Raw genomic sequence first — 125999 nt, 5'->3', positions numbered from 1 at the left:
ATGTTACATTTCTATATAGTATATTATATCTACATAATTTGTTAATAACGTAAAAGTTATAATTTTATTTGTATTTCCTCTTTTTCTGTAGTAAGCTTCCTCATAACAAACCAAATAATTCTAATTTTAAATAAGTTTTTAATTATTATTATATATACATAGATATACTTATACACTTACTGTGACTTATTATTTATGTAAAATAAATTAAACACCTACTCCATATTCTATTTCAACGGATAAAAGTATCACAATATTCAGCCAATCTACCAAAAGTTATTTGGGGTATATATATATTTTTTAATTTGAACGATATTGCCAGTATAAAAATATAACCAACAAACAAAGTTACGAGGTGTACTTTTATGCACTATCGACTTTTCCGGGCTTACTAAAGTTGCAATCTTTTGTGGCTCCAATGAAACACGGTCAGTAACGTGGATTTCTGGCCGTTCAGGCCTGGTTGTTAGCTGTACACCTACATAGTTTATGAATACGTATTTTCCCTATATGCAAAATTTTGTAGTAAGAGCTTTGAAGTGCCAGTGATTTTACTTTTTTTTTTAATTGTTAAATTTACAGAAAAAAATATATAAGTTCTACAAAGATTTTATTGGTAATTGTTTATGGAAATTTCATACTGCATTACATAATTGCTATAAAAATATCGTCGTTGGTCGTAGATTCTTAGGACCCGTATAAATTTTTTTTTATTCCTTTCCATCCTTGAGTGTCTATCACTTTGATTGACTTGAGAATATTATTTTGTTTTTTTTAAATATAATTAGAGCAGTTACGCGTCTCTTTTCGTTTTAAAATTTCCACTTGCATAAGCCTGATTAGAATGGATAAAAGTCTATGTTTTCGAACGATTCTCGCTCTGTTTATACAAAAACGAAAAAATAAAGTATTCATGCGGCGCTCACCGCGATCACGGCTACAGATTAAACTATTAACAAAACTGCGAGTTCGGTTTTCAAATGCAAAAAACGGTTATAAAATCCAGATTATATTAATACTAAAATAGGTTAGATTTTTGAATTTGTTTTTATATTGTAGGCTTATGCAGTACTAGTCATCCGATTGTACATATGAGATAGAATTATTGTTAGCTACTTTCTAAATATTTAAAAAAAAAGTCTAATGCATCTAAGCCTATATAGCGGCGTTGCTTTCCCCAAGACCCAGCTTAAGACCGTTTACTTGACACTATAAGTCAAGGGTCCGCCAATGGATAAGAATCCAACGCCCACACAATACATGAGGTACTGGGACTACTACTCATCGAATATGCGACCAGAAAGCTACAATTCCACGATAACGTAACTCGTTCGGGTTACGTTCTCGTGCAATTAACTTCTTTGCTTCATACTTTATACGTCTTTTATACCAACGAAATCAAAGACGCGTTGGGAAAAGTCGAAGAGGGTTCAAATGCGACTACCAAGTACCAAATAAACCTAAAATGGCGACCGTAGCACAGTAGAGCCATCTGATCATGAAAAAACAGGAAGACCATAAAAATTAATTTATAATATTATCAAGCCTAAAACATAAATTGTGATGCTTTCTGATACTAAAAACATACAAATACTAAAAAAACAAATGTAAAAATGTAACTATAAAGAATAAAAAGAAAAAAATATATTTACTGTTACAAATGATTTGATACGATATTCCTATTTTACTTCTATTTAATAAAGGTTTGCCTGGTTATTCTCGTTAGTAGATGGTATCTACTGCTAAGTGCTGGTTAAAAACCACCACCACCACCAAACCAACCGCTACTTATTGTTAAAATAAATTAAATTATCACTAATAGCAATTTAAGTAATAAATTACGCCGATGCCGATTGAAATAAATTGAACCGGTTCAATTTATTTAAAAAGAATTATAATGAAGATTATATTTCATGTAAATGTAATTTTATTAAAATATATCTATGAAAACAAATAAATAGAAATTACCTTTGTAATATTAATACCTACAATACAACATCAAATCAACGTTAATCCGCCATGACAGTTCAGCGTTGCTACGCAACGGCTAATTGGCGGGAAATCGGTAACGGATTAACGTTATACGCGCCGTGCGTGAAGCGAATGATTTTCGTTCATACCGAACGTGTAAATGTAGCTTTATTTATTAACTACAGTTATAAAATCATGTTCGGATGAACAATTTAAATGGGAAATGGAATTCACTTAAATTCATATTTTTTTATTTAGAACAAAACTAAATTAACCGGAATGAAACTGAAGAGTAGCTACTTATTTTATATTAGTCATATATTATATACATATATATTTATATATGTATTAAGTATAAGTATTATTAATAATTAGTAATAGTATTAGTGTGTAAATATTTGTATGTAAGTGCATGGCTGTACCACCTACCTAGATTATGTTTTTAAAAATCTCTCTCAGATAAGATTGTCTGGAAGAGATGCCTAATTAGCCGTTGTACATAAACATTTTTATGTATTTTGTTTTTATTTTAAGTATTATTTCTTCTTTTTAGTCCAAGATTTCTAAGAAGCCTTTTATGTTCGTGATGTGCAATAAAATATATTAACTAATACGTAATTAAGGGTCCTTACCCAAAAAGCGCTTAATCTTTTGGTACAATTATTGTGTACATAATGATATTGTTTTTTTTTCAGCTGGCTATTACAAAAGAACCGTCTCCTTATTTATTAGTATTTACATAAATGTTGCGAGCATTTACATTTTAATTTGTATTTTATAAATAACATAAAATTTAAAAAAGTCTAAATACAGAATACATACAAACAACATGAGTACCTACCAGTAAAAATGCGTAAAAAGGCTTCAAGGTGCTTCAAAATTATTTTTTTAAATTGAAACAGTATATTTTACTTATTAAAAATGAATTTCTTTTTACTGCCAAAAAATGAACATCACTTTCAAATTGGGTATAGCCAACATAATAAAATTAAACTATTCATTGGTTGACTTCGCACAAGTAATTGTAATCTTTAACAGGTGTCCACTGTATTTAAGGTCAGTGTTGTATATTGAGATATGCGATTAATATGAAATGAACTCGAACGAACTTTATTTGATTTTTTTCTTAAATGGAGAGGAGATTCATTAGCCCAACCGTGGGACGTTTTCAGGCTTTTACGACGCACATTAGGACGTATGGCCATGCTGTAAGTAATTACATTGACGTAAGCAGTTCCATTTTTATTTTACCGATATTAGCATGTATATATATACTTACGAAGGACGAGGAACACTAGAAAGATCTTAATCTAAAATAAATATTTAACTAAATTAGATTTAAGAAAACCTTACTTTTATATATTTGGGAAAAAAAAATACTTTTCATATTTCAATTTCGAGTAGATGTTATTTTCTAGAAGACAATTAGCTACAAAAGCAGTAAGATTGTAGAAAAACACACAATTTTGTCGTTTCTTAATTATATTTAAAAAAAAAACTATACTACGTTATTTATTTATTAACGATATATATTTTATCTGTGGCGTTGTTTGCACTTTAACGCTTAATATGGCACAGTCATGAAACGACTTTTGTCATCGTTGCACGCCTACGAACACGTCCCCACCGATCCGCAGTAGGGTGTAAAATTACATCATTGCGATCGCACGTGTCATTGGATTATGCACGTGCCGAATATAGTACTGCACCTGTTGTTATTATTTACACAGTTTTACTATCATTCAAGAGATATTTATGCTAAAACTGATGACTATAGAGAAGTTATATATAAATGTTTTTTATTTTATTTTGACTGTGTTAACCGATACATATTTATGTTATTAAATAACATCATACAATTCGGTTAGTAATTCAAATACAATAAAATAAGTGTTCTTATTAATATTATAAATGTAAATGTTTATGTGATTGAATGTTTTATGCTTAAAGAAGTTCGTACAAGTTGATCTAGATAAAGATCTAGAAAGGTATAGAAGTAAATATGGCGCATATCACATAAAAAGTGTACATATCAATACACATTCATTTTATTATTACGTTGACACAGCTATTGCACTCTATAGTTGTGCTGTTCTTCAACTTGCTTAGTTCTTCACAAAAAAATAATTAAAGTGCTGTAACAAGCAAGTTATTCAAAACTTATATTTTATATATTTTTATAACTATACCTAAAATAATACTAAAAATATACCCTGATATACAAATTTAAAATGCTCATTTTCTAAATCCCCTATTTATTTGCTTTAGTGTCTATTTTATGACATAAAGTACGATTTTATATTTTAAAATCGTATCGTCACCAATCGGCTTAATAAGAATAGGGCACTCCCACACACACTCGTATATTGTGAAGCGTGTAATAAAAATTCTCTAACCGTTGTTATCATATTTAATATTACGTATAAACCAAAGAATGACCAATTGCAGAAACTGCTATGAATATATCAAATTATTAAAAAATGTAAAATTGTCTATGTCTAAATCTCATTGTCTTTGATTCGTTCTATAATATTTGACATTACTCTACGAGGGCTATGTATGAGTAGTCTATGGCGGAGGATATTGTAATAAAAAATAGTATATAGTGAATAAATATTCAAGTCAACACTCGTAAACTTAATAGTGATAAAAAAACAACAATCACAAATCAAATACATATGTACAATGAACATACATACTTGTCATACTAAACAATGCTATATCATACAGTATTGGGAGGTTAAATTAACTTGTCTATTAGTTGCGGGTGGGAGTGGGAGTGGGAGGGCGTTATCGGCCCAATTATAATTCACCGCGCAAATGACACCGTAATTACCGGCCGCTCATAACCGGCTTAACGCTGTATCCGGATATGATGGTACTGTACGTAGAAAAAAATTAAGGGTTTGTTCTTGAAATTATTAAAGTTGTAGATTCTGGAAAAAATAAATACTGTCTGTCTTTTTTTATAATTGAGATTCATTGCGTTTGACATGAATTAATTTAATGCTTAATACTCACGCCGAATACGTTATTATGAAACATGAAGTTATTAAATTATAAGGAAAAATAAGACATTTAATGCTATACTTTTTTTGCTTAATTATTAAAAATAAATCATCGAAACGTCATTAAAACTACTATTTCATTAATAATAATAAAAAAAAACTTGATTGTTAGGTTTTTTTTTAAATTACTACTGATTTTTAACTAATTTGAGTCTTAACCCATCAAAATCACATCGTCGACTAACTTTGACGCGCCAGTTAAATTATGATGGTACCATATTGGTACCTATAGTATGGTATCATACTCTTGGCAAAACATAACCATTTTTAAATTTTAATATGTATTATTGTTGCAATTCCTTTGACAGCGTGACTTATTAGGAGTAGAATAAAGAGAATCGGCAGATAATTTAAAGTGAAGTAATTAAACGAACATCCTGAACTGCGAAAACACAGCACTTTGGGACGCTTTTAGAATGCCGCTATGAAAAGCCAATGTAGTCGTGGTTCCCCTAGCACTGCTTAGGGAGAAGCTGCCTCGGGAGCTAATTCGATCCTGTCTTTTTTATTAGGACATGTAAGGTGTTGAGTGAAGACCCTTTGACTTTAATTAAAAAATTGACTATTTTGCAAAAAATACTGATTAAAATCGAATCTAGTTCCTGAGATGAGTGGAAAACATAAATATAAATGATTGAAGAAAAAGTATATAAAACATTAAATATATAATGTAATTATAATTACAGAGATAAAAAAATATATATTCATTTTTTTTGCTGTCGGTACGTAGGCGGGGTGTAACCACCCCTTTAAACAAAGGCAAGGCAATTATTATTAAATATTCGCGAGCCAATTTATGACCCCGGCGAGGTAATTGTCCGACCAGACAATACGGCTTTATTACTGGCCTTAATTAGTGTAATTAATGCGTTTACATATTCACCATTATACGTATCTACGTTTAAACGTTTTGTAAAATGTCTACGAGTAATGTGATTTTAATTGCAATATTTGCAACACGATCTTCCTTTGTTTGCTTGTAAGTTCGTAGATATATAGGCTAATAGTATATTAACCGTAAAGTCGTGTCGGTAAATTCATTGAAAAATAACGAATATTTTATTTACAAAATGTAGCGGAAAATCAAAATCACACAACAAAAGTGCCGGTTCAAGTTATTGAATGAAGATCATAGGGAAATTTATATATATTTTTTTATTTCATTGATAAATTTGTCTATTGCATACAACAGTATTCATAAATTAAGTTACTCGCAATATTATATTAAGCTAAAGTATTGTAAACACATAACCCAAAATAGCTCGCAACTATAATGGCCAAATGGTAACGCAGCCACAATTAAATATATCTTATCTAATCAACAATATTTTGTAACAGACCCCATAATATGACCCCATTTTACCCCCTACCTTGCCATATGGGTTGGTTGTAAACGCCTGTCATTAAGAGAAACTGTTCTAACTCTCCAAGGAGCGGGGTGTTTTATGACGTGTCGTTTATTTTAAATGTTACTGGATTATAGCGAACAATGAGATTGGGTTTTTTTCATATGAGACGCAGAATTCAATTTTTTTGTCTCGACAACTAACAATCACTTTTCAACAATTGGCAATTTACTACTTATATTCGTTTGATTTCATTTGAAAATAAACGCAGTTGGCGTTTTATCTTATATTAGTTGTTTTATATTTATAAAAATATTATTGAAATGTTTACAATATCCATCAACCCAAACAGGAGCAGCGTGGTAATAATAACTACAAACTTTTTCCTCAAAAAGAGAAGCCTCGCCCAACATTAGTTTATTTTCAAGTTGTTACGTATAAATATAGAATAATTTATCTGGACCTTCCTCTAGTTCATAATCAAAGACTATTGACGCCGTAATTAAAATCACATTAAGAACTTTTCGCGTGAATAAACAAAAAACAAAGTAATTCACAATGTTCCTACAATTATTACCGGAGGGAAGTGAAAATGTCTATTTAAGTAAATAATAAATAACAAACAACAGTAACATTATTTACTTTTAATGAATAATAATGAATAACAAAAACCAACTACAACGACATTTTTTTTATGACTCAGAAATTCAAACAGTACATCCGAAGCACCCAAACTTCGCGCCAAAAATTAAAGTCAAGCCTTTGTGACGTTCGCTCGCTTTTTTTTAAAATGTATTATGCAACAAGGTATTGGTGCATTTAGCGGTAACAATAATATAAGGCGAAATTAAGAACGTTTGAAACTGTTTAAGCAATTTATGAATAAAACCTACTTTTATTCTTAAGCGAAACACGATCGTAAGTTAAGTATACTTTTTGTTAGTAACTCCAAACCAAACAGCAATAATCCATATTAATGATTCAAGTTAAACAACGTTTTAAGTCAACAGAATAAATGTAACATGAAATTCTAACAAATTAATAAACAATCAGCTTTTAGCATCATTAATCAAGCTTTTGATTTTTTTAATCTACAGAATTAACGATTAACAAACGTTTTGCTTTAGTTATATTAGGAGAGTATGATTTATCTAGCAGACAAAGTTAGACAGACATGGGTACAAGTTCAAGCAAACATTGCGAGATTTTGTGTGCGTGTTTTTTTTAATTCATTCATCACGTATATATACAGGTATGTAAAGTCATGATTTTGCCAACCTGCAGGATAAAAGTGTGGTGGAATATGCTCTGGACCTTCATCTTCTCAGTAAAAATTTGGAGAGGAATGTACGAGCTAATGTACCTTATGTGCTATGACAGAGTATCTGTGCCAAATTTCATTCAGCTCTGGCGTCATTGAGTAACAAACATTCACCCAAAAATTGTATAAATTAGTTATTAATATTCTAAAATTAAGGAAATAAATTAATGTAAACTGCTTACAGTACAGAGCGATATAGTCAAATTGATGACTAAGCTCTATAATAAATTAATTTAAAAAAAAAAAAAAAACATTCACCCAAACTTTGCATTTATAATTATGATTTATTTGGTAATTTAATAATTTATTTTAAGTTTTAATTAAATATATTTGCCTATTAAAACATTTTCACTTCTAATCTTATATATATATATGAAGCAAACATGTAAAATAATAAAACAAATTAGGTAAATTTCTTTTCCATCTTTTGTCTAATACTAAAATCGAAAATCACTCCTACAAAAATACCTATTGCTTGAAAAAGTGTGTCTAAAAATCTTAATGATTAAATGTATTGTTTTGTAGTATTTTAATCGTATCAGGCGTTATATTGTGTTACACAATAGAAGCCCATTGTCACTTTATTTTAATTTAACGTATATTATAATTTTTTATTTTTCATTATTTATGGCAACATTATTAATTTATTTAATAAAACAATTAAATATGAGTGCGATGTATAATGAAGATACCGTCGTGAACGATTCTGGCAGATATTCTCAACGGAGACTAACCAATAGTGCAATTAATATTTACAAATGTGTATGCAAACACTTGTGCTATTTTCTCACTTTCGTATCGTGGCCAACTTTTAAATGTTTCGAGATTTGCAGCCTACTATGCACTGTCTTCTACTGTCAAGTAAATTGTTCTTAATAATTTATACTTCGAATATAAAATTCAATAGTCTCAGCGTCAAATATCTGTGACTAATACAATTATGTAACTAACTAATCTAAGTATAATTTTCTTTCACTTTTTCCTATTCTGTTTAATTAGAAACCGTATACATTTCTTAGTTGACGAAATTTGAGAGAAGGGAATTGTCCAACTAATCAAACCCCTTGAGAAAGACGATGCTCTTAATTCTGATTTACCACACGGTGTTAGGTACTTATAGAATTGCTAAGCAATTTTGTTACTTATGTACAAGCTATTGTGTACGAAATTAGTACGTATCAACAATAGGGCTAGTGTAGAGTACACACTACACGTTTTATTAAATATTTTTTGTAATTTAATGTCACTTTTATAAATTCAATGCCATATATTATAAATTGGAGACTGTATGTGCGAGTGCTCTAATGTCAGGAACTAGCAATCCGATTAAGATTTTTTTGAGTTAGTAATTTTATAGATAGATTTTATACAGTGTACATTTATATATGATAAGATACTGAGAAGTAGAGTGATAAGCACAAACGTCACTAAGTCTAGCAATATATTGGTATTTAGCTCGTTGTACATAAGAAAGAGTCATACGTCATAAAAACATTGGTACTAAGAAACCGTTCCCTTATAACGTATATAAAATAACTATAATATTATATATACTATATAGCTGACAATATTCATGACATAAAAAAAATTATATATAAAATTTAAAGAATAATAATAATAATATGATTATATTTTATATTTAATTTTTCTTCTTGACATAATTATAAATTTAATAAAAAAAACTAAAAACAGAATATTCAAGAACGATCTTCATTAAAACGAATATAATGAAATATACACCCAGTGTAACGAAAGCATTACCTGGTTGTACCCGGCACTTCATTTGCGAAAATGTTGGCACGACTGGCTTAAGTGTTGCTCGCTGTTAAATTAATGAGCCAATCTCGAGCGCTCGGGCTTGCCAGTTGCCACCTCCGTATATTTTACAAGGTGGTAATGCTCCAAACATCCCGGCTTAGGGAGGTTTATTAAGCGCGGTAATTTTATAAATAGTAGCCTTTTAGACTGTTACAAGGATCATATTTTTTTAAATAAAGAAACTATATTACATAAATTATAATATCGTCTTTAATGTTTTAATTTGGCATACATTATATATATGACCTGTTTTTATATTTTATTCTATTTCTAAATTCATATGATTTTTATTTATCAACAAAATAAATAAAAGAAAATTTGAAATAGATATTTCCTAAGTTCTATAAGGTTATTTATCTAATACCATTTGAATCTATTTACATATTTAACAAGTAATTTGTTCATCACGGTAAAAAAAAACCTTACTTAAAAAAACATCAAACTATTTAAGAAATACATTATTAGGCTATATAAACAATCCAATTTGTTTTTGGATAAGACTTATGGAAATATAAATTATTTATTGATAAAAACTTTATTTTATACCAGTATCTTGCTCTGTGCTCTCTAAAACTGAGTGTACGTGCGTGTCCACAAACTCGCAGTAAAACAGCGTGTTGGAATAAGCTCTGGAAAAACTTTTCATGTCTAGTAATGGGACATTCAAGAACTATCACTCTATGAGTTCTATGACAGCCAATCCATTATATTTCAAAATAATGGTATCGTTCTAAATAACTCTCACCGAAAGTCTAGGGAATTTATATGAAACAATCAATCCCTTGAATATACATCAGAGGAGAAATGTAATATATATGTATAGTAAGACAAACTTCAATCATATCTAAGCCCAAGATATTTCTAGAACAAAGTGATCGTAGCAAGTTTGCACCATTGTCCCGCGGGCGGTAGTTTGCGACCTACAAATGTGGCAATTAGTCGCTACTGAGTAATGGCCGCCAGACCGTGATTAAGACGCTCCGAAGATAACGAATGTACGGAACAGGACCTATTTCGTATTCGTAGAATTGTTTTATTTTTAAAATAAGAAATTTATATTACGTTGGCTGTCATGAGAATGTTAATTACATTGTAAAATAGGACTACTTAAGCATGATTGATACTTATCATCAAAATATTTTCATCTCGATATTTTTAATCATTCACGAGCATTCTGTAAGAATTTACTTCGTATCGTACTCGTGAAATTTTGACAACCGATATTTATAGTGATATGCCATTTTGATACGTATTATAAGAATAATAATAATAAGCCATTTATTTTTACATATTAAATATTACAAGTTTAAATGCATTGCGAAAGTATCTATATCTATATAAGAAAAAGTATAATGTATGTATTTGGTTAGTAAATCTAATTGTAGTAAGTACTTAAAAATTAGGTTTGTTAGTTATGAATTTAACTTTTTTACACAAAGAAAACATGTTATTCTTATAGTAAATAGATTTAGTCAGCAAGAACCCCGTTTTGGGTAAAGGCCTCCTCCAAAGATGCCCATACATCTCTATCTGTTGCTAAGACAGTCCAGTTTGGGCCGGCTGTATGTCTGAGATCATCTTCCCATCTAGTTAGTGGTCTACCTCGGCTTCTCTCCGTCGGGCCCTTCCACGATGTCACTCTAGCGGTCCATCTTTCATCTTTATATCTCGCGACATGGCCAGCCCATTTCCATTTTAGTTGTCATATGTGAAATATGGTAAGAGACTCGAGTTCATGACCTTTGTTTTGATGTCTATCGGCATATTACTTTTAAATATTTGTCTTAGTTTCCAATATTTAATATTTAGATTGTACCCTTCTTTCTATTTCTAGTATGTCGCTGTTTTTGTCAAAACTTATCAATTTTTCCAAGTAAATGTATTTCTTAACATGGTCTAGTGGCTTTGATACGTATATGTATATCCAATATTTTTTATAATTATTATAGTCCATGTTATATGTCACATTACATGTGCGTTTTCTGCAGTGAGATTCGAGTTTCTTGTTACATAATATTATTAATATGATTTTTAATAAAACCGGCCAACGAGTGTGCTATGATGAGATGACATTAAACAGTAGATTTGTTAACATTAAGACCTTAATTATATACAAATAAAAATAAATAAATTGCGATTCGACGAGGAAATGCTACTATCATTCTTGCCACTATTAAATCCTGTCATTATTTGTAATAAAATAGATACAAATTGTTTATATAAATTAATTAGCACGCCTTTATATTACTCTTATAAACAAAATTACGAAAATTGTAAATAAATTAACAATTTATAAATAACTCTAATTATATTATTGATGCGAACGAAAACTTCGTGAGGTAATCAGCATGAATCTTATACCATATCTATTTGTATCAATCCCCGCTGCACCAACGTGTGAAATAAAGTATTAACCGAGGACGTTTAAAGACTTTACTCAGCTGCGGGATATCCCCCAGTTGTTAATTATATAGCTTATTAAAGCAAACTTAATTATAAAATTTATATCTGCTGTGTGCAATATTACATAAAAAAATCTAAGGCCTCCATCGCCATTGCAATAGGAATCTATCTCAACACGTAATAAGTGTCCACGGTAGCACTTTTAGGGTCCGTATAAGGTTGATAAGTAGTACGCCGAGGCCTTATTTGTTTCGTTAAACAGCTGTTTGTTTCGCTAGCAACCCTATTAATAATGGTATCGAATAGATTAGCTAATTCGGGATCTTTGAAACGCGAGTTAAATGAGGCGTAATTTGACAGATCGTTCAAAATTTCCTTATATAATTAGATCACCAATCAAAGTCAAATCAAAGAATTTAATGTAAATGTAATTAAATTAAAATATGTTAAATATACTTTATTTTGCCTACTACTTTTATGTTTTCGGTAATTTGATTTTTATAACGATTGTCGAAATATTAAAAACTTACAACGAGCGACACAGATTGCCACCATATGTGTGACGGTGTTTTAAATAATCATATTTACATAATGATGTTTCTTATAATGTTGCAATTACTAATTGCAATTTCATTGTACATATTATTTTATATGGCAAATATTTCTCACACATTTTACCCCTCGAGTTGAAATTTTTTTTTCATATAATTTATAAAATATAAGGTCAGTACAGCGAAGCCCTTAAATAACATAACTTGTCTGCTCATGTAAACAGCAAAATGGCCGAAGTCGGCTAGAAGGAAAGTAATTGTTTACAATTTATAATTGCTTTAAAATTAGCCGAATGAATAATTATTATTATAAGATAAATTATTAAAACTAGTGTTAATTTAGACTGAATATAATTTAATAAGCGAAGCAATTTGATCCATTTGATCAATTTAATTTCCTTCATATGCTCATGTATATTCTTGTACATATAGCACAAGTAGGCACTTCATATTTAGCATGCAATTAATTAACTGTTGGAATATTTGATAAAAGAATTTATCATTAACCATGTTTTTTTTTAATAAATAAATATTGGACAACATCACATACGTTACTCTGATCCCAATGTAAGTAACTAAAGCACTTGTGTTATGGAAAATCAAAGTAACGACGGTACCACAAACACCCAAACCCAAGACAACATAGAAAACTAATGAACTTTTTCTACATTGACTCGACCGGGAATCGAACACGGGACCTCGGAGTGGCGTACCCATGAAAACTACTACTCGCCCACGGAGGTCATCAATGGTAAAACCAAATATAAAATAAAATAAATAAATATAAATGTATATGTATAAAATGACCTTAATATTCTATAATTACTATTTTAAATGCATAACCTTTAGCAGACGTTGTCTGCCATATTAAAACCTCCTGCGAAACATTCTATATCTTATGGTATAAGATTTTTCTGTATTGATTTAGTAGTTATTCAGTTATGAAAAACGGTTTTTCCTGTGTGTAACATTTATATTTACATGTAAATAACATGTTATCCGCTCGATTCGCTAGACCTTAAATAAAAGTGAGCAGGATCAGGGCAATTAAAATTATTAATTTTTCCATCCAAGTTTTATTCTTAAATGCCCAAAAAAGCGGGTGGATAACAGCTTATTTATTAATATACATCGATTAAGTAATTCTTTCCTACAATAAAATCAGATTTACTTGGTATGGCTTTGAGTAAGCCCGTCTCCCCACTCATTAGATATTCTACCGCCTACCATTGTGTTTCAGTTTGCAGGATAAGTAAGCTTGTGTAACTACAGACACAATGGAGAGTGAATGATCTTAGCTCAGGTTGATGGCACATTGGCGATCTAAGGAATGGTTTATATTACTTTCAATCGAAAAGACTACGGGCGGTGGTGATAACTTACCATTAGGTAGTCGATTTACTAGTCCACCTACCTTTATTAAAAAAAAAACCTTATAACAAGTTCACCATGAAAAATTCGCGAATATATAACATACAAAACAAGGCAAAACAGAGGAAATACAACCTATTTCAAACATTTGAAAAGTAACGTTATTTTAATTCACAGTGTTTCTATCGTAAAAAATATAAAACATGCAAACAGTCTAAATATCGTCTCAAAACCAATATTTATCAAACAAACGTAAATATATTTAAAATTTATTATTCAGATATATTTATATATATAAACTGCTGATACGTCTCTTGAAAAAAACCAGTGCAAACATTAAATTCGGTTCAATTTAAATGTACCATCCAAAGGGTACAAGGATGGACTTACAATTTCCTACTCGATTCACATCACAAAATGCCCCGACGTACTTATATCAAAGTCATAAGGTTCATATTCGAACATTTTTTTAAATATTCAATGTAAAGTTCAGTGGTTTTGTTAGAACTCAATCAATTTACAAGTCGTGTTTGACCAGACGAGAGCCCTCTTAGAACTTGCAGTTCAAAGTTATTTTGCATGAAGGGTTTGAGGTTAGCTCGGTCTATTTGTGTGTAGGTAACGTAATAGGTTTTTTATTTAGTCTATGTCTTTCAATAAAACGACGTGTTTCCATTTTTGACACACACTAAAAATCTTATTTCTGTACACTTCAAAAACTTCAGACCTTTATGAGTTTATAAAAGATTAAAATAAAAAAAAAAAACATAATAACGTACGAACATAAATACTTGTTGATTTTCAGGCAAGACGTATTATATAAATTGAATTATACTTAACTGATAAAACTTTATATCTCAAATGTTGTAAAAGAGTAACTACTGAGTTTCTTGCGGGTTCTTCTCGGTAGAATCTGAACCGGTGGTAGCTTTATCTTTAATACAATTCTTAAAATGACAAATCAAAAGCGTACTTGAATAAAGTAGGTATATTATGATTTTTAAAAATAAAAGTACCTACATACTTAATCCTTATAATTATCTGAATTCTATGAAATTCGACAAGTAAATAACAACTTAGTCTTTTATCATTTCGATCGAACTAAACGTTAAAGAAGACAAAGGAATTGTTAATATAAACGATTTTATAGTAACAAATCAAAGTAAAAACATAATCATCGTAAGATCTCGTTCAATCCCGCGTTATCATAACTCCGGGATCCGGCAGGGGATTGGTGGATCGCGTAATAATTGATGGGTGCATTAGACACACGTGTCCGCCATCTTTTATTCAACGTAAGACGGAGCTCCCGACTCGGATGCGATTATGTAGCGTTACGTCGTGGAATGTTTTTGTGAGGCTTTTACTACCCCATAATCTTATATAATTGAGTGTTAAAACTATTTCATACCTTATACTTATATTATAAATGTCTAAGTCTGTATGTTTAAATGTTAATTATTCAATCGGAAGAAAAATCGACTCGGATTTAAGACATTAAGGAGCGTCTCTTTTTAAAAGATTTCACTCTTCTGTAAAACATCACATGTTAAGTTAAGAATCATATCAACAGCGGCGTATAAAAATAAAGTTTAAAGCAATTGAATCAACCTTCAAGAGTGGGGTAGTAATACGCCTCCACTATAATATCACCAACGCAATCGATAAATCTAATTTGAGAATAGCATTAATTTAATGCCGAATTAATATCTAGTAATCATTGTATTATTCCAAAATTTATTGTCTTGTGTAACCACTAATTACACTAAATAGGTCGGTACTTATCGTACATAGCCTTCTCGCGTAGATACTTTCGAATATTCTATATTATATATACTAATCAAATAAAATAGGATGTAGACATAGACTAGGGATAACTTTTACTAATTTTTATATTCTTAACAATAATAAAGTTCGTAAATAATGAACTTGCTGTGGATACGTGCTATTTTTACTATCTTATAGTTCGCTAATAGGACACAGTCGGGCCTAATAAAAAAGACTCACGACTAAGAGTCAGCCTCGGAAAGCAGAAAAAGCAATCATTAAAAATGTAAAAAATATAGATCTACATAATTTTTTTTATTTTTAATACAATATTTTAGATTTAAAGGCTATTCTAAAGACTAAATAGACTTAAATTCTATACTGTACACATAGATTAAAGATTTTTTTCTAAAATTAAAATTGAATTTTCCAAATGAAACAGCTTTCGCTAAACCCACCGCGCTCAAAGGGCCCTATGGACACACACTTAACTCTATCCACTTAGTAATTTCGTCTAATCCGATATACAAGTTTTTAATACCCGGCCCGCGGCGGATGAAAAAAGGGTCGAAAAACTGCACGAATTCACACGCTCGTATTACCATGGACAGACAAAACGCCTTCAAGAGACAGAGACGGCACAATTCTTCTCCGTCAAACAGACTCATGCGAGTGAAAGAGATAGATGTATAAAAATCGCCTGAGTCATGACTATGTTTGCATTTTATTGGACATTGCCATAAAGGCATTTTAATTAAAACAAAGAAGATATGTGCTTTGAATGACTATATACTATCGCTGTACATAAGATATATCATATCAATAGTACATTTTTTTCTATAATTTATATGCGTACATACATTTAAAAAGGCAAAAAGTTAAAAGCAGTACAATTTACAATAGAAGATGTCGTTATGTAGTCTTGTTATTTTCAAATAAAAAAGTATATGACAACAAAATAAAGTATAAACAACATGAACAATAAATAAATTGATGTAAGAATTATTTTTATACTACCAATTTTAATAGCCTTCGTGTTAGTTTAAAAAATCAAAATTCTTATCATTTTTAATGCTATATTCTGATTTTCAAATACATAACTAGCTGTTCCGCGTCGTTTCTTCTGCGTTAAACGTTTCCGCCCCGTCCCCGTGAGTTTTACTACAATTTTTCTCTATTAATCGGCTATCTAAAGCAAAAATACTATTTTCAATCCTCAGAATAGCATTCAAACAAACTCTTCTATATAATGTAAATATGTAATATAAATATAACTTTATAATATATAAGGACTGTATTGTGTATTTTTTTTGTTTTTTGTGATAGGACGAGTAAATAAGCAATCTGATGTTAAGTGGTCATAAACGCCCATAGACAATGGCGATATAAGAAATATTATCCATGTTATGTCCCATGTGCCTGTAGTTACACTGGCTCACTCACCCTTCAAGCCGGAACACAACAATACTAGGTACCAGGTGCTGTTTAGCGGTAGAATATCTGATGAGTGGGTGGTACCTACCCAGACGGGCTAGCACAAAGCCCTACCACCAAGTAATAAGCATGTAATTTCCATATAAATATTATTTAATATTATTGATAGCGTAAGACCATTTTTGTCCCACTGATTATAGGCGATGACTGCGTATAAAAAATCGGTTATGGTCTCATTTTGAAGAGCTACTCCAGTCGTATATGCGCAGAAAATTAAAGAGAATTCTTGATTGCAATTTACTAAATTGTTACGAATTAACAAATAATTAATTTTAGAGAGAAAAAAAATACTGGCCGGCAATAGAGCGGTACTACGGCTGTATAAGAAAAAAAAAATGAAAACTAAACATTCTAACTGATCGAATGTAGACTATTTGATATTAATAATTTCAAAGAAAAGAGGTTTCATCATTTTGGCGCAAAATGTAGATGAGTGACTTGCAGTTTACAATGAAATGAAATCAAAACAAAACCTATCATAGGTTTCGAACTTCCTAAAACATCTTTTGAATAAACGCGAAATTTCGCAGTAGATCCACTAGTGTTGTTTAATATTATAAAATTTGATAACACTAATGAATATTATGACAATATCATAAATAATTATACCACCGAAACTATACCACAAAGAAAATACAAAACAAACGTATGCAATTAAAACTAAATTTCGAAGTTGAGTCGGGAGATGAACAATTCTACGTTTCGTGCACCGCAATCCACAAAAGAAGCAAGTCGAAACTTGGTACAGTTCGATACAAAGGGGGGAGCTCGTTACCATTTATAATTCACAGCGAAAACTCCCGGTACGTTTTCCCATTAGAAATTTTATAAGGTTTTTATTGCAGCGCGATCCCGCCAAAAGTTGAATTTGACAGCGCGGCGAAATGGATCGGTGCGTTCGGGATCGCGATCGTGCGATTATGCCACGATTAAGTTTTATTTTTAATTCGAAAAAAAATTATTATTCCGGAAGTAATATATTTATAATAAAATAAATTATATAAAATTGTTGTTACATCTAGTAGCTATCCATTATATTTATTAAACATAAAGGTTTCAATTACATAAATTCATAATATTTATAAAAAAGTACGATCTTAGAAAGGAAGAAAACTCTCGGAATGGCGATGCCGCGTCCTTTGCGGTCAAAAAGTCAATGTTATTTATAAAAAACGTACAATCTTAGAAAGGAAGAAAACTCTCGGAATGGCGATGCCGCGTCCTTTGCGGCCAAAAAGTCAATGTGTACTTTGAAACGCTGCACCAAAGAGTAATATTAAATCTTAATATTATTAATAAATGTGCTCATTTTCTTTCTTTTCAAAGATCTTGAATTCACAAGTAACCATAATTATAATAATATCTACCATATTTAAGGGATTCGTTTTACAAATTCAGTCGCCGATCTATACATAACAAATATTATTTTTTCTTGACGCATCAAATTTAGATGTGGAAAGATTTATTTAAATGCTTCAACCTTAATTTTTTTCGGGATGAATACTAGAACATATTTGTATTGATTAAGATAGTTTTATGCTTCAAAAATGATTAATAATTTATAGTATCGATAGCATTTTATCATGTAACTGCAGTTCTATTAAGACAATCCGATTACAAAATACATCCAATATAGGCCTACAAATCGTCAATCGATGTTATTATTCACACATACCTAATACGATCCTGATAATTCATTATGACGGTTATTGCCAACCCTAGGCTCGCTTGACGAACTCTATTAATTAAAACGCTGTGTAAACCGAGCTTTATCGGCGACGGCCGCGGCACCCAATTAGTGCGCGCCAACCAACGCGCGCCAAAAATTATACGGCTTAACGGCTCCCGCGTAATTTTGACAAACGACCGTTCAGGAATACAGTTAAATGGAGTTTGATCGATTATACTATCAAGGTTCGTTTTGAGTATTCAATTTTATTTAAATGTATTTTGTATAGGATAGGGTATTACTGTAAAAATAAATAACATTTAAGATAGTCACATATAGTTTAGCGAAACAACTTACAGACGAGACATCACTATCTTAGATAGAATGTTGAGATAAAGTATAATATAAAAGAAACTCCCAAAGGAAGCAGTAACACGTCATACCAATATTCCATTCATCAGGCGAGGCGTCACTAAACACCGGCAGCCGCGGGAGATAACCGCGCTGTAAACCGACAACAATACCCGGCCTCGCACTCAATAAAAGATGATAACACATGAAATATGAACTGACGACAACCCCTCACCCAAAACATATTACATTACAAATTTATACCATGTTCACCACATAATAAAGCTGAAAACGTCTCATATTCGACATCAAGTTAAGATATTTTAAAATCAAAGAAGCAGTAGCATAATAAACGTGCTCTTACGAAAACATACCGCAGTCTGCTTGCATACAGCCAAATTTTCCAACGAAAATTTGTCACGTTACAACGTTTCGGAACGGAGCCGTGACGGCACAAAACAAAAGCGCGGGAACGGCCCCCATTGGCAGAGGAGGTAGGCGGACGCCCGGATAATATGGCGGAAATATTACGAAGCGAGGAGGTATTCAAGGTGCAATGGGAGGATGGGTGGTGGTAGGAGGCAGGGGCTCCCTCGGAGAGGTTAATTACCCACTGGCCGATAAGGCAGCGGCTCGCTAATTACGTACTTATGGCGGACTGAAATTAAGTTATCGTTGGCGGGGAAACGACGTTCACTTTGTTTGCGTTCCATTTTACGGATAATATGTATTCTGCGGTGCTTGAGAGTAATGGAACAAAATTGGCGGCTATTCCGCTTTATCTTTTATGTCTAAGTACCGGCGCGACGTTCAGAGATAATGGAATCATTGTTCAAACACAGTTCCCTGGGCCCCTTTTTAATCGTTTAAGTTAATTTTTACTTTGTTCTAATTTATACAGCTACTGATATAAAATACAAATAATGTTTAATAAAGTATAATCTTTATTCGATAAGTGTTTTATCAAATATTCACGTCATACAGCAACGCTACACAGATGAAGTAGGCATACAAAGGATAATTTAAAAGCCGCAAACAACACGACTGGCAGCTGTGTTTCTAAATAAAATGCGATAAAATAAAAATACTCCGGCGACAAAACGTAGATACTTACGAATGGACAATTTTTCCACGGAGTCAATTTTCATTTCAGTGAGTAGTCCGTGCATTATCATAAGGTCGATATTCCCAAGTAAATTGTCTTTTCAGAAGGAACACATTATCTTGGCAGGTTTATACATATTTACCACAAAAGCGGCTCAGCGAGAGATCGCGGGATCCGTTCCCCAGTTTTATTTTTCCAAGCTCTAAATGGAGTCGGTGGAGCATTTAAATAAGCTCCGTCGCCTGAAGTATGGTAATGTTAGTAATACGAGAGAAGGAACGCGTCAACGAATCAAACATCCGCCATTTTGAATTCATGTTTTTTATTTTCCTATATTAAGCTTAATTCGATATTATTTGTTAAACTGATTATTAAAAGAAATAACAAATAAAAACCTTTGTTTTCCCTTTTTCGTCGTCACTAGGCTATATTCTACTTTTTATAACAGTACATGTTTTTATAGATAATATAAAAATGTAAAGTTATTTAAAAATAAAATTTAATAATATATTTAAAACAGAATCGATTTATAGAAAATTACTCACAAAGTATACAAAAGATCTAATCAAATTAAACTTTCATTTACCAATAATTTAATAATTGAGGCCGACAAAATACAAAACCAACCAATTCATATAAAAATCCCTTAAGAAAATCCGCAACAGAAGCGGTGTCTTTGTACCATAATTAGTAACAAATTATGACACAAAAACGTACGACACGTCTCTGGGACGTGGGCGCCACAGACCGTAACGCGGAATTCCGTTACATACTGAAATATAATAGTGCCCTAATTAAATACATATTTTAACTGATTACTAATACGAGCTACAAACTATTTAAGTGATATTTTATGAACAATTATGCATATCATATTAATGATTAAGAATAATTTACATTAAGGAGTTAATTTAATATATATACTTGACATATAATATTTAAAAGTAAATTAATGTCATGTATTGTCTTTTCAAATGTGTCTAATTTTATTCATAATAAAACCATAATTCAATGGTGTTTCTTATTTATTTATATCATTTTATTACGAATAAATTAATTTACTTTTAAATATTATCATTGACCCCCCCCCCCTCAAGACAGTACGTAATCGTTTAAATAGTTCGGCAATACTTAGACAAATAATAAATGTAGCAATGGCAAGAGGAGTGCTAGCAGTACTTTACGGTAAATCGCAATTTTGAACTCTGACTGGAAAACGAGTCAGTCACTACTGTGGACAATGAGACTGGCTATTTAATTTAAATTGAATGATCAAATAATAATTAATTAAAAGTCGAAAAGCAAAGCTATATTATATCATCGAGTAATATTTCTTATTTTAAAATTAGAAATAAACGTTAATTTGAAAAGATTGTTAGTATTTATTAAAAGCAATTTCGTCAAAGTTAGCTTACACATAAAGCGAGCAATTTCTAAAAGCGTTAAAACAGTCACGTTCGGCTGAGCACGCGGCGCAATGCTAGTGATCCATGAACCATGACTCATGGGCCGACTGATTCACCCACTCCTACCTAATTAGCTTCCGTAAGCTGTAAATCTAACTTATATAGCGCCGTCAACGCAGCCGCTTTGATCATGCCTCAAGTGAAACGGAACGTTGAAAGTAAGCGGTTTCTGAACGCAGCGTTTAATGTCAAATGTGGCAGGAATTCCGTTGTGTTGATGATTATTATTACACTTATTAAAATGTGATTACAATTGCTAAATAGTTTTATGTAAATAAACTATTTCAATCGAATCAACCTTATTTTTCTCATATATATAAACTGGGGATGAATTACTATGGTCATCTAACAAAATAAAACCATAAAAACCTTAAAAAAATCAAAGTATTAATAAATTGGCCTGGTAAAATTATTTTATTATAAGTCGAAATATTAGCAAAATAAGAAACAGTAAACAATCCGCAAGAGCAATGAAGAAGCACAGATATATTTATCATCATTCCTATAAAATCATGGTTACATGATTTTATAACATGGATACGGAACCTCGGTTGAAGCTTCGGTAGTAAAATCTACAACAGTGCGATTTTTAAGACATTTTCTGCCTCGCACAACTACTCTGTGGAACCAGCTTTCGCCGGCTTTTTCCGAACCGTTACGACTTGGGAACCTTCAAGAAAAGAGCTTACTTCTTCCTGAAAGGCCGGCAACGCACCTGCAAGCCCCCCGGTGTTGCAGATGTTCATGGGCGGTGGTATTCACTTTCCATCAGGTGAGCCTCCTGCTCCTTTGCCTCCTCGAACATAAAAAAAAGTATGAATTAAAAAAAAGTCATGAAATGAAAAAAAATACTATTAATATATTATTATTCCAGTAGCTATCAAGCACATCTGAATTGTCACTTTTAAACGTGGTATTAGTATTCGTTATTTTCATGCAGGACATACATATTTTTATCAATTCTTTCAGTAGAATCTAATTTCCGAATCGACGATAATTTAACATTTAATAAAAGATTGTTTATAATAGTTATTATTAAGTTATTTGCTTATTATAATTGAATAATCTTTATGTCTTAAACGTGATTAAATTTATACGGCAACGTCTTACTCCACAAATCTGCTCCAATAGGGCTAGTGCGTAGACCAAAAAAAAAATCATTTGTTTATTGGAAACATAATTATGTAATTAACCAAACCAACCAAACAAACTATTGTATCATTAAAGTATTTCTTTTATAACGTAGACAATTTTACTCTCATGAAAAATTGCTTTTAAGTAATAAATATATTCGAACATTTATGTAGGTATGTAGATGTGATTCAAACGTACGAAATAATTAGCTACGTCACATATCGTGGGCGGAGATAATCGTTCTATCATATCAATCAGTCGGCCAGAAACAATCAATTAGAAAACGATCCCCTTTCAATTATTCCCCGTATCGCTGCGTAATTGCCTCGCCCGGGGAAGGGGCTCGCATTACGGATCTAACGAGCAATCGATTGCTATAGAATGCGATTGTTAGATCGTTGCTTTAATATCGGTATCGAATTATCGAGTTACAATAAAAACTAGTGAAATACTTCTCAGTAGTTTTATCTTATTAAAATATATGAACATATCTAGCAAAAATATTATGAATATTAAATTGTATTAAAATATAACTAGACTGTATAGTATTACATCTTTGACTTTGTGATGGATAGAAGAGAAGAAAAAAATAATAACACAAAAAAATTAAAAATCAAATTAGAGAAATATGAATTATTGCCATAACGTACAACTTACGCCCATGAGCATCATTTGATTTACAAGTAAAAAGAAACATGTAAAACCTCTTTTCTATAACCGCTATCAATCAAATACGTATCAAGACAAGCTGTCGCCTGTCTTTATAAAGCACCCTCTAGCGATAGCAATAGGCATTAACGACACGTATTTGATCTAATGTCTCGACACCTGAGCCAGCGTGATGGATGACCAACCGGACCCTGAAGATTATACGGATGTTATAACGGTATTGTAATTATATTGTGCTTGCTTTTTCGTAGCAGAGATTCGCAGTGTTTAATTTTTTTTTAATAATTAATTAAAATGAAATGGATTATATCTGCAAGCAAATAATTGCTTTCGGTTAAGGCACAATTTTATTTATATGAACATTTGGAAGTAGTTAGATACTGCAATACAATTTTTTAAACAGCACAATCATGGTCAACGATCCTATTTAGTCTGCCTAAACGATTAGTTTGTTATTTAATGCTCTTTGAGTTTTACATTGAGGATAGCAATAAAAAACTACTATATAAATAGTTACATATTGATACAACCTGGATTTACTACTATAATTGTTTTTAAAATACCAATTAAATGTTAACGCTTTATTTTACTTTGTTTCATTAATGTTAAAATAACTACAAGGGACATAACATTTTAATTCCTAAAAAATATTACGATAGATAATAATAGAGGAAATTTGTTAAATTTTCTCAGTAATTCAACGATCGATGCATTAACAACATAAATATGGACATAGAAACTTTTAATTTTTATGACGCCGTTAAAACTAAAAAAAAAGTTTCACATAACATTAATACACAAAAAATTATAACATCTGTCATTCGAAATCCAAATATCCCTGTCTTATTGACAATTAAATACTCACTTCATAATTTTTTTTATAATTTACAAATTTTATAGACATCTGTTAATGATCATTACGAAACCATGCTAGAGGCGATATGAAACACACATTGTATAATGAACGCGTCAATCGCCGCCGGATTGGGATTGGTATTCCTTGCACTGATATTCTTTGTTAGATGGAAATGGAGAAGTAACAAGGTAACTAGAATAATACAGCAGTACCATCATGATATAAGAAAAGTGTAACGGTTCTGAATATAAGTTTAAAAAAACGGATATAGTAGCTCTTTGCTGAGCGGGACTTTGGGTTTTGATGTAAAATGTGTGCTCCAGTGCGATCACAAGTCTAAGTGTTATATCAAATCAAATCAAAATATACTTTATTCAAATAGGCTTTTACAAGCACTTTTGAATCGTCATTTAACAAACTATTTAAAGTAAAACTACCACCGGTTCGGAATGTCGATTCTACTGAGAAGATCTGGCAAGAAACTCAGTGGTTACTCTATTTCAACATCTAATATATCTTAGATCCCTTGATTAATATTAATATTATAATAAATTAAAGAAATACAATTTTTTTTTGCAATAACACTTGGTGATAGGGCTTTGAGCAAGCCTGCTGCGGAGAGACCACTCCCTCATTAGATATTCTTCCGACAAACAGCAATGCTTAGTATTATTGTGATCCGGTTTGAAGGATAAGTGAGCCAGTGCTACTATATGCACAAGGCACATAATATCTTAGCTCCCAAAGGCTAGGTAAGGAGTGACAATTTATTTATTGCGATAATGTGTATGTGTGATGGTGACTACTTACGATCAGGATCTTAATGCCTATTTAAAAAAAACTAACAAACACTAAATCCTTTGAGCAGCAGTAGTTAGCGAATAACAGAATTTATAAATATAGTTATATATTCGGAAAATCACTCCAAATGTACTCTATCTAGCGATACATGGTCAAAGCGCTGTGACGCAATTTTTGATATAATTATCATATTAAATTAATTTTGAATAATACATTTGATTTTACATCAACTAATAACTTTCAATTAAAATCACATGTGATGTGATGTCGGTCTGATTTCTGCCACACCGGTCAATCTCAAGGGAGACCAGCCAACTACACAGGACATATTGTGACAGGACTGGACTCTCTTCAGTTTATTTTCTGGCGTGAGACCAACGGCTTTACGTGCTCTCCGGGGCACGGGAGTGTACATAATCCCAACTTTCAGATTCCGGCTTACTGAGCATTTTTCGACAGAACCCAAATAGCTTTTTACCAGCGTGACCTTGGTTTTGAACCCAGGACCTCGCGACCTGCGGTCTTATATCTAGCTACTAAACCAACTAGGCAAACGAAAATATTAAAACAATAAAATTAAAATGTGTTCATAGCATAAATGTCCATGTGACCATTTAATTCCAAATCACTTTTAAACATAATATGAAGGTGGTTTAAATTTCTCAGCCACTGCCACACTACCCGCCGTGCACACCAGTCCAATTGGTACATCGTCTCTGCCCCCACAACAATGTGGTGCAAAGCTTCGAGGTGGAACAAAAGGATAGTCTTGATGAACATCTAGATGTACTTACGAGAAAGCTTGCTGAAAAGGTAATCTTATAGTGCTCAATACTACACAATTTTTATACTTACCAAGAGATAACATCTATACCGTTCAACAATTACCACAATGATTAATCCAAAATAATACACGTGAACTGTTACCATTCCATAAAAGTTAACCTCGGCAGATTTCGTATCCATGTATATACCAAATATAAATATAATTATTGAATAGTAACTGTGTATAATTTTGGTTTAATTATTATAAAAGCGACTTAAACGTTCCGTTTTATTAATACGATCAACTACAATTACAAAAAACACTAGGAGTAAACATGTTAAATAGTTCCATTAATAACCGTAGTACAACTCAGTTGTTCTCTTCTTTAGGAGGGACGTCTTCATATATCAAAATCAAAAATCCGTGAAACCCAGCTTGAAATCGAAAACCTCCACGCCATAGACAACGACGTTAGGACAAGATATAGAGAGATCATGCAATCGCTTCGAAACGATCTCCTTTCGAATGAGAAGGAGTGTAAGAAGTTACAGGAGAAGATCGAGTGGGTGTCGCGACGACGCGCTGAACTGAGAGATGAGGTTTCTTTTCCCATTATTAATATTTTAACATTTGCAATTATTATATTCATTGTTTAATGTCTGTCTCGTTGCGTGGCTAGCTATAAGGTCGCAGGTCCCAGTAAAATTATTGGAATTGTTAGTAGGCCGAAAAAAAGATCGCTAATAATTTATTAAAAAAAATGAAAATGTTATGAAGGGTTTTTGGGCCTTATTTCGTTTTACTGTATCTTATAATTAATAGAAATTAAAAAAAAAATTATATATATATGAAATTAAAGAAAAAGATAATGAATTAGCTAAACGTTTGTAAGCTAATTAAAGATTTTAAGGATTTATGCTAGAACTAACAATCTATCTTCTCATTCTTATCTGATTTATTCAAATCTGCAATGATTTTTTTCTCTCTACAACAAGTATAGGAAGTGCATGCCGTTACCACTGTTAGGAAAAATATTATCATATTCTGTCAACCCTATTAATCCTCTTAAAAAAATTAATAATTGTTTTAACTTTTATTTCTTTTGACCTTTTTACCAGACTTTTATGCCGATTTTTTATTTCGTGTTAAACTGGTGTTTTCTTCAAAGATATCAATTAGATACCTTTAGTAAATAAAGTTCTGAAAATGTTTTACAATATAAATAAGTACATACGTAAAGTAATGATCATTGGAATACATTGAAATTATTTATAAAAGCATTTTAACTTCCGACTTTAGTTATCAACTTCAGTGGGTCAAATCTTCGATTGAACTTTAGGCCGACTGTGAATTGAAATTTAACACACACTTTTTCGCTAGTGACAATACAATAATATTTATTATTGATGGAATTTTATTTAATATTTTTTCAAATTATCCTTCGAAGGTCCGACGTGGTCAGCGATTGTACGGCGAAGCAGCGGCTGAACTAGCCAGTAACTTAACAGAACTTCAACGTGGCCGTTCCATAGAGCATAAAGTGACAGACAAGCCTTACAAGCAAAGTTCTGTCACTTCAATACGTCATAGGAAAGAACCTTATCTGCCCAGAGCCTCTCCGGTCAGCTCTTTACTTATTAAAGGGTCACCGCTGTCAAATGAATCTTTTCGTTTATCCGGCCGGTTCTGAGCTACATTTTTTTTATAACCTTCATAGTACTTGTAAATTTTTGTAACAACTAAAATTTTATAGTATTTTATATTTATAGTAAAATATTAATTTATTAAATGATTTCTTACTTTACTTAGTTGTATTATTTTATAGACATTATCGTGAAAGCCCTGTAATCCGCTAAGCAACAGTTTAGGAACGATACAATATGAAATGCAACATTGAGATATTTTTAACTCATGTTAAGGACAACAAAGGTTATGAAATAAGATTCATACAAAGGCATAATAAAGTTAACGTCACATTAATATCCGTAACGTATCTAAAGTACGAGACAAAACCACTGCTGACCCTACCCCCTTTTATATCTCTCGTTAATTCAGAGGGTTAAAATCCCCGAAAAAGTGAGCACTTGCCTTGTTTACAAGGTTTTAGATTTTAATTTAGATTGGGGTTGCCATACGTCGGCACACGAAATGACGTAAACGTCACCCGAAACTGCGAGAAAATTGGGTTCTTTTTCATACGAAGTTAGGACACGAGGTGTTTTATGAGGGGTGTTTTGGGTATATCCATTAAAATCGCATTCGTATGTGATCACCTAATACAATATCATCAAGTCCGTGCCCGGGGTGCTTTGTGAATAATTTCTCGGCAATCTGCTCGCATTTGCGTCAGATTTTTTTAAATTCTATAATTGTCAGATGAAGATAGTATTAGTACAAATGAATAAAATGTATTTATTTTAGTAACATATTAATTTCTTTTGTATTGTTTATAGTCGTAATGTATACATTTTTGATACGAAGTTGAGATAATGGTTTTCTATAACTTATTATAAAACTTGTTTACTTGTCATTTTTGTCGCTAATATCAATGCGAATTCAGTACGAAGTCAATTGAACAAACAGCCTAAAAAATATTCAACCTGTTTTATTGAGCATGTTGGTCAAAGTAAACAAATACTTTTTTTAATTAGATCCGTATCATGCACTTACATCTGTGCTTCGAATGCTTTGTCCGTTTGTTTGTTTTCTTACGCACATTTGTTTCGTCAGAGGGACGTTAATTGGTTCAGTAAACACTCGACTTTGTCAATAGTGTTGTCAAATTGATTACTAATGGAATATTTTCTATACACTTTTTTCAAGTTTATTGGTTGATATATAAAAAAAAGTCAAAGCTTGTAACATAATTAATATTTATGTTAATAAGGCCTACTTAGAATGTTCGTAGATTCATTCAAAAGTCTTTACTTAAAATATTTTTTAACATAACTACTTACGTAAACAAACAATCCAACTTTTTATATTTTTATAAGGAATAAAATTTTACTAATATTTCGCTATTATTAATATCATAATATCTTAATCCAATTTCTCTTTCGTCTAAAGGATAGAATGCTTAAAAATGTAAATGTAAAATTAATCAAGGAAATTGTGAAACAATCATTTAAATAAAAAAACACTTTATTATAATTAGAACTCAAACTATATTTAATACCCTCCCTTTCTACGTGCGTAGTGTAGATTAAAAAAAAAACAACAAGAATATAATAATGAGTTTGGATATCAGGTATATAATATACTTGAATGTTATATAATACTAGATCCCTCGTATGATGTGAGGGGTGGGAGGTGCGAGTATTTGGAACATATTTCCGGGTTTAAATGAAACCTATGTGCTCTTCCAGACTATAATTGATATTTGTTCCAAATTACATTAAAATCCGTTCAGCCGTTGAGTAAAAAACATCCTTAATTCCATACAAATTTTCGTTTTTATAATATTAACAAGACGTACTATTATATTAAGATCTGTTGAATTCTTCATTTTTTTAATTACCTCGTACCAACTAAATAATTTACAAAAAAAAAATACTTAATGCCCAGCATGCTTTGCAATTCTTATTATCCGATACGTTTTGTGCTGCAACATTCCCTGTGCTTTAATTTATATCGCATGTCGTGGAGGTTGGTTTAACGGTACAGAAGTTGATGTTCTGAAACACCATTTAGTGGAGAGTTACAATTAGATGAATACAAATAATACTATTTAATAAAAATTTTAAAAAATAGATGAAAAACAAACATTATGTATATAGGCCAATATCCTTGGTGATATTTACGGCAAAACAGTATATGGAACTGTGTTAAACTCAAACCGATTTACCATCACGATAAAGTCATAGAATTCACGAAACAGCTTTTCACAAAACAGCAATTTAGAAGTGATGTAAATTTATATATTTTTTAAAAGTTCTCAATGTGTACGCAGACATATCAACTCTAAAATGTATTTATTATTTATCTGGATACAAAATTGAAACGAATTGTCTGAGTAGATTGAAAGTAAAAACAAACACAATTTCTATACGTTTATTAGCGATTAATCGACCCGCCCCCCAATTCTAGCTCCTCGTCTTTAGCAAGAGTCATTTCACGGTCCACAGGTTTCACGCGCGTTACGCGTTCAACCGCAGTTCAAGAATGCGCATAAAGGATCTATTTAAGTATCATAAAAACCTTTCAAAATAATTTACATAAATTAACAGCATTTAATTTTATAACTGCATTATCTTGCTGTAAGAAAATTACAATAGTGAATCGTCTTATTTATTGTCTATGAAGTCTGAATAAAGCAAAGTTAAAGCCCGGTCTAAAAATATTAAATTTCATTAATTATTTTTTGTCATAATTTGAAACAGCTACCCTGCGTAACACCTACTTACATTGACCTTAACCTTGGTACAAAAATAGAAAGGTGCTTTAAATTGAATTGCATAAGTTATTAATTGTATACAAGCAACAAAATTAAATACATAAGTCGTGTTGTATTGTTGCTGCAGACTTCATCATAAACAAGTTCTAATTACTGTCTCAATAATTGTAAAAAATCCTTACCACAGACTGACTAGGCCTATATTAGCAACCCATTTAAATTCCACGAAGAAAAATTCAACTATTTTAAACGAGCGAGAACGAAGACCTTAATTGGTAAATGCTTCGCTGCTAAAATTTTAATTAATGGTAACGAAAAGAGATTTACTTGACTACTGCAATTTTAATGAAATAAAACGAAACAGTTCTTATATTGAGGTAACAGATTTGGCAAAAAAATTAAAAACCCAAGTATATAACCAAGAATACTTTACAAATCATAAAGATTTATCGCAGTGTTTCGGAGTTTATTTAATGTTTATTAAAATAAAAGTTAGTGTCTGAGCCACGGCTGTTTTATTGGGAGGTTGAAACAAATTTCATCAGCTTTTTAAAACTAAAAAATGTACTTACATCTTTGCACTTTTTATTCGAAATAGGCGAACCAAAAGCAAATTTATTTTTGTGTAACACAGAATTGAAGAGCGCGGAGCAAGCTGTAAATAAAATAAAAATGTAAATGACATCCCGCGCCCGCGCCAAATGTGCGGCCGGCTTCTGACTACAGCACTTCCCAAACTTCGTGCAATATAGTATTTCATTATTATTTAATGAGCTACAAGCCCACAACGATATCAGTGTAGTATAGACATAATATTTTAATTCCTTTTTATACATCAAATGTATCCTGGTACAAAACTGAATAAGTATACTTCTGAAATATACTATATTTATTCGTAATAAAATAATAAATTAAGTTGGTAATGATTCTTGTTTTTTTTTTCAAATTTTAAAAAACATTTATTTAGTTGCCTAGTTAAATTTGTTTTTAATAAAATTATGTAATATAATATAAAATGTGCTTTTTAAACTAAACCAATATTTACTAATAAGTTTTATATTACACTTTATATTATGTACTTATGTATGCGACAAATAAACAACACCTAATTTATATAATTTAAGAAGGTTTGAGAAACTCATAAATTTTTCCCCACTCGTAATAAGCGCATTAAGGGTGGAAAAAATTTAAACTCGTCGCGTCCCGAAACTTTTCGCGTTTTCTTTTTACATTAAGAACAAAAAGGAAAAAGCGCCTACTTAGAAGGGTGGCACAACTTTTAATATCGCCCACTCTACTTAAAAAAATAAAAACATCGCTAGTCGGTTTACGGTACAACGGAATAGAGTATATTTTTGTTTGTATGAACTTTTTTACATTGGAAAAACACAAGTTGGTAAGTTTTAATAAAAACACGTTGTATATGTGAAGCGCTTAGCGAATTTAAAAACTGATGGGGAGTAAGTCGCTGGGGAGTGTTTTATGCTGGAACTGTTATTTTGTTATGTACACAGTACATACGGCTGCTGCGAGTTTCAGCGTAAGAATTGCAATGTATGCTCACTATTGCAATGTACATTAATGTACTCTCGATAGTTGCCTTTTTAATTTCTAATGTTAATAATATCAAAAGACCGAATATGTTGTGATCATAAATTAAGGTCTCGTTTTGTTCTTGTATTAGTATTCTGTTTGACAGTACAATATGTAATAATATGTGTGGGTGGTACCTACGCAAAATGCCTTGCACTAACTTCTACCACCAAAAGGTTAGACTGATGTAAATAGAAAGTAAATAAATATAAAGTATGAGTGTATCATCATTAAAATAAATTAAGTTATTATTAAAGAAATAATTTACTAATTATTTTAATAATTAGGCGAAATACCATATTTTGCAATAAATACTCTATTTGCTCAGCTATATTGTGCACTCCTAACAGTTCTTGATTAATATGAATTAATAACACAATTCAACCAAGCTACTTACATCCACTTTAATTTTACTTTAAAAGTTTCGATAACAGTTTCGTCTACGTCAAAACGCCCTTTTCCGCCATAATGAATATCATACATTATTCAAGCTCTCGACCAATTATGTCAAATACAGTATATAGAACCTCGATTATCCGAACAGTCAATTATCCAAACGCTGACTTAGTTTGTCCGAACGCTTAATAATCACAACGTTGGTGCAGATTTGTTGCTCGCTACCGCTGTGCGTAGGTAGTTATCGAGGTTTATGTAACGCGTTTTGTTTCATCAAACATTGTTATTCCGCTTACGGAGATTCTGCGCGCAACTGAATTGTTTTTATGACAAAAGGTATTGGTTTTGTTTGAACTTGTTCCAAAGTACCCATATTTCGATTATCCGAACTAAGTACTGGTAGCTTTTCTTTAAATGGTTTGTTAAATGACTACTTGAATAAAGTATATTTTTATTTGATTTTGACAATCACGGTCCCAATTAGTTCGGATAATCGAGGTTCTACTGTATCGTTTATTTATCTTTTGTCCTCTTGTGGTTGAACTAGACTATAGTTTTGTTGACGTAGGCCAAAAGTTGTAAGTTATACTAAAAAAACTTTTTTTTTTCGATTTACAATTTCCATTTACGATAAATAAAAATGTCATCGTATTCAATTAACATAAATTATAAATTTCGGCGATTCGCCCAGGGCCGGATCTACCATATGGCTTTTTTGGCTTGACTTAGATGGGGCTAAGTCAAGCCAAAAATAGACGATAATGAATCCATAACTTTATTAAATTAAACAGATCGTATGGTTTGCAGCCTTGAGACTCCTGCAATTAATCATACCCATTCAAGTAATTTAATTCAAGTCTACATTCAGATATGTCTTAGGTGGGCCCCTAAGTAGTGTTAGCCCAGGGCCCCCTAAACTTACGGTCCGGCCCTGGATTCGCCGTAATACGTACGTGTAGAACCTGTTCCAATCGAATTAGGAATAAAGATAATTACCGGAAAAGACTAACTACTGAGCTTCTTGACGAGCTCAGTAGCATCTATAATCCGAACTAAGTAGCTTTAAATTGAATATAATTTGGAAAATAAAGGTTTAAAGGTACTCTACAAGAGCCTACTTAAATAATGTTGGTAAATTTTAAAGGGTGCACATTTCTTCGCATATTTTTAAAATGTTAAAAGCAACAATAAATTAGATATTGACCTTATAAATCAAATCGGGGTTTCCGTTTCTTCCTCGAGGAACGATTAAACTTTTTTCCGGTCAGCGCAAAATGTGTCTGCGAATTGAGATTTATTATAAAAATCAGACAGAGACTATGCGAAACGCATTTAGTAATAACATGAAATGGTATTCCATAAGCAACTACAACTTCAAGTGGATCCACAGTATTTAAAGTTTTAAGAACTATAGTAGTGGTCCTGCCGACTGGATTTGGAGGTCTGGAGGCCCTGGAACGACAAAGGAGTAGAGACCCCTAATTATTATTCTACAAATTAATTTGAACAATTTCATTTCTATCAGTAAAGTTTGTCAATAATTTATTTACGATATTTATGATGCGCGCCTACAAGGTGACGTGAGATCAACATGATGAAGTTGCTCCCTGAACCGTCAATTAAGTATCAATTCGTTTGACTAGACCACTTATCTTATCTCACCTTATCATATTTTACAATGCGTATTTAAATTTATGAGCGGCTGTTATAATAGCGGTCAAAAGACAAATTACTATTTTCGCAATAAATAATAATAATTTTATTAATAATAATATTATTTCATTGTAATTAATTATATTCATGTACGTATACAATAGAGTAAAACTTCTCACATGTTTCCCTAAGTACACGCACTTTATTTGTTAATAACTGTGGCTAAAACACGTGAATAAGTTTTCATAGCTCATTCTTAACTTGTGATTATAATTCATGTAATTCATGATGGAAGACATCGTAAGAAATCCTTTAAGTATCAGATTTTACGCACATTAGATATGAACAACATAGGTATCTCACCAACATGAACTGGAAGCAGGGTGATTAAAAAGGCTCCAAACCTCGAAAGAGGAGAGCGTAGAGGAAATACACGTTCACACATCCTGAACGGTTGGACCGATTTCGATAAAATTTGTTGTGTTATATGTGAAAAAATTGGGTTCGTAGATGATATAGATTGTACCCAATAAGTGGCTCTGAGATCGAGAAGTAGGTTCTTATTTCACTTGGACGAAATCAGGAAGGGTAGCTAGTATATATTCATATCAGGACTCGCTCATAATAGTCATAATCAGCGGATATATATCAATAGACATTTATTGTCCAAACTAGAAAATTAGCCGATCGAATAAAAGCTGGCCACATTAAAATAAATACCTTAAGATTACTTTTCCTGTAGTAGCAATCTTTTTAGAAATTTCGGGGATTCACCGTAATACGTACATGTATAACCTATTCCAATCGAAGTAGGAATAAAGATGAACAAACCTTGAATTTATGTATTTCATTTCTAATAACTCGCGAGTTTATGATTAATATATTTTTTTAATTAAAAAAAACAGCGCTATTCATCTCGACTATATTATATAAATTATGTAAATTCAAGGTCAAAGTTGTTTAATTAACTTTACCCATTGGAATTGGGTTACTATATAAATGATATTAAAATAATTTAAGTAATAAAAACAAAACAAAAATAAAACGCAATATTGTATCCATGATAATATTTATTTCTATTTCATAATATAACATACCTAAGAACTTAAAACTTCAATTACAATAAATTTAACAATAGTGTTAGAAAATTCAGTATCACGATTAAAACACTGAAATTGTGCTTGTAACTACATACATACATAACGACTCTCCAACGTACGAATAGTTCACATATTATAGTACATAACTTACACATTACAATGTTAATTGTCAAACTTTTGCTTGCTGTCTTCATCCATAGAAAACTCCGATTCTAAAACAACCTGGAAAATATATATATCCGTTATTAAATGGTCAAAATTCATATCCAGAAGAGCCTTACCAAGGACATGCTACCCGAATACCACCTAGAATCCTTGTAAGATCGATAAAAGAATGCCAACTAGTACAAACAAGAAAGTAAACAAACAAGAATTGTTATTCTAATGTTTTGGTTGGGATGCTCCACTGACTGACCACCATCGCCAGCCTTTAGCGCATATTTTTTAATAAAAATACGTTCGCATATCAAACATCATCATCATCATCCTCCTGCCCTTATCCCAATTTTACTTGGTTTTTTTTTCGCATATCGAACATTAAAATAAATATAAAGTCTAAATCAGACTAACCCCTTGCATGCCGGCCACGGCGCGATCCGTCTCTTTCTCTTCCGTATCTCCGTCCTGCTCCTCCACCACCTGCATCTGAGTATCTTGTTCACCATCTGAAACCGCATGTTTTATTTTTTTTAAAGAAACAAATAAACTAAGTCGTCATGCCGCTCATAGCAGTATAATTTGTTCATAGAGCTACATTCAAATAATAGCAACTACACAGGACGATAACATCAAATACGATATTTATCAAATCCATTAGTTACTTTTTTTTTAAATATACCTTTTAACAGTGAGATACATAAATCTTGTAAGTATCTTACTGCGCAATTACTGATGTCCTTATGCCCTATATATAATTAACGATGAAGCCAAATTTGCAGCATCTAGTGCCGAATAATTTATAAGGCGGAAATATTAAGGTATGTAAACCATGGAGCTTTTTATTTATTTAAAAACTACTTATTGAGTCAATGGGACACTTAAAATTAGGTAGCATATACATATACAATAAATGTACAAATGGAAAAATCTATCAGTAGATTAAACACTCAATTAAGATGTCTAACTTTCCACTACTACTTTTACAATAGAAGTACAGATAAAAAATAACCTCAAATTTACATACTTCATGCAATTTACAACTACCTCCATCATATTATGCACTACAACTTCGCCGACATTCAAAACGCCTTTGTTTCGAATGCCACAGATTATATAGATCTTGACCAATGACGTCGTGTCAATTCAAGGTCAGAGTCGTTTTTTATCTTTACTAATCCTACTATTGAAATCAGCTTCGGTAACCATCAAAGAATATTTGTTTAAGTTTATTCTCACACTGTAAACTGTGACATAAAATAGTTATTTATGAACATACCTTCAGAAGATGCTTGTATAAGTTGTAAAGTGCCATCTACAATCTGACCGGAGATGACACCGGACAAATTGCTCACATTCAATTGTTGCCTGATCTTCTTGGCTTCCTGTTCCAGTTGCTGTTGTATGTACAGCTCCTTGTGATGTACTTTGTTATGATACTTTAAATGATGTGCTTTTGTGAATTTCTTGTTGCATGGACCACATCTGTAAATATATGAAATGTATAGATTTTCAAAACTGTTATAAAAGAAAAATCCTATGCAACAGCAGCATTGTTAATGAACGTTGATTTATTTTATACTAACGAGTATTTCTTCTCTCCGGTATGTGTCAGCATGTGATTGGCGAGCACATATGAGTATGTGAAGGCCTTCCCGCATAGTGAACACTGGTATGGACGCAGACCCATATGCAATCTGGAAATAAAATCATTCATTAGAAAGAGCTAGGAGTAGGGAAACCATTCACTAACGAGTTAACTTTGATATTTTTTTATTTAAACTTAAAAACACACTTTAAAGAAACATTACCCTCCATTTTGTAACAAACACAAAAATGAATTAGCCTCTTTTTTTCTGGTAAATGATATTAATTACATTGTTATTAATAAGAAACTAAGATCCATTATCATTTGGAACAAGGAAAAATAACGATTCAATAACATGCTAAACTTAATAAAATGCTTACCTTACCAGATGAATTTCAACTTTGCGTCAATAACAATAAAGTTGAATACCTCTTAAAGTTTTAACGTAGTTGGTGCGTAGACATACTATAGCTTTGCTTTACGTGATTAATTTTAAATACCAATTAAGAATAATATCGATAAATATTCGAAATTATTTCTGTACCTCTCATGTTTCTGCCGAGTCCCGTAGTCGCCGAAGCGTCTGTCGCATATGCGGCACTTGTACGGTTTCTCTCCCGTATGCTTCAGCATGTGTCGCTTGAGGGCCTCCTTCATCACGCACGAGTACCCGCACTCGCTAGCGTCCGTGTCGATATATCGATAACGGTTAGTGATGTTCGTTGATAAAATGTAGGCTGTAGAATTACAGCCTACATACTACTTGTGTAGAATTACATAAGAGTATAATAGAAATTAAAAAATACATGTCCCGTGACAAAAAAGTTTCCTTAGATTATATTATCTTAATGCTATTTCTAGTACACTCTCATGTGTATATTACAACTTGGTTAGGGTTGACGGAAAAGACGAGGATTCTATTTACGGATAGGTATAATGTGTGTTGAAAATTCAATATCATTTTCATTACTAGCATATTGTACTTTTATGAAACCAATTATAGTGACGTATATTGAATTTCGATAATCGAAGTTTTATATCGATTTGATGACTAAGAGTTTATTTAAACTTCATCACACTTTAAACCAGGCCGTCCCTCGCCTAAACTAACCTGATCTAACGACAGATCGAAACCGCACGCGCACCCACTCGAACTAAACCGCGTCCGGCGACGGCGTCGCAAAACATATGAAGCGAAAGGGTATCGCACTCGCCTCTCGTGCTTCTGGCGACTGCCGAAGTCCCCGAAGCGTCGGTCGCACACGCGGCACTTGTACGGTCGCACGCCGGTGTGGCGCATCATGTGGCGACGCAACTCCATGTTCAAAACGCAAGCGTAACCGCAAACGCTAAACAAAAATATCCAACTCAAAAAAAACTCCCTCGTCTGATATCGCTGGGGTCCGATTTTATTTTTGTCAATCAGAACCCCAATCGTGACTTTACTTTAAGTTTAGGAAATCACTAAACATGATTAGTTTTTTAAGATAATTTGGTGTTTGTGATCATTTAAAATTATTTATGTACAATCACCATATGTATTTTTGGAATGGTAATTGATTCTTTTTTTAATTATTAAATATTTAAAAATTCAATTCTTTATCAATATTAGTTAGATATATTATTTCTATGTGAAATCATAAATTATTCAAAAATCTTTATTTAAATTAGCAAAGATTTCCCACAATCGATAAATACGAGTTGATGTAGTCGGATAAGTAAAAAAAAAAAAAATTAAATAAAACAAAAAATAATAATAAGAAAAATAATGTAAACCATCGCTAGTACGGGTGATTGCGTGCGATTTCTATCAAATGCCTCACGATGGGCGCAGGTGTTAAGTGATGTTCATCTCAATGGCTCTTATATTATATTACTCGAATGAACTTAGCATACAAACATTTAAAAAACTTGCATATCACCCGCACCCATACCTTCTAATATTAACTAATATTATAATCTAATTCATTATTGTAAATTGAATATTACATGACATTATATTTTTAACCAACTTCATAGTAATAACTTTACTTGGTGGTAGGGCTTTGTGCAAGCCCGTCTGGGTATCTGCTCATCTAGGTACCGCTCACCATATATTTTACCGCCAAACAACAATACTTTGTATTGTTGTTTGGCGGATGAGATGGAAGGATGAGAAAGCCAGTGTAACTACAGGCACAAGGGACATAATAACTTAGTTCCCAAGGTCGGTGGCGCCATTGTCTATTGGCGGTGGTGACCACTTAATATCAGGTGGCCCTTTTGCACGTCCACCTACCTACTTCATAAAAATAGTCCATCACTCAAAGTAAGTATTAAATACTCCTATCACTGATAATGGACTAAGATGTAATGTTACTTGTGAATTTAAACTACACTTGCTCACCAACCAAACAGAAACAGCAACAGAAAGTATCGCTCTGCTGTAGTAAGGTTTAGTGACAATGTTATATATCACTAAACCTTACCACTGTTGGTTCAAATTCAAATGAACTACTCTAAATTTTTCTTTTATTTAATCAATGTACATACTAAGCATCCCTCGGAAGTAATTTAGTACAATTTTTTTAAAGCTTAATACTCATGTAATATTATGTAAATTGTAATGATTATATAAATATAAATACCTGCATACAAACGGCTTGATGCCCAAATGTCGACGTATGTGCGCTTGTAATGAAGCGTTCGATGTAAACGACGCTCCACACGTTTCACAAACATGCCTAAAAAACAGAAATACATATAATTATACATATTCTATCTTTACTAATATTACAAAGTAATACAAATTGAAATAGATTATGCATTTTTTCACAAAAGAGATATTTGCTTAAATATTTTTTAAGTTGGCAATATTATAAGTTGATATATTGAATATTCAATTTTATTTTATAAAAATACATATTGTTATATATGTTTGAGATTAATAGACTTCGACATCTATCACTGCAATTAAGTTGGCACATTTTTTTTCATAGAGAAAGTTTATATAATTACATATTTATATTCTGTTACTACCACGCTTTACATAACAACCGCTAGATGGCGCTTTAGCACATCGACTTCTATACCGATGAAATCGCCAAGATTGTCTTGGCGATTTCAACGGTTGGTCAAGCGATTGGTGTACATTTTAGCATGTCATATTGGATAATAGTTTACAAAGAAATTTTGAGAGGCATTGCAATGCATGTGGCCATTATTTAGCGAAGATATATAATAAGTGCAATAAACAAGTATAATTAATCTAGTCTTTTGGTACAATCTGAATAACAAATTTGAGGTACATTTTAAAAGTTGTAATTGCTATCAGCTAGGGTTCAAGATTAGGGATTTTTTTATCCGAGAAAGTGTTGCCAGATAAAAAAACCATCTAAATAAAGTTTATAATATTGTATTTACACTCACGTTTTTTCATATATATATTTCTTTTTAGGCTGCGACCGCTTCTTCCTTGGCTTTGGGTTGAGGATGTGATCTGGAATAGGTTCTGAGAAAGCGAGGATTGTCTCTTTGAGTAAAACATCCTCACCATCTTCTTCCTTTGGTTTGAGTTCCTCCCGAACCGCTTTTCGAGGCCTCCCTCGTTTCTTTGGCTGTATTATCTAAAAGATATATTTTTTATAGTATTTAAATGTTCATAGCTGATGGTGAGTCATTTAACATGATTCATTCATGTGAGTTTTAACATTATAAATAAAAAAACACAAATTTGTTCATTAAAAGTTTATCGAGGTTCTAAATACGACATGTTTTTTATTTTAACTTTAATAACAAGTGCGACAGCGCCTTTAGGCATATAACAAAAACGTACAAATAAATGGTACCATTCATGTAAATGGCTATTTTATCATATTTCACAAGTTTCTTCAATACATAGCAATATATTAACAACTAAATCTTTTGGTACATACCTCTTTCTTAGCTTCTGGTTCAGATTCAACTTCTTCACAAGGTATAAAGTCAGGATCATCACCACCATCTAGCTCTGTATAATAATATGTATCTATTTAAATTTATTTTACTGCACTTAATACTCACAATATAACATTATATTACTGTATTTGTTATTTATATATTATATTAAATGTTAAAATTACAGGTACATTGTCACAGATCTGTCTACAATATGAATATATATATTTTTTAATCTGAAATAAATATTATAATATACTTTATACTAATGAATAATCATTTTACAGAGCTAATTTTATTATTAAGCTGATTCCTATGTTAAGAAACATAGGTACTACTATTCATCAATAAAAAAAAATTACTAATACTAATCTACTAATCAATATAATAGGGCACATTAACATATACAATTATGTTAATGTGCCCTATATAAACAACTATAAATACAACTCCAAGCCTTTCTATTATTTATACTCTAATAGAGTACATTACTTATATTTGTATTTGTATAAAAAAAATTCAACATGATTTGAATTTATAATTATATTATATTAAAAAAAAAAAAGAAACAGTAGAATTTGCTAGAAATGTCATGAATTTAAAACTCTCCTGTCATTTTAATATATTTTATTCTTAATGTAAGAATTAGGAATGCAGCTTACTAATAAAAAATATTTTTGTAAATTGTTGATCATCAAAAAAAAAAAAGGTTTGTGTACAATGTCCGATCCCAAAAATTTTAAATCTTCTTTTATTTAAATAATAAATATAAGATTTACCTTCAGTCTCATAATGATCTTGTTCATCATCATCAGGCTCCTGTTTTAATTCCAAAGATCCGGATGCCAATAATGTTGTTAGAGATTCTGGCTCCTTCATGTCTGGTTTTGGTTTTTTTCTTTGATATGGTGAAACATCTAAAGAAAAATTCGTAATATATATAAATCATTATAAAAATCCCAGCTTATTCCGAGGCTTCATATATGCGAAATCTACATAACTATGTACATACCTTTATCCCCAATTTGACCTTCATTATATTTCATCAAAATTAGTTCAGTGGCTTAACCATGAAAGCATAACAGACAGACGGAATTACTTTCGCATTTATAATATAAGTATATATTATTGGCAAAAGGTAAATCACATTATCATTGCCAACATACTACATGTGAATATTTGACTTAAGGCTTGATAAAATACGGACATGTTAAAATTAAGAAATTAACGTACATCATACTGTAACACAATATATGTAACAAAATTGAAAATACTGTAATGTTTAAAGTGTATAACATTATAAAATTATAGGGAACATTACACATGAATACAATTTCAACTTTAATGATACTTCCAATACAGCTTCACTTTAAAAATAAACACAAATTATAAATAAAATAATAACAGAAATTTATAACTTACATAACTTATATAAATACTCTCTACTCAAATAGATAACATTATATATGACAAAATTATAAAAATGTAATGTTGTTTCGAAGATAATTGCCAAACGTCCATCTATTGTATTCTGTTTTAGTCCTAAGCAATTAATTGTATTATATGGAATACTAAGATAAAATATAAATGCAGCTATTAAATAAAATTAAATATAAACAATATTCCAATTAAACATCCTAGGTTCATGTTAATTATATAAGTCTAGATTATCCGAAATTTACTCATTATTCAGAATAAAATTAAAAAAAGTTTATTAAATATAATGTGGTATACTTTGAAAGTAAATGCATTCCTTATTAGTGGAAACTTATTTGATTTTAGTGTGTTGTTTTTATAACAACATGAATTAGAAATATATTTTTTCCAACTAGATAAATAAATACATTGTAAAATTATTTACCAATCTGTCCTTGTTCATTAGGATATTTTCTCGGTCTCCCCCTCTTCCGTCGTCCAGGGGCCTTTGTGACAACAGCACTGTTGGGAGTTTTGATGAGCGTTCTTGTCCACTGTGCCTGCGGGTCATGCTCCACTGGCAACTCATATTGTAGGAGCAAACCATTCTCTTGCTTGATTGTTATAGTTTCTGTTTCATTACCTGAATTTTCAGTTGAAAAATTTTAGACATCTCTATAGAGAACCACTATGTAATAGATTTTTTAAATGTGCCTTTTTTGAAACAAATATTATCAGGTATCATTTTCTATTTATCTTTATATTTGCGTCATTTTTTATCATTTGTTTGGAGCGGACTTGGTTCTCACGCATTTATTATCTTATACAAAATAACGTAATAAAGGGCACTTCATAACGCCTTAATGCTTACCTTCCTCACTTTTATTCGCAGACACTGCGGCCGATGTCTTCAAAAACTCATCAAGGCACTCTTTTAACGTTTCGTTTGAAGATAGACATTGCTGCTTAAACTGGCAGGCAAATGTTAAACGATCCACGCAGTTCAAGCAAATAAGCGTCGGTAATGAATCATTTTTGGTCACCTGAATTAAAATCAAATAATTCTTATATCAAATAAAACTCAAAATTGAATAATTTCTGGGATGTCAGCAAAAAATCACAAAATCACCACAAATAAAACAATATAGCAACATTATTGTATGAAAAAATTATAGGGTGGCCATCGCAACCATTTGCAGTGGTAATTTTTCGTACCTCCACGCCGCAACAGTAGCTGTACTTGTCGCCGAGTTGTTCATTATTTTCGTCCCAATCAAATAAAGAAACCATGTCACCTGTTTCCAGGCAAACACGGCACGTTAATTGCCAATCCATGTTTTACAAAACTATCAATTTTATTGTAAAAAATAGGATTCTAACACAACAAAATTATGCATTTATTAGAACCGGAAGTTTTATTATGTCAGTTAACGCTGCCAACATGACAGCGGCCGAACGCGTCTGCTGCGTTTCGTTTTACAAAATTATTCATCATTTCAATATTTCGATTCGATACATTGTCTGATATTGCTATGAAGGGATTTTTGCCATTTCTATTATTTTGTTTACTTTATTGATATAATAAGTTATATCTCAATTTTAAAGTGGCGATTCGTGTCTCAATTTATGAATATTTAAGCACAGAGCGTCAATCTTAACACTCTTTTTAATTAATCAATATGTGAAGACATCGCTGCCTACGTAGAATGGAACAGTACAGTCATTGCCAAAGCCAATTTGCCAATCATCAACTAAAATGTCTGCCCCTCCCCCATTCACCTGAAAAACGTCAAATTTCATACAAATTACAATAACAATAAACATCATGAAATTATATGCTAAGGACCTGTACGCAAAATAAAAAAATGGAATTGTTTAAATCGGAATTATACTATATATTTGTTAGAAATGAGTCAAGTTTGTGGTGGAATCGGTTAACAGGAGCGTTTTCAGTGAGATCAGGTACGTACTTTATACAAGATATTCTGAATTCAAGAACCCTTCATTTATTATTACTCATTTTAAATTGTTATCTTTTTATGATAAATTTGTTAATTTTTAGCATGGGACTTATCAGATATCGAAGATATAGAATGTTTAGGAATAACAGAAGGTATTATAGGGAAAGTGGAACATACGAATATTTACGAACCGAGACTTATGATAATAAAAGAAAGTGTTCCCGTTGGCCAAATTTACTTCCACCATACTATATATAAAATAAAATCTATATGTTTTCTTAACATGGGTTCCTCTAATCAGGAATTAGAATTATGTCCATGTACGAAACACGGGTCCGCGTCTATAATGGCGAGTACAAGTAAAGGAAGCGGTAGAAAAATGGGGGCAAGATTGTTTGAAAATTCTGCCTTTTTAAATAAAACTGTAGGAGCGGTTAAGAATGTGAGTAACACAATTAAAACAACCACACAACAAGCTGCTACACAGGTAAATAGACCATGGTGCAAAAAAATATACTTCGAACATTTCAATCAAATATTGAGATAAATGCTATGCTTTAAATCTATATTCACATTCATTAAGTATTAAATTGTTTGTGTAGTTGGTGTAAAACCTTACCTGCAATTTTTTTTATCAAATAGCTTATGTCTAAGTGAGACTGAAGCCTCCGTCTCCAAGCTTTATGCTGTTATACAATCCTCAGATGAACTAATGAATTCTTTATGAATATTTGCATTCAATCATAGGTAAAACAAACGGTTAAAAAGCAAAGGGATCCTAAAATAGCAGAACGTTTTGAAAAGAGATTAACAGATGAGCTCCATAAAATATTTGATGACTCTGATAGTTTCTACTATTCCCGAACACTTGACTTAACAAACAGCTTGCAGCGACAGTATGAAATAGAGAAAATTCTAGAAACTGAAGAAGGTACCGGAAAACCAATTACCGACATAACAAGATGGTGGAAATATGTGGATGATAGATTTTTCTGGAACAAACATATGCTCAAAGATATCATTGCTTTGGAGGTAAATTTGTATACATTTGAGGAAATTTGTTATTATTATATTATTCTCTCACTTAACTTTGTTATAAAGACGAAAAGAAAAGATATTATTTTATGCTGCACTTAGTATCACACAAAAGCACTGAGTATTCATTGAAATTTAATATAAAAACTTTTGAGTAACTAAAAACACAGCATACCTTTGATTAACACTGAAGATGACTATGACATTTACCTTTAATACAATTAAATAATAAAATTTCTATCCCCAGAGTCCCAACTGTGATCAATGGGTTTTACCAATAATACAAGGATATGTTCACCTATCACAAATAGCAGTTGAACCACCAGACGCAAATCCGTTGAATACTGAATCATTGTCTAATGCTAATACATGTGATGAGAAATTCACTCTGGGTCTTATATCGAGACGGTCAAGATATCAAGCTGGAACTAGGTAAACTGACTTGAAATTAGTATTGTAACTATTTGGTACTCCATGTTTTATGGCAATCTTTATATAACCTATAATTACTATATTATAAAACTTAAATTAAGTATAATATATCGTTGTTGCATCTGCAAAAGTCTCTATGTGTTTTTTTCTAATTTTTAGATTGTTATGCCGTTTTAATCGTTATTTTAATACGTACATACTGTACAAACAGTTTTGTGATAACTTCAATAATTTAAAAGTTTTAAAATTTAACTATGTGACGTTCATACATCGAAAGCTACATAAATTGAAATAATGATTAAAATGGCATAAAAATCTAAAAACAAGAAAAAAACACATAGCGACTTTTGCAATCGCAACGACAATGAATGAATGAAAAAAGAGTACAGTTCTCTTTGGTTTTATTTCTCTATTTGTCAACAAAATTTCTTTCTTATTTGTTTAGTAGCAACGGTATAATATAAATGAGAGGAAATGAGAGTAGCAAAAATGTTTTACGAAGCATTCAGATTTATATGTTTTTCTAGAAATTTCTATAATTATTCTTGACCATTGGGTGAACACTAGTAATATATATAAGGCATATAAAAATTCAATTTAAAATTATAATTTATAATTTTCATCAAAGGTACAATCGTCGGGGAATAGAACCAGAAGGGAAAGTTGCCAATTATGTGGAAACGGAGCAAATTGTATCCATCATATGCTCGGATAGCATACACCGAGCGTCTTTTGTTCAGGTAAGATAGTTTTTGTTGTATGTGGATGTAACAGCTTTACTTTACATAAATTATCTGTGCTCCTTGACATAAATCTTAAGAATACTCATTTAACTTTTTTTAAAAGCCTTTTGATTCGAGAGTTGTTTGAACAGTTTTGGTCGATTGCCAAAATATAAGTACTGTTATGTTCGAGTTTTCGATTGGTGGCGTGCTTGTGAAACCCTTGATATATTCAAAAAATATTTAAGTAAAGTCATAAAAATGTGTTACTATAATTTAATATTATAACTTTTTATAGGCGAAGACCTAAAAAGTGATAACATTTCATACGATTTGTTTTTTTTCTCAAACTCCAAAAACGAGATCTGACTAGGTACATATAATTACTGTATAATTGACCCAAATGCGCAACACGCGTGCAACGACGAATTCAATTTCATTTACAATTATTTTATACATAAACTTTAATTTAGCGCGGAAGTCAGAATTGAATGGCGTTCTTTGAAAGCGATAACTAAGTATTATTTATTATCGTCATGAGTTATTACATCGCAATGATGGTTGAACTCCCGGAGGCTAATATCGTGAAAGTTTTCGTGAATAATATCTTTTGAATTTAATATACTATATTATACATTTTTAGAATATGCTTTTTTATTATTTTATTTATTTATTTTATGATATTAATAATGGCAAATGAGATATCTGATAGTTATTTGCCACCGCCGTCCATTGAATTAGGAATTAAAATGTTGTGTCTTTTGTGCCTATAGTTACACTGGCTGACGCACCATTCAAACCGAACACAATATTATTAAGTATTGCTCTTTTGGCAATGGACCGCAATAGACACAACCCAGACGGGCTTGTACAAAGCCCTACCATCTATTGAATTGTTAGGAATTCTCGAGATACTTTTTAATTAATATATATATATATATATATATATATGATGTTTATTTAAACTCACTCAAAAAGTGACAAGTATAATTGACCTTAGAACTGTATTTTTTTTTAATTTTAAAGATAGGTTATCTGTAACGATGTATGTAGGTCTAATCCGTAGTACATCTATTTATTAAGTAAGGTTTTGAGTTAATTGTGGCCGAGGACAAACTGAGCTAATAAAATAATTTAATTTATGTCCCGAATAATACTTCAGTGAATATTTGACTGCGACTATGATCATATGACAATTTACCTATATAAATAATATATTATCAAGTGCTGCGCACATTTACGTGTCCAATATGGTGGACGTACTGAGTTGAACCAATTCACCATTGAAAGCTACTGACACGGTAAAAGTTAACACCGAATATTTCCATAATGACATCAGCTACAGCGGGTGTTTTTTTTCGTGAAAAATGAAAAATTGAATGTTTAAGTTTCTGAACATCATTTTTTTTTTTGCATTGACTACGTTACATATACTTGTATATCATTTTACTATATAATAATATAATAACACGGAGTTCAAGGAGGATTTAATACTAAAATATTTCCTTGAAATCATCGGCTAAGTTTTTTTTTTTTCAATCGATGCCGCGTAATGAACTCTATAATATGTTCCAAATTTATGGAATGTTAGAGAATGAGTATGTAGATATATTTTGCATACTTCCTTAGTAATGTATGTGCAATAATGATAATATATTATTTATTAATTCATAATATTAATGAGACCCGATTTAATTAAATTGTTAGAAGAACAATATGTCCAAAAAAAAAATTATATAAAAATATAATTTCCACTAACAAAAGTATTAACAAAAAGTCTATAATGACTCTTATTTATATATATTAAAATTAAAATATTTATATTTGATAATATTCGATAAAATAATAATAATGTTGCATACATATTATTTTTAACATATCAAGGTCCGTGGATCGGTGCCAATATTCTGGAGCCAGCCCGACTACAAGTTTCGTCCTCCACCGCGTCTGGATAGAAGTATGTTTAATATAATTGGTATTTGTGTTATTTAGTTATATCCACAGATTAATGAAAAAAGCGAGAAGTCTATATATCTGTTGTTATTCGTAAGGAAATTCGTATATCAATGTATTTTGATCATAAATGTTGTCATATTAAAATAGTTTTGAAAATAACACTGCTATAATATATTATTATAGGAACTGAATAGTTACATAATTATTAATATAATTACATAACATATTCCTCTAAAGTTTTAATACTCATATAAAGGGGTCGGTCGATCCTTTCAAACTTACAAACGATTTTATAATAGTTTTAAAAGGCTTCAAAAAAGGAGGTGATTTTCAGTTATATTATTTTTTTTTTTACGTCAGAACTTTGTCATTTATGAACTGCAAAAAGTTCTTTATTTGCTGGGTGTTTAATACCCGGTTGATTCAATTTAAATTTGAAAATATAATTTCGATTAAGTTCTTTCTTTATAATAAAAAAGGAACCAAAATTCAAAATGGTACCAATTAACAACAATACCTGTAAATATATTTAACTAATAATTATCTCATCTTAGCCGAGGAGGAATCTCACGTGGCTTTCAAGAAACATTTCGAAGAGGAACTTAAAACTTACAAGCAAGTCTGTATCGTGAATCTCGTCGAACAACAAGGGAGGGAGAAAATCATTTGGGAGGCGTACAGCAACCACGTGCTAAAGTACAACAGCCCGGACATCATTTATGCGACCTTCGATTTTCACGAGTATTGGTATGAATTTATTTATTTATTTATAATACAAAACTGTGTACATATCATTGCAGGACATTGTTGTCCTAATTCAATATTACAGCACGTTTAATAATATTTAAAATAAGTCTACGTTATATATGATCTAGTCTAAGTGGCTATAGCTGTGAGTTCACTCAGGCTGCAATAAAACAAATCTACCCTGTCGGCTATGACGTTGAGGGTACGTAACGTGCGCGTCAGTGGCGCCTCCTCGAGCAACTTGGTTCGTCCGTTGGGCACCGCTAGCGACGACGGTCGATGTCTCCGCCACACGTATCTATCTGGGGCGCACAGACTCAACTGTCTTAATACATTAGCATTATGGACTATACCTACCTACCTCTATATACCTCTCAATACATAGATTAAAAGCGTTAACTCTCTCCCCTTTTTTTAATATTTTGGGAAAGCTTTACTTCTCACCTTTGCCGTCATGCCACTGTCATTATACTGATATACGAATATTGGATCGACCAAACCGAATTGTAGCAGCGTGGTGTAATTATCTCCAAAAATCTTTTTCTCAAAAAGAGATGAGGCTTTATTTTTTTTACTATTTAGAAATTTTCATAATAAATAATATACGTTTCCGTCTTTGTTAAGGAATCGTGAAAACTGCCAACGATGCTTAAAATATAAGAGAGCCTTATCTCTAGTTGGTTTAATTAAGGGGGACTCTAATTAATGATTTAAATTTCATCGCCACTAAAGTATCATTTTAAGTTTTCTTCTGAAGGCGAAGGAAAAGTTTAGACATTTCGTTTATATTTGAGTCGAGTTATTGATGTAATTAATTTGATTGTTAGTCGTGGAATGCACTACGAAAACGTCGGCATTCTGATCAATGCGATCTCCGACATCATCGGTGAGATGCGTTTCTGCTGGAGAGACGACCGCGGTCTCATCTGCACGCAGAATGGCGTGTTCCGCGTCAATTGTATCGACTGTCTGGACAGGACCAACGTCGTGCAGGTACGTTCAAAATATATATATGACGGATAATGAGCCTCAGCTTCAGCGGTATGGTCCATACTTAAGTTTCAAGCACTGGGCGTCGATGGATAGTGTTAGCGCAACGAAACACAGTAAACCAATGAACTCGTTTATTGTTTAAATTAACTTAGTTGGAACGCGCGTCGGTTTCAATATTCGACCGCACGGGCCGGCTGCTGCTCGAGAAGTGCCGACAGAGGGCGCTAGCGTCCAATGACATTTCGATGTCAGTGTTGCGATATATATTTTAGTTCCGAAGTTAGGTTAGGTTAGGTTTAAGTTCACCGACCGGAATGCTTATGCGACTAATGCGACTAATGCGAGTGCGTGCGTGCGCGGCAGACGGGCATCGCGAAGTTCGTGCTGGAGCTGCAGCTGTGCCGCCTGGGGCTGGGCGCGCCGGGCTGCGGCCTGCCGCCCGCGCTGCGCCTCGCCTTCCTCGCCATGTGGGCCGACAGCGGCGACCTCGTGTCGCGCCAGTACGCCGGCACCAAGGCGCTCAAGGTGCGGTCGAGAGGGGCTCGACGTTGTCGATTCTGCTATTCACTTACTTTTTATATTTTACTATGAATATTGACCGTTTATATATCGTTTTGTCCCAGGGTGATTACACGCGCACCGGAGAGAGAAAGTTAACCGGGATGATGAAAGATGGCGTAGCTTCAGCGAACAGGTGAGTCTAGATTAGTAATTGAGTAACTGAAAACTGAACTCGAAGAAAAAGTCGTTCAAGTAATTCTTATGAAATTTAAACGCTAAACAAAGAAACATTACACTCACAAGCCACATACCTGTGTACGAAAATGACTTCAGTAAAGTATATCTGAAACGTATCGTATATTATTTATATGATTCTTTTTTTTTATAATACAGCATCTTATAAGTTAATTTTCTTTTTGAATGATAAGAAATTCAGCGTTATTTATTCTTCTAAGAGTACAATTTGCTCTTCAGATTCCTGTTACATCACTTTAACGACAAAATAAAACAATGCGCCATAGATATCGCGCTCGGTCAGCCTGTCAGTATAACGACCATAGACGAAATAGATAATCTGTGGCATGACGTTCAGACCGCTTCATTAATGGTGTTCGAAAATATCGACACCGAGAGACCAAAGTTAGAAATGATGCCGTCGTATTTCGGACATACATTGACCGGCGAAATGGTTTCGCTTGAAATAGCGTACGCATTAGGGAGGTCAGTCTCATGTATAGTTCTGGTTTCTGTTTATTTATTGTTTGCACATTTTTAACATTCCTATGGTTAGGTTTTGCAGATAATGATATCGATTTTCTTGTACAGAATTTATTAAATATTACGTCGGATTTCAAAAATATTAATATGTAATAATATACCTAATTTAATTAGGAGCAAAGATAAAATAATCTTAGATTTATATATTCTACGCGATTTACGAATAGCTCTGCTTTTAATGCACTAGAAACCGTTCTTGATTTCAAGGCGGAGTCTAGTACTCGCCCCAACGCCCGGTGACGCTGTAAAGGCCAGTAGCAACAGCACAAATACAAACAGAGACAAAAAATAATTCTTGATTAATATCTTCTTATTTATAAAACACAAAATCAAAATCAAAATTCTTTATTCAAGTGGGGTCATAAAATCACTGGAATCGTCATGTTAGTGTTGAATTAAATATAAAGCTACCACCGGTTCGGAAAGTAGGTTCTACCGAATAGAACTACCACCATTCTAATTACAGAATATCTCAATGAAGTGAAATTAAATTTTTATATATCCTGTCTAGAAATCAACAAGTACTAAGTCCACACTTTTTTATCTTTATTATAATATTGTATCGAGTGACATACTTTATTTATCAATGCTTTTTGACACGAGTTTTAAAATTTTTAATAGGCCATGTTTAAAATAACCATTCCACTTAGTTGGTTCGTTTATTTTGTTGTTTTTATAAGTACATAATTATATAAATGTATTTATAAAATAAAAACATGTAGTTTTACTTTTGACGCGTTATTATTTTTTGTGGCTGAACAATACGCATTCAGGTAAACAAATCAGTTACAAAAGTTGTATATATATATAAGAATGGTCGGCGAGATTAATTTGACTATGTTACTATGTTACTTACAAATATGTTTAAATATTTTCCCGTCATTATCTGCGTTACCTTGCCGTTACTGCTTCGGATTTTAAAAACCTTAAAAGTTTTGAATATTTTGTGTGATCATTTGTTTTCATGCTTAATGTTTAAAACTAATACCATGATGACGTCATAGGTCTTATTAATTTTTTAGAGTGTATGTGATCGTTATTTTAGTATGATTTAACACAATACATGTAATATAACGCTCAGCCTATTTCAATCATTAAAAACAGCTCAGGAGATATACTACACGAGTGTGTGTTTAACCTAGATGCACTTTATGTTTTTTCATTCACTCATCTCACTCATTCTCTTGTCAAAAGGATAATATTTTTGAAGAAAAAAAATCCAGTGTAACTTCTTTACCCAGGTATTTTGGTAAGATGACCTACACCATACAAGGTAGCCACTACACGGACAGGCAGCCAGTCTCTTATTGAGTTGAAAATGTTAATAATAATAATATTGAAATTTACGAATGTTGACAATTAATGAATAATCCATTTCAGGGTAGCGTTCGGCTTACCAGTAGATCGTTTAAAGATGTTGCTTGTTCCAGATACTACCTGTCGACGTTCAAGGACGCGCTCCGCCAGGTGGCCATCGACGTGATGACGGGGGAGTCGCGCTCCATACCCGAGCAGCTGATCGTGCCCGACTGCACCAAGTATACCTCGGTCAAGGTGCTCAATATGTACAATGTGCGTGCATGAAACCGCTTGCTCAGATATACTCTATTTGTATCGATATAGAGTTTAGTTTTGTGTCTGCAGTCTACGTTTATAGAACGGGTACAGAGTACCGACCAAAAAATCGATTCTTTTTTAGCTAAGACTTAAATCTAATGAAAAACGACCCGGGTTTGACATGACATGTTTCCAAAGATTCTTTTGATATTTTTTAATACAAAATGATCACGCCTTTAGAGTTAAAATACCAGCCTGTAAACGGCCCACTGCCAAAGTCTGCCCCTCCTGTTGCGGAGAATGTGTGCAGCTTATTCCACCACACTGCTCCAATGCCCGTTGGTTCTTATTAATTTAATAATATTTCGACATATATCTACAATCGAATAACACATATTTTTTTTCGTCTAAAGCCATTAATCATAAAATAAAAGAGGTATATCGCGGTCAAAGTACATAAATTATAGTTATAAAGCTGCTTGTGAAAAATGAACTTAATTGTTATTATAATAGAGCTTACGATAAACAATAGATGCGATATTTAAAAAGAGCCATTTTTGACTTAAAAGACTAAGAACACTTTAGTTAAATTGCTTAACACACTGTTCAGTGAAAATGCTTGATTGAATCTTAATTTCAAAACCATAAAGCTTAAATTCGAATACAACGGAATCAAAGTTTTTACTTCTTGTAACTGATACGATAATCAGTTCTTATCAACGCTTTGCTTTGTGTTTGATACATATTTGTAGATATATCACTGTAGTCTAGAAGTATTTGTCTATGATAGATTAATATCGGCCATTTGTGTTTGGTTTCATTAATTATATTTATATGTTAATGTTTACATAGTGATAATTATTTTTAGTCTGTGTATTTAGTAGAAAGTTTTATTGCCGTAGTATAAGTCTACTTTGTTTATGTTGTTATGTATGTTTAAATCTAATGTAAAGCCTCTCTGGTTTTGAATCCCAGAATCTACCAAGAAGAACCAACTTAGAAATTCACTAATTACTCTTTTTAATAATTTTTTTTATTAAATCGGTATGTGATCGTGTTAATGGGCCACTTAACTATAAGTGGTTACCATCATCCTTAAACTTTGGCGCTGTTAATAATTTTAATAATTCCTTACATCTCCAACGCATCACCAACCTTGGGAAGTATGTTACCATGTCCCTTGTGCCTGTAGTTATACTGGCTCTCTCAACGTTCAAACCGGAACACAACAATACACAATGAGTGGGTGGAACCTACCCAGGCGGGTTTGCATAAAGCCGTACCAAAGAGTATTTACACTATTAAGATGTTTTTATAAACTAATAATGTACTCAGGACCAGTCCGCCCCAGACACCGCAGCGATGGCCCAGCACGTGAAGTCCCTCATCGACGACTGCAAGAAGCTGCTCGTGGACACGGAACCCGTGCTCGGCTCGTGGGGACTTATTGATGCGGATCCACAGTTAGTACTGATGGTGTATAATGAAATATCCTACTAAATAAATATCACTAAATATAATAATATATCAAAATCAAAATATACTTCATTCAAGTAGGCTTTTACAAGGACTTTTGAATCGTCATTTGACAAACTATATTAAATAAAGGTACCACCGGTTCGAAATGTAGATTCTACCGAGAAGAACCGGCAAGAAACTCAGTAGTTACTCTTTTTCAACATCTAAATTTACAGACATGTTAGTTAAATACAATTATATATGTATGTTATATATCTTGCCTGGAAGTTAACAAGCATTAACTCCACGCTTTTTTATTATCTATATAAATTTGTATCGAATAATATGCCTTCTTTACCGATGTATTTTTTACAAATGATTTGAATCTATGAAACGGCAAAGTTAAATTATCATAATACATGACAATGGTTTGCAGTTCGTTTAAAACGTGTACGTAATTATTTTTTCAGTACTGGTGACCCTCAAGAGACAGAAATGGATAGTGTATTAGTGTTAACAAGCGAAGCGTACTACGTGACGGATTACGATGAAACTTCAGACCGCTTACTCTCAGTACAGAGGGTGCCCCTGTGTGACGTCACGTCTGTGGAACTCGGCACTTTGGACTCTAGTGCAACGGTAATAAGACTCAATATAATCAAGTCAAACACGTGATTTTACGTCTACAATTACACACTTTACAGCCGATTTGAAGGAAGGGACAGTAATAGCAATAACTATGGTGAGGTTGTTTAACAATAAATTAAGTTATTTTTTTATAGTGATCGGTTGGCGGACGAGCTAATGGGGTCACCTGATGGCAAGTGGTCACCTGCGCCCATAGACAATAGCGCTGTAAGATATATTGACCATTCCATACATCGCCGATACGCCACCGACCTTGGGAACTAGGATGTTATATCCCTTGTGCCTGTAGTTACACTGGCTCACTCAACCTTCAAGCTCCCATACTGGGTACTGCTATTTGGCGGTAGAATATTTGATGAGTGGGTGGTACCTACCCAGAACGGGTTGCACAAAGTCCTACCACCAAATATAATGTAGACGTATAGCCATAAAAAATAATTTAAAGGCCATAAAAAGGAAAGTACATCCTATAAACGTCCTACGGCTAGACTCAGACTTCTTCGTTTTGAGAAGATTTGGAGGTCACTCAACCATGCTGCTCAATACGGTTTGGTGGATACACGTGGCGTATTATCATCTGACATTCAGATTTCTTCACGACGTTTACCCTCACCGCCGAGCTAGGAATTAATTATAAGCAAAAATTAAAAAATACTTTATTTAAAAAAAAACTTAGTATTTATTGAATTCAATTCAGGATGTATAAAAATTTAATTGTTCTTCACTGACATACTCTATAATTGATATGGTGGAAAAAAGTAACTTTTTTCTTAAGAGTTTTTTGCCGGCTCTTCCGAACCTGTGATAGCTATACATTTAAATCAATACTAAAATATGACGATTCAAAAGTACTTCTATGAGCCTACTTAATAAAGAATATTTTTAATTAGGCTTTTGAAAGTAAGCACACTAAATTCGGTGCTGCCACAACTAACTGATACACTAATGGAGCAATGACAATAATTTTAATGAGAAAATAATGAATCGGAATTTTATGAAAATAAATTTGAACTGCTGAAGAGTTGTAAGTAAACTATAAAGTTACTTTCAGATATTCGGCGTGGGTCGCAAGAGCAACACGGAACCCGTGCATTGCATCAGAATCAACTACCTTTATAATAACGAGTCGGGTTACTTCCACATGTTCCGGTCGACGACGCTTCGGTTTTTCAATAATATGGCCGTCGTTATCAACACTAAGGACGAAATGATTGGTAAGAACATTGTGTACCACGGATTTAGACTAATAATAATAATAATAATAATAATAAATCTTTATTTAAAAATAAAAGCATTACAGTAATTACACCAAGTCGCTTTTATCTACACTAATTACTTAACAAAAGAGATAAAATTTAGTAAAAATAAAATTTATAAAAAAAAAGTAAACAAAAATAAGCTTAAATCTATTTAGGAACTACAAAACATCTTAAAAATTCTGGAATATATAGAATTGTTTGAATATAGTATAAAAGGGATCACAAAATATGTCTACATCTCGACAACAAAGTAGGAAGTTATTTAAAAGTTTAACAGCCCTAGCAGTGGGGCTGTTGCTAGCGTGGGGAGAATGCCACATAGGTGGGTAACAAAATAATCTATGTTGCCGTCTTCCAACACCACGCATATATTGGTCGGGAACATACAAAGATATGGATTCACGTACAGCAATGCTATCCACTCTATTCATTAGAATTAAGTAGTAAAATTTTATATGTGCGGATTCCCGCCTAAGCTGAAGTGTATCTAAACCAACCATACCTGACACAAACATAGAAGGATAGAGAAAAGGGTAGTATCCATATTTACGTTTAAATAAGTATCTACAGAATTTACGTTGAATTTTTTCTAGCATTATAGTGTACATTGCCTCGCGCGGACTCCAAACTATTGAATTATATTCTAATTTACTACGGACATATGCATTATATAATTGTTCTATTACTTGGGTATTCTTAAATTGTGATGATATTCTAATAATGAAACCAAGACATTTATTAGCATCTTTGCAAATTTTAACTATATGGTCATGAAAATTTATTTTGCTATCCATTATAACTCCTAAATCCTTGATTTTGATTACATGTTCCATTGGTGTGTCAGACAGATTATATACATTTTTAATAAGCTTACGAGATCGAGAAAAAGTGATAGTTTTACATTTTGAATTATTAAATGATAATTTGTTTCTTATAGTCCAGTCAACTACAGCATCGATATCACGTTGTAACGCTACACAGTCTTTAGTCTCAGTTACAGATAGGTACAGTTTCAAATCATCAGCAAACATAAGGCATTTGGCATTAGAGATAACACTTGGTAAATCATTTATCATTATCAAAAATTGCATAGGACCCAAGGTACTACCCTGACTAACCCCTGATCGAGTATAATACTCTTTCGATTTATAACCGTCTAGCTTAACAAACTGTCTTCGATTTTTTAAGTAGTGAGCCATCAATTTTAAGAGAGAAGTTGAAAATCCTAATACAGAAAATTTGGTTAAAAGTACATCATTATCTACGAGATCGAATGCTTTCGTAAAATCAAAATAGGCGGCATCTACTTGACAGCCAGACTTAACTTGAGTACTTATATAATCTATAAATTCTATATGATTTGTCAATGTGGAGCGTCCAGGACGAAACCCATGTTGGCAATCACTCAATTGTCCCTTTATTTGTTTATAAATAATATTATTAAGGATCGATTCAAATATCTTTCCAAATACACATAGTACAGCTATAGGTCTATAATTTGTTATATCCGTGGACGAACTCGATTTTGGAATAGGTGTTACTCGCGACACTTTCCACTTTCTAGGGTATAAACATTGTTTAATTGAAAGATTATATACATGAAGTAAGGGCACTTCCAAAGCCGACAAGCAATCTTTTACTAGAAAGGGAGGTATGTTGTCAGGACCACAAGCAGTTGAAGCTTTTAGTCGCCGTACTGCAATTCTGAGTTCAGCAACTGTCACTTGCTCAATGGTTACCGTAGATTGGCAACCAAATCGATTAGCCTCTTCCTCAGCTATCTTCACGTCTAACAGAGGAGAAGTATCATGAAACACAGAACTGAAATATTTAGCAAATGAATCAATGGCTTTCTGCCCCTGTATGGTTTCATTGTTATAGGTATATGTTTTTATCTGCTGTCTAGTTTTACGTTTTTCCTTTACAAATTGCCAAAAACTTGATGGTTCTATATTTATATTGTTTTCAACCCTAGATATATAATTTTTAAATTCTATATTTATGAGTCCCTTGACTTTAGTTCTATAGTATTTAAAAAGTTCTTTATTAAACTCTAAATCATAACACTTAAACTTTTTTAGATTAAAATATTTTAATTTTATATAATATATTATTTCTTTGGTATACCATTTTGGATATGTATATTTATTATTCCGGACTATTGTTCTTGTAGGAACGTGTGTACTAATAACACCATTAAGTTTATTATATAGTATATCTAAGGCTAAGTCTAAATTTAAATGATGTTTTTCAAGTAAGTCGGTCCAGTCAATATTCGCAATGTCAACGTACAAGCTGTGCAGATCTGCTTGCCGAAAGTTCCATTCCGTGATTAAATATTCTCCTGGTGCCAGAGATGCTGGATTTTTTGCTGTTCTAGGAAGTGTGAGCAGTATCTCTAAGGGAGGGTGGTATGCATCCATGGGAACTAGATGCTCCGTATCGGACGATATTTTAATATTATTGTGATCCAGAGTAGTTAGTACTAAATCTAAGATACATCCATATTTATTGCTAATATTATTACATTGTTGCAACTTACTATATTCCATAAAATTATTAAATTGAAATCTAACACTATTATTGCACGAATTTAAGTTGAAATCACCAACTATCAGAAATGGATATTCAGTATACATATTAATTGCATTTTCTATACATGTTAAAACATCAAGATATTGTTTACTGCTGTAGCTGGGTGGTAAATATACTACACATATCATTATCTTAATATTTTTCCAGGTAATAATAGCAAACAATAATTCTTTATCATCAGTTAAGTTATCTACATTTGTAATTCTTTTTATATTATAACAATTTTTAGCTGCCAATAGAACCCCACCCCACCCGACGTCGCCGGGCCGGTCTTTCCGTAGGACACAGTATTCAGGTGGAAATAGTTCAGCGTCATTGATAGAGCTATTGAGGAAGGTTTCTGTAAGGATGACAATATCGCTAGTTATTGTTCTAATATTGTTATAAAACATATTAGTTTTCGTACGGAGACCTCTTACATTTTGGTAATATAACAATATTTTTTTAGTACGTGTAATTTTGGTACAAATCTTTTTATTCTTTTGTTTATTTCCTTTCTTTGGATATTTAAAAGTACATCTGCTATAATGACTACGCGAGAAAAAACAGAGGACTTCTGTCCTCTATATATGAAGTTTTAGGCCTAGGTACTAAATACCCATAATACTTGTAATCAGCCAAAATTTTACATAATATATCATTGTAGACATGTTTTAATCCCAAATTAGTGAGCTTCCCAGTTATTAACGAGAACATATCAAAAGTAACTGCGGCATTGGAATCATAGAAATATGCATAAGTGTTATTTTTAAGTTCTAAGTATAAAAGGTTATTAAATAATTCTATTTTGTAATTGTATATAGGGGCGCCACACACATACGTAGGTGTACATATAATTATGTTTGTATTCGAAACATACTGTATAGCTTCCCTTAAATATACAATCAATTCTGCATAATCATTACAAGATGCCTCAAAATCTCTTTCTCCCAACATTATAATACAATAGTCAATCATACTATAATTACGTAATTTGTAGTCTAAGTTCTGAAGTAGAAGTTTTATGTTACAGTTTGGTGATACATAACGAATATAATCAAATTGGTTGAATGCTGCATCAACAGTTTGTAATGTACCGCAAGCACTATTAGTTAAAATACATATTTTTGGTTTTCTGCCTTGTTCTTTAATATAATGTGATGCTTGAATGGTGTTTTGATGATTATTTCGTACAGTTTCAGTTACTGGATCTTTACTTTTCACAGCTCCCTTCGTAGTATGGTTGGAACAAGCAGTTTTACTTGGAGGATAATATGAATTATTCGATGATAACTGATCGATTTGGTTCTTAGATTCGCTAAGAGATGGCGTTACTTGTACTGTTTTTTCAATGGATTTTCTTTTGTTCATAAGTTTATTTTCAGTATCAGAATAATCTAACTTGGTTCGCATTTTACTTATGTTCAACTGTTCACTGGATCTACACGAAGATATAGGCTTTCTTATATGTGTAAGTTGCTGAATTTTCAATTCATAATCACGAATTAACTTTACCTGTTTATTATTTTCGAACAGTAGGTTTTTAATCTCGTTTTCCGCCCTTAATAACTTCTCCTGAAGTGCGGACAATTTGTTTCTCATACAGTTCATGTCTTCTATAACTTTTGCGCTAGAAGTAGTAATACTTCCATTTAGCTGACGGGACGGGGTCGAGCTCATATAAGAGGAATTAGTATCATTTTCATCTGAGTACACCTCGGTTAGGCCTTCAAAAGAGTTATCTGTCGGAATGTTAGTTATGCATTTACGAATTGTTATATTGTTTCTTTCTGTCTCAGGAGAAATAGAATCTGATTTTGTCACAGGTGTACCGTGTTGTGTAACAAATTGATCCGTTTTTCTGGTTACTTTGTTGCTTAAGTACGACATCATTTTCAAAAATTTATATTTAAATATATATCCAAACAATAAACAGTTTTTTTTTATTTTTTTTTTTTATTTTATAATTTTTAATCGTTATTTCTTACAGAGACATCTATTTTTCAATAGTAGTAACTCAATTGTTATTCGATATATTAGTTGCTAATATCTTTATTCACTCTTAGATGGCGTTAGTGAGCAAAAATTTTGAATAAAAAACGGATTTGGTCTATTATTATTTGAAATATGGCTGCATTTAATAATTATTCCGTTGTTTTTACACTAAACTTAGGAACACTTTGTTGTTACTATTTTTTTAATTATTTTTAAATATTATTCAAGCGCTATACTCACTTGTTCAATCTTAATAGGCTTAAATAAGGTGTTTGTAATCATAGGTCTTTATTTTCGTTTAAACTGCACTAATATGTTGTACCACAATATCACTTATAGAATTTAAGTTTGTTATCACTTTTATACACAAACAACAACACTTATCGACACTTAAATATTTTTATGAATTATAAATTACAGAGACAACTTTGGCTTGTATGCACTAGATGAGCGCCACCTAGCGAGTTTTCACCTAGGCTAGATAAAGTGTCATCTTTTTTATACCTACGATGACGTCACCTTAGCCATACTTGATATTTGAGGAACACCTTTGACTCACAATTACTATTACACGAACGAGCAAACTAAAGCCTACTACTTTACGCAACGTAGTGTACATGGCACAAAGTTATTGTACGCGCGAGAGATAAGTGGATTGTGTTAAGATGAGTAAAAGGGGGAGTTGTTACGTTGTAATCCGGCTCTTGCTTTCGAAGACACTTCCTCCTTGGCAGCGCTCGCTTGGTCTTCACACACTTGAAGAACACAAGCCAAGGGGTGGGTGATGTTATTTGTGGGATAGAAGAAGGATAGTAGTTCGTTACACTATAGAGGGAGGAGAGAAGGGAAGTACGTCATACGTCATAATCATACCATGGTCAATTATCAACGTTTCAATTGATGCATTATTCCTAAATACGTTACAGTTATTATTATTATTAATTTATCCTTTACAATGCCTACAAAGTGAGGCGAGAGAGAGATTTTAAAGTGACTATAGATTTTTTTTATTATTTTTCAGAATCATTGCATTCGATTTGCGAATCGTTGATGGTCGCTCGTGACGTCGCCAAGCTACCGAACATACCGTTCCATGATGGTATTAAATTAGAAAGAAGAAAGTCCAAGGTAATACTTTGATACTGACATTATTTTTATTTAAGACGCAAGTATCAAATGATATGGACATATATTTGTTTGTAATTTATTCGTTATATATATACTATATAATAGTTGTAATATATATATAATCACGGAGGTAGTATATGAATTTAGTTTATAACTATTATCGTAAATTACAAAAACTTTTTAATTAATCAGATACATTCGACGCAAGGAGCGTCCGGCGGTGCCAGGTCGTCTCTGTACCTGGATCTCTCTCGCCTGCCGACCCTCACGCGCAACGTCAGTGAAACACAACTCGTGGCAGACATTCGTAGCGTCGGTAAGTTACTCAGATCACAACGTCCATTCAAATCAATATCTAAATAAAATTTAGGAAGTTTGATTACAATATGTTTTTTTGCAATGCCCATTTTTAAGCAACTAACTAACTGATACTCCTAATCATGCCTCCAATAAAGCGTAAAGCTAAAGGATGGGTTCGACAATAGCATTAGGGGGCTAACATCACTAGACTAGTGCTACCAATACGCTATTATCTACTAGGTATTATATACTGGGTATCCGTTTCTATACTAAAACTCTGCAGACATTTTTAACTTTGCCATTTCATAGATTCAAGTAATTTGTAAAAAATACATCGGTAAAGAAGGCATATTATTCGATACAAGATTATATTGATGATAAAAAAGCGTGGAGTTAATGCTTGTTGACTTCCAGGCAGGAGACATAACATACATATATAATTGTATTTGACTAACATGACTGCATTTTTAGATGTTGAAAAAGAGTAACTACTGAGTTTCTCGCCGGTTCTTCTCGGTTGAATCTACATTCCGAACCGGTGGTAGCTTTACTTTGGTATTTTGATTTTTTGATTTTTGATCGACGATTAAATATAACTGAAAGTTGAGTCAAACATTTCTTAGCAAGTGTAATGTGATGTGAAGGTGATATGAGTATTTGATTACATACCGCATAAAATAACACATAAATGTATGTAATACATATTTAAAACACTATAGGCTCTGACTATCTATACTAATATTACAAATGCGAATGTAACTCTGTTTGTTACTTTTTCGAGGCCAAACCACTGAACAGAATTTGATGCAACTTCCTATGAGGATGCTTCAACCCCAAGGAACTACTTCTTTTATATCTAACACCTAACGACCAACCAAGCCGCTGTCTACAACTAGGTTGATGTATATATTGTATATAGGCAATGTTAGCAACTGTCTTTGAACCCGCCGCCATCCAGGGTATGATATTTTATGCTACTATTGCAAGGAAGGAAAACAAATGATGAAAATATTGCAATTATTTTATTTTCTATATTACGCCTGAAATAATTAATACTAATATTATAAATGTACGGAACATGTCTGTTTGTTACTCTTTCACGTCCAAAACACTGAACCGAATTTTATGAAATTTGGTATAAAGCAAGCTTAAACTTTAAGGGAGGACATGGGCATACTTATTTTTATCTGACGACCAAACCCCTAAATAAATCCATAAATGTGTTCAATTAGTAGTCGATAATCATTTAATACTTCGTATCTTAGACACGAATGGAACATCAGTAACTAGTACTGTGTTGGATCAAATACTGCGTTTCGTTCCACGGCCGATGGTGAAGTTTAAGCCATGGTCAAGCAATACAAGTTCGAGGATGTCAAATTCGTCTTCTAAAACTGTTAGTTATTTATTTTTACTGACAATAGACTATTTGACTGATTTTTAAAATGCATTTTATATTATTTAGTAAAAGTTAAGGAACCCAGTAAAAGTGTCTTTTTTAATTCTAGTACATATTTGCCGAAAAATATCAAAATAAAAATTCCATGTTTAAATAGCCCGCGAAAACACTACTTTGACAATATGGCGCTGCAATGGGGTCGGTGACGTCAGTTGCCTGTATTGTAATCTGTGGCATATATAATCCACATACAGTAGGCAAACGAGGTTAATAAGCAAGTGACGTCATCATAAGCCTGACCAATCGGGAGCGTTTTGTGTCACGTGACAAACGTTTAAAAAAATGCATTTTTATTTATTTTTGAATTAATTAATTATTATTTTCAACTTTCGTTGATATATAACCATTTTTAAACTCATAATTTATACTGATTACAATAATTGACACTTTATTTTTCGCATTGACAAATAGCCTATTGTATTACAAAATAATTGTAAATTTTGGCAGTAGAAAAAATATACAATTTTACATTTATTGGTATTATTTAAAGTAAAAAGTTATATATTAAACCACAAAATCCCCAAACCTTATGATTTAGTTTGGGTATATGAAGATATGGTTCGTTTTCTATATCCCCTAACTATAATATATGTATTATTTTTTTTTTTTTTATGGTACAGATTGGCGGACGAGCATATGGGCCACCTGATGGTAAGTGGTCACCACCATCCATAGACAATGGCTCTGTAGGAAATATTAACCATATGGCGGTAGAATATCTGACGAGTGAAGAGGGTAGTGAGGGGGTAAAATGGGGAGTTGACGGTTTGTGTAGAGGTAAAGTTTTATAAATTACGTGCAGATAAAGCCGCGGTTTCAACTAGTACATTTATGTTGTGGTATATAGAGTGAAATTGTTATATGAAGAAACTTTAAATTACAATTTAAGGGACAACAATACAATGAATGACACATAAAAAATAAACTACGAAAATATATATAAATATATTTTGATTAAATTGTTAGTTTAGACCGACGCTTGATCGTATGGCTTTGTCTATGCTCCTCTCAGTATGACGTACACACTCTTTAGATTCTGTGACTATTTCGGTGATTCAATGCAATCATAGGCACAAAGGACATAACATTCTTAGATCCCATCGATCGCGCATTGACCGTGTATGTGTACATTGTGCATAGTGTATGGTTAATATATCTTATTGTGTTTTAGATCCCTAGTAGAGCAAATGGCAAGGTAACCAATTGTCTGTCTTTAATAGACAATCATAGTATTGGTCGAAATCTTTATCATGATAATAATAAAAAAAATATATTAATTATTTTTATTCAACAGGATCAAAAGCCTTAAACAACATGTCAGAGCAATTCAGCAAACTCAATAAACTGAGTCACTCTCTCAATGCGCGAGCAAGACCGAGCCTTCAACTAAAGTTCGATCAAAGCGCTTCCCGCACGAAGAAAATATTTACTTTGGGCCAAAATAAAAACGATAACAAAAAGAAAGGTAGTCTCTCGGACGGAATGAGCTCGGACTACTCATCGGATGACGAAAACAGGACGAATATATTTGAGCCAACGTTGGACAATTTTGAGAACATGCAACACTATATTGGTGACCAGCAGAGAAAGGACGAGAACGACTGCGATTTGATAGAAAATCCTCTGTATTCCTCCAAAATAGAACCACACGAGGAAGTCGTCGAAACGAGCACATCGATTGTTAAGGAAAAACAGTCGTTGAAAACTCCCAGTAATACGACCAAAAAGAATCCATTCGATACGGAATCTATAACGCCAGAAATCCAAATAGAATCTGACGGAACTTCTACCAAACCTGCACCTCCGAATTCTCTAATGCTTTCCCAAAAGTTATCCCAAAGCTCTGGGTTTATTAACTTCGAGGAAAGCCAGAACGCTCCAGAAGGTGTCAATTATCATGTTCGTTCAAATTCTCAGCACGAAATAACTTTGAATATTGCTCAATCGCACAGCGAGTCGGCTTTGCGACAGTTGAAGAATATCGCCAGTCCCGTATCGAGTGCGACTCGGGAAATGGTACTATCGCCGTTTTCTAAACTGGCAAAGGGAGTGCAATCTTTGGGGGCTAATTTGGATCCCAGAAAGATAAAGGTATGAATATTTTTTGTAAAATGTAGTAAATTTATCCTTACATTTTAATTTACTGTTATAAATGATGTGCCTTTTGTTTATGAGAACCGAAACGGTCCAGTGATTAGAACGCGTAGTTCAAACCTGGAAAGCATCGCTGACTTTTCGTGTGCCTAATTTACGTTAACAAAAATTCACCTCGTGCTCGAAGGTGAAAAATGCATGTTTCGGTAACTAGTAGCGGATGAAAATCTGCCACTTACATTACTTACACAATAAGCTCGAAAACTTAAATGAAAAGAAGGACACTAATGGGACATTTACAATGTTACTTAACTTTTTATATTTTATAGACTCAATTTATTTATTTTTTTAATTTACAGGGCTCAGCGACAATTAAACATATATCCGAACAACAATACGAAGAACACAAGAAGTTACAAGAAAAATGGCAAGGATGCAACACTCGTCTCGTTGCCCTCTAAACAACTCAGCCAGTACTTACAAGATAAAAAAGTGATGTTACCAGTATAAAAAATCCATAAATAAAAGGTACTGTAATTTATCATTAAATAATAATACCAGTCACAAAATAAGTATTAATACAGCCTTAAGTAAATGCAATTTAAGGCTTAAAAAAATGTTATGGAATTATAATACTTAGGCGCTTGAAAAATATTACAACAAATCATTTTCCTTTGCTTAGTTCAATTATTAGAATTATTATTATATTATTAAACATACCATTTAACTTAGAAATACATTGACGAGTTCCAGTAATTTAGAAAAAAATTGTTATGTAATTAGTAATATCGAATTAAATGAATGTTATGCCGGTGCCAGACATCCGATTTAACCATTAATATCGAGTTATATGTAGCAGAATAATCGCAGTTGTATAGTTTCTCTCGTACGTTGTAACGTTATTTATGACCGTCATTTGAATAAACGAACAGTCGTTTGAATGAATGGTTGAGTGGTACCGGTGTTATAGTGATGTATGCTTCGATTGATAATCGCTATTTGAATATTACCAAAGTATCAAGTTGAGATTTGTGATTTATGTATAAAATGTATTAAATTTTAACTTTAAATTATTCTAAATTTATATAAAATATTCCTTTTCAATTTTCAATAAATTAAAATAAAGACTATTATAGTTTAAGTTCTTTGATCAATCATTTTGATATAACCTATTAGTTCATATGTATACATCTCAACTTGACACAAAAGTGAATATTAGTTTAAAATCTATGAATACCAATGCAATGACACATAATATGTTACATAATATTATAGAACTATTCACTCAAGTCTCGACCTTCCAAGTTAAATTAATGAGTTTTTCATTAAATAAATTTAACTTAAAAACTCATTTGTTTATTTTTTTGCTGTCTCGATGCTAAGTCCACTCACGCACACTAAGACATCCTGTTTACGCGTCAGACATTCGTACCGATAGTAATAACTAATTAAAATGGAGTGGAGGGCCTTCGTGAGTTAATAGCTCTATATATAATTATTATTAATAATATAGCCTAAAATTTATGGTTAAAGGCTATTTTATTTCTGATTATATTAGTTGATGTATTATCAAAAATTTAACCATTTGAATGTTAAATTATGTTATCTGTAGCCCATTTCAATCAATGAAGGAGTAAAGGTAAACAAAATTAAGATTTACATATTTCAAACGATTTACTATTTAATAATAAGGGGGGGAGGAGTGCCGAGATCTGTAGTCTCCTGCCTCCCGTTCTACATACACTGAATATTCTATTCATATCGTTAGAATCGGTCCTCGATCACGCTGCAAATACGCTCGCTACGTACGAAAAAAAGATGCTTCCATGTATTTTTCGAAGGGCCATTGACCTTTCCAGTCCGGGCCTGGTCATATAAAAGGACACCGAATGCATGTCCAGCCCAGAGCGCCTGGATGGTTAAGGCCGGCTTATATTCATAGTCAGTAAATCATATGATATGAACAGAATAACATCATTGAAATGGATTTTTTCCGCGAATCCATAATGATTATGATATACTATTCAATATGTCCGATTATATTACAATTCTCTCAACGTGTTTTATTTGTCTTTGCTCTTTCTGTGGTTGGTATAGGCTGCATACTGTGTTCCTCTCGTAATATTAATGTTTCTCAAGTTTGCCAGAATAGATCAGAGAGTAGCGTTGTATTATTTATTAAGACTTGTCAGGGTTAAACGAGTTTTAATAGTTTAATAGCTTTTAGCTAAATGACATTCCGTATTGATGATTAGTTGTAATTCCAATTTTAATAATTTAAATATATCGTTGCTAGTTTTAAAGCACTTGATTTTTTACACTTTTAATATTAAACTATCACTATATGTCCAACACGATAGACAATTTGTTGCCCGACTTTTAGTCGATGTAATTAAAACAGTGAAATTTTAATAGAACCCAGTTTTTAATTAAGAAACATGTAGTATGATATAATGGTACAGTTATAAAATATTGAAAACGAAAGTAATGTGAAAAATATTAGTCGTTTAATAAGAAATAAAATGACTAAAAGTCTGCCTACAAATTGTATCTCCTTCCTCAAATAAATATTTGAATATTATTAATATAAATTGATTCAATTATCGCTTATTACCTCATTAGTGGTCGCAAATGACGACAGTATTATAATAATAATAGGAAATTATACTCGAAAGATTTAATTATTATAAATTTGATGTACTTCTGTCTCCTGTCTTATCTATTGATAATGTACTATCCATAGTATTAATAGATTGTACTTTTTAGTATCGAGACCCCAACGAATTAACCATATAAATCATATTGATTATAAATTGCTTCTTGTTCAAATGCCAAAGTATATAAAAATCAGTGAATCGTTTGTAACGAGTTCTTATTGTATTTATAATCTGTAGCTGTTTTACACTTAGCCAAATTTATGTCACATTTACAGAGATCACTATTATTTCTGTTGCTTGGTGCTAAAAAGGCTTTGGTATATTTTTTGTAAATTACAATTGGCCATTTGCGAAATAATTTAAAAAATAAATAATCTATATTGCTAAAACAATATGAGCTTTGATATTACTAATAGCAATAATATTACACAAAAGTCATATTTGACATAAAACAACCAACAGCTGTTCATTATTTCTATAATAATTACCAAAACTAAGCACTTTAGTACCAGGCTACAGAATTATTTCATGATAGTTCTGTTTTGTTTAAATGGGGTCTAGTCTATTTATTCAATGTATTTTAGAATGAAATATTTACAGCTTATTCTTAAGCAAAGGCCACATACAGCGATAAATATGTAACTTGTAGTAATATTCGTATTATCCGTTTAATATATAATATACTATTTAAAATATTTATAGAATGTAGTATATTGTGCTTTTATAAATGTACACGAAAATATTTCAATCCCTTTTCGATGCGTATACAGTTATGATATAACAAAGCTTTTATTCAAAAAGATCTGGTTCTGCTTCTAATTTTCAATATGTAAAAAACTATATAGTTTGTTATGACGTATGTATTAGTCACACTCACACATTCGATATTATTAAAATTTTATCAATGCAAATTCAGAAGATACCTGACTATTTATTCCTGTCAATTTATTTTTGAGATTGCTTACAAAATAATCAGAACCAGCAAGTTGACTTGAAAATAACTAAAATCAGCCGTTCTCCTCATTATGATTGTATTATATTCCGAAGGCAGGAGTAAAGATAAACAAAACTTTGATTAACATTTTACATGTGGTACCTCTGCCATATAATACACTAAAAACAGTTCTTGATTATCATATCTTTGTTTTTAATACAACACAATTCCAATTAACCACTTATATCCACTTTAATATTACTTCCAAAATTCTGATACTTTCGGTGACATTCAAAAATCTAGATTTTTAAGAATCCTTAATGAGTACTAAATATTATTATTTTAGAGCTTCATGTCCATTCAAGGTCAAACTTGTTTATATTTTTCACACCTGCCATTCGAATTGACGATAGTATTCGTTTTGTTTATGCATATTATATTTTATATAAACAATGGTAATGTTGACTTTAGATTAATTATTGAATTCCTAAAATAAAAAAAGATCCATGAACAAAATATTATCTACTCAAACATTTTAGTTCTTGTTACGTATTTGTTAAGCACGCGTAGACGTATATAGCTTTGTATGTGTAATAAAATAGAATGGTTTGTAATTTATAATAGCATTATATGGAGGTCTTACATTATATTCAATTATATTTCAACGAAAATATAATATAACTATAACAAATTATATTATCTATCTTTCCAAAAAAATGGTGTAATCATTTTTATTATTATAGAATTGCTTCGAGAAATTAATATAATAATTTTTGTTTGATTTGAATAATTTATAAATATTTTAAACTACTGTCTTATTATATACAAATCAACTGATTACTATATTATTTATATAATTCTTCTATGGTGTTTTATAATTTATATTAGAATAAAAAAAATTGTATTGTGATTTGTTTAGTCATATTTTTGACATTGTTACAAAAAATGTACAAAAAAAAATACTTTATTGATTTAGGAAACGTAAGCAGTTATAAAAGAAAATGTTTAAAGTCAATAGCAATGAATGAAATTACAATGTAGCAATTCGAATAATTATTTTAGTTTCCAGTTCGTTTGTTTTGTCTGTGATTGTATTTATGTTAAAAACGTTTGTTTTTTATTTATTTTATTATAGATAAAATTGCTTTAAGAAAACTGTCTGTGTTTTTATTTCCACCTTATATAAGTAACAATACATTTTAAATAATAATTTACTGTTAAGTCCAAGTTTATGCACTATTATCCTACAAAGTCACTTGATGAATCATGAAACTTAGAGTCATGTTAAGAGGAAGAGAGCAACCGATTTTTTTTTTATATTTGTATTTGATAGTACAGTGTTTATTTATAAATGGAAACCAAAAAACCAATTGCCATAACCTTTCATAACTAAAATGACAAACTCCCATATTTAGCTCCCTAAGAGACAATGAACAGGAAATGACTTTTTGATATATCCTGAGTGCTAAACTTTATGATTTAAGAACCCTCGTAAAATTTAATGCTTTTATGCCCACTTGCTTACAGTACGCGTGGTATAAGAGTTAGTTTGTCTTAAGATTATATTGGTAGATTTGCAGTCGACTTGCTCAAAGACTACATAAAAAGTATAAATTTCGGGTTGTAACGATAAGCAAAGTTACACCAAATTAGAACATTAAATTAGCTTAGATAATTAGCTTAAAATCATAAATTTTTGTTTGTCCTGTCTGCAAGATTGGCTAAGGTACTCTTTATATCGTTAAGGTGTGCTGATATGAAACCGACTTTACCGCTAGCGGAGCCGCTTGAGTATTACATAATGGCTGCTTAAGTTTAAAATGTTATCTTACAAAGAAAAAAAATGTTCCTGGCGGAATATCATTAAAAAAAACATGTTTCAACTATATTAAATAGAGAATTTGAGGAAGAATCCATTTCTACATGAAATATTAATGGAATGGAATATGCAATCATAATGCAACTATATGAACAGTTGGTACACCTGTATAACTGTCAAATTTGTGTCAAAAAAATTCACAAACAAAAACAAAAGCTTGTATAATACGAGATTGCTTATGGGAATTTAAAATTTATCTACTTTTATAGATATTTTTAAAGGATTAAAAAATTATATTTTAAATAACAACATGGTTACCGCGTATTATATAATGAAAATGACAAGAAATAGAAAAAGTACAGATATTCATGAATATTATAGTAACCTGCGGGACGATACATACTCGAAAACATTATACCATAAAGACCGTATAATGTGCAGGATCTGTATGAAGGATGGTTCTGTACCAATATATGGTTCAGGAAGTTGCGATGTAATTGAGGCTTTACGAATTTTCGGTAATATAGTGGTCAGGGAAGAAGATAATTTCCCAAAACATCTTTGTAAGATATGTTATAATTTTATAAAAGAAGCTAATTTATTTAGAAAAATAGCAGCACAAACTGATAAATTTTTAAAATCTCCGATCAAAGAAGAAGCTGTTGATGTATCGCTGGACTGTCATGAATATCCTGAAGCAATTGCAAACCAAGACCCAGTAAGAAATTGGCCAGTAACTGTCACCTCAGGCAATCAATCCAAGAATTGCAAAATGAAGGTTATCTCTAAAGTTCAATGTTATGTGTGCAATAAAGTTGTAAACAAATCATATTATAAGGAACATTTGACAATGCATGACCCTAACCATCATAAGTATGTTTGTGATATTTGTGGTAAATCATTTAGACTACGATGTGCATATCATAATCACAGCCTGCGTCATGGAAATGGCTTTCCATATAAATGTAAGTTTTGCCCATATAAAGGCAAATATGCTGAACTTCTTAAAACGCACATGAGAACTCACACAGGTGATTACAGATACATGTGCACCGAATGTCCAGCTCGGTTTCTATTTAAAAGTAATTTAAATAGTCATATATTAAACAAGCACAAAGAAAAAGAGCACAAATGTGAGGCCTGTAAAAGAGCATTCCACACAAAGTTAGCTCTGCAGAGACACTTTGAAGTGGATCATTTGGGCATCAAAACACATGTGTGCAATATATGTGGTAATACATTCGGATATAGAAATGCAATGATGAAACATCAAAGAAGAGTTCATAAGAGAGAGAAAATGATGTTTTCTCGAATGCCATCATATTTACAAGTTGAAAATAAGAATTAAACAACAGATGTTTTAATTTAAGCTTACTATAATGTTTCATTTTCATAAACAGAAAAGTTATAATTTTATGTGTGAAACGATTTAATGGGATAAAAAGAATTGAGATTGATATGTTACTTTTTTTGAGTCCTGTATGTAGAACATTAAAATAATAGTAACTGAGTACTTTTTTTATTAAACATTGGAAACAATTGATTCTTGATTTTCGACACAGCCAAATCATGTCATTTAGTGTTAGAAAATCCGGTTAGTAGGTGGTAGCCTGGTAGCTATCAGTTACCTGACCACACTAGATTGAACCTATATGATAAAGCAATGAATTGTATCAATACCTCTAGTAGACTGGTTAATATTATTTAAAAGTACATTTGATTTTAAATAAAAACTGTATCTATTATAGTAAAAACATATAAATTATCTTACACATATTTCATTTCATATTAATTAAAGCAACAATATTCTTAAGGCACATTGAACATAGCTTACTAAGAGTTGGCAATTCTAAACTCGATATTATGTATTTACTAACTTGGAGCATATGGTACTCTACACCATGGGATTTTACATTTTTTTAAATTTTAATAATGAATTATTTGTACAGCAGATCTATACGTCAACGTATACGTACAACGTAACGTCATTTTAAGAGTTATGTTTTTAAATCTATAACACAACAATTTACGATATTCAGAGCTGTCAAAACATGAATATTATGACATTAACGTCATTCATACGTTTTAAAAACAAATAAAACATTATTATAATTTATTACTATCTTTTCTTAAGATTTTTAATACTTAAATTAAATAACTTAAGTATACAATTACAAATTCAAAATGGTGACATCCTACTATATAATGAAAATGTCTAAAAATAAAATATACGACAATACCGATGAATACTTCAATAATATATATAATGCACCAATTTCAAAACAAATAATAAAAGAAAATTCCAAGTGCAGAGTTTGTCTCAACGATGGTCATGTACGTATTTTTGACATCGAAAATACATACGATATCACAGAAGCTTTAAGGCTATTTGCAAACATAGATATAAATGAAAATGATACGTTTCCAAAATACTTGTGCGACATTTGCTATAAGTTCATAAAAAGCGCTATTATGTTCAGAAAAATAGCAAAAAAAACTAATGAAACATTAAAAAATCAACCCAAAACATGTAACGTTCTCGGTGATGACTGGGATGACCCTTTTATTGAGATGAAACCATTGCAAAACGTCACAAACAGTGAGAAAGAATTCGACTCGCTTAGTAATCCAAAAAATAAAGAAAAAGACAAAAGAGATTTAAAAGTCCAATGTCAGACATGTAAGAAAATAATTAGAAAGTCTTATTATAAAATACATATGACAATGCATGACCCTAACCATCATAAATATATATGTGACATTTGCGGTAAAACATTCAGATTAAGAGTTGGCTACCACAATCACAAACTACGACACTCTAATGATTATCCATACAAGTGTCAACTTTGCCCATTCCAGGGTAGGTATGCAGAACGACTTAAAAGTCACATGCGCACACATTCAGGTGAATACAGATATATGTGCACAGAATGTCCTGCTAGATTTCTCTTTAAAGGAAACTTCAATAGTCATGTCTTGTTAAAACATAAAGAACCGCAGCACAAATGTGATACTTGTGAAAAAGCTTTTCATACCAAACTTAAACTCCAACGGCACAATGAAGTTGATCATTTGGGAATCAAAAGTCATATTTGCAACATATGCGGACGGGCATTTGGTTACAGAAATGCTATGATGAAGCATCAAAGGCGGGTACATAAAAGAGAAAAATTGAGATTTACGTATAACCCGCCACAAATAAATAATACTTAAATATACATTACCAGACTCTTGATGTATTTAAAAATGATTTCAAGCTTAAAGCTATAAGACTATAGGATAAAATATGTTTTTAAGCAATTGATGTGAGATTATATAGAAACTATTAAAATGCTTCAATATTATATAAATATTTTTTTAAGTGAAAGTATTTTTGAAAAATCAAATGTGTAATAGAATTCTATCTATCTCATAGATCTTGAAATTACAGGTACAAAATTCTATTAATGTGAAAATGTAATATCTTGATAGTGATCTTGATAGTACTTCCAGATATCATTATACTTTCCATAGAATATCATCATCTATTAAATTACAAATGTGTAAAAATATTTTTTATTTCATTTCAACAATTGTTGTTTTCTTAATATTATAAAGCTAAAGCTAAATATATTAAAAATGAAGTTTGGGTATTCATATATTAAATGAATACACAATGTTAAAAGTGTTAAAACGAATACACAGTTACGACGAAAATATAAAATTATGTTTTACATTTTGGGGTATTTATTTTGTAGTAGCAACCTATTACAGTGATGCCAATCGACTGAACTAATGACGAGGAATAGTCAAACCAAATATTATTACCAAGCCAAGGTACTTTTTTTTAAGCATATTACTTTAAGAATGATGCAGTTTATTTTCGAAAATTTCAGGTTTTATTTATATAAAAATAGTCAAGTTCCATTACAGAGCATAGATTAAATAGGTAGGTTAGAATAATAGTAGTGTATTGTGATTCAAATAAAAAGTATTGTACCTAAGTTACACAATTAGAAATATTTGTATTATTATAAAAACTATCAAATCAAAAACTGTTTTTTTTTCTATGATATAAGCACGTCAATAGCTTACAGACTATTAAGTTCATTAAATTGGGGAATCCCAAACTGTACTGTATACAATATTGGTACCGAATGATATTTTTGACTTTGACAATTTCAAAAATATAAATTGTATTGCCGAATTCTGCTAAAAGATATAAATTTGTAATATCATAACAATAATAAGCACATATAAAAGTATAAAAATTAACAATATTAAGATAGAGACCAGTTCTATGATGGCGTCTTCCTATTTTAAATTAAAAATTCTGAAAAGAAATCGTAAAATAAAGAGCCTTGCAATTGGCTTAGATAAGGAACACGTAAATGAACGAGACGCTGATTTAATAAAATACAAAAAAAGTAAATGCAGAATTTGTTTGCTTGATGGTTCAATATCAATATTTAGTACAAATTCAATAGATTTAATAGAATCTATCAGACTATTCGGAGGTATTGAGGTATCTGAAGAAGACAGTTATCCAGAGTATCTATGCAATATTTGTTACAATCTTCTTCAAAATGCGATATTATTTCGAAAGAAAGCACAAGAAAGCTATTTAGTCCTTAGGCAACAAGATATACCAAAACTTGAACTGTCAGTGTGTTCTAATGATGCAGAGAGTTTAAAAAGTGACAATAGTTGTAAAGGAATTATAAGCAAAAATACAAAAAGTATAAAATATAAATGTGAAATTTGTAACATCGTTTTTTTAACTTGGAATGAATTAGTAGTGCACAATAGTAGCATACAACATAGAAATGTTCGCATCCAATGTCCTGTATGCAAAGGTTTGTTAACGACACAGTTGTATAAAAAGCACTTAGCTCGTCATAAATCAGCAACACATCTTGTATGTGATGTTTGTGGAAAGATGTATCGAAAGGATAATTTAGTTCGCCATCTACAGTTACACAATTTTGATTTGCCTTTTCGTTGTAAAATTTGTCCCTACAGGGGAAGATTCCCAGAGTCTTTGAAAATTCACATGCGAACACACACAGGGCAAAAGCCTTTTTCATGTGATAAATGCCAGTTAAGTTTTTTAACAAGAAGCAATTTAAAAAGGCATCTATTAACACATAATAAACAAAAACCATTTAATTGTACTGAATGCAGTAGAGGTTTTTATACAAAGCATGATATGGCTGTACACATTACGTCAGATCATGTAGGAATAAAAAATTATGGATGTAAAACCTGCGGCAACAAGTATGGTACTAGGAAAGCCCTAATGAGACATGAACTCAGAGTTCACAAAAGAGAAAAAATGGCAAAAGGTCGAATGCCTTTATATTTGCAACCTGAATACAAAATATAGATCACAGAAAAAAAAACTTATAAATATATAACTCAAAACAACCATCTAGGATAAAATATATGTAGTATGTGTACTAGTCATATAATATAATAGGGTTATATAAAATACTGCTTTGTTTGACTAGATCCTTTAATAACTTGTTTAACATTTGTAGCAATAAAAATACAATATACAGACACATTTGAATTACTGGGTAAATTACTCATAAATATATTTTTTAAATGTGTAAATCTTTGGTGTAACATCTCAATTATAAATTTACAATGGAAGAATGCTATATATGTAAGGCTTTCAAAAAGGCCACTTATAATCACATATCCTCAGGGGTAGGATAATACATCTAGGCAATGTATAATGTATTAATAGTTCTATAGGAACATTCCTGTACTTTTTAATTAGGGACTATGTTTGGTAAAAATGTAAAACAATAACAAAATCTTATCCAAAGATACTATGGTCATATTAATATATTCATTCTTATGTCTATTGTGTATTTCTTAAACATATACAACATAACAGAAAGATACATATCTAATTTATGGTAAATATAGAAAAAAGCTATGCTTACAACAATAGATGAAATCTTTTACATGTTAAATAGAAATTAAAATAAGGGATATTCAAAAAAATTAACACATATTAAAGTTATTAGATAAAAGATTTAGTACATTTTGAATAGAATCTAAGTTTGTATATATTGGTTATTATTTTTAATAAATTCCATTCTTTATAATTATCAGCCCATTGTGTTATAACTCTTGGTCTAGCATATTTAGGATAAATAATGACTTATAACTATTATACACTCAAATATTAAATATATGTAAATAGATTAGTAACATTCAAGTCTTAACTAATATATGGTATAATTAAGTTTAAGGAAAGCAGTAATTGTTGCTTTAAAAGTGTTTTGCTCTTATTTAATATAAATATAAAATCTACCATAATATATTTATTTTAATTATCATATCTAATAAATATTTATTTGGTGACTTTATTTTGTCACAGGCACATTGTCTCATATATAAAAATATTAGAACTTGGATATATGTATGTATACATATATATACAGTAAGTAGTTTAATTTGGACCACTAGACACAAATAGCAAGTTACTAATCATATGAAGGACCTCTACACATTGTGACTATAAACATGGACGCAAACATGAATTCCAGCATTTGTAATGATAACATGAGTGTACACCAAATGTACTCAATTCTTAAAATAACTACTTGCCATTTCAGTAAGTACACAACGCCTCCTATTGAAGGAACAGTCAGAAGTACTGAAAACATTACTGGGACATCTGTGGAAAAGTAAAAAAATAATAACTTTATGTTAACAGACTATTAATGATATAAAAAATAAAGAATAATGTAGGCTTTAATATTTGAACTAAAAATAGATTATTAATTATTACCTCTTTCACTCAGACTTCCCTTACGACCCAAAAAAAGTCTAGCAGCTTCGACGATAAAAAGGGCTACTAGTACCCCGTAATCTTGTCCCAACCTTGTTCTTTTATGATATATATCATCATATTTTCCTCCGATCAATACAGACTTCAAGATTAGTGTTCCTAATTCACACGTAGCGAATAGTCCGAAGTAAAAAGAATTGATGTATAAAAGTATTTCATACGCTAAGCTTGAATTTACCATAATGAAAAATTGTCGAAAAGTAGTTTATAGGACTTTGTTACAATTAATTGTAATAAGAGCGTTATTGTGAGATTTTGTGAAAAATTAGAATTTAGAACAAAAATTTAAAAATAGAACGAGGGTGTTGCTTTGATGACAGACTAATAAGAGACGTTTCCGTTTCGTTTACTTGAGATCTGAAATATTCTTGCCATTATCAAATAAAATTTACATTAACTCTTCGTATTAACGGACCAACAAAGCAATTGATTCGTTTTGAATGAGAGATCCGATTTATAAATGATCGTGATCCACAATTTAATTAACTACTTCAATCATAATAAATTATTAATTATAACAGTTGACAACACTAAAAAGTAGAAATAAGAAGAAGAATCTCGTTTGGAAAAAGTGTAAATTTGTCAGAAGGGTGCGACTGTAGCTATAACGTATACGTGAAATTAATGCATTTATTAATAGTTAGATTTTTTAATCTTTACTAACAAAATAATTTGAAAATTACGCCTATTGAAGGCGAAGTCATTTTTTCTCTCTAATTCAATACTGCTCTATGGAATTAGCATGTTTCTTTCACTTTCTATCCCTTAGCTTCTAGTAGCGCCATCTAAATTGTATATATTTTGAGGTAGACTTTTTATAGTTTAAGATACTCATCATAGATTCTTATCTCTGCACTCCATAACGTTCTAAAGTATAGCTATTACATACCAGAAAGAGTGACAGAGTATATTAAGACTATCTATACCAACTGTATCATTTTGATACTAGGTAATACAAAGCAGAAAGCAATAGGCTCTAGGCAGGCAGGCAGGCAACTTTAAAATTATTAAATATTAAAATATTGTAGTCACTATCACTAACTCTCTACTTCAAGTACTTCACTAGTCAAGTCAAGACAACGAAAGACGACGACGTGATCGCGGGCGGTCGTGTTTTATATAGGTGCACGTGTAGTCAAAGTAACCTATTAATTTATTATGATTAAGGTTTTTTTTTGTGAATTAATGGATGGTTAAAAATTAAGCGAAAACGCTTTGGTTGATTTGGAGAGCTTGGTAAGTGTTAGATTTTTAGAAAACTACCTATAAAAAAGTAAAAACCATGCGCTTTTTTTAAAGCACGTTGTAATGAGACATTCTTCACGTTTTTTAGGTTTTTAATTTACTTTAACAAGAACTGTGCTTTTGAACGAAAGTTTTTTCGAATAATATTTTAATTACTTTGTTTTTAACGGTTAGTTTCACCTAGGTCTTTTTGAGTAATTTACCGTTTTGTTGTTGTTCCCGTTCGTCGTAAGATAGTTATTCTAAGGTGCTTTGTTGATTAAAACATTGTTATTGACTGAGCGTATCTCTTGTCATTATAAGTTTATATTTCTTAAACATTTTATTTTAAATGCTACTAATAGTTATTCATTCCGTGCTTACCAATTAAAATAGGAAAAATCAGGGATCATCTTTTATATACGGGACTTGCAGTAGACTCTTATTTTTTTGTGCAAAGTAAGTAGGCACTAATGGTCTCATAAAGTTTCAAGCAAATTTTATGAGGAAGTTTATGTTAGGAAATAAATACTTTTTTGTTATAAAAAAGTATTTATTTCAAGTTTATATATAAAACTTTGATAAGTTAACCTATAATCTTGTACTATTTTATTTTACATCCCTTATAATGAAGTCTTGCAAAAGCAGCCTTACTTTAAGTAAATATAAAAAGAAGTTAGTAAATGCTGTACTAAAACATGTTTTATGCTAGTAGCATAAGTTAATTATAAATCAAAAGTCCACATTACACAAGATCTATTTTGTTTGAAAATATGTATGGCTGATACAATCTTTGTAGTTTGCATTGTCAGAAGCAATAGTTATTCAAAACACATTCTGCCCTAACAACAATGTGTCATGACTCACTCTATATATTTAAAATAATTATAAACAATTAAAGTTCTAGAGTATGTCATTTTTCAATTTTTTTTTATATATCTGACATAATTAATCAACACTGTAACAAAATGTCAAGTACTCAATAAAGGTGCATATTAAATTTTTTTTTTATGAAGTTTGTTGGAGTGTTTTTAATCAAGCATTTTTTAACAGATGATATTCATAATATAAACAAAAGCTCATCTTATTAATTTGATATAGTCCATAAACTATTTTGTTAATTGTTTATCTCAATAAAGATTTGTAGTTAGAACAAATTGGAAGCAGCACTATTTAACTTTACTTATGTTAGGAGGCAAAATATGAATTATTATGCAGTGTTTTAATCTTTGTGACCTTCATTGTGATGTAACTGATGTCATCTCACATTAATTTGAATGTATGGCCTTATCTCGAATATAAAAGTAGACTTTGAATTAAATGTTAGGATCGGTTCAGAAGTATATGATCCATTATGATCTAAAATTTGATTCAAACTACAATATTGTACACCTCAAGAATAATTATACTGTTACTTATTACAAACATAAAGATAAATCTCTTTTGTTAGAAATTTGTGTATTCATTTAAATTTTTGAATTGAAGCCCCTGTTTGTACTTTATTTGTTTTTTTAATTTTTGATAGGCTTATGCTTGACCACAATCATACCTATTCTATTTTACTAATTTAAATATTACACATTGAAAATTATGTGGATATGCCAGTTGCAATTCTTTAATTTTTCTCTTCTCTTCTCAATCTTTTTTTATTATAAATATGTATAAAATTATTTTGGTATTGTGTAAGTAAAACTTATTTTAATATGTATTTCAACTGTAAAGATAATGAGAATGACAAAGATACAAACATTCATTAAACTGTTAGCTTGGTAATTTATTTCTAGATAGGTCAATGGGCAATTGGAGTTGATTAAATTTTCCTCACTTATTGTGATTCCTTTAATAAAGTTAGAGGAAAAAATCAAACAAAAAATTACTTTATGAACTGAAAGACTATATTATGCCTACCACAATATAATTACATAAAGGAATCAATATAGGGATTTGAAAGGATTACTTATCGGAGTTACTACCTGAGTTGATAACACATTTTAAATCAATTAATTATTATTTACTATTGGCTGTATGTATTTGAATGATATCTTTAAGTATTTTAACAATCTAATTTAAAAAAAAAAGTTTTTTAGCTTAATTGTATTTGAACAGGGATTTTACATTGAATTGCATTGATATTTATATTACATAGTACATATATCGTTTTATTTACAGACTGAGGCTACACAGATGCTGACATCGGTTTTATGATAGTGGGTGTGATGGAAATGTCACACCAGGGCGGTGCGGAGGCCGAGAGCCTGCTTCGCTCGGAGCGGAGCGGCGTCATCATGCCGGGACAACGACGTAAGTTTTTTTTTAAATTTTAAGCGCAAGGTACGATTCTTTAAGATCGGTCGTGTACATGGTGTAAAAGTAACTTGGCCAGTTACCTTATATTGTATTACAGTTACCTAAGTCGTAGCCAACCATGAGTTTTACAGTTATTTTTCTCGTGTCTTTAATATCATTGGCTCATTTTATCTTTGTATCGAATACAGGAATACCGAGTATTTCTATTTAATTATAGAATAATTGGCGCGTGGGTGGTTAATGTTCAGCCGGACGCAATGGTTAATTGAGTTTTTTTAATCTACAATGTAATTACTTGGCGGTAGGATAATGTGCTAGCCCGTTTGAGTATATATATTCTTAGAAATAAGACCAGAAGCTATTTTTTTAAATACAAATTTATTACTACCCTCAAGAAAACAATTTACAAAACGAATCTACTTTGAAAACAATTAAATTTAACAAACCAAAATTAAATTAAACAAAAACTAAAATGTAAGACCTCCGAAACTATTACAACAATTACGGAACAATCTAACGAAAAACCCAACAAACAGAATGACGTTGCCGAGATGTTGACTCGATAACAGCCGAACAGCAAAGAGATCGCACCGGGTGCTGGCGCTGCTTTTTATACGTTTTCCCCACTCTTCTTCCATCTCCTACACGGCCTTTCCTGACGGGAGACCGTCCTCGGACTCCTTTATCTTCTCACTCTGGAGATCAGTCGACAAAATTGGCATCGAAGGCTCTGAGCCTTCATCGCTCGACGTGAAGGTGGGTGACACACAAGGCTCTTCGCCTCGTGTCTGCGTCCCTGACGTGCTGGGTTGCGGCTCACTCGCTTCACCAGGAACGTCAACATTGGAAGGCTGGGTAACGCTAGGAGTTATCGACTCCTCATCCTCTGCATCTGCACAGAACGAAATACCACCACAGAGAAAATTCACACAAAGAAATATAGAAAATTCTTTGTCAGCGCTAAAGGTTATCATTCAAATTAGTACACTTGTAAGCTAAACTGACAAAATAGCACAGCCTAAACACAGCGGATATAAAACAAGCAGATATGAGTACCAATCACCCGGGGCAGTTCCCGTCGGGGGAGTGCACCCTCATGACTCGATAGAGGTCTATGCGGACTTACATGAGACATAACTTTGCATGTGTGAATCAGTACCCATAAAAGCATGTTTCAACCCAAACTAACAACAATAAAAATACGGACAATGTTTGCCCCGTAGACATACGTCACACACACACACACACCACGACTCGTCAGAGGCCAACTCGTGGCATGACCCTGCGTGTACACAGCTCCAGGACCACATGTCTGAGCGACTCCAAGACAGTGTCCGAGCACACAAGTAACAACAAATCAAGAAGCCACTTCCGAGGCCCTCTGATAAACCTCCGCATTGAGGAGTATCAGGACAACACACACAAGGTCACCTCCGTGACGTTCTGGCTGCCCCGCAAGGGTACCAGGTAAACACACACATGGTCACCTTGGTGACGTTCTGACTACCCCTCAAGGGTATCAGGTAAACAACACAAAAGTCACCTGCGTGACACTCTGGCTGCCACTCACGGACACCAGGACAACACAGCTCACTCACCAGTCCCGAAGAATGCCTCGTATGTATCCGGGGTCCACTGACCCCGCCACTGAACCATATGTTCTGCGACGCTCTGAGTCTTATTTCCATATGAGCCTGCCAATAACTCAAGCTCGTAACGGTGGTGAGGCAATGCCCGGACAACTTTGTACGGACCTCGCATCCCGGAATCCAGCTTCCCAGTAGATTGTGCCTGTTTTCTGCTTGACATTCTGCGGTTCAGGTGTGTCAACCAAAACCCTAACTTTTTCGTGACTCGGCCTAACCTGACCTGAGAATGCACCGACGCATCCACCTCACTACCACGACGTGGCGATCTGGATCGAGAACGCGAGAACTAAATCGAAACAAAAACAAAATCGCAAAATCTATTAGCAAAATCAATCATTACACAACTACCTACGTATCACGTATCAAAACTAAACTAAATTGAAAACTCGCTTGAACATGGATACGAATACAACAAAACGACCGAAAAGAACTAAAATAGCGATGTACCCACTAAACACCATAACATATTGCAACGAAGTTGTACACTCGCTAAAATTAGGACGTAAACAAGGAAACTTAAACTCCGAACTGAGAAAAACAATCAACAACAGCAAAACAACAAATGAAGTGGGCTAAATGAGACAGATCCCACTTCTGATCTTAGAAATAAGACCAGAAGCTATTTTTTTAAATACAAATTTATTACTACCCTCAAGAAAACAATTTACAAAACGAATCTACTTTGAAAACAATTAAATTTAACAAACCAAAATTAAATTAAACAAAAACTAAAATGTAAGACCTCCGAAACTATTACAACAATTACGGAACAATCTAACGAAAAACCCAACAAACAGAATGACGTTGCCGAGATGTTGACTCGATAACAGCCGAACAGCAAAGAGATCGCACCGGGTGCTGGCGCTGCTTTTTATACGTTTTCCCCACTCTTCTTCCATCTCCTACAATATATAATATATATAAAGTAGTAGTAGTGTTAGCCAGTGCGCCGGTGAGCCAGTGTAACTACATGCACATGGGACGGCGGCACATGGCGATAAGTTATGGGCCGTAATTACCATCAGGTCCACCCGTCTACCGACTTTATTTAAAAAAATCGAATAGTATCGCTTAAAGGGTCTGTTCGTTATTTTCTTCCTTTGTGTATAGACTGTCGATAGGATAAGAAATCTAAATGAGCTAATACCCTTGAGATATTTGTATCCTCCGAGATATGCGATGGTCTTCGTTTTTAAACTATTAATACGATATAGATTTAAAAAAAATCCTACGGCTTAGTTTTGACTTGGTTTTGTTCGTATATAATATATACCTTGTTTGAATTTTGTGATAATTTAAACTAACAATGACCGCACAAGGGATACCACAGATAACACGATGTCGACTTCGCAACGTGACACGTCGACACCTTCGTGTCAATGTGTGGTAGTCCTTAAAGTGTATCCAATAAAATAAAACAAGGCACCTGTGTTTGAACTAGATAAAATATAGGGGCTTATGTATAACGTATTTCAGACATCAGGACTTGAGTAAATCACATCGTTCATGTTATTCAATACAGTAACAGCCTATTAATTTTTTCTTCTTGGGTAATAACGTCCTCTCCTCTTAAGGATAGTCGGTAATTTATATCATGTAAGTCGAGTTGGGGGATATACATATACAAAATTTTATCTGACACATGCAGGTTTCCTCACGATGCAATCTTTTAAATAGCAAGAATACAGCGCCGCTTAACGGAATTGAACCCGCAATCTATGGTTAAGATCTGTTTACGCCATCCACTGGAACATCCCTGTATTATGAACATAAAGGAAGTTACGTGAAAAAGATACTCATTTTAAAGCAAAGAAAAATAATAAAAATTTTATTCTAAAAAACGTGTAAGCATAATACGCTTTACAGCTCATTGATTTGGGTATATGTCGTTTGGTGATAACAACCTTTATCACACTGACCTTTATACAAGATTAAACCGTAGAACCGAAGAGAAGATAAGGTGAATTTATCACGTTTTTACTAAGCATAAAGACCGAATTGTATGTAAAACGTTGACATAATGCTGGGTATATCTTAAAAGTAGCTGCTCCATTTACCCCGCACTCCGTCCCGCGGGCCGTAACGTAATCCAGTAGTGTTCGTATAAAATCGAGCTAACATGCAATAAAAAAATTCGAACGCGAGGTGGGTTCGAATTTTTTTATTTTGGTTTTTATTTGGGTACTAGAGTACCCAACTAGCGTTTATAGTCTATGACTATCCTAAAAAAATAAGCCCTCAAACCGACTGCTGGGTCCGGAGAGTAGCTCATTCACAAAAGAACAAACTGTTCTTTATTATATTTGTAAATCAATAGACAAAATATTTATAAACCTTTATCCTATAATATGAACATTTTATATCAATCTGTTTGACGTGAATTTGGAATGTCAAGATGAACAAAAACTTACCTCTGTAATACTGCAGTGATAGATATATTGTACCCATATAAGGTTATCAATTATTAAACAAAGTAAGTTAAATTAAGATGTATATAATCTACACAAATATATATATTATACAATAACGTATTTTAAACAGTGCTGTAGCGATATTATAAAGCTAAATGATTCTGTAATTGTCAAAATATTTTCGAGTTCTATTATAAAGGAAAAAAAATAATAATTTTAATTTCAATATTGCATTAATAACGTCGTGAACATAAGTTATAATTCACAACAATCGCTCGTTGGTATTTATTTTAAAATATATACGTAATTCGTATATCGTTGTCAATGAAGGCATTGACAATCAAGGCTATATAGATGACGTGGTCACCTTAATTCGGTAAATCTGCTAAATTATGGTTATCGCCAACGCAATAATTCTTTATTTGCGATTTGTGACCGAAATTATTCACTTAAAAAGCTGATCTGAAAAGATTTATTGCCATATTTACTATTAACTTTTTTTTTATTTATCGTTAAAACTCAAATTGACGCAGATGTAGATGTTTATGCTTTAATAAGGTATTTCTCTTTAATACTTTTAATTTTGGGAATTGAAAGGGTTTGGATATAATCAGAAATTTGTATCTCCTCGCCAGAAGGTCACGTGAACGAACTTTTTTTTGTTAAACAACTCTAATACTGAATCGTTTTTTTATAAAAAAAGTCCCACGTGACAATAATCATAGTGACTGGGATGTTTTAATTTGGTAGGGAAAAAAAGCTATTTTTATATTTAAAATAATTATATACTTTCTAAAAATTCATATTAACGTCATTTCATTTACATTTTTGGAATATTTTTACTGTAATAACCTGTTGAAAAAAGAATTATTTATTTGAAACGTATCTATGCTTACGTAACGCATATGATATCATGAGTTCTGATTTTCAATGGTTGGTCTCTGTTATGATAATGTGTTATCAGTTGCACATAACAATACTATGTAACGTATGTAAATATACTCTCGTTTGTACGCAAAAACATCAGTTTATGTAGAAATGCATGAAGAAAAACGTAACAACTTATAGTAACAAGTTTTTGATTTCGTATTAATGGTGTTGTTATCTATACTGATATTATAAATACGAAAGTAATTCTATCTGTCTTTCTTTCATGGCCGAACCACTGAAGCGAATTTGTTGAAATTTGTATGCAGCAAGCTTGAACCCCAAGGAAGGACATAGACACCTTTTGAATAAATAGTTTGAAGCGTATTCTATCACAAACTTAACCTGTAATAATGATAGTTTAAATCTTGTTTTTTAAAGAATAAAAAGTTTTAATACCATCCGTTTCGTAGGTGTAATTTAAAAAGTATATAATAATGATTCTGATGACATATATTTCAGAACGTTATCTTGCCTGTAAACCTACGTTACAAGTTTCATTCGAATCCGTTCTCTAGTTTTGGCCTAATGCTTGGATGTTATTAAGAATATTCGTCATGACTATCAGTATTTAAAACGGAATATTTACGATGTTTTTTATATTTATTTGGTGGAGCTCGATATTTCGACACTATCTACGAATGTCTTGTTCACGAGACGTCTCGTGAGAAATCGTGAGATGAAAAATAAAAATCATGGTAAATATCCCGTTTTAAATACTGATAGTAATAAAAATAACCATGTTAATTTAAAGTCTAATATTCGTTATATATTTCTATGAATATTAAATATCTTATTTTGTAAATAAAGCAATTTAAACATGTTTGTCTACTTTGTTTGTTAATTTGTTGCGTATCTTGGTTGTATATGACCACGATATCTGCTTTGAAATTAACTTTAATGGTGTGTTCTAATAATGAAACTAACGAGCACTATCCGTTGCGGATTCGTACCATATAATATATACGATTGATTTTCAGCTCGCCAAGCTTTTTTTTATGGCATTGGTTGGCGGACGAGCATATGGGCCACCTGATGGTAAGTGGTCACCATTGCCCATGGACAAAGGCGCTGTAAGAAATATTAACCATTCCTTACATAACCTATGCGCCACCAACCTTGAGAACTAAGATGTTATGTCCATTGTGCCTGTGCTAAAACTGGCTCACTCACGCTTCTAACTGGAATACAACAATACAGAGTACTGTTATTTGGCGGTAGAATATCTTATGAGTGGGTGGTATCTACCCAGACGGGTTGCACAAAGCCCTACCACCAAGTAAATTGATCTGACGCGCTAATTCTATAAGCTAGTGTTTGTAAAACGATCGAAATTCGACCATTGAGGAAATATCAATTTCCACGTTACCAACATATTTTTCCTACTCGTATTTTTTTTTGTTGAAAAGAAGCACTGAAGCTCGTCAATAGTTACGAAACACGGTAAAAAAGGAAATCTCAATAGGTAGAATATAATTTGAACTGGTGAATTAGATGCCTCAGAGATGACATTCGAAGTGAAGGTTCATAAAATACAACTAAGTCATTATATATTATAGTTTTTTTTTTTGTATTTTAGTCTGTCTAGTATATGTCGAAGGTATACTTTCATTGATCGTTGTTACCGGAAAGGAGGGCAATATATTCACGTCCATCCATTGCGCGTTATCTACAAGATATTTTTTTTATGTAATTCTTAGACAATGGTCCGTAAGCCAATACTGCATTACTTGTCATATTAGACAAATAAATATTATTTAAAGGAATGAAAGAGTTGCCAGTCACAGCACACCCCAAATTATATAATTATAAAATCACCATTCACTTGTACTTATCACGCTACTTGGGTATTAACTGCAGGCAAAACGGTTTTGGCAGATTTTAACGACCTTTTTGGCGCCAATCCTCCTTGGGCAATATTTTTCCTAGTGGGTTGGTCGGCCTAGTCAATATATTAGGAGTTTAGATGATGGGTGCTTTTAATATACTTTATACATCAGGGGATGAGATGGTTCCGCTTTTGGCTCAAAACACAGGACAATAAATAAAATATTCCAGATTCAAATATTATTCAAGCTATATAGTACACTGGCAACACACAACACCTCGTCACATGTGTATGTGGAGATGAATTTTAAATGGCCGTTTCCTTGGAGTTTATTGTCTAATCTTTCTCATCCGACAGATGTGATCGATTGAGCAATGGGTCATCTAAGTTTTAATGTCCGTCCATTCAGAATATAATGGTCGAAGTTTTCATAAATATTATGTTTGTTAACTATGAGGAGACTCTTTAAGAAATAATTGTAAAGCGATTAGTCAGTAATAATAGTGTCAATATATTATTAATTACATATTTATTTTACTTAAAAGAATGATTTCGAATATAATTTTTCATAACTGTTACAGTTTTGTATATGATTTGTTTTGATAAAACAGACTACGTTTAATTTTGATATCATAAAACCATGTCAAAGTAACTTTAAACTCGAAAGATAAATTCGATACTGAAGTTTTATTGTAAGAAAGTTAAGTAAAAATTTTCACCCATCTATAAAGAAACTGTCTGTGTTTTCTTCTTTTTCCAAATAAGTCATAGAACGTGTAACGGTTATTTTCATTGCCTAACTTTCACTTCGACGAGTCCGGAGGCGTGATGTCAGAGATACGGCATAAGTATTACAAGATAAGATTCAAGATTTTGGACGGACGTTAAACGTTTTGGGTATTTAACCTGTAGCTAGTTTTGATCATGTATAATGGTGTGATCTCAATTTACCAGCCAATACCTATTATAAATGTGGAAATGTTTGTTACGCTTGTACGTTTAACAAACCGACTCTTATGAAATTTTGCACCAAAGTATATACTTTGTCAGCGGTACAGACCAGGATGTAGGTACCTAGTACCTACCACGGAAAGTAGTAATCTCTACATAGTATAAAATTAAGTCGCTTCTGGTGTATATTTATAAAAAAAATATACTTAAATAGACTTTATTCATATTATCGATTATTTTAATTTTAAAGCATTGTCACAATCGAAATCTTAGGATTGTTTTCGTATTTTTTTTTTTATTGACTAAATTTTTGGGTGCCAGTTCCACAGTTGAATCTTGTTGTGTCCATAGAGACAGTTTATAGACCGTAAATATGACTCATAGAAAAATAATAAATTCTTCAGTCTATTCTTGAATAATATGCATGAATATTTCGTTTTAAATTACTAAGTAATTTACCAAAGTTTTTTTTTTGCAATAACTACCTTATTTCATAGAAACGCGATCTGTCGTGACGATAGGACATTACAAACGAATACATAATTCATAACAAATAGGTACAAACCCTTCTATTTCACATTGGGAAGGAAGTAAGCATTAAAACATGAAGTTCCTTGTCATACTAGTGTTTGAAACCTTATATATATAAAAAGATGATGAGATCTGATTGGTATAACTAGACATCGACACTGTTAACTATGAAAGTTGGCACTTAAATAGTTACACTTAAGGTTTTTATCCAAATCCACTTTTACATCGTTTATGTGATCGCCATAACAATTGATAAAGAGACAGGTCAAGGGTAATCCTTTCCTTGATACTCTTTAAAAAACTCTCGCATAAATTTATTGTTACTCAGCATTGAATGCTTTAAATAGCACCGTGTCTTTACAAGAGTTTACACTCGTCATATCTAAGTTAAAAGTAACTTTAGTGTAATTTTTCTTAAAATGTCAGTAGGTAATACGTAATATTCAAAACGTCTTCTGAAGTGAAGTTTTCCAGTTAGACACTTCAAACACGCGAGCGACGACTTTGAAGTTCAGATGGGTTTTGATATGTAAATTTCGTAATAAAGTCTGCGGAAACGTTGGGTGTAATAAGAAACAAAGTCGTAGCAAGAATAAATCAAAATCAAAATGTACAAGTAGTCTTTTACAAGCACTTTTGAATCGTCACTTAACAAACTAAATTAAGTGAAGCTACCACTAATTTAGTTTGTTAAATGTAATTCCTACTAATACTTTTTAGTATATTATTTGAAACTCTTTCATAAAATTATAAGAATATCCATCCCATTACCCAACAAACATTTGACAGGTCGCCACAACGTGCCAACTGTAACTTTTGGTTCTATAAGCTGGTCGCCGTTACGCCGTTATAACGTCGACATCACCAAGAAAAGGCCCATTTTATACGACTTAGTGTCCTATAAGAGTCATGTAGCCGTCGCATAATTTACTTTTTGGTCGCATAGTGGTCGTATAGTGGTCGTATAGAAGTCGTGCGGCAGACTTAAAGTGTTTATTACCGCTGCTTTACGACATTTGATCGAATACAAGTATCCAACACGCTTCTTACCACACTATATTTTTTGTAAAAGTGACAGGATAAAATATTAATTGTAAATTGAGTTTGAAAGCTGTCACGAACAAACTTAATTGATTGTGAACATTATTTTTTATTTATTCATCTCTGTGTATGTTTACTTCGAAACTCATGTTCAAGGAATGTTAATCTGATGGGAAATTAATTTTATCGAGTTTTATGGGCTAGTTTTAACTATATAATGAACGCGCTAGTGTAATCAATTAAATAAATAATATTTTATTGAGATTTTTTAAAGCAAGTTTTAAAAACTACCGATACACGATTTAAAGTGCAGGACAAGACCTTTATACAACTTCTAAACGACGTTTTAATTTATGTCATTAATGGATTTGTAAATATTCCGCCATAGAAAACGAAATTAGAGTTCAATTTAGTAATTGCCAAGTGTGTATAACCTTTTTATTTGATATAATTATTGAGTATTTATTGGTTCAGCTGTGATAAAAAATGATACGTGATATAATAAATACGTGATATAATAAAATAAATAAATATAACTTTTTAACTAAATCAGATTTTATTACATTAATACGTTTTCTTGGATCTTTTGGAACTGATCCGGGTATCCTTTCGTTAAGAATTTTGTTTAGGTCCCTCAAAGCAGTTTGTGAAATGTTGTAATTAATTGCCCATTTTTTTAGATTATAACGAAGTATATCATTTTCATGGGCTTCATTTGTGCTATCATAATCGACTATCACTAACACACAAATTATCAAACATTTCGTCAAATTCGTCTACGTTTGAATTTACTTTTATAGAGCCACTAAATGCACTTTCTGCGCTTCGATTAATACGTTGCTCAGAACTCACAAAATTTTATACGGAACCATCTCCAGTTAGCCTACAGTTAACTTGTCGCGTACTTATATTCGATATAATACAATTGAAGGTAAGAAATGATGCATAGGTTTTTTTAACTTTGCTCTTAAAGTGGAGACTTTTTTTATGTTTGCCCAGCTTTTTCTATCCATTTCAACTCTGTAAAATTATTTTTACGAAGACGCAAATGAAAGGCGGTGTGTGTAATATTCAGTGAATTTTAAAACTCTTATAGGACATTCAGTCATATAAATGTCGTAAAAAAGTCATATTGACTTTAATTCGTATAGGAGTTTTATACATCACTCTAATACGACTATAGTCGGTATAAAAGTCGCAAAGACGTTTCTACTGTCACAACGCTGGTTACACGACTAAATACCGTGTAATAGTTGTATAAAACAGTCGTATAAAAGTTCCTACGACGTTTTTACACGACTATAAATCGAAAAAACTCTCAGCGGCACTAAATCGAATAACAGAATAAAATTACTTCTATACAACGCTTATACCATTATTAGTCGCGTAATTTCTTCTTATTCGACAAAAATGTTTGTTGGGTACATTATGAAGACCTCCGTGGTCGAGTAGTGTGTACACCGGTTTTCATGGGCACGCCACTCCGAGGTCCCGGGTTCGATTCCCGGCCGAGTCGATGTAGAAAAAGTTCATTAGTTTTCTATGTTGTCTTGGTTCTGGGTGTTTGTGGCACCGTCGTTACTTCTGATTTTCCATAACACAAGTACTTTAGCTACTTACATTGGGACCAGAGTAATGTATGTGATGTTGTCCAATATTAATATCAAACAATAACAGCTGTATTCAAAATCAAAATGTACTTTATTCAATGAGGTTTTTATAAGCACTTTCGAATTGAAGCTACCACCGGTTCGGAATGTAGATTTTATCGAGAAGAACCGGCAAAAAACTCAGTAGTTACTCTTTGTCAACATTTAAAATACAAAGTTATGTTAGTTAAATACGAATTATATATCTATATAAAATATACTGCCTGGAAGTCAACGAGTATTAGCTCTAGCTTTTTTTATCATCTATATAATCTTGTATTGAATTCTTAAAATATTGTTTAGGAGTCCTTAATTAAACAATGCTGTATCCTTTTCTTTCGAATTTCAAATCAGTGATGTTAGAAAGAGAGGAATGAGTGTTTCACTAATAAAACTGATAATTGTTATCTTTTATACGAAATAAAATCCATGACATTTAGGTCAAACCCGCATTGTCGTTGTCCTTATTTATATAAAGAGTTTGTTTGAATGTAAGGATCCATTAGCCCGATTTGAAAAAAAATACCCTAAGATATCCCATTTATAGACGTATGTTATAAAATATATAACATCATGCTAAAGACTTATGGGTGATCAGTTACGTTTCAAGTAGGCGTTGCAGCTATAAGTCTTAAGTTAAAATAATTCCAATATATATTCACAATATTGTGAGCCATATTTGTAATGTTCCTTCAATGATTAATTATCAATTCATTGTTTTCATGAAAGAATTAACCTAACAGTATCTAAAACGGGATGTTTACCATGTTTTTTATTTTTATTTGGTGGAGCTCGATATTTCGACATTATCTACGAATGTCTTGTTCACGAGTCTTGTTCTCGAGTCTCGTGAACAAGACATTCGTAAAAATAAAAAACATGGTAAATATCCCGTTTTAGATCTGTTAGTAATAAAAATAACCATGTTAATTTAAAATCTTATATAGAATTAACCTAATTTAATATTAATATCGTCCAATTAAACCTTACGGAAAAAAGTCCTTCATGCGAGAATAACACATTTTGTCATATTCGCATTGGCTGCCCTTTACTCCTTCAAGTTGTTCGAGAACCCTTGATACCTCCATGGCATGAGAGCCTCCACCTAGACAATGCGTTCTCATGACGCTGTTTTCCGTTTCATGTTTTTTTTTTTTCCACAACTCTCACTGGGTTAGTGAACTCATTTCTGCTGTGACCCGTATCCCATTGGACTTGCATCGGTTAAATGTTTATATAAAGTTCGTGATTGTGTTTTATTTCGAACACGTCTGTTTGTATAAGTGATTTATGCACTTTGTATTCAATTTTGATTAGTATGTCGATGCTACTTAAGTTCATTTTAGTGGCTGAAATGTAAAAATATTTTCTGTTATGAAACAGTAATGTTGTTTTGTTGTGTTTTGGTTTAGTGGTTGAGTAAGAGTAACTAACTAATCTTTGTTCCAAAGTTTGGTGGTGCATTGGCGATGTAAGGTGTTAACTACACCTTCTTTCTTACAGCGCCAATGTCTATGGGCAGTGGTGACCACCATTATCATGTGGGCTATTTTGTCAGTCTGCCTGCCTATTTTAAGTAATTAATATAAGCAAAGTATTTTGGAATGTACTTATGATTTACACATACAAATATCTATATCACAATTACAATCTTTCGTAGCTCAGGCGGGTCGTAATTATAAACGGAAATTTCCTGTAGTTGACCTAAAAGTTTTCAGTATATTAAAATTCTGTGATTAATTACGACGTGTGACTAATTTACATTTTCTATGCATATAGAGAGAGGTTCTAGAGTCATGGGGGTTCTAGAGTGGAGACCGCAAATCAGCGAGCGTAGTGTAGGACGCCCTGTGACAGGGTGGTATGGAAAGTGGCCGGTCGAACATGGATAACAGACCGGGCCCAGTGGCACGCCTTGGGGGAGACCTACGTTCGGCAGTGGAATAATACAGGCTGATCATGATGATGAGGGATATTTATTGCCTTCCGCTTTTAGGCGAGATTTTCTTTTTCTGTTCGGCGCATAAACGTAATAGGATAAAAAGCAGCGACCGCGCAGTAATAATTAATTATTATAACGTGATGTACGTTCATTTAAAAGAACAAACTACAATGGAAACGAGTCACAATAAATTCCAATCAACAGGGTTGTCATTTTAAGAAAAAAAAAAAATGAGGCAACTCACTAGGTTTCTGGGCCACCGTCTCGCCAATGAATGCGAGTGCATGGCACCCCTATTTTTCTTTGTTGGATGATAGTGTTTTTCTTCAACGGCGCGAATCAGTATAGTAACAATGCGACGGTACCCTTTCCTAAATATAATAAAGTAGCAAATTATAAAAATTACAGCTAATATATATTTAAAAATAAATTAAAAATGTATTTTTTAATAGTACCTAAAGGTACCAGGTTTTATACAAGAATGCGAAATATGTCAAAGGTTTATGTGTGATGCTTTTTGTAGCTTGTAATTCTAAAACTCTTTAAAGCTGTAAATTTAGGGTTTAGGTCCTGGGATGTTGTATCGGCACTTTCAAGTCGAGACTCGACCAAATCGAATCATGATTATGTTATATACATTTTCTCAGTACATGGGCTATTTAATGCAAACAGTTATTTTCAAATTAAAAGTTTTTTTATTTAAAATTAAACAAATTCTATATACATGTATTTGTATACTTTTCATTCTTTAATATTACTACGCCTGTTTTACAAGAATGAAATAACTTCTAATACTGTTACAATAAATGTTGGTTATTACTAAAATGGCAACTTTGTTAATGGATTTAACAAAGCTTAAATTTCATTCCATTTATCTAGAAAAGTCTCGAAGCCTCGGAACTTTGAAAATGTCGTGACTACTCTAGCTGTAATGCATGTTTAATATGTTATGAGAAACTTTATCATTATGAAGTTACTTAGCGTTACCCAAAACTCATTTTGGTAACTTCTGACGTACTTGAGATAAAATTATGCGTCGGCTGCAATGCAGAACGGTTGCTATAAAATGGCTTTATAATTACGCAACTAGGACGAAGCTCTGAATTTTCTGGTGGCACCCTATTTTATCACCGAAGACCATTATATATTGCTATTCCTTGCCAAGCTTCTGCAACATCCGGGATTTTGTTATTAAAAATAGTTCATCTATGCTAATAATAAAGTACTTAATATTTTTACGTAGTTATATAAAAAGACGATAAAAGACGGGTCTTTGACGATAAAATATAATATCAATATATGCATAATATTTTCAAAAAGTTTTTATATATCGTATGGCTAATGAGCAGTTAGCATTAATATATTGAAAAAAGAAACTGTAAACGACCTATCTTTTCACAAAATAAACTGTTATTGAATTAACGCTGGATATCAAGGGGATCGTTATAAGTTTGGCAAAACTACTTCACGTGAGTCAAAACAACTCCAATTTTTAAGTTCATGTTTGTGTGTTATCCGACTTTAGTAACGATAAGAGGAGGGCTGTCTTTCGAAATCCATTTGCGTAGGAAATCCTAGTGTGCAGGCGTTTGACATACCGTTGGGACGGCAATCCGACATAGAGTATCAGACTGGTTTTAATTTTAATTTTTCGCCTCGTATTTATTAATTGTGTAATAATCGCTATTTATTCTCTTTGATAGTGAAGAATGTAATATTTACTATAGTATCTAATGGGTACGCTTTCACCGATGTAACATTTGGCAGTATAATAGAAAAAGTTTGTATGTATTTTGATTTCATATTTTTTTCTTTCTTTGATTTTATTCTTTTTTGATTACACAAAAGTTGCCTATCTACTATCGGGCTTAATAGCGAAAACAATTGAAATTGGACAAAATTTTAAAAGGTGTAAACGAGATACTTACTTGCTAAGACAAAGATGCAGACGTTATTTACATAAATACAAAAAAAAAAAAAAACACAAATCACTCACGTTTTGCAATTCGATTTGTTTCGGGAATACTACGATAAGCCACCACGTCGACCACGTGGTTTCATATAGTAGAAATTATTAGTAGTATTAATTTTCGATTAATTATAACTATACTAAATCGCTAATGATTCGCAGTTTTAAATTATTTTTTTTATTAAAAGCTTGGAACTACATTTAAACTCGACCTATTTTTATAAAATGTCTATAGACCTAATTGCTATAACGATTTCGAATTACGCGTCGCTCTCACGTGTGATTCGGTTTTAGTTTTGCCTATAATATTTTTATGGTCATTAAAACGGCTATTGCTTTCTCAATATATTTTATTTACAGTACATTCAAGTACATTATATGTTATAAAGTTTTAAACGCAATTAGAACACTTAAATACGTAAAAAGGCGACTTTATTTTAATTTTGTGCAATTATCAGTTTCATTGTGAATGTTAGCGTTTTTTTGTTCATCGTATTAATGTTTGTATACCATCCTGTATTTATCTTCAAATTAGTTAATGTATATGTATGTACTAAATTTAAAAATTTAAAGCTCATAAAAATAGGCGTGGTCTTATTATTAGATGTTTTAATTGACTTCTAGGCAGGATATATAAAAAAATAATTATTGTTTACCAATTAAAATGGTGGAAAAGAGTAACTATTGAATTTCTCGCCGGTTCTTCTCGGTAGGATCTACTTTCCGAACCGATGGTAGTTCAAAAGTGCTTCTATGGGCCTACTTGAATAAAGAATAGTTTGATTTGATTAGCACTTGTCTTTTTTAAGTTACATCTACGAATTAGTGATTCAACTCAGTAGATCACTGTTAAATAAAATGAAAATTTCAATCTACGAAATCAATTAAATATACAAGATTCGTTGTAATTAAAGGTTAACTGACATTGTTTTATTTTGATACAGCTAATGACCCGCCTTACTGTCTCCGTTGGTGACAGGTATGCTTATTCATTATTCGCCTAGAATGGAAAAGATTCAACGGGGAAATGCTCCTGGCATTCTTGCGGTCATGATTTGTACTTACGATCTTTATATACTGTCGCAGTGATTAAAAACCGGGTTTCGAAGAAGTCTGTTTTTTTTTTGTGTTATTGATTTTATTTATTTATTATTATTTATACTATTATTTATACTAAGGTAAATCTTAAGACTTTCCTGTAAAACCTAAGATTTACCTAAATGAGTTGGTAAATGTAATTATTTATTATAAAGGGACGACTTTTTCGGACTTTTACCATTCCAACCTAACCTATCAAATCCTATGATTTACCAAGTGAATGATGGTAAAAGTTCGAATTCCAAAGTTTTATGGACACTTACCATTCATAATCGGTAAATCTTAGGTTTTACTGGAATATCTTAAGATTTACTGTAGTTCGAGCTCTTACAGTAACATATACATATTCAAATGGATGTTGTCTGGGTAAATGTCTGTCTGTATAAGATTAGTAGGCATCGATACCGGTTGAATGATTAAAATGAAAGTTATCTTATATTTTAAATAATATAGTTTTCATGGAGGTTTTTAAACTACCTACTTTCAAATGGAACGTCTGCTAAACTTTGTCAGTTTTATATAAAATAGCAGTCATCTTCGTCCATAGATATTGGCATTTCGTAGAAAGAGCATAAACCACTCACAGATCTATGATGTTATTAACCTTGGGCCTAGAGTAACACTAGTACGCTAACCCTTCAAATTTGAATATAACAGTACAAATTATTATGAATGTTAAGTGTTAGAATAAAAACTAGTAAAGAAAAGTTTTAAGAATAAGTCAGTCCTTTTAAAACACACACATATTATTAAATAAGTAATCAACACGCAGATGTTAATTAGTTAAATAATATTTGTAATCACATCAGTAAATAACGTGCTATTTAGCTAACATCGTAAATAGAATCGTAATCAATTGTAATTTGATATTTACAATCGTTAACGCTGACGCAGAACAAAAGATACATCTACAACAATATTTACATTCCGGAGTGACTTAGATATTTAAAGCGACCGCGGCTCAGGGCACGGCTGCTATTTAACCGCTATGCATTCTTTGGAGGAATATCTGGTTAATATTAACAATAAATCAAACTCTTATAAGCACTTTTAAATCGAAATTTGACAAGGTTTTAATGTAAAGCTAGGCTACTCTTAATCATCATAATTATAATATACTTTATTCAAGTAGGTTTTTACAAGCACTTTTGAATCGTCATTTTCGGAACTATATTATGTGAAGCTACCTCTGGTTCAGAATGTAGATTTTACTGAGAAGATACATCGTATACATCTAAATAATCTTATACCATTAATTTTGTGTATGAAAATGAATACTTTTATAGTTTGTATATCTTAAAGAATAGAATTTTCCATATTTGTTTGTACTTTTTTAACATTATATCTTAGAAATGCTAAAAACTGGTATTCCTTAAAAAATAGCAATACAAATTATATATTTTTTGTATATATAATAAATGGAAGGATTTCTATATTTCTATATAACGAGGAAATATAACTATTTTTAGGTCCACTAATGATCGTCCAAGGAGGATATATATAATTTTATTTCATTAAGAAAAATTCCGAATAATTGTGAAGCATACGAGAAGGTTGGATATGTTTATATCTTTGTAAATATGTCGTACAAATTTTGAATGAATGTCTATGTACCTAATAATTTTGAGTGTTGGTCTACTATCCTTAAATTTACTAAATAAAATCTATTGAAGTGATAATGGGAATCGGTATTTGAGCTAAATTCACTCCGTTTGATTGTTCATTTAATTATAATACAATATTTAAACAATATGTGCTAGTTGGCTCTTCGGGTCGACGTTCACAGGTCAATCACTCTGTATCATTTAATCGTTAGACTGTTGAACCATATACGAGTTCCTTTTATTTGCATTGTGTGATGTTACAACTGTCAAAAGGATCGTCCAACGTTCATGACAGTTTAAAATCATTTAAAAATCAATGGACTTTAAGAAGGATGTAACTGTATTTGAATGGCTGTGTGTATGAATGTATGCACATCAATGACGTCATCATTGCCTTTGTAAATGGCTGTCATTTAAACGGTCCGCTAATTTAATGTTTTTTTTAGATATAAACGGTTTGGTTAGGTTTGAAATATATTTTGTAAGTCTACACATTAAATTGAGTTGATTTTAATTGAGCGGCAAAAATAACGTAATTGATCAATTGATATTATTTTTATAGCACCAAATAATAATTATGTATTTTCTAATAGTCCTCTATTTAGTTAGTAAACTTATATAGTATCAAGCTGATCAAATTATTGCTAAACGAACATTTAATTTTTTAAAAACGTAAATATAATCTTGTGTTGAAATTGCTGTTATAATGTTATTGTTTTATCTGTGTACAATGTATGGTGTACAATTTTTGTAGAATTTTGACTGCTTTTGTGATGTAATATTTTAAACAAATAAAAATTTCCCAGTCTGCGCACGTTTCTAGAAAAGTACTGGACGTATTTAAGTGAGTGAAATCGACAGTTCATAATACTACGTATTATAAATGATAACTATTTATTCTGAGAAATAATAGAAGTCTCAAGGGATAGGCATTGCATTTCCATATTCAACGATTACACAAACGAAGAACGGAGCTCGGCGACTTGTTTAAATAAAATTCTCTTAAACCCGAAACGTATAATTCAAGTGGTATTTCGCAAACAGTTCTGTATCGTGAGATGCTTCCAACGGAAATGGTTTGAAGTGCTGTTTGTATTGCGAACAAGCAAATACTTTTAAATATATATCAGTAGTTTTGTCCAATGTTGTACCAAACCGTTTTGCTTCTGTACCATAAACAATGAAGACTAAGATAACGTGGGCCATTAATGTTCTGGAGATGTATTTGCACACGTGTGTTAGTAAAGATGTTGCAATGACTATTTACACTGGTCCATCACCGTTCAAACCGGAACACTACAATGCCAAGTATTGCTGTTTAGCGGTAGAATATTAACTAGTTCTTACTAACATGTTTTAAGAACTCTACCCGAAGGATAGTTGAAAAATTGCTTACAATCAAATTGATTATAAATCTGATGAATCTGATTCAAGAAGAAAGACAAGACCAATTAATCTTAATAAAAAATACTAAAGGTCAATAACCGGTTCCACGTAGCAAATGCATTGCTCAACTTTACAGAGATAATGAAAAAAGAAATAATTCTTTCAGAACGAGCTTGGAGATGTTTACTTTATGCTCCGTTGAGTCTGTTGTTTTAGCTTAGCTACGTTTAAAGAATTTTAAAGATGTACTTTTGCATCACTCAGAAGTTACGCTCTCTGGTGTTGTGATACAGGATTGTTATACATTTAAAAACTTTGATAACGAGATGGCCATCTAATCTGGAGTTTTTATATTTAACATAAAACATAATTTTGCCAGGCGAATTAATTCTTTAGTGAACATAAATATATGCAATTTATGTAGAAAAATGTAAAATGAAAAATCATTTCATGCAAATGTCCATCACAATTTCTTACAGTTTTTTATTGTTCGAATATCGAAATTTTCAATGACTTTCTACAATGATAGCCGATCTATGGCCTCAATTTCAGCTTGAATGTTGCGTTTAAGGTCTTGAATTGTTCGTGAAGCATTAACATATACTTTACATTTCAAGCAGTTTCAAAGTAAATCCAGCAGGGTCAAATCGCACGATCTTGGACGCAAATACGCTTCAAGAGTTTCTTGAAATTATTCTGATCATTGAATTTTTTTGCAATTAAGCGGTTGTTTTCTCGATTTTTATGTGATAAAGCGCTGTTTTGTTGAAAGCAGAGTCACATTCAATTAAACAATTTCACTTTAAAAAAATAATGTTCAGAATAGCCTGTAAATTCGTTACGATCGTTTTGATTTATTGTGGCTGTTGTGTTATGGATCCGAACTGATCAAGCTTATTGCTCTATGACCTTACAATGATGCAGTCTCTTTAAAACGTGTAACGGTACAGAAATGCGTACTTATCTACCGAAACTTACATCCTTATGTGTTTTTCTTATTGTTATCCCATTTTTGTACAAAAAAATAATATTTTTGCTTTATATATTTTACGTTTCGTAAATCCTTGCACGACTATTAAGAATAAGTATATGTTCTAGACTCATACCTAAATTACTTCTATTAATGGGTTAGGATTGAATGTCAAACAACTCGATAGATGGATACTTCATGTTATTTAAAAGTGTGTGAATGCAGATATATCTCTGGCAATAAAAGCATTTCACATATCAGGTTGAACAAATAACACTATATTAATTTATCAGCGTAACATAAACTTTGTAAGATGACTTCAATTGATGAACTGACTACATTTGTCATATTACAGTCCAAGATTCAATTACGTCAATTTGCTTTGTGTGTAAATTTGCCTTAGTATGTGCAATATAATTACGTTACAGAGAACTGCTCTGGGAACGTCCAAATAGTTTTCACTTTGGTCAACTCGTTGCTTGTAAATTTAAAATTTTTAACTGAGAGTTATATGTGAAATAAATTCAAACGTACCGTTTTTTTTCGGTATGACAAACTTTGTTTTTAGCCTTGCATTTTACGATGATAATTTTGAATAGTCATTATTGCCACTGGTTGATATTTATGACTATTTGAATAATTGCAATAACTATTGAATATAATTAGATAAAGTACATGCTGTTTAAAAAACAAATTGCTCACAAAAAAGCAATCAACAATAATTGTGATTATTTCATTGGCATCGATTGGCAGCGTATTGATAGATGATTATTTATATTGATATATCTATTGGAAAGAAAAAAAAAAGACCATATACATAAGTATGGAGCCATCAACTATTTTTTTTTGTAAAAAGATTGTAGAAAATAAGTGTAGTGAACATAACTCATATTATAAGCTCAACACGTCTCGCGCGTCTGTAAATTGTATATGTTAAAATGTGTCGCTGTAGGTAAATATTTAGAATTGCTGTAACGTGGAAAATGTTGAATATTTGTATACTCGGCGTTTTATACTGCTTATAGGATAAATTGGTATTTGGAATAACCATCCATATTTACAGCCATTGTTGATTTATACGGGATTTGGTACACTTTTAGTCTTCAAAAAGTATGATAAATAGACTGCCTTTGATAAGTTTTGCGTTAAATTATTGTATAAATAATTAATTTGTGATAAATTTCATAGGATCGCTTAAGTAATTCTTAGGTAGTAAAAACTTTATAATACCTACAACCAATTAATCAGTTTTTTTTTTATATTCTATTCACTGAAATAAGCCCGAAGATCTCAGTGGCGTGTTTTGGCCCATACCCAGCGGTGGACTAAGACAGGCTGATTATGATGACTGAAATTAAAGGAACAAAACATACGAATATTTTTCCTTATTACCCTTAATCGAGCACCGTGTCTTATTAAATTTCGTATTCGATTCGAAATTAATAATGAACGGGGAAGTTCTTAACGCTAGATTTATTTCATGTGTATACATATTTTGAACCCAGTCAATTAATTTTTATACTTTGCCCGGATGACTGACCGATTTGGTCGTATATGAACTAAAAATCCAGTGTATAATTTAGTATTTTCAATTTAACTTACCTCAGTTCGTTATAAAATTTTATCCCAGAGCGAGAGTTTAGAAACTCAGACTTATTACCATGTTTTCATGCAAGGGGTATTAGGTGGTTATGTCTTAGCCGTAACTCGTACTTCGTAGCCGTAACTAGCGGCAGTTTTACCATTTTATCGTTTGAGTTTATGTACTCGATCTGTTCTGATTTACTTTTTTTTTTATTTATGGTTAATGGCAAGCGAAATAAATAACGTTTAAAAAGGTGCACTTTCTTTTATTTTTATGAAAATAGTATGGCGCCATAATGAGTTAGGCCATTTAGTATTGACTACGTTCTGAACTCTGGCGACTGAACTCGAGTGTACCAATTAATAGGCGATAAATATAAAAGGTTTACTGCGAAACTTGCGATAATACCCCATTGTTGGTGGCTCGAAATTGAACGGTATAATAAAATGGAATTTCCTCTGGAAAAGTTGTGCGACTTAATTGATGTATTTGACTCGAGAAAAATAATGATTTTACCTCATACAAATATCGTTGTTAAGACTACGCGTTGATATTAAGGAAAAAATTAAACAATCTTAAAATATAAAGTAAGCATTATTTTTTTTAATAATTAAGAACTGTTTATTAATTGTTATCATTTTATATTTCGCCACATTTGCAATACCAGTACAATAAATGTCGCAGCAAGGTTCTCGTATTTGAACTTTACATAAAACAAAGTCAAAACTAAACTTATAACTAGCAAACAATTAACAGTTGTATTCTTATTTAATTTTTTATTTCAACTACAATTACAAGTAGTAAGTAAATAGGTTATTTGGGTTCCGTATCTCGTAGGAGTTTGTTTTTATTATTATATTTTAAAATTTTGTTCAGTTCATAAATTTTGACTCGAGGCTGTCGTGGAATGTGAAGAGTGAGTTATCGGAATTTCAAGCGTCCGAAATGTAGTCTTTGACGTAACGTTTGGTAGCGTATAAGCTTTGTAGTCGGTCGGAAGACTTGCCTTATAACATTACTCGCCATGATCTTATCTCTGCCTAAACTCAATTCACTTGTATACTCTTTATTGAATTTATAATGTGCTCGGCACAGAATAATGTCTCGAGAAAGCTTTTCTTAGAGTAGCAGCATCTGGTCGCGGCATTTGTCCTATTTATTAAAGCCTTATTGTGGACGTAGGCTTATTCTGACATATTATTTTATCGCTGTATTATTTAACGTAAAATATTTGCCCACTACGCTTTATAATTCAAATTCAAAATCGTCCTTCTATATAGAAAGAACCAAAACCTGAGAGATATTTTGATTAATTATTGTAGTATAATTTTGGAACGAGCACTGCCAATAGGACATTTTTGATTAAATATGTTCATCAAACATTTTATCTAAATATGTTAGGTATGCAGGATTTTAAATAAAAAATTTTGTTTGCAGGTTGGGATGTTAGCGAGGGCGAGAAGGCGCCTTTCCTACGCAACGAGCCAGTGAAGTTGACGCCCGCGTGGGAAGGTTCTAACCTGCCCAATGACACGCTCAACTTAAAAGGTAATCATCCGCAGATAAATATGTGGAAAAAAATGGTACCGAAAAGGCTTTTGGTATAATTTATAACAACATATATTGCTTGAGATGTTCTTTTTATGTTTCTAGCACCAAAGTGTTTGCGAATTCTTTAAATTCAGATGCGCACACATACTAAGTAAGTTTAATAAAAGCTAGTAAAAAAATATGAAAAACTAAAGCCTTATACTATTTAGAAAAAGGTGTACAAATTTACAATTACTATACTTTCATATTTTGCTGGGAATTTTAGGAAATCGTTCTTGGACGTAGAATGGTTTTAGCTGCGTCGAATTATTTGTGGTTAATTTCTGAATCGAACCAACAGTGTGGTTTATTCTCTGTATCGAATTAAGTCCATTGATCTTTGTTTCATTGTTTGAAGTTTCAAACGACTTTATAGCGAATTAATAAAAGCGGACAGTATCATTAGAGCAAAATATTCAACAAAAGTTAAATTCTAAATGAAAAAATTGAGATATTTTTTTCTTAAAAGTATTTCGATTCGTTTCGAGGTATAAATAAAGCAATTTGTTAGTATAAAATTATCAGTATGAAATTCTGTCTGTCTGTTCTGTATCTTACCATAAAATTAATTATAATAAAAGCAAAAATATTAATTTAAATAAAATTTAATATTAAATAATACATTTCATATGCATATATGTAAATAAACACGTTTTTTGGAATTAACTTTAATGTGTCGATATCTTATTGGACTGTAAGAGGCTGTATGGTTCAGGTATAATACACAAAAAAACCTAATCTAACAAAGATAAAATATTAAATTAAAACTAAAAAAATGGATCACTAATTTGTTCTACCGTTAAATAACAAAGCTTTGTTTCACAAAGGTATGTTAAGAGAGTGAGCCAGTTTAATAACAAGGACATAACTCAAATTCTATTCTGCGTAGGGCATTGTTAACGTAAATTAATATGGTACGTGGTAGCGTAAAATGGTTATTAAATATTTGCCTTACCATTAAAGAAGTAAAGTATCAATCAAGTATCTCTATTAAAAAAAACGACGCAAAGTTATTATAGAACCATAGATTATACAAGTTATCAATATCACGATTAAAGGGCACGTAATATGATGATTAAATATATATATATCTTTGCATGTAGTTGTGCACATCAACATTCAAAAACCCACGCGTTGAACTTTATTTAGATTCCGTTTATCAAAGAGAAGTGTTGAAAGACTACGTTAATCGTATTAGCGCGAACGATTTTGTTAATTTGTAATACGATTAAACGAAAGGATATGATTACACGTACATTCTTTTTATTACTCATACATTTTAAAATGTATGTCATTATGTATAACCGCTACTATCACGAGGTTCTTGAAAATTTTGTAATAATCACATTGTTAGACTTGTTTTTCATTCATCATATAAACGATTTGACTATTTTTGATATATTTTTTTAAAGTTGTACATATATTTTAGGATATCTTTGTAGAAGGTTATTTACAATTACATGGGAAGAAAAACTAGAAAAATTATATTGGATGGTCAATTTTATTAAGCTCAATTAGAACAGCAATTTGTCTTAGTTCTATTGTATACAATATTGGTAGGTCGTCACCACCCAAAGACATTGGTACTGTGGGAAATATTATCTATGTCTTCCTTCGTCAATGCGCCACCAACATTGGGAACTAAGGAGTTATGTCCCTTGTTTTTCTGATTACATACTCGCCCTTCATACCGTAGTACAACAATACTATGTATGGCGCTAGAATACGTGATGAGTGGGTGGTACCTACCAAGACGGACTTGCACAAAACTAGAATTAACCGATTTTAAACATACGGTCTAGTGATTTACAGTTTCGTGAGGCAAAAGGATATGTTATAATGTGGCCGCGTAAAAATAAGGGGCCGGGTTGGAACGTTTAATTTAGAAACTTTTAGCCGTATAGCAGTTTTTGCGGCAGAATGGCCGCAAGTTCACGCATTGCAGTGAAAAATGTTTCATTACGCGCCATGCTTGGACAATAAATTTCTAGTTACAGCGTTTTATTCGAGAACCGTCGTTTTGGGTATTACATGAATTCATAATTTATGCAATACTAACTTCCGTATGGTTTCATGAGTTGAACCGTGATGGATTACACTTACCTTCCTCAATAAATGGACTATTTAAAGTATTTTTATCAGAAAAACCATAACGAATTTTGTATAAGTAATACTAAATTTTGTTTATGTGAAACGTTTTTATCCTAAACTTTTTATTGCATTTGGTTTCAATTTTGAATCTACTTAAATACACTCATTAAGATGATGTCCAGAATAAATTTACGCTTTTACTAGTTTTTGTTTAACTTCACGTGGTAAATGTCCACCACAAATGTGGGTTAAATTTTGCATCTGAATTTTAAACCGCTTTCACTGAACCGAGCTTAGCTGAAATTTTATTCTTCGCACAGAATGTTCGTCAGTTTTGTCAGTATTAAGAAACTAGTAAACTGAATGTATTAGGTACTACGTATATGATCAAAGATGCCGACAAATATTACCTTGACATACTTCTAGAAGATGTTTAATTTATTATTTTATTGCGAAGTTCGTCGGCTATTGAAAGAAATAAACTTTTTCATAGTTAGATTTTGCTGTTGTCACCTGAATACGAATTAGACGTTTTTTTTTCTATTTAAATAAATTGTTATTATTTTTTTTTATTTTCTCGCTTGGTCGTCGCAGATTTCGTATAAGTATGTCATTGGAAAAGTATATTCTTCTTCATAACACAGATTATATTATATAACCAACAGCAGTAGTGATAGTTCACCTTTAATTACTTGATTACTTATTGACAATACACATGACGAGACAATTGATGTCTTAGAATTTTATAACCAATCGTCTGAATGCTGGATAAAACATTATTAACTGAACTAGAACGCAATGAAATAAATGAAGATGGATATACTACAGTTTCAATTAAGTTTCTTGAAAAGTATATTGTAATGTGTAATAAAATAATATCAGACAAGCGTAACCAATTAAAACGAAGTTCGCACTACCAACGCAGTGGCTTCACCAGTTTAACGAGACTGTTGTCACATCACACGCAGGTTTTCTTAGTAAATTTGTGTGCACCTAAGTATTGCGACAAGATAACCTTATACTCGTAGTTTGATTTTTTTCATTTATGTTTGGATATGGTTTTGGTGTAGTATTTGCTTCCAATGTTTAAATTGATTTAAACAGATATTTTTGTGTTGTATATTATTAAAATCGTTTTTTTTTTTTATATACTAGCGATGAAATTTTTTGTAACGAGATTTGTCAGATTAGAGATTAGAGCTTAGAGATTTGACTAGGAACATTCAATAGGTATGATTCGGCGTAGCTGACTGATGTAGTTTAACGTATATTTTATTTCAATCAGGTCTGTCATCAAAATTTACCCGATCATACTAGCTTATTCTGGTGTGCTTAAAAGAATAAAAAAAACAGGGACGATAGGGCGACGTCGAAGATTAGAGGATCTATCCTTAAAATTTAAATTTCGCGAAAACTCTCTAAAAAAAACCGATGTTCTTTTGCAAGTATTTTAAGTGTTGCATTTTAGTTCAGATTGAGTGTTAATAGTAAATAGTAATCGTCGTAAGGTATAAAATCGCCAGTGGTGTAAAAATATTTGGCATTATATATTTATCTCAACATATTTCAGGTATTGCCATGGATTTGGCGCCCCCAAAGGATAAATGGAACTTGATCTTTTTCACGCTGATGCTCCACGGCCTGGGGACCCTAACAGCATGGAACATGTTTATAACAGCGAAGGACTATTTCGTCAACTATAAGCTCTTGAACGCACCGACATTAGCGGATGACTTCATGCCGTACGTGGGATGGGCTAGCCAAGTGCCTAATCTTCTTTTTAGCTGGTTCAATATATTTGTTAAAATTGGGTGAGTTGATGTTTCTTTTACGATTTTTAGCGATTATTTTTTATCAGCAATTAAAGTAATAGAAGGGGAGGGATGAGTGAAAGTATACAAGTTCTAAGATACAATTTATTAATAACTGTACTTTGTAGTATAATGTCTTAATTTCTTTCTATGAAATTTATCATAGTTGTCAAAATATATTATAAGAAAAGCTACGATCTTTGGACCATCCTAATAGGAAAAAGATCGTTATCTAAGATGCGATGCGTCTATCTCTGAATTTTTCAAGAGCTCAATTTATGTTCGTAATTTATTTCGTGCACTGTGGGAAATTGTTTTTACCGCATAAGAAGGAAAACATCGTGAGGAAACCTACATATTTTAAAAAACTTCGAGTTAGTATGTAAGTGAACGGAGGGTTTGATTAGGCTTCTTTTATCATAAGAGATTCTTACCTATTTATTTTAATCTAGAAAAATAGTGTCGCCATTTATCAACATCCGTCCATATTTTATTGGAAGATTTAAAATAGATTGAATATTTTTTTTACAAACTATTTCAATTTAATATTTTGTTTTGTTAACAGTACCGTTAGTGTTATATACATTTAATTGCCTTCTTGTTTTTATTAATTTGTTTTTCAGTTATTAATACATTGTATATATATATATGAAAATTATCCCACTATCCAACGCAGTGGTTTTTCAGAAAAAATCTAAGAATCACATTTTCAATGTGGGTAAAAAAATGCTTAACTAAAACACTTGCGAACCTCCGTAGGTTTGTGAGCACCTAAGTTTTGCTACAAAATTAATATTAAGTGTATGAGTTTAAGCTATGTTACACTTACGATAAAATTATTCGCTGTTGTTTATGATTGAATTATTTTTTTCGTTAAGGTCGCTCCTTGTGTTTTGATCAATAAAATATCACACTATGGCTCCTACAAGCCGTTTTTAGGGTTCCGGACCCAAAGACTAAAACGGACCCTATTATTAAGACTACGCTGTCCGTCCGTCACCAGACTGCATCTCATGAACTTATTTCTTTTGCCGCTATAACCATAAAAACTAAAAAACAGAGTAAAATAAATATTTAAGGGGACTCCCATACAACAGACATGTTTTTTTTTTCGTTTTTTATAGAGTCCTACTCGCACTCGGTTTTTTCTTGTTTTTCAAATGCGATGTATTTAAATAAGTGTTTGTTTACAGAGGCAATTTAACAACGAGGATCGTGTGGTCGCTATGCATAGAAGTACTCATATTCGTGGCTACTGTTGTCCTTGCTATGGTCGACAGTTCACAATGGCCTGTAGTCTTCTTTTGGCTTACTATGATATCCGTTTTCTTCTTAAATGGTTAGTTATTACGTTATTATTTTTTTAAATATATATACAAATACCAAATACAGATTAATATAACTAAATATTCCCATTACCCAACGCAGTGTTATCACCTATGTGGTGTTTATCACTATTTAAAAGTGGGTATAATAATGCTCTACTAAAACACACGCATGTTTTCTTAATAAATTTGTGTGCACCTAAGTTTTGCTACATTTATAAAACAAAAAATCAATTGTGATAATTTTCTTAAATCATTTTGCTTGTCTGGCCTTGTGTTATATTAGTATCACTTGGTGGTAGGGGTTCGTGCAAGGCTGTTCACGTTCACGGATTGTCCACGGATGTGCAAGTTCTTTTAAGAGCAAAGTTCTGAGTCTGTGTTAAATGTCTGGGGGGCAATAAAATTTGGAGTTTTTACGTCAAGAAATTGGGACTGTGCCTCGGAAAGCATGTAAAATATTAACTTTCCCGTTATGCTGAATTCCCATACTAAAGGATTTTATGCGTGAAGAAATATTTATAATATCCCTTGGGCAGGAATCGGTAATATATTGGAGAATTATAAAAAAACGTATGCTTAATTTCAGGTTTCAACGCTATATTCCAGAACTCAGTGTATGGAGTGGCAGCTCGTCTACCGCCGCAGTACACAGGTGCCGTCGTCCTCGGCTCCAATATCTGCGGTACCCTTGTCGTATTCATCAACTGGGCCTCAGATGTGTTTACAAAGAGCTACAGGACATCAGCAATATATTATTTCATTGCGGGCATGTTCGTTTTACTGATCTGCTTTGATACATATTTCGCTCTGCCGTTGAACGTAAGTAATTGTTTCTTAATTTCTTTGCATATTATGCCCACTTCCAACGCAATGGTCTCATTAGAATGATGTTGCCATATTTTTTTAACAGTGGGTAAAATATTGCTTTACTAAAACACACGCAGGTTTCATCAATAAACTTGTGTGCACCTAAGTATTGCTACATGTTATTTATAAAATTTGAAGTTAATTTAAAAAAAAAAAGATAATTATCATGAAGTAATATTTAGATTTTTACAAGCAATTTAACACAGCAGCTTACCATTAACTGGCAACACCATAATCTGACAGTTATTTATTAATTTCAGAGATTTTTCCGCTATCATGAAACATTACAAGAACGAACGCTTCGCGTAAACCCGGCTCTGGCCGCTACGAATCAGAACGCAAGCCCTTCGACTCAACGCACTCCATACGGTCTCATCCTGCAACAATCAATCGTTCAACTATACAATATATTTATTGTATTCTTCGTAACACTTGCTGTGTTCCCTGCAGTTCATTCGGGTAAGTTTGATCCTTTTTGTTTTAACATTTTTTTAAATATAGTAAATTCAATTTAGATTAATAATAATAGGATTCAGATCTAGTCTAAACGTAGGAAATATGCACCTAGCCATTAACTACTTTTCGTTCTGGGATAAAATGCAATAGACTTGACAACAAATCTGATTATCAAATTTGATTTAAAATATAACTTACATACATTCTTTGTTCCTTTGTGTGTTTACATAAAATTTAAATGATATAATATTATTGCAACATCAATGCAAATACCCCACTACCCAACGCAGTGTTGTCACCTATGTGGTGTTTATCACTATTTAAAAGTGGGTATAATAATGCTCTACTAAAACACACGCAAATTTCATTAATAAATTTGTGTGCACCTAAGTATTGCTACACATTCATTACTTATAAGCACTTCCCGTAATCAGAGATATAATTTGAAGATTTTTACAGAATAATAATCATGACACTTGATTGTATTATTATTATAAAGGATACTAAAATGGTTATGCTTAAGTGATATGCAAAGTAGATTGCTACTTTGATTTAAACTAAGTTGAGGTTATAGTATGAGAGCAATTTATATATTTTAAACTGTAGCAGACATTGACAAAGGCAGAATTATACCTAAATTTGAAATATCTTGAATATTGTTTGGTTGAAAAGTATGTACTATCCAAAACGTGTTCTAATTTTAAACTAATACATTTTTATATACCAGTACTTCAATAATTTGTTTTTAACTACTTTACAGACATTCAGCCAGTGACAGCAGGATTTTTAGGCAATAACTTTGTACGACTCACATGCTTCTTGACATTCAATTTCACAGCCATGATTGGCAATATTACAGCAAGTTTGTGGCAATTTGTAAGTAACAATAATTATTGAATAATATTTTTTCCTTGATAATAGGTTGATAATCTAGAGGAAATTATTAAAGAGTGCCAGCCTACTTAGTCTAGTTTTACAAAATTGTTTGTGACTTGTGCGTTTTAGGACTTCTCAAATTGCCTGAATGTCAAATATTATGAATTTCGATTAGATTCAAAGTAATATCTTCATAAGCCTAATAACACAAACACATGAATCATCTATCATTCATAGACTCAAAATAACTTTTTATGATCTTATAAATTTATGTATTACAAATAATGTCCCACTACCCAACGCAGTGTTATCATCAGTGTGGTGTTTATCACTATTTAAAAGTGGGTATAATAATGCTCTACTAAAACACACGCATGTTTTCTTAATAAATTTGTGTGCACCTAAGTTTTGCTACATATCTATTTAGAACTTATAAGTACTGTCTGTAACCAGAGATGTGTTGTGAGATTTTTTATGTGGTTCTTACTCATCACCGTGATTCATTCTATCGCTTCATTGCAACGCACATTGCTCCAGTTTGCAGAGCGTATAACCATGTAATACAGACACAAGGGACATAACTTTTAGTTTCCAAAGTTGTAAGGCGATTTTACAGCGCTAATGTATATGATATGCGCTAATGTATATAAGCCGAGATGGCCCAGTGGTTAGAACGCGTGCATCTTAACCGATGATTTCGGGTTCAAACCCAGGCAGGCACCACTGAATTTTCATGTGCTTAATTTGTGTTTATAATTCATCTCGTGCTCGGCGGTGAAGGAAAACATCGTGAGGAAACCTGCATGTGTGTAATTTCAACGAAATTCTGCCACATGTGTATTCCACCAACCCGCATTGGAGCAGCGTGGTGGAATATGCTCCATACCTTCTCCTCCACGGGAGAGGAGGCCTTAGCCCAGCAGTGGGAAATTTACAGGCTGATTATGTATGTTATTATGTAATGTATATGACGGTGGCGCCCACTTATGTAGACATTCAGCTTATATATTACAAATAAAACAATAAGAAATCATAGATAAAAACTTATATAATTAATAAATTGAATCTGTTCACAATATGTGATAATATAATATTTATTATTTTCATTTTACAGCCAAGTCCCCGTTGGTTGGCCCTCTTCACAAGTCTTCGTCTGCTTTTCATACCCCTCTTCCTGCTGTGCAACTACCACCCAAGAGGTAGACTAAGAACATTACCAGTTTTAATTGATAATGACTGGGTTTACTGGGCAATGGCTGTTTTACTCGGATGGAGCTCAGGTCATGGCAGTTCTCTTGGCATGATGTATGTCAGTGGGTGAGTACATACAGTCTACATATACATTTATATTATATATTATATATACTAATATCATAAATGCTAAACAAAAATCTGTCTGCCATGTTTGCACGGCCAAACTACTGTATCGAATTTGACAAAATTTCTTATGAACCAAACTTGAACCACAAGATAAAGGCTACTTTTTTATACCTAACACCTGATAGCCAACTCTAAAAACGCGAGGGAAGCCGCGGACGACAACTAACATTTTTTATTTCAAACAAATCAATGCAAATACCCCACTACCCAACGCAGTGTTGTCACCTATGTGGTGTTTATCACTATTTAAAAGTGGGTATAAAAACGCTTTTCTAAAACACACGCATATTTCATTAATAAATTTGTGTGCACCTAAGTATTGCTACATGGTAAATTAAGATTTCATAATAACAGTGATACATTCTTGATTGTATCAATTATGATTTTAAAGAACACTAAAATGTTTTGTTCTTAAGGCTGTTGCTATTTTATAGTAAAATAGCAACAGCCTTAAGAACAAAATAAACTGAGGTAGATTAAATAGCGCGAAAAGAAAAAGTAATCAATAATTAAGAAAAACAGTAAATTAACTATTTAATTTGTCGTAAGTTATAAAATATCTGTTTGTTTCTATAAAAATAAAATAATAATTATCAAAATAATTGTTGCAGCACCGTGGCGCCGGAACATGCCTCAACAGCTGGTATGATAGGAGGAGCCACACTAGTAACGGGAATTGTAGTTGGCATTTCATTCTCAATATTCTGCCCCGATATTGTATCTCTCGCTCTTTGGTCGAACATGTAGCGACTACTTGCGTACATCGGGACGTTCTGGAACGTTCTAGTACGTGTTGGGAAGTGAATTTAACAGTTGAAGTTAGTGTGGTGTTAAAGTGACGTGTTGTGATAAGTTATACCCCGCCTTTGCCACGCCTTAGTGACATCTCAATATAAGTATAAATGTTCCTTAATCACAAAGTGTTACTTTGTATGAGAGACATTTTTCTGTTGCGATTTATGGAGTATTCTATAATAAAACTGTGTCTAGTTTGATTTTAACTTATTTTATAAGATAAAGAAAACTAGGTCATATACAGTTCATATTTAATTCTGAATATTCGAAATATATTCAATATATTTGCAATTGTGTGTTCGACGTGTCTTATAACATATAAATAGACAAGATGATACAATTAAACACAACAGTATGACTCAATAACTTAACTACACTTGATATAATAATGCCTTATTAATATTCAATAAACATCTGTTGCTGCAAGGTATAATAATGGAATTGAAAATGTTTGAATATAATTTTATTCAAGTTGACAATGAAACATACTATGGTAATATTAATATATGTAATAGTTATGACAAATTAATATATAATAAACTATTAATTAATTGAAATTTTAATTAAATATCACATGATATTATGATAGTTGAACCCTTGCAGTTACAGATATTTTGATCCAAACTGCCATACAATAAAAAGTGTTTAATTCATAAACAATTTCGACTTTAAATTAAAATCGATATAAACAAAAATACGTTAAATTACGATAAATCGGACTTTAATAGTTGGTAATTAGGTTGGTTTTGTGAATTAAGGTTATATATCAGCATATGATATTACAATTGTTGAAGTTTGAGAGGCTTAGAGTATATATATATTGTAATTAGTACAAATTGTTAAAATTTATAGTAGAAATACATATTACATTTATTATAGTAATTATCTGTTCCGATTATTATTTGCATTTTGGTTATCTCTTCATATTGATTTAAGAGACAAAATAATATTTTACTTACAGATACTTATATTTATATTTGTGTTAAAAACAACAGTAACCACAGAGTGTATTTCGATATTATTTTTTTTGTTCTCCCAAACTATTCATATTTTACGTCCCTTAATGTAAGTTAACATATACAAGATATTAATCCAAAGTGCTTCTATTGTTTAAGAATTGTAAGGCTTATTTAGAGTAAGATATTCGACGGCAATGATGTAATTAATTGTTTTTTTTTTTTAAATTACTATTACTGAAAGGACTACAGCTGGCTGTAATCGTAAGGTATTATAAATTTCTTTTAATTAAATATGCACTAAAATATATTTGTAAGAAATTTGATAAATATATCTTAATATATTATGTAAAATGATTTATTCTTTTTAATCACTGGCAACATTCAGAACAATATTTGTTATTAAAAAATAAATAATTGTTTTTTTTAAATTCTATAACATATGAAGGGTGTAGCATTAAAGCATTTTTTTTACAGACTGATTTTTACATTAACATTATTAGATGTATATAAGAAAATGTATAACATAACTTTGTAAGTAATATTTAAAACAATATTTCTTAACTGGAGATGTATTATTAAAAAAAAATTAACATTAATTGATTATTTGGTTATAAACACATTTTTTTTTCTTATGAAAATATTTATCAGAACAAACAATACGAATATTTTAATTTTGCCACTTGCTAATTATTCTCATTGCCTCTACAAAGTTATGCATAACTATATTTGTGATATATTCAAATATATCACATTTATTAATATTAATGGTTTAAAAGTATGAGTTACAAGAGTATAACAATTACTGACCATTTGCTGCAACTTCAGAGAGGCAAAGTTAAAATATTTTCGATTTAAGTTATTTGCTAAGAAATATTTGATAATTACCGTTTATCGTTAATCATATAATAACAAATGCCTGTTCATAACACATAGAAACGCACACTATGATGATCCACTTTATGCAAACAGTCACAAGAGCTCATTTTAAGTGTAATAGTAGTGTTTGTTTAAAGTCACTTAATGATAAATAAAATATAAAATTTATTTTGAATGAATCTGAAAATAATTTAACTAATATTTAAATTTTAATTGAATGAATGTGCCGTTCTTGATTTTTTTATATAATATAATGCTTTATGTGTATATAATTAAGATACTTACGTATTAACGTCAACGCGGCAAAAATACATTCTGCCCCATTATAGGCGAGGTTAGGTTTTATTTCTTTATTTATTATACATAAAATAATAAAAAATAAAACCTAACCTCACCTATATTGGCTCTTTTTGGCGGTGGCGTTAATACGTAAGTACCAAAATTAATATTTGATGAAGTAATGTTTGTTGCTGAGAATGGATTATTCCAGAGTGTTCACTATAGAGACCAAATAATCTCTTATATTAAATGAACAAAGAGTTATATTTGTTCTACCTACACTAACAGTTGTTAGGAATTATTTATTACATAGTAAAGGTTTTTTCATTATTTTTTGTTTTATTTTATTTCTTTGTTTATGATTCTTTATATTTAAAAAGCTATTTATATTTTGACCGATCGAAAGATTAATCCAAATGAATATTGTCAAGTAATTCGAAGTAAAAATTTGAACATTTATTAAAATTTAAGTTTATTTTAAGTTTGGAATCGATTTTTAGTTTGGAAATTTCAACATTTCAGATATATAGAAAATGTAATTATTTTAAATATATTACTGATACGAAAATTCTCGCAAATTTAGTTTCGGTTATAAAAGGATACGAATAAATTTATCGTAGTAGTAAAATATCGTGCACTTTTATTATGTGATAAAAAATGAGGCTACTAGGGATGTATATATACACAAGTTTAAATGACATTGCATTGTATATATTATACACACAAAGAACTTATGACAAATAAATTTTATGTTATGTACCATATTTACAATCAATCAGTTGCTAACCCAGCTTAAATTCCATAAATATTAGGAAACCTCTAAAGAGTCATGCTGTACTACAGAGGATGTTGCATCCTCGACTAGGGCCCCCTGAACACGCCCGCTATCGCACTACCTATCCGCTTATAGTCCAAGATTTGAAATTAAAATATAACAAAAAAATACTTTACCGTTCAGTGCAATAGTCATATTTAATGCAAAACAAAGCTACGTCTTATTCAATACATCCGCACCAGTCGGACAGTTAGCGCAATATGTCAACTTCTATGTATCTATACGGAGTTAATTTTAGTTGTTTTTTTCCTCAACGTTGTCCTGTTAGTGGTTAGCATTGTTACTTGTTTTTTTTTTTAATATCATGTGGTTTGTGGTGGAAATGCCTTAGCAAAAGTCTGTTTAACACTACGTCGAGCGATATTCACTTTGATGTAATAATTCACAATATGGATTATTTAGTATATAATGGAAAAAGTCAGTTACATCATTGTCAAATAACCTATTGTGAATTAATTTCAGATATAGTAACCAATTAAGTCTTATAAAACTGACTCGAAGGGTCCACGTGAGATTCGAAGATGGCTTTGTCTCGATCATTTTACCGTTAAAGTCAAAGAAAGGGTGATTTCCACATGCCACGATGACATTGTCAGTAGGTATAATAAAATTACTTCACTTCAAGCTGTGCTCTTATACAGCCGTGACATTTTTCTTAAACAATGATTACACAGCCCGCTTGACCTCTCAAAACGCCTAGTTTATTAGTCATAATATAAATTAGGTGTACGGATTTATAGTTTAATTTTTAACCGACTTCAAAAAAGGAGGAGGTTACCAATTCTTCGGAATGTTTTTATATTTTATGACAAAATGTGACATAACTGGCGATCGCGCGATGATTATAAACAAAGATTAGTTGTCAAACCAAAAAAATGGATATTAATACTAAAAACAAGAGTTACTATTTTTAAAGCTGTACTAGAAAAATCATTTTATACAAGTATACTGTGGCATATAAAAAACGCTCTTTTTATGCGTTTTAGTTTTTTGAAATAGGATGTCATTATGGTACTATAGTTCATTCCACGAGTCGAATTCCTATTGAATAAAATACATTTAATTGGTCGATGCGCGCTGTTAGATATAAGCAAGATGAATCAGCTATGTAAAACTACAATTTGGATAATGAAGGTCACGCCTATTAACCAATGAGCGCAGAAAGTCAATTTTCTATTGGAGCTCGTTTCATGAAATGGACTTTAAATTATAAGCGAGGATTACGATTAATTAATAAACACCTAATATATTGTGGTGACATATATTGCACGCGAAATATAAATTAAATAATACTTTTTACGGAAATAATTAAAAAAAAGCCCATGACAATAACGGGATTATTTGTTAAGAATTAATTTAGTGTTGCCATGTTATTTAATCAAAGGGAATATTATAATAAATCAACAGCAGTTCTAGATATTTGTAGATTTATATCGGCCATTAAATATTTAAATGCATAATGCATTCTGGTAAAACTTTCGTATTTCTAATCTTAAAATTATTATATACAAGTATTTAATCTTATTTCACAGTTTTCAAATAGAGACTTTGGCTAATAGGTATTTGATCTTCTGTAATCTAGAAAGAAATATATCACTATGTGTATTTAAATTAAAATAATTCTCCACCTTCTCGTATACAGGGTTATTTGATAATTACTTTGTTACTGTAATTAATAACGTATGTTTTTTGCTTTGATTATCTGTGAGTTATATATATTTTCCCATTAATTTAAATAAAGAAGATAGTTTTTACGATAATTAAAAATAATTTATAATTTTCTTTTCCATATAAAAACCTAATTTCCCAATAATTTTTCATCTCGCTAAACAATCTATGAATTATTCTAATATGCACTCCTCGTAGAGTCGAAGGCTGTGAATTTATAGCTTTAACCTGACCACTGTAGATACCACGACTCCTTCGCCTATTAAATCCATTAAGTATTTATTCAAATGAAAAACACCATAGCACAAAATCACCATATACGAATAAAGCGATCAATTTAAAATCTACATTTAATAGTATATTTAGTGTTGCTAAGATTAAGTTTGAAATTATTTAAGATAAATATGTTATCATATAAACAATATGATTATAATATGAACATTGTGTTCTTATAATCTGTACAGTGCGATTCTGTAAGAATTCACTTCGTATCTCACTCGTGAAATGTTGACAAATGACTTGCGGTGATACGCCATTTCGATACGTGTCTTATAAAATTTATAATTATTACATTCAACACTGATGTCACATATCACATAGGTACTGACATTTCACTCGTGTTTTGCGGTGATTTTCGAGTTTACTTTTACAGAATAACTTTACTACTAACTTTCTACTAGCGGGTCGGAGAGTACTGACTATATCTTTAGTCAGTCCAAGGCCAGATTTCAAGGTCTGAGGAACCTGAGGCAACAACAGTGTGGAGGAGTCTAATTTAATTCCAGAAGTCAAAATTGCAGTCTTTGTGCCTCTCTTATGAAACACCGGGGCTGCAAACCCCGATCCCTTAAAACTGGCCTTGACAATAACTATGTTAATAGAACTGAACTTAGACAAGCTTATCCACATAATTTTCCATCATTTGGTGTTTTTCATTTGAAATAAAAATATCTCCATTTCACACCTTCGAGTACAAACATTTGTTATAATTTGTGGACCTTTAAATAATATATAAAAATATGTATGTAATAATTAAGCTTGAGGAATTGCACAAAATATGTTGCGTATAATCTAGTGTTCTGTGCGAGGTCCATTGTAGATTTGTTTTTATTATCATAGATATAGTATAGTAATAATAAATATTATATAAAGTTTATTATAGAGAAAAACTATGTAAACAGATAATTATTCGTAGGCATTTAATGCATTTATATAATATCAAATGAAGGCGCATACATTAGTCGAATTATTTAAAGATCGCGTTAAACTAAAAGTTATTCTGTATATTTATAAGCTAGTTTAGTGTTCTAAGTTTACAAAATAGTGTTTCACAAATATTTTGTTGTTAAATAAGATTTCGTATATCATTCGATGAAAAATCAATTTTTTGTACTCGATAAATCACACGGAACACGATTGTTTTTCGTCTAAAAATAATAGGTTTGTAAGGCAGACAGAGTTACCAAATGATCATAGTCACATTTTAGTCCTTAAAAAACGGTTCAAATTTTACATTGCCTGAACGCCTTTGATCAAAGAGTACACAATCACTACGATATACCCCTGTCTCTGATGATATCGTAAATGAGCTTAGCTATTGCTTGGAACGTTGCCTTTAAATAAGGCTTCAAACACATAATAACCGACTAATGTGTGCGTTGGTTTTTATGATGCACTTTATTAACTTTTAGAATAATGTAAGGAAAACTGTTGTAAATGTATCGAGTTTGATATTTGCAGAATATTTGATTTTTTGTAGTTTTCTACATATTTATGTTACAATTTAATTGCATTTTTAATTATTTAATTTTAATGACTTTATATGGATATAATATTTTTTTTGACAAAATGCGGTGTTAATATTTTATTATTTAATGTGTTTTTTTTTCAGATATATAGTTGTATGTAGAGACGAAATGTTGTGACAATAATAGTAAACCGTACCATACATCCAATGTTTGTAATATTTTTTCACTTTTTCACAGTGTAAAGGTTTGTAACACGACTAAGTAAAGTCAATCTTTTCCCGTTCTTCTGATTCATACTATTCAAATACAAAATATAAATAAACGAATATTAAAAAAAATGTCTTTATTTTTTAGTCCTTACTTGTTAATGCCATCTAATTTGTATATTTATGTAAAAATGACAATGTAAAAATCGTTAGCAAACTTAATAAATAAATAAATACTTTACAGTTATAAGTTCAATTACAAAATTTTACAAGCTTTTTATTCAGTTCGCGTTTTGTATGTACATATGTATGTTGATGTTTAGTAAGCTAAAATCTTGCAAGTAAAATATTAACTCGACTTTAATATACATGATACACAGTATAAGGATATGCAAAACAGCAGATTAGTCTAAGTACATAAGTGAAACTGGATCTAAAACTGTATAGAACTTAGAAACAACATTAGAACAAACATCAGTTATAGTACTTTTATTTAAAAAAATGTAAATTACTAGTTCTAAATCACTAGATATTTGTAAGGGACATCTCACCTCTAAACCACCCTGAGATAGCATATTTTAATAGCCTTGTTTATGATTTGATCTCGTTAGTATGCCACTGTAAAACTAGCTAGATATAGAATAGAGTACTATTCCAATCATAAGAGGAAAAAAAGCCAAATAAACAACATTTGACAGCAAATTGACGCGATTGGTTGAGGGCTTGATTAATCTAAGATATTCACTATGCTATTTGCGAAAAAATGGCCTTTTGAACGTCGACGTAATTGTTATCGGAATTTTGGAAGTAATATTATAATGGAAGTAAGTAGTTAAGTCTAAATGTAATGGTGTTGTATTATAAATAAAGATATATTATTCATAAACTCTTATTAGTGGACAATATCGTTGAGTTATTAGCAAATTCACATGAAATACGTAAACCTTAGGTTTGTTCTTCTCCTATCTTATTCCTATTTCCATTGGAATAAGAAATAGCTAGGACATATTATATTCCAAGGCACGCGACACACCTCCAACGTCCAGGCCCAGGCTGCTATATTGGACCTATAACTTACCGTTAAAAAGTAGAACCGTGTCACCTGTGAAAGTGATGACTGCCTCGTCGATTTATTTTATTTTTATATATTATATTAATATTTATAATTTACATCGGTGAAAGCATTTCAGGACAAGCACCACTTTTAGTAATGAAGCACACGAAGAAGAAGAGAACATTTTTTTCGACATGGAATTTGATTTTTAATTAAAATAGTAGATAAATTTGGGATAATAGGTATAAAAGAAATGTTTTTTCGAAAACCGATCGCTTTGTTTATATTTAAGACTTCTAGACTAATATTATAAATGCAAAAGTAACTCTGTCTGTTACCTCTTCACGATCAAGTTGCTGAACCGATTTAGATCAAATTTGATATGGATATAGCTTAAAATAAACGCTACCTGGGCTTTTTTAATTCAACCCGAGTCGGTAAAACGGGGTGACAGTTTGTGTACTAAGATAAAATTACAGTAAAGTCTCAATTTCAGCTAGTATTTAATATATTTGAAGCAACTCGTACTAGTCGGAAGCTTAGTAGTTAACAGAAGAAATATTTCTAGATATGAGGTGGTTTTCTTAAGGTAGGTAAAAAAACGCACATAAAAACAACAGTCCATTTATTGTGTTATAAATAAGGTAATAAATATTGTCAATAAATAAACTACCTAAGCTATCCGTTTCGTTCGTGAAGGCGTAACATATTTACAATGTGAGGTAATTAGGTTCAGTAGGTGGATGATGACGCTGATGAAGATGATGAGATTGACGCTACACTAGAGTAGCTTGGTGACTGGTTTGAGGACGATGAAGCACTCGAATCACCAGGGTAATATGAACTGTACGCAAGCTGGGTGGGGTCCCATACTCTTGCGTAAGGGCCTGAGCTGGCTGGCTCCCATTGCGGGCTGTAGGAGTCTTGAGGAGCGGCTGGAGTTGATGGAGTTCCATACTGAGAGGCGGGCGGTCCGTACTGAGGTGCTGGCGCTTCTGTTGGTGTCATCATCATTGGCATAGCTGCAAAAAAAAAAAAAAATTTTTTTGTGACAAATTTATGAGTCAGAATGCTTAACCTTATAAACGTTTCTTTACCTCCTTTCTTCATCACCAAATTGTAGACTAAGAATCCAACGACAAGCGTGATAGCCAGCTTACTGAGAATAAGTGCTTTGATAGCCTTAATGCCAATGATGGAAACCAGAATTGGCATCAGCGCTTTCATCTTCAGCTTTAGAAGAAGAAGAACTGGCAGCAAAAGTTTCTTCTTGAGGATGCCACGAGCTGGAAAATATGTTTTAAATTGAATTTAATTAATATAAGTCTATTTTAAAAACTTAGGTTAAGCTTAAACTTCAAATACTACCTTCACCGTTTTCAGCGTCTGTTTCAGGAAAATCAACATCGAATCCTCTGTCTGCACGGTAGGACACCTCTGCGTTTTGGAAGATGAACTCAGGCAATTGGAACCTGATTTCATTGTTGTTCAGGATCCTTCCAACGCGGTCGAAGATCACTTTGTCGATGTTCTTGTCATCAAATGCCCTCGCAGACTCCGAGGTAACACCAAGCTTGGTGTCTAAGAATGAGAGGACTTTCACTTTAAGGCATGACATCGGAGATTCGGTATCAAAACAATCACTAATCACACTGCTCAAGAGATCATCACTTGTTTGCAAACGAGAGGTATCGATTTCATTGTCCTGAATAGCATAACTGTGTACTAAGGCTGCTGAAGCCAACAAAACGTAAAGACACTTCATTATTGCGTTTTTCACTTTGTCATTAGATTTTAGTAATTAGACGTACGGCCCAGCCAGTTAATGGAACAACAATGATTTAATTTTTCAATGGGCTTGGTTTTTATATGTGATCCTTTGGGCGGCAAGGCACGCGGCGTGAACCCGTGCTCGGAATACCAATTGCTTTCATACTTGGCAAACTATTTAATTTCATTTAAGAAAGTCCTGGTGGTGAGAGTGAGTGCAGTTTTATTGATAACATCATACCATCATATTTTAATACTTACTTCTAATTAGGCTTCCACAAATGAAAAACATTATTTTTAATATTTGATCAAGTGTTTTTATCGGGATTGTTAAATGCGATTCTTAATAGTTCTGGATGAATCTAATTGATAAATAAAAATTTGTGACAACAGTTCATCTTTCCAAATACGTTGTAATTAGTTAAATAACAGCTAAAAAGAAAGAATTGTGTCACAGCTGAAGTCGCAACGTATTTGTTAGTCAATAAATCACTGCATCGGTATTCGTAAGAGTGAAGATCTCACCGTCTGTCAGTACATACCAATTAATCATTTCATTCGTTACAACAAAACACTGGTCATTCAAATTCACGACCCAAGTTTTATATAATCTATTATTTCGGAATTACGTTGTTACCGTTAAATGTTACGTGCACTGGCTGCGTTTGATGTTTCCGCAAGCGGTGCTCGCAATATAGCATGTGGATCGTATATTTTTATATCTTTAAGAGGTAATCAAGTGATAATTATCAAACTTTTAAATACAAAACATTTTTAACACATAACATTAACAGCCTGTAAATTTCCCAATGCTGTTCTAAGGCCTCTCTTTAAGGAGAAGGTTTGCATATGCCACCACGCTCCTCCAATGCAGCTTGTAACAGAATTTCGTTGAAATTAGACAAATGCAGGTTTCCTCACGATGTTTTCCTTCACCGCCGAGCAAGAGATGAATATTAAACACAAATAAACTTTACACAAACTTTTAAATATATTTATTATTATTTGCACTAATACACGAGGAGACGTATTTTTGTAATCTCTTACTGAAAAAACTGTTTAGTAAATATACTATAAAGATACTACTTGAAGTTTCAGTGCGATTCGGCGAAGGTAATAAGTATTTAAAATCATTATGTAAGCTGCGCTTCGCAGTTTCACCTGATTTAAGACTTTTAACGTGACAAGCATGAATTTCATGTCCTTGTTTTAAAAAATCACATTAATCATATAATTCTGGCGACCTCCGTGGTCGAGTAGAGTGTACACCGGTTTTCATGGGTACGCCACTCCGAGGTCCCGTGTTCGATTCCCGGCCGAGTCGATGTAGATAAAGTTCATTAGTTTTCTATGTTGTCTTGGGTCTGGGTGTTTGTGGTACCGTCTTTACTTCTGATTTCCATAACACGAGTGCTTTAGCTACTTACATTGGGATCAGAGTAATATATGTGATGTTGTCCAATATTTATTTATTTATTTATTAAATTGGTCGTTAAAAAAATTGGATTTAATTATTACTGTATTTATAAATTGGTAATGTATTTAATTCATTTATTTGCATTAACTTTAAAAGAGGAGCTAATCTCTTAATTTTTTTGTGTGCCTTCGCCAGTAACAAGACAATTTTAATTCCTATATTGAATAATTTATTTATATTGAATATGTTTAAATCACCTATAACATCGTTATTGTTAATAATGAAAAATGAGGAATTTTCATTTGTACAGTATTTTACTCAATATTTTCGTGGTATCTTATTTCTTGGTGGTGAGCTTTGTGCTAGCCTGTATGGATAGGTACCACCCACTTATCAGATATTCTAATGCTAAACAGCAGTACCGAGTATTATTGTGTTCCGGTTTGAAGGGTAGTTAGCTAGTGTAACTATAGGCACTAGGGACATAACATCTTAATTTCCAAGGTTGGTGGCAATGTAAGGTTTGGTTAATATTTCTTATCGCGCCATTGTCTATGGGTTGCGGTCACCACTTAACATCAGGCGGCCTATTTCCTCGGCCGCCTACCTATATCATAAAATAAAAAACGATGTTGCACCGATTTTAATGATTCTGACCTTTATTAATACACTAAGTATATTCTGTCCCGTCTCAATCAAAATTTAAAAAATATAAAGTTTTATTTAAGTTGAGACAAATCCCATTTAAATTTAAAGGGAAAATCCACTTCGAGAGAATTAAGAAACTAACTACATATTGTCTCTTTGAGCGGCCTCGTTCGAGTATTCTTGAAACGTATATTAAGCAAACTATAATAACATATTATCAGGAAAAATATAAACCGACTTCAGGGCTTTTTACATTTTCTTTGTTGATGATGATTTTGTATCA

At 31.8% G+C, this 125999-nt stretch overlaps 6 protein-coding genes and 1 long non-coding RNA gene across 10 annotated transcripts; 4 read left to right on the top strand and 3 right to left on the bottom strand.

Moving 5' to 3' along the window:
* Positions 1 to 24343: 24343 nt before the first annotated feature.
* LOC135194114 (uncharacterized) lies at positions 24344 to 27731 on the top strand. The gene is made up of 4 exons (XM_064218785.1): positions 24344 to 24548; positions 25828 to 25974; positions 26317 to 26526; positions 27375 to 27731. Exons 1-4 carry the CDS (start codon positions 24465 to 24467, stop codon positions 27615 to 27617), a joined length of 684 nt encoding a protein of 227 aa, XP_064074855.1. The 5' UTR covers positions 24344 to 24464; the 3' UTR covers positions 27618 to 27731.
* A 7283-nt stretch (positions 27732 to 35014) lies between these two features.
* LOC113402654 (zinc finger and SCAN domain-containing protein 2-like) lies at positions 35015 to 43583 on the bottom strand. Of its 3 annotated transcripts, none has more exons than XM_026642956.2 (12): positions 43353 to 43583; positions 43009 to 43180; positions 42583 to 42780; positions 41501 to 41638; positions 40721 to 40812; positions 40215 to 40411; positions 39434 to 39529; positions 38021 to 38155; positions 36805 to 36915; positions 36498 to 36703; positions 35633 to 35727; positions 35015 to 35284 (listed from the first exon to the last, which is right to left on the bottom strand). In XM_026642956.2, exons 1-12 carry the CDS (start codon positions 43470 to 43472, stop codon positions 35225 to 35227), a joined length of 1620 nt encoding a protein of 539 aa, XP_026498741.1. In that variant the 5' UTR covers positions 43473 to 43583; the 3' UTR covers positions 35015 to 35224. The 3 variants fall into 3 exon arrangements, with proteins under 3 accessions (XP_026498741.1, XP_026498742.1, XP_026498744.1); XM_026642957.2 differs by lacking the exon at positions 38021 to 38155 and adding an exon at positions 37351 to 37485; XM_026642959.2 differs by having other exon boundaries at positions 40721 to 40794.
* Positions 43584 to 43844: 261 nt separating this feature from the next.
* On the top strand, positions 43845 to 70479 carry LOC113402655 (phosphatidylinositide phosphatase SAC2). 2 transcript variants are annotated; one of them, XM_026642960.2, is made up of 19 exons: positions 43845 to 44099; positions 44200 to 44585; positions 44846 to 45130; positions 45381 to 45565; positions 46194 to 46305; positions 48172 to 48244; positions 48798 to 48990; positions 49818 to 49983; positions 50347 to 50508; positions 50607 to 50677; positions 50959 to 51204; positions 52692 to 52833; positions 54154 to 54281; positions 54747 to 54915; positions 55976 to 56138; positions 61774 to 61880; positions 62073 to 62196; positions 64934 to 65730; positions 66093 to 70479. In XM_026642960.2, the coding sequence occupies exons 1-19, from the start codon at positions 43973 to 43975 to the stop codon at positions 66192 to 66194; spliced, it is 3738 nt and encodes a 1245-aa protein (XP_026498745.2). In that variant the 5' UTR covers positions 43845 to 43972; the 3' UTR covers positions 66195 to 70479. The 2 variants fall into 2 exon arrangements, with proteins under 2 accessions (XP_026498745.2, XP_026498747.2); XM_026642962.2 differs by lacking the exon at positions 50959 to 51204 and having other exon boundaries at positions 43847 to 44099.
* An 845-nt stretch (positions 70480 to 71324) lies between these two features.
* LOC113402658 (zinc finger protein 761-like) lies at positions 71325 to 72620 on the top strand. Its single transcript, XM_026642965.2, has one exon. It carries the CDS (start codon positions 71454 to 71456, stop codon positions 72489 to 72491), a length of 1038 nt encoding a protein of 345 aa, XP_026498750.2. The 5' UTR covers positions 71325 to 71453; the 3' UTR covers positions 72492 to 72620.
* A 3999-nt stretch (positions 72621 to 76619) lies between these two features.
* Positions 76620 to 78361, bottom strand: LOC113402628 (uncharacterized). The gene is made up of 2 exons (XR_010309652.1): positions 77931 to 78361; positions 76620 to 77816 (listed from the first exon to the last, which is right to left on the bottom strand). It is a non-coding gene; the product is annotated as an uncharacterized LOC113402628 (long non-coding RNA).
* A 680-nt stretch (positions 78362 to 79041) lies between these two features.
* On the top strand, positions 79042 to 116702 carry Ent2 (Equilibrative nucleoside transporter 2). Its single transcript, XM_026642916.2, has 11 exons — positions 79042 to 79226; positions 81384 to 81515; positions 104500 to 104610; positions 108314 to 108554; positions 109748 to 109893; positions 110469 to 110701; positions 111010 to 111208; positions 111966 to 112081; positions 113196 to 113398; positions 114073 to 116355; positions 116526 to 116702. The coding sequence occupies exons 2-10, from the start codon at positions 81416 to 81418 to the stop codon at positions 114206 to 114208; spliced, it is 1485 nt and encodes a 494-aa protein (XP_026498701.1). The 5' UTR covers positions 79042 to 79226; positions 81384 to 81415; the 3' UTR covers positions 114209 to 116355; positions 116526 to 116702.
* Positions 116703 to 122491: 5789 nt separating this feature from the next.
* Positions 122492 to 123711, bottom strand: LOC113402643 (uncharacterized). The gene is made up of 3 exons (XM_026642943.2): positions 123250 to 123711; positions 122979 to 123167; positions 122492 to 122903 (listed from the first exon to the last, which is right to left on the bottom strand). Exons 1-3 carry the CDS (start codon positions 123644 to 123646, stop codon positions 122614 to 122616), a joined length of 876 nt encoding a protein of 291 aa, XP_026498728.2. The 5' UTR covers positions 123647 to 123711; the 3' UTR covers positions 122492 to 122613.
* Positions 123712 to 125999: the final 2288 nt, after the last annotated feature.

The sequence above is a fragment of the Vanessa tameamea genome, chromosome 24 (genome assembly GCF_037043105.1).
Source record: "Vanessa tameamea isolate UH-Manoa-2023 chromosome 24, ilVanTame1 primary haplotype, whole genome shotgun sequence".
Classification (NCBI taxonomy): Eukaryota; Metazoa; Arthropoda; class Insecta; order Lepidoptera; family Nymphalidae; genus Vanessa; species Vanessa tameamea.
This window is presented reverse-complemented; position numbering and strand designations above follow the sequence as displayed.

What these genes read in the sequence shown, in the direction of transcription:
- LOC135194114 (XM_064218785.1), top strand. Translation starts at nt 24,465, where the DNA reads ATGAACGCGTCAATCGCCGCCGGATTGGGATTGGTATTCCTTGCACTG. An exon ending in GGAAATGGAGAAGTAACAAG is followed by an intron (nt 24,549 to 25,827) that starts GTAACTAGAATA and finishes TAAATTTCTCAG; the next exon opens with CCACTGCCACACTACCCGCC. An exon ending in GCGCTGAACTGAGAGATGAG is followed by an intron (nt 26,527 to 27,374) that starts GTTTCTTTTCCC and finishes TATCCTTCGAAG; the next exon opens with GTCCGACGTGGTCAGCGATT.
- LOC113402654 (XM_026642956.2), bottom strand. Translation starts at nt 43,472, where the DNA reads ATGGATTGGCAATTAACGTGCCGTGTTTGCCTGGAAACAGGTGACATG. An exon ending in TGCGAATAAAAGTGAGGAAG is followed by an intron (nt 42,781 to 43,008) that starts GTAAGCATTAAG and finishes CTGAAAATTCAG; the next exon opens with GTAATGAAACAGAAACTATA. An exon ending in AGATCATTATGAGACTGAAG is followed by an intron (nt 40,813 to 41,500) that starts GTAAATCTTATA and finishes AAATTTAAATAG; the next exon opens with ATACATATTATTATACAGAG.
- LOC113402655 (XM_026642960.2), top strand. Translation starts at nt 43,973, where the DNA reads ATGCTAAGGACCTGTACGCAAAATAAAAAAATGGAATTGTTTAAATCG. An exon ending in ATAGCGTACGCATTAGGGAG is followed by an intron (nt 51,205 to 52,691) that starts GTCAGTCTCATG and finishes TGCTTGTTCCAG; the next exon opens with ATACTACCTGTCGACGTTCA. An exon ending in TGGATCCCAGAAAGATAAAG is followed by an intron (nt 65,731 to 66,092) that starts GTATGAATATTT and finishes TTTAATTTACAG; the next exon opens with GGCTCAGCGACAATTAAACA.
- LOC113402658 (XM_026642965.2), top strand. Translation starts at nt 71,454, where the DNA reads ATGGTTACCGCGTATTATATAATGAAAATGACAAGAAATAGAAAAAGT.
- Ent2 (XM_026642916.2), top strand. Translation starts at nt 81,416, where the DNA reads ATGATAGTGGGTGTGATGGAAATGTCACACCAGGGCGGTGCGGAGGCC. An exon ending in TGACACGCTCAACTTAAAAG is followed by an intron (nt 104,611 to 108,313) that starts GTAATCATCCGC and finishes AACATATTTCAG; the next exon opens with GTATTGCCATGGATTTGGCG. An exon ending in CAGCAAGTTTGTGGCAATTT is followed by an intron (nt 112,082 to 113,195) that starts GTAAGTAACAAT and finishes TTCATTTTACAG; the next exon opens with CCAAGTCCCCGTTGGTTGGC.
- LOC113402643 (XM_026642943.2), bottom strand. Translation starts at nt 123,646, where the DNA reads ATGAAGTGTCTTTACGTTTTGTTGGCTTCAGCAGCCTTAGTACACAGT. An exon ending in AGACGCTGAAAACGGTGAAG is followed by an intron (nt 123,168 to 123,249) that starts GTAGTATTTGAA and finishes CATATTTTCCAG; the next exon opens with CTCGTGGCATCCTCAAGAAG. An exon ending in TTTGGTGATGAAGAAAGGAG is followed by an intron (nt 122,904 to 122,978) that starts GTAAAGAAACGT and finishes TTTTTTTTGCAG; the next exon opens with CTATGCCAATGATGATGACA.